Source organism: Rana temporaria, chromosome 4 (assembly GCF_905171775.1).
Source record: "Rana temporaria chromosome 4, aRanTem1.1, whole genome shotgun sequence".
NCBI classification, from domain to species: Eukaryota; Metazoa; Chordata; class Amphibia; order Anura; family Ranidae; genus Rana; species Rana temporaria.
In genome coordinates this window covers 51404256-51548434 of record NC_053492.1, presented here as the reverse complement: position 1 = coordinate 51548434, position 144179 = coordinate 51404256, and the positions used below count along the sequence as shown (strand labels likewise).

Sequence of the window (144179 nt, the reverse complement as noted above, 5' to 3'; positions counted from 1 at the left end):
CTTGGAAGTGGGTAGGGGGTGGAACCAAGGAATGGTTCTCGGAGATGGGTAGGGAGTGGAACCAAAGAATGATGCTCGGAGGTGGAACCAAAGAATGGTGCTTGGAAGTGGGTAGGGGGTGGAATCAAAGAATGGTGCTTGGAAGTGGGTAGGGGGTGGAACCAAGGAATGGTTCTCAGAGATGGGTGGGGAGTGGAACCAAAGATTGATGCTCGGAGATGGAACCAAAGAATGGTGCTTGGAAGTGGGTAGGGGGTGGAACCAAGGAATGGTTCTCAGAGATGGGTGGGGGGGGGGGACACAACAGGTGACTCGGAAGTAGGGAGTTCCTGCACATATTCTCTGAGAAAAAAAGCTTTGTATATAATACACCCAGAAGTAGGATATATGGGCATTTTAAATTGGAGTCAGACATGAAGCTATATGAAGGGTGGAAGGGAGATTGAAATCTTTTATAATACTAAAAGCAGAGACTTTTTTTCCCCATGGATAAAATCATTTTAAATATAATGCACAATACTGGTAAATGTTTACTTTAAATATAATAGTAAGTGTGCTGCACTGTATTTCCTGATATGTAAACAAATAATACATTCTGTATGCAGGCCAACTAATCGGCTGACCGCTTAATCAATTATGAAAATAGTTGACAATTATTTTCATTATCGATTAGTTGTTTCAGCCCTAGACTTAATTCACTAGAATAGGAGTTTAATCAAACCTATGCAATTCACTTCTTAGCTATATGGCACATCAGCAATTACAAAACACTTGTTACAAAAAATATATTAGAAAGAATGAATACATTATCAGGTATAAATAATATTTCACTACCAATTACCAGGAACTACTACATTTAATTCTTTGCAGCTATTAATTATAATTGACTGCATATGCTGCCTTTTGAATGTATTAACCCATGTTCACCAATTGTCAAAATAATCCTCTTTATTGCCATCTAGTGGTGAAAATGGAATAGGTTCCCAATAGTGGATTTTTCAATATAATTTAACACCGCTCTATATTTCAATACCAAACATCAAAATCTTGGGCAACCCACATTTGCTTCGATGCATTCCACAGTGGAGGATGTTTTCTGATGCTCATTAGAACTGAAAATAATATCTTAAATAAGCTATGAAACGTATTCAACATTACAGAATGTCAAATGTGTGTCAGAAGTAAAAAAAATAACTTGTTGATTTCAGTTTCAGTCAAGTGCCATCAAGACCATTTCTCCTGATTATTAATATTATTATTTCGTTTTTTAAAGAGATGTCGCCCTGTAGTCTAAAGATCATACGTTCAAGCCCTGTTGATTCCTAAAGGTAACACTTCTTTCTTAAATGTGCTAATCACAGCTGCTAGTTTACCACTGAATATGAACAATACTGGAGGGACTATAAAAAAACAAACAAAAAAAAAAAAACATTGATTGTGCAGATGTTAAAAACATTTTCACAATCAGGGTGACAATTGCCATACTTCTTATGTGGGATTCCTATATCGTCAGTGCCATCTAGTGAACACAGTACCTTTTCTCCTGATTGAGGAATTTCTAGGAAACAAACGCATTATTGCCACTAGGTGGCACTGACAATATAGGAAACACACACAAAAGAGGAAATATGACACTTTGTGCCCTGATTTTGTGAATGTACAGGTATATCACATCTGTGCAATGAATGTATTATAGGTACACCACACACAAATCACATAAAACACAAGTTTAAAGTGGTTGTAAAGGCTTAAGGGTTTTACCTTAATGCATTCTGTGTGCTACAGCCCACCCAAATACTTACCTGAGCCCTATCTCGATCCAGCAATGTGCACGAGAGCAGCAGATTTCTTGGGTCTCTTCCTCCTTATTGGCTGAGACAGCAACGGCTCCCACTACTGTCAATTACAGCCAATGAGGAGAGTACATGGGTGGGTCTGAGCCTCCCTCTGTGTGTGAACGGACCCACAAAGCAGCGTCCTGGGAGAGAGCCTGCTCGGGTTCCCCACAGCAAGCTGCTTGCTATGGGGGCACTCGTCGGAATGGAGGGGCCCAGAGGGCCAGCAGGGGGGACCCAAGAAGGGGAGAATCTGGGCTGCTCTGTGCAAAATCATTGCACAGAGCAGGTAAGTACAACATGTTTGTTATTAAAAAGGCTGCCTTTCAATTCACTTTAAAAGCTTCCAAACGTTATGAAAGAATAAATAAGCTCATTGCCAGAGAAAAAAATCAGGAAGTCCTGACAACGTATGAACAGGGTTACATAGTTACATACCGTAGTAGGTAAGGTTGAATAAATAGGTGCCCATGTGTCAGTGTCTATAATTATATACCGTATCCCTGTATGTTGTGTTCTTTAAAACACAAAACCTCCTGCGCTCTGGTGTTTCGCCAAACCGGGTACAGCAGTGTAGTCTAACGGCAAAAATCAGAAGTCTTGCAGCCCTCCACAGAACAAAGGGTGTTCATATGGCTAAAACGAAACAGAAAAGAAAAGGAGGGCGCACCGACCTTGTGCATTACCACTTAATTTTTTAAAAAATTAAAACAGAATAAAAAGCAATGGTCCTACTCACAAGACAATCGTAAATAGCGCATATTTACGATTGTCTTGTGAGTAGGACCATTGCTTTTTATTCTGTTTTAATTTAAAAAAAAATAAGTGGTAATGCACAAGGTCGGTGCGCCCTCCTTTTCTTTTCTGTTGTGTTCTTTAACCACTTCCCGACAGCCGTACGACTATATACGGCCGCAGGGTGGTTCTACTTCTCTGGGGCGCCGTCTTTTTACGGCCGCCCCTTTGCTCGTTCCTTGCGCGCGCTCCCGAGCGCACAGCAGGGAACTTCTGTGCTGGCCGTGTCCCTTGGACACAGCCAATCACAGATCGCCGTAAACGGCCAATCGGAGTGGCCGTTTGCTAGGCGATCTGTGCGGCCAATGAGAGATGATCTCATATGTAAACATATGAGATCATCTCTCATTGCCGGTGACTTGTCCCTAATGTTCCCCTAATGGGGAAGTTCCTTCAATGACTGAGCAGGCGCAAACTTGCCGACGGAAATCTCCGAACCTTGCCCGGCATCCAGGCTCATTCTTTAACATTCCCGTGGATTGGAGGATGTTAAATAAAGAGCCAGGAGGCCGAGCGAGCGGAGCAAGCCGTCCGAGCGCAGCGAGGACGTGAGGCCGACTGGCCACTTACCTCAAATCCACATCGCCCTGGATGCCGGCCGCGGTTCGGAGATTTCCGTCAGTAAGTATGCACCTGCGCAGTCCTTGAAGGAACTTTCCCGATAGCTGGAACCATCTCAGCACATCAGCTTGCGCATGCGCTGGAACTTCCACGATAGCTGGAACCAGCACGGCAGTTTACCGGCTCACACACTGACAGCGTCCTGTCAGGGAGAGAGGAGACCGATCTGTGTCTCTTGTACATAGGGACACAGATCGGTCACCTCCCCCAGTCACCCCCCTTCCCCCACAGTTAGAACACTATATAGGGAAGACATTTAACCCCTTCCTCACCCCCTAGTGTTAACCCCTTCAATGCCAGTCACATGTATACAGTAATTAGTGCATATTTATAGCACTGATTGCAGTATAAATGTGAATGGTGCCAAAAATGTGTCAAAAGTGTCCGATGTGTCCGCCATAACGTCGCAGTCTCAATAAAAAGATCGCTGCCATTACTAGTAAAAAAAAGTGAATAAAAAATAAAATATTTTGTCCCTTATTTTGTAGGCGCTATAACTTTTGCGCAAATCAGTCGCTTATTGCGATTTTTTTTTTTTTTTTTTTACTAAAAATATGTAGAATACGTATCGGCCTAGACTGAGGATAAAAAATGTTTTTTTTTAAAAAAAATGTAGCTATTTATTATAGCAACAAGTAAAAAATATTTATTTTTTTCAAAATTGACGCTCTATTTTTGTTTATAGCGCAAAAAATAAAAACCGCAGAGGTGATCAAATACCACCAAAAGAAAGCTCTATTTGTGGGAAAAAAAGGCCGTCAATTTTGTTTGGGAGCCACGTCGCACAACCGCGCAATTGTCAGTTAAAGTGAATCGCAAAAAGTCCTCTGGGCAGGAAGGGGGTTTAAGTGCCCAGTAAGGAAGTGGTTAAGATGCACATTCAAGAGTCTTGTAAAAATATCCATACTCTATGCTGACACCACCGAATGTGGAAGAGAGTTCCACTTCTTTTTTCCCTGACAGTGAAAAACCCCCTACGCAGTTTAAGGTTAAACAGCTTCTCCTCCAATTTCATTGTGTGGCCCCGTATCCCGTTCTCTACATCATTTATGAATAAATTGAATAGAATTGTTCCCAAGACAGAACTTTGGGGTACCCCACTTTCCACTCCAGACCAGTCTGAGTACACCTTATTTATCATCACCCTTTAAAATGTCTAGAAAATAGGTAACAACTAGTTTAATATTGACCAATGATTCCAAATAAATAATAACTTCTACAACAGGTAACAGATACAAAAATATACACTCAGCATCGTTCCAAATAACCAACGTTGGAGGGCTGTTGGTGACGTCACCCGCTTGCGGCCGCAGAGCGGGAGACACTGGAATACGCACACGCCACTTTACATGCTGTTCTTACAGCACTGCTTGTAAGTGTTTACTTTTTTTCATTAAATACTGTCAATAATCGTACACTATGGAGGCATTCTTGTGCTTTATTCTGAGAAACATCGCGCTGAGCCTGTGATTTCTGTGGAGCTGATCGATCTGCCGCTGTGGGAGTTACTGGGAAAGATTCACATAGGCTATAAACTAGCCTCCCTGAGGTAAGGGGCTAGCACTCACATCCCTGGTCACCGTGGAGAATCGGGCTGATTGCAATCACTTTACTCCGCATGTTACAGCAACTTGAGCACAGATGCACTTTAGAAACTCTTATTTATTAGTCACTAGAATCTAGTCTTTTTCACTTCTGCACGGTTTGTGCACTGGACATGGAATTTTAATTTTTTATCGGGACCCCCTTTTTTGCATTATTTTCCTAGGGATCCCTGTGTGGACTATATTTACAATTTTACACATTTTTTCACTTTTAGCACTTTTTTGGATTGTTGTTTTTAATTGGAATTATTCACATTTTTTTATAGTTTGTGGACAATCAGTCACTGGATATTTATTTATTTATTTATGTATATATTTACACATTGCACGATTTGTGGATGTAACAGTATATGGATTTTATTTTGAAAGGAATGTTGTATGCACAGATTTTGAAGTTTGCTTTTCAATTAAGACTGTTGTGCTGATAGTGGCACGTTGGTCACACTTATTTCATTATTTTCTCACTCTTAATATCTCCCACATTATGGATATTTTTGTTGGATGGTATTCCGGTTCAGAGTGATACACTTTTAATCATTGCCTGGAGGTGGAGCATATATATTTTTTTATATATTTTTTTGATTTTTTATATTATTTGTTGTTGTAAGCGCCATTACACCCCCCATTTTGTTGTGAATTCCATGCTTGCCTCTCTGCGCTACAGGGGCGTAATGTGCACCCGCTCTCTGTGAATCCGGGTCTATATGTTTAATTCTATCAACTATTTATATTTTTTTTCTTAAAAGTAGGTGTGCAAATTGGGGCAGGCTGGTAGGGGTCCCAGTGCATTTCGTTGCCCATGGGCCCATGATGTTATTAAGACGGCCCTGTCACAACTGCAAAAAAAAAAAAAAATAAGAAATTGTATCAGGAAGCAATTCCAGAGTGAGCAGGAGATCAGCAGCACTAAGATGCAAAAAAATAAAAAATAAATGGTAAAGTCAATGGTTATGGTACAAAGTGCTTACACTTGTTTAAATCTACTTTAAGTGGTTTAGCTCTCCAGCATCTACTGAGAATATCATATTATGGGTGGATGACCTTTCCAGCTGCACCGTGTATTCATTAGGATGACACATTACACAGCTTTACGGTACAGTTCACCCATTCTTCGTCACTTTTATCCAACCGCACAAAATCCTGACGCTAAACCTTTGTGTATGTTAATTCTCCTCTGTCGGAAAACGTGACAATTAACCTCCCAGTTGAAGTGGAAGACGAGCCGCCCGTTCTTCTCTTACCAAACAACAGATGAAAAATTCAACTTAACGCTTCGGCGACCGAACGCAAATGCTGCAGCTGGGAATACGGAATGAGCCTGAGCGTACCCCACTGCTCATTAAATATAAAGCACTTTTTCATGTTAAATCTCTTAATTTAGAGAATTATCTGCTGCCAGCAACACTTTATAAAGGAGGGTTGCAGGGCAGGGATGTAAAAATACGCTCTCCCTCACCTGCTGTATGTATTCCTTCAAAGGTCAGAAAGGCTTATTAAAAAAAAATACTTTCATGAGATTTCAAAGTGCCCAGAGTTCAGCTTTAAAGTTTAAAGTGTATCAAAACCCAAGAACCAACATGTGATATAATAGCCCTTTCACGCCGACGGAACGCATATATGCGTCCTCGGCTTTCGGGGGTTATACCGGGATGATGGCTGCAACCGTTGTTTAGAGCCGGCGATCGGCTATCCAAACATAACAACCGATGCGGCTAAAAGCCGCTCGGTTGTTATGCCGGAGGAGCGGGAGGGGACATCTCCCCCCTCCCGCCGCCTCTCGCCGCTCTGACCGGGCCTCCCGTCCAACCGGGAGACCCGATCCACGATCCGGCGCCTCCAGTGTACACGGCTTTGATTCACTGTCCACATTGAAAACACGGAAACGACGTCACAACGTCACTTCCGGGTTTCTCGGCTGCCAATGGCGCCGGATTTAAAAAAGTACACAGTATTCAGAATCAACGTTTTCGGCGATCTGAATACTTTGAAGTGCAAAGGAGGGCTCAGGGGTCTTTTAGACCCCCGATCCCTCCATAAAGAGTACCTGTCACCACCTATTACTGTCACAAGGGATGTTTACATTCCTTGTGACAGCAATAAAAGTGATCAAAAAGTAAAAAAAAAAAAAAAAAAACACAATTTAATATTATAAAAACATTTTTTAAAAGCGCCCCCCTCCCCGCGAGCTTGCGCAACAAAGAAAACGCATACGGAAGTGGCGCCCGCATATGAAAACGGTGTTCAAATCACACATGTGAGGTATCGCCGCGATCGCCAAAGCGAGAGCAATAATTCTATCACTAGACCTACTCTGTAACTCTAACCTGGTAACCGTAAAAAAAGTTTAAAGCGTCGCCTATGGAGATTTTTTGGGTACCGTAGTTTGTCGCAATTCCACGAGTGCGTGCAATTATAAAGCGTGACATTCTTGGTATCTATTTACTCGGCGTAACATCATCTTTCACATTATGCAAAAAATTGGGCTAATTTTACTTTTTCATTTTTTTAAAATTCATGAAAGTATTAAAACACCGCCGCACAAATACCGTATGACATAAAATATTGCAAAAATCGCCATTTTATTCTCTAGATTCTCTGCTAAAATATATATATATATATATATATATATATATATATATATATATATATATATATATATATATATAATGTTTGGGGGTTCTAAGTAATTTTCTAGCCAAAAATATGGATTTTAACTCGTAAACACCAAATGTCATAAATAGGCTTAGGTATGAAAGGGTTATATATCACATGTTGGTTCTTGGGTTTAGATACACTTTAAACTTTAAAGCTAAACTCTTGGCACTTTGAAATCTCATGAAAGTATTTTTTAATAAGCCTTTATGACCTTTGAAGGGATACCTACAGCACACTGGCGGTGCGTCCATAGTTGGCGCAGGAGCTCCGCCCCCTCTCTCCTGCACCCATCAACCAACAATACATAGCTTCATGCATTGCATGAAACTATGTATTGTTGCCGCTGCCGCCCACTATTCAGATGTCCGGCCCCCTGTTGAGCGTCGGCCATCTGAATAACAGCGGTGGGCATGTTTTGGAAGTGCCTGCTTAGAGCGAGATGCTCTTATAGGCTTTCCGATTGGACCCTGCGAGCACTAATCGGCTTCCAAATGGTTAACCAGAGGGCGCACAGGCTGTGCGTTCCCTGGTTAAACACTGCTGTGTTAGGAAATCGCTTCCCTAACACTGACCTGCTTCTCAGGAAATCAGGTCCACCGGGTCTGGTTACCGGTCACCTGATTGGCTGAAGCGACATAGAGGGCGGGAGAAGACATCGAGGGTTCGTGGAGAGGACGACGCTGACCAGAGGAAGGTAAGTACCGGTCTGGGGGGAAACTGGCTGCATTAGGGGGCACAAACTGGCAGCAATTGGGGGCACAAACTGGCTGCAATTGGGGACACAAACTGGCGGGATTTGGGGGCACAAACTGGCTGCATTTGGGGGCACAAACTGGCTGCATTTGGGAGCACAAACTGGCTGCAATTGGGGACACAAACTGGCGAATTGGGGGCACAAACTGGCGGCAATTGGGGGCACAAACTGGCAGCAATTGGAGGCACAAACTGGCGGGATTTGGGGGCACAAACTGTCTGCATTTGGGGGCACAAACTGGCTGCAATTGGGGGGACAAACTAGCTGCAATTGGGGGGACAAACTGGCTGCATTTGAAGGGACAAACTGGCTGCATTTGAGGGGACAAACTGGCTGCATTTGAGGGGGCAAACTGGCTGTGTTTAATGGGCGGCAATTGATGTTTTTTTTTCAGCTTGTTTGCGCCCCACCCAAAATTTTGAGCACCAGCCGCCACTGGATATATTGCAGCTTGCCAGTCCTTAGACAGGGTGGTTTTCTTTTTTCGGCTTCTTTGCCCGTTTTTTTCCAGCTGGTGAACACTGAGTCTATTTTCATATGCACATTAAGAAAAAGGAAGAAAAGTCCATAAAGTGAGGTGAAGTCCAATGCACCCCTCAGTGCTTTACACTTTCACCAGAATATTGCTAAATTTTCAAGAAAAACCTCTACCTCATAAAATGACAGCTTACTAGCTCTTCGTGACCTTGTGTTCCGGGAGGACTTTTGCGCTTGTGGCTATGTACCCAGCCAGGGCCTTTGATTGTCCAGAGGGATCGCCCTATCAAGCTTCCACCACCCGAAATAGATTTGATCACATGTGAGCCACAAAAAGAGCTTAATCTTCAGTGTTTAATGGTTTGAAATAAGGTTGCACTTACATTAAAGAAAGTGTTGTTCAGCACAAAAGATTAAGCTGGCCGCGTAAAGGTAGAAGCCTGTGTATGGGAACTTGTGCAAACGTGGTGACGTCAGCACGTCGCTCTTCCCACTGAAGATTATACACTATTGAGGCCTTATCTCTTTTTGGGGCTCAGACGTGTGAGGATCTATTTTGGGTGGTTGAAGCTTGATAGCACGATCCCCCTGGACGATCAAAATTCCTGGCTGGATACATAGCCACAAGCGTGAAAGACGTCCCGTAACAGGAGGTCATGAAGAGCTGGCATTTTATGAGGTGGAGGTTTTTCTTAAAAATTCACCAATATTCTGGTGAAAGTGTAAAGCACTGAGGGATACATTGGACTTTACCTCACTTTATGGACTTCTCGTCCTTCTTTTTTTTTTTATGTGCATATGAATATAGATTTATCAATATCTTATAACCATTCAATCTAATTAAGCACAATTTATTTTTGTTTTTTAAATATATAAATATGATATGCCTTTAAAAGCCCTACAACAGTAGGCAAAGTGGCCAAGTGGTAAGATTTGTGGGCCTGTAAACTTAAGATCATGGGTTCGATCCTCATCTGTGCATGAAGGGAGCTCTTCCCTAGAAATACTACATGTGCCTTACCAGGTACCACACCTAACAACTGATTGCCCTTCACTTGGTTATCTATAGCAATTACACTTCTCTTGCCAAGCTAACCTTTTGTAGTAGTGTTACTTCATCCCCCACATGTGCTTTACAGACCCAGGTTCTTTGGAATATGCCAAAACCCCTCCTTTGCGTAACATCAGACCAGGCCCATGATGGTCAACATAACTTTAATGCACTTGATCTAGCAGTTCAATATAAACAATGTCCTGTCCCTAATCCTAACTAAGATGGCACAGTGGCCCAGGCATACCACCATGAGGTGAGAGTCCATAATGGCAATCTCCATTGCTTGGATGTCCTCTGCAATTCCAGGTTTCTTCAGTAGGACCACGCTGAGGCTCCAACACTTGAACCAAACAGTACCTACATTCCTGCTCCAGCTCCTGGACCTTGGCTGTCCCTCTTTTTTTTAACACAGGTGGGCCGGCTAGGACCAAAAGCCGGGAACTGATCTAAAACAATTAACCCTTTCCCCAGCCTGGACTAGCCCTTGATTTACTAAACACAGTTTCAACCTGCCTACAGATGTGCATGGTTAAAGGTTTAAATTATTGTCTAATTACTGAGGTAGAGATGTTAAAATGGTGTTGAAGACCCGCACCCCTATTCCCATTCCTCTTTTAGAAAGCAGCAGGCACAGTGGCCAAGTGGTAAGGCGTTGGTTTCGTAAACCAAAGATCAAGGGTTCAATCCCCATCTGTGCCTATGAATCTGTCAAAGGCTTATTGCAATATACATCTCCTCCTACATCTCAAAATGTAGCTTGTCCAAGGAAACAAAAACAGCCTGTTCTGTGATATGTAATACAATCCATAGTGACAGAAAGGCCTTGCAAATTTTTAGCCTTTGATTTACATTGCTGAAAAGGTGAAGGTGTGAATCCTTTTCTAATTATTGAGGTAGAGACCCCCACCCCCATTCATTTCCATTCCTCCAGCTCTTGTAGCAGGCACAGTGGCCAAGCGGTAATCTCTTGTTCTCAAAACCAAAGATCATGGATTCAATCCCCATCTGCATTTAGGTGTTCCCCATCTGAAAGCAGGATATTGGACAGCCCGTTAATGCATTGCCTCCTTGATCTACCCCATTTCACCCATTGGACATCAGTTCTTTCAATCAAAAAGGCAAAGGGGCAGATCTACAGAGAGTACGCCGGCGTATCTACTGATACGCCGGCGTACTTTCAAATTTCCTGCGTCGTATCGTTGTTTTGAATCCTCAAAACAAGATACGACGGCATCTGGGCTAGATCCGACAGGTGTACGTCTTCGTACGCCTTCGGATCTAAGATGCAATTCTTCTGCGTCCACTGGGTGGCGTTCCTGTCGTTTTCCGCGTCGAGTATGCAAATTAGCTATTTCCGTCAATCCACGAACGTACGAGTGGCCGTTGCATTCTTTTACGTCGTCTCTAGTCGGCTTTTTCCGGCGTATAGTTAAAGCTGCTGTTTCGTGGCGTATAGTTAGACCTACTATGTTAAGTATGGCCGTCGTTCCCGCGTTTGATTTGAATTTTTTTTTTCGTTTGCGTAAGTCGTCTGTGAATCGCGGGATGGACGTAATTTACGTCCAAGTCTAAACAATGACGTCCTTGCAACGTCATTTCGCGCAATGCATGGCGGGAAATTTAGGGACGGCGTATGTGCAGTTCGTTCGGCGCAATGACGCGCTTCATTTAAATGAAACACGCCCCCTACCCGCCCAACTTGAATTCCGCGCCGTTACGCCGCTTGAGATACACTACGCCGCCGTAACTTACGGCGCAAAATATTTATGGATTCGAGCCAAAGCCAGGTAAGGTACGGTGGCGTAGCGTATCTCAGATACGATGCGCCGGGGCAGATCTTTGTGGATCTGCCCCAAAGTGTCAGCTAGGGTAGTCTGTTGATGAGCATCCACTAATCCAGACACACCCCCTAGGAATTTTCAATAACCCAAGGGCTATCCTGCAGCTTGTATGAGGGGTGCTGTGTTTTTACAATCTGCCTACATTGCACAGAGACCCAGTAATGACATCAGTGGATCTAAAATAAGGTATGTAATGAAAATGGAAGTTTTAATTTAACAATTGAATCATGTTGATTGGGGGGTGGGGGAACAGAGAAGATGAAAGATGAGCAGATAAATCTTCAGTTTAAACCATATCCACTCTAAATAAAAGTAAAAAAAAAAGCTTCAAGAAATGCAAGTGTTCTATGCTCTGTAAAATGCAGTTCATAATTCAATGGCTTTGTTTAATGGAGGTGTAGCACTACCCCCGAAGGAGCTGCTGGTTTAGATTTGGGCCTGTCGATACCTTACTGTTCACCATGCTTGTCCTAGGGGTCCTTCTTGAAGAGTTACAAATGTCCGCACCAACACTGTGTTTCTTTTTCTTCAATGGTTTTATTAAACAAGTTCCGTCAGAGTGATGGAGTGGTAGGGAAGATTCAGGTACCTTGCTTTGTGGATCACGGGTACGTTCTTGGATCCAGAGGACAAATCGTTTCCACACTGGATTCGGCAACCACCGGATAGGCCTAGCAGCCAGTGCGAACCTCATTCAAAAATTCAGAGCTAAACTACAGCTCAGATAACTAAATTTACAAATAGCGCCTACTCAACAGGAGCAGGGCGCTACAGAGGGATTAGAGGAAGGAGCCACACATGTTGGGGTCACAGGCATCTGACACTGCTGGAGGTGCTTAATGCCAGACTGGTGGCTGCAGGGCTGGAATACAGGGGAGGTAAGAGACAGTGGGCCAGATTCTCAAAGGCGTTACGACAGCGCAACACCATTAGCGCCGTCGTAACTCCTCATCTGGCCCCGGGTATCTATGCGACTGATTCTTAGAATCAGTTGCGCATAGATAACCATTAGATCTGACATGCGTAAGGCTGTTACGCTGTCAGATCTTAAAAGTATTTTTTTTTCCCGCCGCTAGGTGTCGCATCGTCGTTTTCCCCGTCGTCTATGCAAATGAGGTAAGTACGCGAGATTCCCGAACCTACGCGCGTCCGACGCTGAGAATTTACGTTGTTTCCGTAGTGTACGCGACGCGTAAGGTTGCCCCTGCTATTAGCAGGGGCAACCAATGTTAACTATGGCCGTCGTTCCCACGTCGAATTTTTAAAAAAATACGTCCGTGAATGGCGCTGGACGCCATTTACGTAAACGTCTAAGCAAATGACGTCGGGCGACGTAATTTAGCGCAATGCACGTCGGGTAATTTACCTGACGGAGCATGCGCAGTACGCTCGGCGCGGGAGCGCGCCTAATTTAAATGGTGCCCGCCCCATTTGAATTGGGCGGGCTTGCGCCGAGCGAATTAACGATACACCGCCGCAAGTTTACAGGTAAGTGTTCTGAGAATCAGGATGTAAACCTGTAAACCTGCGGCGGTGTAGCGTACAGCACATACATTACGCTGCCCAGGAGCAACGTTAATGTATGAGAATCTGGCCCAGTGAGTACAATACTCCTTCTATGGCAAGGAGCTTTGTGTTTGATTCTTTTATTTAGAGACTTACAGGGTCCCTTTAAAGCTTAGCTCCGGGATAAACAAACATTGTCTAAATACATTTGTTGTGTGTATAATTCCTTGAATCATGGTGTGCTTTGTGTATTTCTTCTAAATCTGTGCAGTAATCCAATGTGAGCCTTCCTGTAATAAAGACCGGTCCTTGCTGCTCTCTCTCCTTGTGTAGGATGACTGGGCTTGTCTTCTTTTTTTTTTTTTTATGTGCATATGAACATAGATTTATCAATATCTTATAACCATTCAATCTAATTAAGCACAATTTAGTTTTGGTTTTTAAATATATAAATATGATATGCATTTGGATATGCCTTTAAAAGCCCCACAACAGTAGGCAAAGTGGCCAAGTGGTAAGATTTGTCTTTTACTGAGGAGTGACTTTTTTTCTGGCCACTCCACTATACAGGCCTGATTGGTGGAGTGCTGCAGAGATGGTTGTTTTTCTGAATGGTTCTCCTCTCTTCACAGACAAACACTGGAGCTCTGTCAGAGTGACCATCAGGTTTTTGGTCACCTCCCTGATTAAGGCCCGCCTCCCCCGATCGCTCAGTTTGGCCAGGTGACCTGCTCTAGGAAGAGTCCTGGTGGTTTCAAATTTCTTAAATTTATGGATGATGGAAGCCACTGTGCTCATTGGGACCTTCAATGCTGCAGAAATTGTTCCGTACCCTTCTCCAGATCTGTGCCGGGAAGGGGCCCTTGTCCTCATCAACATGGGGGCAAGGTGCTCTGGGGTGGGGGGGTGCAAAGCACCCTCCCCCATGTTGAGGGCATGCGCCCTGGTGCGGCTCAGGAGGGGTGGGGCGCTCGCTAGTCCCGACCCCCTTTCCTGACTGTCCAGGCTGGTGCTCGGATAAGGGTCTGATATTAATTTTGGGGGGGACTCTATGCCGTTTGTTCGGCTTGGGGGTTCCCCTTAAAATCCATCCCAGACCTATGGGCCCGGTATACTCATGAAGGGGGAACCCATGCCAGGTTTTTTTCCCAAAAAATTGGCGTGGAGTTCCCCTTCATCCACAAGTCGTGTACAAGTCGCATGCCAAAGTCGGATCTGTTAATACGGAATCCGACTTTGATCCGACTTCAGAAAAAAAGCAGTGCAGGAACTACTTTGAAGTTGGCACGACTTAAAGTCGTGCCAATATGAATGGTAGTCCTTGAAAATCATGGAGAATGACATGTCATACGATTTTGCCATCCAAAATCGTGGTACAAGTCATATAAGTGTGAAAGAGGACTAAATGTATGCTCCAGCACGTGTTTCAGTGTTTATACACGTTTCCTTTATTGTATAGAAATATTGGGATCCTATATAATGCTTGTAACCATAATAGCTAGGTTGGTAATTGAAGCTGTCAATGAAACCTGCATTCTTTTGCTGAATATGAATTATTATCGTCTTTATTTGTCTTTGTAAATTGCCAGTAAAACAGGCCGGCAAATAAATGAGATGCATTTTCTTCATTATGATGAATAAACCGTACAGCAATGTTACCTTAGCTCCCACGTTAATTCCACATTGTATAACATCATTCATTTTCTGGAACATTAATAGCTCACCATTCACATTGATGTATTTTTCTCTACTGAAGGTGAAATGCCTGAGGGTGCCGAGTCCAAACCAAGCGGGAGCTGCGCGCTATGTGCTGTTCAATGCTGCCACCATGTGGTCACTGGGGGCTACTTCATACACCTTTTCACTAACGCTACACGGAAATATTTTTTAATGATAAGTTCCCCTTTCGTAACATGTTACACCCATATTCATTTTACAGATGCACCAGCCCCCGCACCCCTGTGATCCCCCGCTTTGACAGCGAGCGGCGTATCTTCTACCCCCGTATCTGTCAAAATGTAAAAAAAGTTCTGCGAACGTGAAAACTACAAGTACTGACAGCATTTGTTAGCTTGTAGTTCTCAACGATCTACCAGAGTGAGGTACGAGCAGACAGCTTACACAGATTGGCCCAGATTCAGATAGGAGTTACGACGGCGTATCTCTGGATACGCCGTCGTGTGGGGGGTCGTATCTATGCGCCTGATTCGTAGAATTAGTTACGCATAGATTTCCCTTAGATCCGAACGGCGTAAGTCTCTTACACCGTCGTATCTTAGGCTGTATATTTACGCTGGCCGCTAGGTGGCGCTTCCGCAGAGGAATATGCAAATTAGGTAGATACGCCGATTCAGAAACGTACATCCGCCCGGCGCATTTTTTTACGTCGTTTACATTAGGCTTTTTCCGGCGTAAAGTTACCCCTGGGTCTATGAGGCGTACGCAATGTTAAGTATGGACGTCGGGCCAGCGTCGAATTTTTCGTCGATTACCTCGTTTGCGTAAGTAGTTCGCGAATAGGGCTGGGCGTAATTTACGTTCACGTCGAAAGCATTGGCTTTTTGCGGGTTAATTTGGAGCATGCGCACTGGGATACGTTCACGGACGGCGCATGCGCCGTTAGCCAAAAGCGTAATTTACGTGGGGTCAGCCTTCATTACCATACAACACGCCCACTGCATGGAGAATTTGAATTCCGCGGGCTTACGCCGGACCACATACGCTACGGCGCCTTAACTTAGGGCGCAAGTTCTTTCTGAATACGGAAGTTGCGCCCTAAGTTACGGCGGTGTAACGTATCTGAGATACGTTACGCCCGCCGATAGATACGCAATTGTATCTGAATCCGGGCCACAGTCTGCAGGGGTCCTGCATCGCACCTGCTGATCGTGTGTGTAGTTTGCAGGCTCATAGAAAAAAAAAAAATGAAATTTTTCACCTGCAAAAATATTTATTTTAATTGTTTTTACGAAGGTGAACTTATCCTTAAGGCAGATCTAAACCTACCTTTGCTCCAGCCAACATTTTATCCTGAAAATTGCACCGGACCTGCCGGGGAGATATGTGAATCGGCTCCACAAAGAGCCAGTCACATTCACCTGCTTTGCGAATTGGATGCGAGGAAATCCGCATCGGTGTGAACCCAGCCTCAATTCATCCTGGCACCAACGCATGCCACGATTGTACTCCGAGCTGCACACTAAAGGCCCGTACACACGATCGGATATGGACGTGTTTTGTCGGATAATCCGACCGTCTGTTAGGGTTGCCACCTGTTGGGGATTCACCCGGACAATTCGAGTTTGGAATCATGCATCCGGGTTTCAGACTGTCTGAGACCCGGACACATTATTTAGACCAGATTAAGTTTTCCACCTTCTCTCTCCTGCCTCTTAGTATGCTAAGGTAAATCAGGGTTCTCAGAGCACTCATTACATCAAAGCTCCCCTTTACACCAGAGGCCACAGTACTCCCCCTTACATCAGAGTCCTCGCCGTACACCAGAGCATCCCTTATGTTAGAGTCCCCAGAGTTCTCCCTTACATCAGAGTCTGCAAAGTCACCCCTTACAGTAAAAAGGGAACTCTGAGATTTCAAAAGTAAAATGAGAACTCTGTGGACTCTGATGTAAAGGGGGAACTGGGTGGACTCTGATCTAAAGGGGGAACTCTGTGGACTCTGATCTAAAGGGGGAACTCTGTGGACTCTGATCTAAAGGAGGAACTTTGTGGACTCTGATCTAAAGGGGGAACTCTGTGGACTCTGATCTAAAGGGGGAACTTTGTGGACTCGGATCTAAAGGGGGAACTCTGTGGACTCTGATCTAAAGGGGGAACTCTGTGGACTCTGATCTAAAGGGGGAACTTTGTGGACTCTGATCTAAAGGGGGAACTTTGTGGACTCTGATCTAAAGGGGGAACTCTGTGGACTCTGATCTAAAGGGGAACGCTGTGGACTCTGATCTAAAGGGGAACTCTGTGGACTCTGATCTAAACGGGGGGGCTCTGTGGACTCTGATCTAAAGAGGTGACTCTTGTGATTAACTTCATATGATTAGAAATGTTATTTAATAGCAACATCTGTGCATAATATGAAACAAAATTGCTTCGTGACGCTGAAGTGTTCGGGTTTGACTTGAAGAAAAGGGTGCAACCCTACCGTCTGCATGCTCCATCAGACAATTGTAGTCGGAATTTCCGACAACTAATGTTGGATGTTCATGCTCTCAAATTGTCCGACAACAAATGTGTTCCGTCGATTATCCGATCCTGTGTACACAAGTCCTTCAGAATAAAATCCAAAGTACAAACACGCATGCTCCGAACTAATGCTAACCAGAGCACAACATTAGCAGAAGTTGCCCAAAGGGTGGCGCTAAAGAGCAGAAAAACCACGTCGTTTCGTGAATGTTGGCTGAAAAAGTTCTGCCGTCTGTATGCAGAACAAATTCACAGCCAACGCCCTTCAGACAAAAATCCACAGATTTGTCCGATGGAAATCCGATCGTGTGTACGAGGCTTTAGGTCAGAGGTCCTTAAACTGTGGCCCTCCAGTTGTTCAGGAACGACAATTCCCATCATCCCTAGTCTTGTCTGTGAATGTCAGAGTTTTACAATGCCTCATGGGACTTGTAGTTCCACAACAGCTGGAGGGCCGTAGTTTGATGATCCCTGCTTTAGGTAAACAAATTTGCCAATAGGCAGATAAGAGGCTTTCATTGCAGAAGATACATATAGGTAGATTCACGTAGGGGCGCCTAACTTTAGGGCGGCCTAGCCTAGTCTTTTTAGGCTACACCGCCGTAAATTAGTTAGGCTAGTAGTGAATCTCAAACCACTTTCCTGCTAATTTTCGGTGGCGTAGCCTAAAACGAGCGGGCGTAAGCGCGCCTAATTCAAATGACTTGGAGGGGGGCGTGTTGTATGGAAATGAGGCTTGACCTCACGTTTTTTGACACTGCGAATGCGCCGGGCGACTACATTTCCCAGTGCGCATTGCGGCTAAGTAGGTCGTACGGGCCTATTGATTTCGACGTGTACGTAAACTAAGTAAATCCCGATTCGGGGACGAGTTGCGCAAGCGACGTTAAAAATTCGAACCTCGCGGCGGGAACGGCTGCCATACTTAACATTGGTATTCCACCTCATAGGTGGAATAACTTTAGGCGGCCTATCTGTTACGGAAACGACGTAATGCGACGGTGTAGGCCTGGCGTACGTTCGTGAATCGGCGTATCCCCTCATTTACATAATCTACGCCGGCCGCAATGGAAGCGCCATCTAGCGGACAACAGAAACATTGCAAGCTAAGATAGAACGGCGCAAGCCAGCCTATCTTAGCTTTGTTTAAGTGTATCTCTGTTTGAGAATACACTTAAACAAACGCCGGCGTAGATTCAGAGTTAGGCCGGCTTATCTGCTGATAAGCCGGCCTAACTCTTTGTGAATCTACCTAATAGTATGACCTGCTAGCAGTTTTTGGCAAAAAGATATGTAAAATGCCACTACTGACCTCTACCATTTGCCTGGCTGTCATGCTTATCCAAAGGCTTTGCTATTTTCTGCCTTTGTCCCCATCATGTGCTGACCTACAACTAAGATCAGAAATAGACTTTATTTTGGCATTATAATACACAATATGGTCAAACAATTGTGGGCGCCTGACCATCATGCATACCAGTATGGCCAAAATTATGTAAACACACCTCCACATTATTACAGTGGAACCTCGGATTGCGAGTAATGCGGTTAACGAGCGTTTCGCAATACGAGCACTGTATTTAGAAAAATCCTGACTCGGTTTGCAAATGTTGTCTCGCAAAACGAGCAGGATTCAGGTTAAAGCGGTGTGCAGTACCACGTTTGGCCTGAGGAGGGGGGCGCGGGAGACGAACGGTGCTGATCGTATCCGATCGGCGCTGTTCTGAAATGCTTGGAAAGACTCGGAAATACTATGTTCCTGAGTCTTTCCGAGGTCAGCCGAGCTGTCCTGGGGCCTTTACGGCTGTTTCCGAGGCTCTCCGGTGCCCCCCCCCCCATCTCTGGCCACATGCGGTATTGCATGCCATTGAAGTTAATGCGGAACAAATTATTTTTGTTTCCATTGACTTCAATGGGGAAACTCGCTTTGATATATGAGTACTTTGGATTACGAGCATTCTCCTGGAACGGATTATGCTCGTAATCCGAGTGTCCACTGTACAAGTGTTTCCAGTGAAGGGTACTGGTAATGCTACAGCATGCAAAGACAATTGTACTCTTCCAACCTTGTGGTAAAGGCCCTTTTCTGTTCCAGCATGAAGGTGTCCATGTTCACAATGCTAGTTCCTTAAATACATGGTTTGATGAGTTTTGATGAGCCCTAATTTCAACACTACTGAACATCTTTGGCATAAACCAAATGCTGATTGTGAACCAGATCTTCCCATCCAACAGCAGCAGGGCCGGCCCTATGATGGGACCGGGTGGTACCATGGGTACCAGGCAGCACTTTTAGAAGGGCAGCATACTGATGCCCGCCAGCCCGTTCCGCCACCCAAATAAAATTGATGTCCTTTTTTTCCCACAAATAGAGCTTTCTTTTGGTGATATTTGATCACCTCTGCGGTTTTTATTTTTTGTGCTATAAATATATATATTTTTTAACTTTTTGCTATAATAAATATCCCCAAAATTTAGAAAAATAAACTATTTTCTTCAGTTTAGGCCAATATGTATTCTTCTACATATTTTTGGTACCAAAAAAACAAAACAAAATTAGCGTACATTGATTAGTTTGCGCAAAAGACATTGTGGCCGCCGGCAATTCACAGGTCCCTTTATACTCCTGGATACATGTATAGAGCCATGGCAGGTCCTTTTATACGCCTATATGCATGTATAGAGGCATGACAGGCCCTCTTTATACATCTATAGAGCCATGACAGTCCCTCGTTATACTCCTTTATACATGTATAGAGCCATGGCAGGTCCTCTTTATACTCCTATATACATTTATAGAGCCATGGCAGGTCCTCTTTATACTCCTATATACATTTATAGAGCCACGACAGGTCCTCTTTATACTCCTATATACATTTATAGAGCCATGGCAGGTCCTCTTTATATTCCTTTACATGTAAAGAGTCTCGACAGGTCCTCTATATACATTTATAGAGCCATGACAGGCCTTCGTTATACTCCTTTATACATGTATAGAGCCATGACAGGTCCTCTTTATACTCCTATATACATGTATAGAGACATGACAGGTTCTCTTTATACTCATATATACATTTATAGAGCCATGACAGGTCCTCTTTATATTCCTTTACATGTATAGAGTCTCGACAGGTCCTCTATATACATGTATAGAGCCGTGACAGGTCCTCTTTATACTCCTATATACATGTATAGAGCCATGACAGGTCCTCTTTATATTCCTTTACAGGGGCGGACTGACAACTCATGGGGCCCCCGGGCAATAGAAGATTATGGGGCCCCTGGGCTTACAGATGGCCACCACGCCAGGAGGCATTGCAGAGGCGGGGCAGCTAAAATCTCAGGATTTTCACATTAAAAGCATGTCGGTTTTGGACATATCAGGGACAGGTGTAAAAAAAACATAGATTTTTACATACTGTCCCTGGTTTTACTGAGCCTGGCAACCCTGATGGGGCCCCCTAGTGGCATGGGGCCCTCGGGCAGTGCCCGAGTGACTCAATGGTCAGTCCGCCCCTGCTCCTATATACATTTATAGAGCCATGGCAGGCCCTCTTTATATTCCTTTACATGTAAAGAGTCTCGACAGGTCCTCTATATACATGTACAGAGCCATGACAGGTCCTCTTTATACTTCTTTATACATGTATAGAGCCATGACAGGTCCTCTATATACATGTATAGAGCCATGACAGGTCCTCTTTATACTTCTTTATACATGTATAGAGCCATGACAGGTCCTCTATATACATGTATAGAGCCATGACAGGTCCTCTTTATACTTCTTTATACATGTATAGAGCCATGACAGGTCCTCTATATACATGTATAGAGCCATGACAGGTCCTCTTTATACATGTAAGCAGTAAATGTTGCAAATGTTCCTTTGGCACAAATTCCCATAGACATGCTCCAAAAATTAGCAGAAAGCCTCCCCAGAAGAGTGGAGGATGATATTGCTGGAAGGAAAGAAGGACAAATCTGTTTTGATGCCCATGGTTTTGGAGTAGAATATCCAACAAGCTCATATATGAATGATGGTCGGGCCATATAGTGTATGCATGCTTCTTTTCAGGCAGTGACTCAAAATAATAACAGACAACTCGTAGCCTAAGGAGGTCGGCTATAACAATGGACGAACATTGCCTGTTGGATTTCTTTAGTTTGAGTGAGCGAGTAAGTGAGAAACTTACATAGCGCAACACATGCGAACTGAATCGCCTCTGGGCGAGATCATAAAGAAAATATTAGAAATACTTTGACAACCCAAAGCTTCAAGGTTTGTGAAACAACTGGAACTATGCTGAGGGCATTCCCCATGGAATCATCAAAGGTGTTTTCATGTATTTTGTACTAAGCAGAATACAGCAAGAGGAACAGACAGTTCAAGAACTATGGAAAGCTCAGGCCATCAAATTTTCTTGCCGGGTTAATGTCCCATTCGCACCTTGGAGTCCCAATACACTGCATAGGGCAGCCCTTTCAATTGAATAGGACATGTTTACATGTTATTGTCTGTTTTATAGATGGGAGGAAGTCCTCTTTAACCTCCCTGGCGGTATGATTCTTTCAGAAAAAACATGCTGAAAGCGGTACCATTATTTGCAAGGAAATTTGGCGTTTTATACTGTAGGCCTGTAATTTTTAGAAATAACTCACTGACCAAACAAGATTCTAATAGGCATCCCGGGTATGACATTTTTTTAAAAACAAAATTATAAATTATAATATAATAAATAACTATAAATAATTATAACAAATAATAATATAATTATAATAAAAATTATTCAATAATGTAATCAAATCAAAATCACTGAAATTTGCTCAGTTGCAGAATTGTTGCTGTCATTATTTTTATTTTTTTATGACGAATTTCCCCACAAATCGCTATCGCACAATTCTGCAAGTGATTATAATTTATTATCGCTGTTTTTTAGCTGATCTAAAACTATTTTTGACATAAAGGGACACTTTTGGTTGCTATGGACAATCTACAGTTTGCAGGGAGAAAAAAAGGTTTTTATTATATAAAATGACATGCAGGACACAGGACAGACCACTAGGGACAATGGGGGTGTGTTTTTTTTACATACAGTACTGTAATCTATAAGATTACAGTATACTGTATGTAATGTGTTTGTTTACTTTTTTAAATTTGGTGCCGTTCTCCGTCCCCGTGCGTCATAACGTCGCAGGGAACGGAGATCGGCGGCACAGGAGGACGCTGTGTGAATCGAGCGAGGTCCCGCTCGCTCACACAGCGCGGTGGCATCGCTGGATCCAGGGACAAGGTAAGTAAAACTCCCTGTACATCCAGCGAGGCGAGCCCGAGTCTGACTCGGGGTTACCGATCCTAGCCCAAAAATCTCACCCCGAGTCAGACTCGGGAACACCGCCCAGGAGGTTAAGGTGTACAGAAATGTTGGAGTGTGTTCTTAATACCTAATACCTGATACCTAAGGTAATGTGACCATCCAGGGACACCTTATTGATAATGCCTTATTTTATTGGGGGTGAGGACAGGGCAGAATATTGGGTGGTGATAATAGTAGCATTGTTGCCACACCAAATGTTGGGTGTTGTAACAGGCGCTCGCGCGATGACGTCATGGCCCGGCGCCGCGTGCATTCCACCGTGGAACGCGGAAGTGCGCCACGAATTAGTGCTTATGCCCTACACCTGTTCTACCTTCTATAAACAGGACAGCGTGCATAGTACACGCTATCCTATTATTGTCAGCCGTACTCGGCCATCACTGGTACCATTTAATCCCCAACCTGGACATCATACCATACTGGATCTACGTTGTCATGCTGTCATATCTGGGGACACCCTAAAGAGATCATCCGCCAGCGAACCCTGCACTACAGAAACCTTGCAGCTAAACCTACTACAACATACATCCTCTGCAAACAGATAAGTAGTAACCACTACATTTGTACTGCTCTAGAACTACCTGCATTGTTTCTACCATGTACTACTTCAATCTGGCAACTTAATACTAACCTATTGCTTATGACTAGTTACTGTGCCTGCAGTTGTTCGCTGAGCTATATCTTAAAGGGACATACACTCTCAACTTGCTGAGCTATTTATGCCTCTCTTATGCAACTACTAGTTGTCTACAATATTCTTATTTACTACGTGCTTGACATACGTTGTTAAAAGTATATGTAAGTACATGTTCGCTTTAACTTTTGGATCACTAAAGGAAAACATTTTTTTTGCTGAAATGACTGTTTACAGGGTATAGAGACATAATAGTTAACTGATTCCTTTTAAAAACGATAAACAATAGATACAAATCAATCATATAATGTGCCTCTAGATGCAAAAACGAAACTGAAAGTAGTTTAGTCTTTGCATGTTATTTCATGCCTCTGTGCTGGACAGTGCCATAGAGAGTCATGGCTAGGAAAATGAAACTAAACTCTCCCATGACTTTTTTCATAAGGAGCCAGACAACCAGGAAGTGTCCAGAACAGAGCAGTATAACAGCAACATCAGAGCAAAAACGAGCAATGAGGACATGAAACCAGGACTGCAGTAAGGTAAAGGAAGCTATTTAGCTAAAAAAAAAAATTCCTTTAAGGGTTGAAGGTATTTCATAACTCCACCTTTAGTGGCCTAATGCGTTCCTTTATGTTAAAGTGATATGATGTAGAGAACCCTCAAACTCCTGTTCTCTGATTGGAGTGACGCCTGGGGTCCCGTACTGATAATCACTTGCATAGAGAAGTGCATTGGAACCTTTAATGCCGTTGTGCTTGTTGATCTTTATTGTATTTTTCTACGCTAGCGGTTGGAGACATGTTGTAATATCTCCGCCCTTAGCAGCTCAACGCATTCCTATATGTGAGAGAGATGATGTAGTGACCCCCCTAACTCCTGTTCTCTGATTGGAGTGACGCCTGGGGCCCAGTACTGAAATCTCACTTAACATAGGGAGGTGCATTGAATTCTTTCCTTAACCCGCAGTTGTGGTTCACTTCCGTTCACCGTAGTTTGTGACAGGTGTAGCCAAATTGTGGGCTTAAAGGGGTATGGTTCAATAACACCTGAGTCTACTTTGCTCAGGGTCAAGTGTGCTCAGGAGTGCTCTACCAGTCACCATCACAAGCAAGGGCAAGGTGCCAAATAATCGACATCCTTAACTTCCACAACAAAGTCTCCACAACCGAGAGGGGAGGGACAGGGAGTTCGTAAAAGAATTGAGCTCTGTCATTTCAAAGCCATTGTTTCTAATATTTAGGGACTCTTTAAAGCGGAGGTTCACCCTAATAACATTTCTATCAGACCAACTTCCTTATACTTGTAACAAGCACAGTCCGCAATTTTTTTTTTTTTTTTTTTATATATAGGCTGTACCGTACCTTGTAATCTCTCTTATCACTCGGGCTTCCGGGACTTCTCCCCGTGGGAGTAGGCGTTTCTCTGCCGAGGAGGATTGTTATCTGGGAGGTCGCCCCGGTGATTGACGTCCGTTCCCCCGGCGGATAAGGCCCCCCGCCCCCATATTGCGTAGGCGCTCATGAGTCACGGCATTTCCGAAAAAAGCCGATCATGCAGAGCTGTGAGTCGGCTCTACACGGCGCCTACGCCATATAGAGCCGATCATGCAGAGCTGTGAGTGAGAAAAAAGCCGATCATGCAGAGCTGCGAGTCGGCTCTACACGGCGCCTACGCCATATAGAGCTGATCATGCAGAGCTGTGAGTGAGAAAAAAACAGATCATGCAGAGCTGTGTCGGCTCTATACGGCGCCTGCGCCGTATAGAGCCGACTCACAGCTCTGCATGATCGGCTTTTTCCGGAAACGCCGTGACTCGTGTGCGCCTACGCAATACGGGGGGCGGGGCCTTATCCGCCGGGGGGAACGGACATCAATCATCGGGGCGACCTCCCAGATGACAATCCTCCTCGGCAGAGAAACGCCTACTCCCGCGGGGAGAAGTTCCGGAAGCCCGATTGATAAGAGAGATTACAAGGTACGTACAGCCTATAAAAAAAAAAAAAAGTTGCAGACTGTGCTTGCTACAAGTATAAGGAAGTTGGTCTGATAGAAATGTTATTAGGGTGAACCTCCGCTTTAATGACGGAATATTACCACTGGATTGGCACAAGGCCAACGTGGTGCCCATATTTAAAAAGGGATCAAAGTCTTTGCCAAGTAAATAAAGACCTGTTAGTTTAACCTCTACACTTGGAAAGATATTGGAGAAATTAATAAAAGGCCACATAGATGAGTTCCTGCTGGAAAAAAATACTTTAAGCAACAGACAGGATTCATGAAAGACAGAAATTGTCAAACAAACCTGATTTCTTTTTATGAAGAGGCAAGTATAACCCTGGGCAGGGGGGTGGCGGTGGACGTGATATACTTGGATTTTACAAAAGCATTCAATACAGTACCCCACACAAGTCATGTGTAAAGTAAAGTCCACAGGATTGGAAATATCAGTTTGTAAATGGATAGGAAACTGGCTAAACGACAGAATTCAGAGAGTCGTAGGCAATGATTCTCACTCTGAATGGTCCAAGGTTATCAGTGGTGTTCCCCAAGGTTCAGTGATGGGACCCTTACTTTTTAATATCTTTATAAATGATTCTGACCAGCTCTGTAGATTGCTTTAACCACTTAAGCCCCGGACCTTTAGGCAGCTAAATGCCCAGGCCAGGTTTTGCGATTCGGCACTGCGTCGCTTTAACAGACAATTGCGCGGTCGTGCGATGTGGCTCCCAAACAAAATTGGCGTCCTTTTTTCCCCACAAATAGAGCTTTCTTTTGGTGGTATTTGATCACCTCTGCGGTTTTTATTTTTTGCGCTATAAACAAAAATAAAGCGACAATTTTGAAAAAAATTCAATATTTTTTACTTTTTGTTATAATAAATATCCCCCAAAAACATATATAATTTTTTTTTTCCCTCAGTTTAGGCCGATACGTATTCTTCGACCTATTTTTAGTAAAAAAAATCGCAATAAGCGTTTATCGATTGGTTTGCGCAAAATTTATAGCGTTTACAAAATAGGGGATAGTTTTATTGCATTTTTATTAATTATTTTTTTTTTACTACTAATGGCGGCGATCAGCGATTTTTTTCGTGACTGCGACATTATGGCGGACACTTCGGACAATTTTGACACATTTTTGGGACCATTGTAATTTTCACAGCAAAAAATGTATTTAAATTGCATTGTTTATTGTGAAAATGACAGTTGCAGTTTGGGAGTTAACCACAGGGGGCACTGTAGGAGTTAGGGTTCACCTAGTGTGTTTACAACTGTAGGGGGGGTGTGGCTGTAGGTCTGACGTCATCGATATAAAAGGGATCACTCGATCGATGCAGCCGCCACAGTGACGCACGGGGAAGCCGTGTTTACATACGGCTCTCCCCGTTCTTCAGCTCTGGGGAGCGATCGCGAGGGGGCGGCTAGAAACGAATAGCCGCGCCCTCGTCCCGGATCGCTCCTGAAGCCACGGGAACTGACGCATGTACTGGGGGGGTCCCGATCGGACCCCCGACCCACGTCTAGGCAGGGACGTACAGGTACGCCAATGTGCCTGTCCGTGCCATTCTGCCGACGTAAATATACATGCGGCGGTCCGGAAGTGGTTAAAAGTCAGCAGCTACAAAAAGCTGCTGGCTTTTATTAAACATACACTTACCTGCTCCACGGTCCAGCGACGTGCTGATGGGAGCTTCGTTCCGGTCCCCCCCTTCACCGCCGGCGCCTCCACTGCAACTGTGGGCACCCGGCTGTGACAGCTTTCGGCTTCACGGACGGGCACTCACTGCGCAGCGCTCCCTGATTGGACAGGCAATCGCCTGGGACCTGTCACGTGATCGCCTACAGGGAGGGGCCGCTAAAAGGCGATATGACGTATCGCCTTAGTGGTCCATGGGCGGAAGGAGGAAGTGGGACAGGAAGTCCCACTCCTCCTGAAGCCCCCCCCCCCAAGAAAATGACATGCCAAATGTGGCATGTAAGGGGGTGAGGAGTGGATTAAGCAGAAGTTCCACTTTTGGGTGGAACTCCGCTTTAACCACTGAAACTTCCCAAGCTAATGTGATAAAAACTTTGCTTCATTGCTCTTGCTGTGTTATCTGAAATACAAGAATGAGATAAAGTGAAATATTCATCTCCAGCTACGAATATAATGGGAAACATTTCACTCTGAACTTTCACGGGAGCCGTTTACTTGGTTTGATTAATTTCCTCATTAGCGGCCATTTGCGTGCGATGCCGGTAACTTATTACAGCAGAAAGCAGAGGAGGAAAAAAAAAAAACAGAAAAACAAACGAAAAGCCGGAGAAAGAAGTATTTCTCAATGCATGTTTACATTCTTACACACAGAGCGCGTCTCTAAAATACGAACTCAGTGGAACTTATTCTTTTTATATAGGACTTGTCATTGAAATTTACACTTCACATGGATTGATAGGTCACATGGCAGCATAACAGAATCACATTATAAAAAGCAGCTCTTCCCTCAAGAAAAAAAATAAAATTCCTTAGGCTAGGGTGACCAGATGTCCCCAGTTTCCACAGACAGTTGCCCCAGGAAAAAAGTGTCCCCGATTTTATCCCTGGTTAAAAGATTTTTCTTTGATTGGCCTAGAGCATGAGGAAGGAAGGGAGGGGTTTGTCTGCTCCCGGCTGTGTCCGGGGTTATTGATGATGTCACATGTGGTTACATATAGTTACCTAGCTAGCCTGGTTGAAAAAAGACACAAGTCCATATAGTTCAACCAATAAAAGGCGACCCAGAGGAAGGCAAAAAACTAGGGTTGTCCCAATACCGATACTAGTATCGGTACCGATACCGAGCACTTCGGACAGGCACACTCTCCCTGTCCGAAGTGTCCGCCATAATGTCGCAGTCACGAAAAAAAAAAAAAACGCTGATCGCCGCCATTAGTAGTAAAAAAAAAAAAAAAAATAATAAAACTATCCCTTATATTGTAAACGCTATAAATTTTGCGCAAATCAATCGATAAACGCTTATTGCGAATACGTATCGGCCTAAACTGAGGAAAAAAAAAATTATATATGTTTTTGGGGGATATTTATTATAGCAAAAAGTAAAAAATATTGCATTTTTTTTCAAAATTGTCGCTCTATTTTTGTTTATAGCGCAAAAAATAAAAACCGCAGAGGTGATCAAATACCACCATGAGAAAGCTCTATTTGTGGGGAAAAAAGGACGCCAATTTTGTTTGGGAGCCACGTCGCACGACCGCGCAATTGTCTATTAAAACGACGCAGTGCCGAATTGTAAAAACCCCTTGGGTCATTTAGCAGCATATTGGTCCGGTCCTTAAGTGGTTAATAAACATAAAAAAAGCTGGAACTCCCCTTTAAATAGATTTTTCCACTCATACATCTCCCTCTGAATGAAATCAGGACCACCATGCTGGTGTTCAATGCATTAGAGCAGCATTTCCCAACCAGGGTTCTTCTAGAGCAGGGGTGTCCAAACTTTTTTCAAAGCGGGCCAGATTTGGTGAAGTGAACATACGCGAGGACCGACCATTTTGCCTGACATTTTTTGAACCATTAAAATTTGGTCTAAATGTGTTCGTCCGAGCAACTAATACACTTCCCAACAAAAATTCTCCTGCCTTTCTGGCTGTGTGTGGAGAAGAGATGAGTTTGGGCGTGTTATTTGGATATACCGTATTTATAGGCGTATAACACACATACACACCTTCACTTTAAGAGGGAAAAAAAATTAAAAATTAAATAAAGAACTGTGAAGCAAAATAAGAGTCAGTACCCATCTGCAGCCTCACAAGTGCCATGCATGCAGGCTTACCATTGCCATGAATGCAGGCTCACCATTGCCATGAATGCAGCCTTACCATTGCCATGAATGCAGCCTTACCATTGCCATGAATGCAGCCTTACCATTGCCATGAATGCAGACTCACCATTGCCATGAATGCAGACTCACCATTGCCATGAATGCAGACTCACCATTGCCATGAATGCAGACTTGCGGTTGCCATGAATGCAGACTTGCGGTTGCCATGAATGCAGACTTGCGGTTGCCATGAATGCAGACTCACTTTTGCCATGAATGCAGACTCACCATTGCCATGAATGCAGACTCACCATTGCCATGAATGCAGACTCACCTTTGCCATGAATGCAGACTCACCATTGCCATAAATGCAGACTCACCATTGCCATGAATGCAGAATTACCATTGCCATAAATACAGCCTCGTTGCCATGAATGCAGCCTCACCATTGCCATGAATGCAGCACCCCTCATTGACATGAATGCAGCATCCCCCATTGACATGAATGCAACACCTCCCCCATTGCCATGAATGCAACACCTCCCCCATTGCCATGAATGCAACACCTCCCCCATTGCCATAAATGCAGCACCCCCATTGACATGAATGCAGCACCCCATTGCCATTAATGCAGCAACCTCATTGCCATTAGTTCAGCCTGATCAATGCCTATCTGCAGCCTCGGATGGACAGGGAGGGGGTGGGACGAGCGCCTACACATTACATACAGGAGAACCTGTTTTCTCCGCGGCCTCTTTAATACAAAGTCCCACCTCCTATGATGGACAGAACAGTCCAATGGCAGCACAGGAGACAGGACTTCCTATTACAGAGGCCACCATGTAAACAGGAAATACTCACTGTATGCACAGCACTCGACCCGCCCCCTCCAAGGCAGCCAGCATATGTATCTTTTGTCGCACCCGGCGCTCAGGGATTCGTTGGGGGCCACAAAAGATATACTTGTCCAAATTACCGGACTTTCAGACATGCCTGTTCTAGAGGTTGGTATGGGTTCCTTGAATTATGGCTGATTGACCTACCCCTTTGCATGACATTAATCAGTGGTTGTCACCTTACAAACTTTGGCATCACCAAAGTAATATTCATGACTATGGTATAACATAAATTACCCTTATCTGCTAAGACCCACATTTTTACTCAACCTTTACCTTTAATAAATAACTGAGACCACTACTGTAATCTTTGGAGTAAAAAACTGGCCGTAGCAGCCTCCATTTATTTTAAATAACCTTTTAAAATATTAAATAACATTTTCCCACACATAAACATATGTATACCTAAGATACAATTTTAACACTACTGGTGCTGGACTTTGCAGGCACATTAACACCACTTGTAACCATTTTAAACCTTTTGAGCACTGCGGTACCTAACTCTGGTCTTAGGCCTCAAGCCGACAAACTGACTCAGAGACGACCAACTGACCGCAGTGCCCCCCATTAACCAGCTTTCCAGCTACACCTTGGTAGACTGGACTAACCGCCCCTTCAGAACCCATACCACCTCTGGGTAATGGCATCCACTTTAGGGTACTTTCTTCTCCTGCAAAGTCCAAAACACCCGCCGCCGCCACGACATCTTAAGTTCGCACCTGTGTGGGGGAGACAAAAACAAGGAAAGCACCACAAGCCCACAAACACCGTATAACATGACTTTTACCATCCCAGTAAACCAATTACCCCCCCTAACATAACCAACATAGGGAGGGTGGGTGGGAAACTTCTCTCCACGTGTGTTAACCCGGGAAGCGTGGGGAGGAATTTATCACCTCTCCTCCCCCTTAGCTCTGCTTCCCTGTTAACCACTCCCACCAAACCAGAGCAGGGTTTTGTTAACCCTGTCATGGCCGGCCCTGCGCCTATTGCAGGTTCTGTCTTTGCTCCGGGCCTCTCTTGACTATGGTATAACATAAATTACCCTTATCTGCTAAGACCCACATTTTTACTCAAACTTTACCTTTAATAAATAACTGAGACCACTACTGTAATCTTTGGAGTAAAAAACTGGCCGTAGCAGCCTCCATTTATTTTAAATAACCTTTTAAAATATTAAATAACATTTTCCCACACATAAACATATGTATACCTAAGATACAATTTTAACACTACTGGTGCTGGACTCTGCAGGCACATTAACACCACTTGTAACCATTTTAAACCTTTTGAGCACTGCGGTACCTAACTCTGGTCTTAGGCCTCAAGCCGACAAACTGACTCAGAGACGACCAACTGACCGCAGTGCCCGCCATTAACCAACTTTCCAGCTACACCTTGGTAGACTGGACTAACCGCCCCTTCAGAACCCATACCACCTCTGGGTAATGGCATCCACTTTAGGGTACTTTCTTCTCCTGCAAAGTCCAAAACACCCGCCACCAGCACCCAAAGGTAACTCCTTACCTTTGGGCGCACCACCACACCCTCAATCCTCGCTGGATGCCGTCTTGTAGGCCCAACACCTACAGATCAATCCCCACCTCCGTCAAATGTACGCCATCTCTCCGTAGATACCTCCCCGTATCCACTCACAATTCAGGGTGTCTAACCACCAACCCCCCATTCCCGATTACGATCTTAGCCACCTCCCGATTGATCTTCCTCCTGGCCCTGTTCACGACTTCTCACGATCTGGCCATCCGCCTTGATGACCTGCCCACAATGTCTGACCATATCACTACCGTTTCCGGGCAGGACATGCGAATCCTTAAAATTTTGAACTTGATGTCCCGCGCGACATCCAACATGGTACGAACCCCAAGGTCGTTGCCCTCCGCATGTATCAACAAAACATCCGGCTGACGATCCAACCGTGCCAAACTTGTGCACTTCCGGCACCACCCTACTCCACAACATCCCCGGGACCCCAACCACCGCACCATTGCCTCCTGTCTTGAGACACCCAGCCGGCGACCGTCCGGTAGCATGTCCGCTCTCATACCTCCCCAATGAACGAAGGAGTGGCCCATTATCCAGACCAGTCCTTGTCCCGCCCCTGTAAGAGAGTAATCAAGAAATCCATCATACAAGGCCCCCAGGAGACGCTCCCATCCCCTACCAACAAACTGTACCTTTACCAAAAACCCGGCCCACCCCCTACCAACATTGGAGGTGACCCCCTAGACTTTGTTGGGCTATCCCTATTGGCCCGCACCACCGCTCGCCCCAACCTTTACCATGAGCTGAGGTCTAACCTATAATCGAAACCTCCTTGACTCCCATCTGCCGATCATCTTCACCATGTCATCATCCAAACCACTACGTGCCGCCTCCGTTGCGGCCCCAATCCGAATAGAACGCGCCGAGAACTCATTCACCACAAGGCCCAAAGCCCCCCAGACCCTCTGAACACCGTCACGAATTGATACTGCGACAAAACTGTCCCATCCTCATGCAGCAAAATTGATCCGCCCAACTTTGGCCGCACGTCCAAAAAATTCCTGCACCACCCTAACTGGGCACAACTCCGACCCCTCAATAGGGAACACTCGCACCACCTTGCCCTTCCCTTTCTGATCCGTCTTGGACTGACGCAACAACAATGCGACCCCCCCCTCGGGCCCACACCACATCCCCGGCTAACATGCCACCCTGTGCTGTTTGAGGGGCTGACCAACTCCCCCACGCGAAAGGTTTCAAAGAACGCCAGCGCGAAAGCCGCCCGAAACCACAACACCTCAAACCGGGATGGACACAATGTCCCCAACTTCCCCCTAATTCCCCACAGAATCTCAAACGACACCGGGCGCCGGGAATCCGACCGACGCCCTTGCTTCCTGTAACCCTTTAGAGCCTGCCGAACACAGAATTCCTTAGTAAAGTCCGGACGCCCTTGCCACTTAAACAGAAAGGCCAAACCGGCCACCTTTTTGTCCAACCTGGACTGAGACCCCGGCCTCCATGTTCCTGGCCACAAAATAAATCACCAATCCCCTGACCTCGGGACCGGCCGTGTCCACCTCGGCCTCACTTACCAGAGCCTGCCACTCCGACCAGACCTTCTCATACGCACCCCAAGTACTCTCACTCACCGATTTTCTGATACACCCGGAGGCGATTCCAACGGAATCCTCCCAAGCCCCTCCGGACAGGGGACCCCTTGCTCCTCCGCCTCCGGAACCAACTCCCGGAACCCGGCCCGCTGAAAGGCGCTGACAAGGCGTCAGCCACTACATTCTCCACCCCCGGCAAATGCACCACATATACAAATATGTTCATCCGCAAACCACGCAGCCCCAGGTGCCGCAATAACCGAATAAACAGAGGAGAGGACGCTGTAAATCACTGGACCACCCCCAGATTATCAACATGGAAACGCACCTTCCGGTCCCTGAAGGACAAGCCCCACAATTCCACCGCCAGCACCACCGGAACAGTTCCCTACAGCACCAAATTCTTCGTGAACCCCGCCTACAACCAGGACTGGGGCCAAGAGCCCGCACTCCACTGCCCCTGAAAATATGCCCGAAAAACCTAGACCGCCGACCGCATCCGTGAACAACTCCATGTCGAAGTTACTGACCGGACATCTACCAGTCCCTGCCATTAAAGGACTTCAAAAATGAATGCCACACCAACCGATCTTCCCTATGTTCCTTCCCCAAGCACCCATAGTGCCTAGGTGAACTGACCCCCGCCGTGCTTGCCGAGAGGCGCCTGCAAAAGACCCTCCCCATCGGGAGAATGCGGCACGCGAAATTCAGCTTCCCCAAGAGGGACTGCAGCGCTCGGAGTCGCACCTTCCGCAAACCCACCATCTCGCAAAGCTCGGCCTTGAGGCCTTCCAGCTTGTCCAGCGGCAGCCTACATTCCATCATTTCCAAATCGATCATGATGCCCAAGAATTGGATGACCGACCTCGGTCCTTCCGTTTTCTCTGGTGCCAGCGGCACGCCAAACCGCTCCGCCATGTGTTCCAACGTGGCCAACCATACGGCGCAAATCCGTAACCTCACCGTACAGTCCCCCATACTGATGGCGTCGTTGACCGACCCCCCCCCCTTTGGAAATGACAAATGATGAATAAGCCGGAACTTGTTCGGCTCCTTCTTAGGCACCACCCCCAATGGGGAAACCACCAACCCGTCCAAAGGAGGCGATACAAATGGGCCCCCTATACGGCGCAGCGCCACTTCCTTCCGTAGGCGTAGTTTCTTCTTCTTAGCCACAGGGGGGGACCACCGACAAGTTGCATGGAATGCCAACGCCCACTGAGAAGCCCCTTTCCAATGAAACGGTCGCATCCTTTCCACCAACACCGGAGTCCTCCCTCTTACTTGCAAAGTCTCCGGAACGTCCCTTGCCCTGCTTAAAACAACGGGAAGCGGGGCGATTGCCACCACAGCCGGAGCACTCGTGCTTAAACCGGCAAGACCCTCCGAACTTGCAGTTTCCCTCTTTGAACTGCCAGCAGACCCCCTTTTTCTTTCCGGCCGACTGTCCTGGGGAAGAGGTTCCACCGCCCCCCCCCCCTGAAAAAACGGTGTGGACGTCCGTGGGGCCGACATAAGCCGCATCCAAAGGCCGATGTCCTTAGTGTCCCACCTAATATCCGGCCTAATAGCCCGGCGTTGCCGGAACTGCTCATCATACCGGAGCCACCCCATGCCTCCGTAACACCGGTAGGCCTCACTAATCGCCTCCCGATATCTGAAAAGTGCCGAACAGTGTTCGGGGCTTTTCTCACCGATCACGCTTGCCATGATAGAGTACGCCTGCGACCAGTTCGCAAAAGTTCTAGGTATAAGCCTATACCTCCTCTTCTCCTCGTCCTCTTTCTTGGACTCCTCCGGCTTAACCCTACCAATATTAAACTTTGTAAGCGGTAACAACGTGAATATCTCTACATATTCACTTTTCCATATCTTTTACCGCACCTCCGGCTTCAAATGAGAACCCCGCAGTGCCTCATAACATGTATACACCTCTCCTTTTGCTGCGTCCGCCAACCGGACCAAATCCCTCTTTGCGGAATCGACCCCCGCATCCCCCTTTTCTGTAGGCGGGCCGCCTACAGAAAAGGGGGATGCGGGGGTCGATTCCGCAAAGAGGGATTTGGTCCGGTTGGCGGACGCAGCAAAAGGAGAGGTGTATACATGTTATGAGGCACTGCGGGGTACCTGCCACCACCCCCTCCCGCTCTGCCCCTTGTCCACGGGCACCACAGCCCCCGATACAGCGACTGCCTCTGCGGGTGACGGCACCCCGGATCCCCCCGCCGGACCCCATGCCACCGCCGGGCTAACGGCGGGGCTGACCCCCCCTTCAACTGGCCGACCAACACCTCCAAACCCGCCAACAACCTTTGCAAACCTGCCTCCTCCCCTGTCTGTTCCCCCCGGGCGCCAGACCTACCCCCGCTCACCCCTGCCCCCAGCGGGCACCTCTAACTGACTACGGGGACCCTCCCCCCGTCCCCCCAACGACACCCCCACATTGTGTAATGCAGAATAAAAGACAACAGCGACTCACCGGGCTGTCTGGAAGCAATCCCACCAGCCGTCCGGCTCGACTCCCACGCTGCGACCTCCGTCCTGGGCGCGACCTCCTCTTCGGACAGCTCCCCCTACGCGCAGTCATCAGTCCGGACCTCCTCACCGGATAAAAGGCCACCAGGCGACTCTGGCCTGGCTGCCGCGGGCCCAGAGCTGGACTTGCTCTCGCTGCGCACCCTGGACCCGTGAACCGACTTCCTTGACGCTTTTCTTGGTGCCGCCTGCCCACTGCCGTCTTCCACTCCCCCTCGCCCCCTCACCACGGGGCTGGATTGGAGGTGGCTAGCCGCGGATGATGGAAAGCTAGCCACCGCAGGGACAGAAATTTTTTGCAGAGGCTCTCGGCCCTCCGGTGCGCAACCGGGGTCGGAGCCCGCCTCCCTATGCTCAGCACGTCGAGCGGACTTGGCCGCCGCATAGGAGCCCCCTGGCCGCCCCCCCCCGACCCGCGCCGCCGACTGGTGGCCTCCTCGTGGCGCTCCGCCACCGCTGCGCTGCCCGTTCTGCAGGGAGGGGGCCCAGATGGGGCCGCCTTAACCACTATGGGACCGGGTGGAACAGCGGGCGGGAGCCCGTTTTTTAGGGGGGGGGGCCGAGGGGGCCCGGATGGGGCTGCCCTCACTTCTATGGGACCGTGTGGAAGGACCAGGGGAACAGCGGGCGGGAGCCCGTTTTGCAGGGGGGGGCCCGAATGGGGCTGCCCTCACTTCTATGGGACCGTGTGGAAGGACCAGGGGACAGCGGGCGGGAGCCCGTTTTGCAGGGGGGGGGGGGGGGCGGAGGGGGCCCGGGTGGGGCTGCCCTCACTACCATGGGACCGTGTGGAAGGACCAGGGGACAGCGGGCGGGAGCCAGTTTAGCAAGGGGACCGGATGGGGCTGCCCTCCCTTCTATAGGACCAGGTGGCAGAACCCTGGGAATAGCGGTCGGGAGGCCTGGATAAGCGCGCCCGCGGGGCGCCCGGCCCACCCCCCCGAACGGGGGAATCCTCACTAGTGTCCCCGGGCGGCAGGAGCGGCCCCCAGTGTAGACTGGAGCCACCCCTCACCGTGGAAATCGGCCTCTTGCCTGAGCTGGGTGAGGATAGCCTCGACCCCAGACATTAATGCAGGCACGTAACTATACACTCCCCCAGCCGCAGCCTACCTCACTGTTAATTTCTGGCAGAGCACAGCATCCCCAGCAGCTTCCTGTCTAAACTTCTCTCCACGTGTGTTAACCCGGGAAGCGTGGGGAGGAATTTATCACCTCTCCTCCCCCTTAGCTCTGCTTCCCTGTTAACCACTCCCACCAAACCAGAGCAGGGTTTTGTTAACCCTGTCATGGCCGGCCCTGCGCCTATTGCAGGTTCTGTCTTTGCTCCGGGCCTCTCTGGACAGAAACTGCAGACCTAATAGAGGAAATGAGGGTTTAGAGAGTGTGGACATGCTCCATTTTTGGCTGGGGATATGCTACAGATGCTGCTTGCAGGACTTTTTTTAAGTGTCCTGCCAGTGCACCGCTCCAGTGTGTAAGCACCCGGACTTTCACACTAGAGTGAGAGGAAAGGTACTTTACAGGCGCCTGTAAAGTGCCTCAGTGTGAAAGTAGCCTAAATAATATCTGGTTAACCACTTAAGGACTTCACGCCTATATACGTGGGCAGAATGGCACGGCTTGGCACATTTACGTACATGTACGTGGCTCTTTAAGCCCAGCCGTGGGGTCACACGCGCGCCGCGGGCATGTGCACGCGACCCGGTCTGAAGCTCCGTGACCGTGGCTGCGGGACTCGCGGACCCGATCGCCGCTGGAGTCCCGCGATCGTTCCCCGGAGCTGAAGAACGAGGAGAGCTGTGTGTGTAAACACAGCTTCCCCGTTCTTCACTGTGGCGCCGTCATTGATCGTGTGTTTCCTTTTATAGGGAATCACAATCGATGACATCACACCTACAGCCACACCCCCCTACAGTTAGAAACACAAATGTGATCACACATAACAACTTCAGCGCCCCCTTGTGGTTAACTCCCAAATTTTTAATGCATTGTTTGCTGTGGAAATGACAATGGTCCCAAAAATGTGTCAAAATTGTCCAAAGTGTCTGCCATAATGTTGCAGTCACGAAAAAAATCGCAGATCGCCGCCATTAGTAGTAAAAAAAAAAAAAATTAATAAAAATGCAATAAAACTATCCCCTTTTTTGTAAACGCTATAAATTTTGCGCAAACCAAATCGATAAACGCTTATTGCGATTTTTTTAACCAAAAATAGGTAGAAGAATACGTATCGGCCTAAACTGAGGGAAACAAATAATGTTTTATATATTTTTGGGGGATATTTATTATAGCAAAAAGTAAAAAATATTGTTTTTTTTTTTCAAAATTGTCGCTCTATTTTTGTTTATAGCGCAAAAAATTAAAACCGCAGAGGTGATCAAATACCACCAAAAGAAAGCTCTATTTGTGGGGAAAAAAGGACGCCAATTTTGTTTGGGAGCCACGTCGCACGACCGCGCAATTGTCAGTTAAAGCGACGCAGTGCCGAATCGCAAAAACTGGCCGGGTCCTTTAGCTGTCTAAAGGTCCGGGTCTTAAGTGGTTAAAAGAGCAAATGAAAATAAAAAAAATTGAGTTCGTCTGACTGCTTGAATTTTTGAATAAAAACCATGGGCATTAATTGTGATGCATCGCCGAATAAAATCGAATCGTTGACAGGATAATCGTAATAGAATCAAATGGTGAGACCAATGAAGATGCACATCCCTACCTGAGATATGTGCAAACCTGGTGGCCAACTACAAGAAACGTCTGACCTCTGTGATCGCCACCAAGTATTAAATCATGTTTTGCGAAGGGGGTCAAATACTTATTTCACACATTAAAATGCAAATCAATTCATAACTTTTTTGAAATGCATTTTTCTGGATTTTTTGTTGTTATTCTGTCTCTCACTAAACCTACCATTAAAATGATAGATTGATCATTTGTTTGTCAGTGGGCAAACATACAAAATCAGCAGGGGATCAAATACTTTTTCCCCAGTGTATAAGAAAAACTCACCGGACAAGTTTGCCACTTTTATGTTTATGGGTCATGGAGCGCCTCTCCCCTTTAACCACTTGCCTACCGGGCACTTTTACCCTCTTCCTGCCCAAGCCAATTTTCAGTTTTCAGCGCTGTCACACTTTGAATGACAATTGCGCGGTCATGCAACACTATATCCAAACTAAATTGTTATAATTTTTTGAGACAAATAGATCTTTCTTTTGGTGGTATTTAACCACTTCCCGCCCGGCCTATGGCCGATTTACGTCCGGGAAGTGGTTACACAATCCTGACAGGACGTCCTGCAGGATTTCATGCCGCGCGCGCCCGTGGGGGCGCGCAGCGCGGCGATCGGTGATGCGGGGTGTCAGTCTGACACCCTGCATCTCCGATCTCGGTAAAGAGTCTCTCACGGAGACTCTTTACCACGTGATCAGCTGATCACGATGTAAACAGGAAGAGCCGTTGATGGCTCTTCCTCACTCGCGTCTGATAGACGCGAGTAGAGGAGAGCCGATCGGCGGCTCCCCTGACAGGGGGGGTTCGCGCTGATTGTTTATCAGCGCAGCCCCCCCTCGGATCGCCACATGGACCACCAGGGTGGGCCAAAAAAAAAAAAAAAAGTCTGCAAAAAAAAAAAAGATGCCAATCAGTGCCCACAAATGGGCACTGACTGGCAATATGAGTAAATCAGTGCTGCCACCCCAGTGTCCATCAGTGCCACCCCAGTGTCCATCAGTGCCACCCCACAGTGTCCATCAGTGCCACCCCACAGTGCCCATCCATGCCCAGTGCCCACCTATCATTGCCCATCTGTGCCACCCATAAGTATCCATCAGTGCCACCCATAAGTGCCGCCCATCTGTGCTGCCTATGAGTGCCCAGTGCCGCCTATGTGTGCCCATCAGTGCCGCCTATGTGTGCTCATCAGTACCGCCTATGAGTGCCCATCAGTGCCACATACCAGCGCCACCAATCAGTGCCACCTCATCTGTGCCCGTCAGTACCACCTCATCGATGTCCATCAGTGCCATCTCATCTGTGCCCATCAGTGCCGCCATATCAGTGCCCGTAATTTAAAGAGAAAACTTACTTATTTACAAAAAAATTAACCGAAAAAAATAAAAACGTCATTTTTTTCAAAATTGTCAGTCTTTTTTTAGTTGCGCAAAAAAAAAAATCGCAGAGGTGATCAAATACCACCAAAAGAAAGCTCTATTGGTGGGAAAAAAAGGACGCCAATTTTGTTTGGGAGCCACGTCGCACGACCGCGCAATTGCCATTCAAAGTGCGACAGTGGTGAAAGCTGAAAATTGGCTTGGACGGGAAGGTGCGTAAGTGCCTGGTATGGAAGTGGTTAATCACCACTGGGGTTTTTATTTTTTGCTAAACAAACGAAAAAAGAGCAAAAATGTTTAAAAAATATTTTTTTTAGTTTCTGTTATACAATTTTGTAAATACCGTATTTAATCGGCGTATACCGCACACTTTTTTGCCCTTAAAATCAGGGCAAAATCGTGGGTGCGCGATATACGCCGATACCCGCGCTGTGTTTGAACCACTCCGCTGACATATACCGAGCGCAGTACACTCGGGTATAGTCGGGCAGGCTCTGCTCCGCTTGCGGTCACGTCCTGTGCGTCCTGTACATCCTTTACGCGAGAGGAACCGAGCCTGCCTGAGTATACCCGAGTGTACTGCGCTCGGTATATGTCGGCGGAGTGGTTCAAATACAGCGCGGGAAGCGGGGATCGGCTGAAAAACACAGCGGGGAGGACACCACGTTGGCCGCAGAAGGACGCCGGACCGGACAAGGCCGCCGATCGACGCCGGGCAAGACAACGACGAGGGGCATCCAAACTGTAAGTATTTCTTTTTTTTTCAGGAATCTGCCTTCTAGGTTGGGGGTGCGCGCTATACGCCGGTGCGCGTTATAGGAAGATAAATACGGTAAGTAATTTTTCTTCTTCACTGATGAGGCTGCACTGATATGCGGCAATGATAGGTGACACTGAAACGTGGCACTGACAGGCATCACTGATGGGCACTGATGGGCACTGATTGGCAGCACTGGTGGGCACTGTTGGGGCTGCACTGATCATCAGGACACAGATATTCCCTGTGTGGCATTTCCGGTTTTCGACTCTCCTCTCCCCACGCGCTGTCACAGCTTATCATGTGATAAAGAGCCACCATGATTGACTATTTACCTCAATCTGTGATCAGCTGCCTCCGAAGGACACAGTAATCACAGGTCACTGCTAATGCAGGCCGCAGGGGGCGCACAGGCAGCGAAGCACAGGAGGACGTCATATGGCGGCCTCCCAGCAAAGTGCGGCTGCGCGGTAGCCATCATTTGGCTATAGCGCGGTCACAAAGGGGTTAAAGGATCACTAAAGGAATTTTTTTTTTTAGCTAAATAGCTTCCTTTACCTTACTGCAGTACTGGTTTCATGTCTTTATTGTTCGTTTTTGCTTTGAAGTTGCTGTAATTCTGCTGTGATCTCCACACTTCCTGGTTGTCTGGCTCCTTATGACCACAGTACTGGGAGCTTTTCACGGTGGTCTAAGCTGTCATTACTGTGTGTCTAAAACTTAACAGAACCAATCAGATTCATTTTAAAAACAAAACACTGCCCTGGATTTGTTTGTTTTTGTTCTGTGTGTCTCTCTAGTTCACAGGAACATGAAACCAGTTTAAAAGTGAAACTAACCCGCAGGCACATTATCCACTTACCCCCCGGACCATATTGCTGCCCAAAGACCAGAGTACTTTTTGCGATTCGGGACTGCGTCGCTTTAACAGACAATTGCGCGGTCGTGCGACGTGGCTCCCAAACAAAATTGGCGTCCTTTTTTTCCCACAAATAGAGCTTTCTTTTGGTGGTATTTGATCACCTCTGCGTTTTTTATTTTTTGCGCTATAAACAAAAATAGAACGACAATTTTGAAAAAAATTAATATTTTTTACTTTTTGCTGTAATAAATATCCCCCAAAAATATATAAAAAAACATTTTTTTTCCTCAGTTTAGGCCGATACGTATTCTTCTACATATTTTTCGTAAAAAAAATCGCAATAAGCGTTTATTGATTGGTTTGCGCAAAAGTTATAGCGTTTACAAAATAGGGGGTATTTTTATGGCATTTTTATTAATATTTTTTTTACTAGTAATGGCGGCGATCAGCGATTTTTTTTTCGGTATTGCGACATTATGGCGGACACTTCGGACATTTTTGACACATTTTTGGGACCATTGGCATTTTTATAGCGATCAGTGCTATAAAAATGCATTGGATTACTATAAAAATGCCACTGGCAGTGAAGGGGTTAACACTAGGGGGCGGGGAAGGGGATAAGTATGCCTGGGTGTGTTCTTACTGTGGGGGGGGGGTGTCCTCACTAGGGGAAACACTGATCCTCCTTTCATACATTGTATGAACAGAAAATCAGCATTTCCCCTGCTGACAGGAACGAGAGCTGTGTGTTTACACACACAGCTCCCGTTCCCCGCTCTGTACCGAACGATCGCGTGTGCCTGGCGGCGATCGCGCCCGCCGGGCACACGCACGGGAGTCGGGGGCGAGCGGGGAGCGCGCGCGCGCGCCTCCGGCGGCGCGCGTGCGCCCCTAGTGGCGGCTAATAGGCAGGACGTCATATTACGTGATCTCGCCTAGGAGAGCCACCTTGTGGACGTATTTTGGCGGTGCGCGGTCGGCAAGTGGTTAAATGATTGATTTTTATCTATTTGTAATCATTTTTAAAAGGAATCAGTTAACTTTTATGTCTCTATACCCTGTAAACAGTAATTTCAGCAAAAAAAAACGTTTTCCTTTAGTGACCCTTTAAGTGAGGGGATCCCCCAAGACCACTGCTACTGTCTCTCCTCTCGATACTCTCCACACATAGGAATAGATGCCACCATGTAGAAAGGAAAAAAAGGATTTTTGTACTCACCGTAAAATCCATTTCTCTGAGTTCATAGACGGACACAGCATCCTTTGACCTTAGGGTTATGCTTCTTCCTACCAGGAGATTTAGGCAGAATTCTACAGCACTTAAGGTGTTAAAAACTTTCCTTCATGCCGCTCCTCCCAGGGGGCGTGGCTCCCCCAGGCATAACCCCCACTCTGCTTCAGCAGCCTCAGTTCGTAACAAGCAGTACAAACAAAGGAGGGGTGGGTGCTGTGTCCGTCTATGAACTCAGAGAAATGGATTTTACGGTGAGTACAAAAATCCTTTTTTCTCTTTCGTTCATAGACGGACACAGCATCCTTTGACCTTAGGGACGTCCCCAAGCAGTGTCAAAAAAATTCGAGGGGTGGGAAAATAACACAGCAAAAACAGGTTACACCCCAAACAAAACCGGAGTTACTCAACGGAGGAACTCCAACCTTAAACTGCCGCCTGTAACACCCTGCGGCCGAAGGAGGCATCAGAAGATGCACTCACATCCACCTTATAAAACTTTGAAAAAGTGTGGAACGACGACCAGGTCGCTGCCTTACACACCTGTAACACAGAGGCTTGGTGTCGGAAGCCCAGGAGGCCCCGATCGCCCTGGTCGAATGCGCCATGACCCGAAAGGGAGGCGCCCGCCCCTTCAGGGCGTAGGCCTGAAGCACAACCTGTCGGATCCACCTGGAAATGGTGGCCGACGAGACTGCCAGGCCCATACTGGGACCGGACACAGACACGAACAGCGAGTCCGACTTCCGGAACGGAGCTGTCGCCGACAAGTAAACTCGAAGGGCCCGAACCACATCCAGAGAATGTAAAGAGGCTTCCTTCGGGTTCTTCGGCTGAGGACATAATGATGGAACAACAATGTCCTCGTTAATGTGAAAAGGCCGAACGACCTTCGGAAGAAAAGAGGGCTGCGGGCGCAGCACCGCCTTATCCTGATGGATGACCAAGTAGGGGGCCTTGCAAGACAAGGCCGCCAGTTCAGACACTCGTCTGATAGAGGTAATAGCTACCAGAAAGATCACCTTCTGCGACAAAGTCAGCAAGGGGATCTCCCGAATGTCCTCAAAGGGGGCACGCTGAAGCGCCGAGAGGACCAAGTTCAAGTCCCAAGAAGGTAGCGGAGGGCGCCCCGGGGGGGCCACATGCCGGACCCCCTGCACAAACGTGCGAACCAAAGAGTGCGCTGCCACGGGACGCTGAAAATAAACAGCCAGAGCAGAGATCTGGCTCTTGATCGTACTCAAGGCAAGAGCCTGGTCCACTCCCCGCTGTAGGAACAGCAGGATCCGGGACACCACGTAAGTACGGGGGTGCCACTTCATCTCCTCACACATAGAGATGTATGCTTTCCATGTACGATGGTAAATTTTTCGAGAAGTGGACTTCCGTGCACGCATCATGGTAGAGATTACCGGGCCCGACAGGCTCCGGTCCTTCAGTACCTGGTTCTCAACAGCCACGCCGTTAAAGCCAGTGACCGTAAAGCAGGATGGAAGATCGGGCCCTGAGACAGGAGATCTTCCCTCAGAGGCAGGCGCCAGGGGGCGTCTGCCACCAGACGTACCAGGTCCGCGTACCAAGAGCGACGCGGCCAATCTGGGGCGATCAGGATCGTTGGAATCCCTTCGGCTTCCACCCTGCGCAGCAGGCGGGGTAGGAGCCTTAGAGGAGGGAAGGCGTAAATCAGGTGATATTGACCCCAGGGAGCCACCAACGCGTCTGACGCGTCTGCCCACGGGTCCCTTGACCTGGCCACAAACCGTGGCACCTTCCGATTGAGACGGGACGCCAGAAGGTCTACGTCTGGAGTGCCCCATTTTTGGCACAGGATCTGAAACACCTCCGGGTGGAGAGACCACTCCCCTTGATCCAGAGTCGTGCGACTCAGGAAGTCGGCTTGCCAATTCAGAACTCCCGGAATGTATACCGCCGACAGGGCCGGAACGGACCTTTCGGCCCACCGAAGTATGTGAGCGACCTCCGTCGCCGCGGCCGAGCTCCTTGTGCCGCCCTGATGATCGACGTACGCCACGGCCGTGGCGTTGTCGGACTGGATCCTGACAGGACGGCCCTGTAGCTCCAGCGACCACCTGACAAGGCACAGCTTGATTGCTCGGAGCTCCAGGATATTGATCGGCAGGCGGGACTCCTCCCGAGTCCAGCGCCCCTGGGCTGACTGGGTGCCCCAGACGCCCCCCCAGCCGAAGAGGCTGGCATCCGTCGTGACCACTGTCCAGCGGCACGGAAGAAAAGACTTCCCGGACCGAAGCACCGGAGACGTCAGCCACCATGCCAGGGAAGATTTGGCCAGATGGCTCAACCGAATCTGGCGATCCAGAGAAGATGGGACCCTGTCCCATCGTGACAGAATCTCCTTCTGTAGTACCCTGGTGTGGAATTGGGCATACAGAACCGCCTCGAATGAGGCCACCATCAGACCCAGAACCCGCATGCAGAAGCGAAGAGATGACCACTTCTGGGTCAACAACTGTCTCACTGCAGATTGCAGGGTCAGCAGGTTTTGCGATGGGAGGAACACTTTTTGTCTCCCCCGAATCCAAAACCAGCCCCAGGTGTTCCAGCCTCTGGGACGGAACCAACACTGATTTTCTGAGATTCAGAAAACCAGCCGAACTCCTGCAGAGTCCGACACGTGATGGACACGTCCTCCTCTAACTCTGAGCCTGAAGAAGCTCTCAGGAGAAGGTCGTCCAGGTATCCCACGATAGCGATCCCTCGCTGCCGTAGCAAGGCCAGGATCGGGGCGAGCACCTTGGTGAACACCCGTGGTGCCGACGCCAGCCCGAACGGGAGGGCCACGAATTGATAGTGGTCCTCCCCGATCGCAAAACGCAGATACCTTTGGTGGCTTGTGCAAACGGGGACATGCAGGTATGCGTCCATGATGTCTAAGGACGCCATGAAGTCCCCCTGGTGGAGGGACGCTATGATAGAACGGACCGACTCCACCCTGAATCGCTGCACCTTGACAAAGGAGTTGAGGGCCTTTAGGTCCAGGATAGGGCGAACCCCTCCCTTCTTGGGGACCACGAACAGATTGGAGTAGAACCCCCGAAACCGTTCCAGCGAGGGGACCGGCACAACCACCCCCCTGTCCAGAAGATCCTGGACAGCCCCGGACAGGGCTAGCCGACGATCCGGAGGAAGCTGGAGGTTGGATGGAAAAAATCTGTTTGGGGGACAAGAAAGGAACTCTATCTTGTACCCCGAGGCGACCACCTCGCAAACCCAACGGTCGGATAGAAGAGAATTCCACCGATCCACGAAGTCGTGAAGCCGTCCCCCCACCCGAGACCCGGGCGGGGGCAGACCTTCATGCGGAAGCAGGCTTGTCCGCAGGCTTGTTCGGTTTTTTGAACCAGGGGCGCTTACGCCCGGCAGCAAGGGCTTTTGCACCTTGCGGACCTTTTCCAGCCGCACGAAAAAACCGCTTAGGGGGTAGTAAAAGTAGGACCTTGCTTGCGGCGAGGTTCCCTACCCTTCCCCGACTGAGGGAGCAAGGTGCTCTTACCTCCAGTGGCATCCTTAATGATGTCATCCAGGGATGCCCCCAAAAGCCGTCCGCCCTTAAAAGGCAAATCTATCAAGGCCTTTTTTGAGGACTGGTCAGCCGACCAGCACTTCAGCCATATAAGGCGGCGCAGAACCACTGCGTAGACAGAAGCCCTGGAAAGCAAAGGAATCTAATCCATATCCGCCTCGCAGAGAAAACTTCTGACCCTGAATCAACTGTTCAGCCAGGTCCCTAGAGGACTCGGAAGCACCCTAGACCTCCAGATCCTGCAGCAGGAGCTTCGCCCTTTCAGTTAGCGTCTGAGCAACCAGGGCGCCGGCCAGAGCCGGCCTTACCGCCGAACCCACCACCGAGAACAGGGAGCGGGCCACGGCCTCCACTCTCCTATCAGCGGGGTCCTTGAAAGCAGGAGCCCCCTCCACAGGCAACATAGTAGCCTTACTCAGTCTGGACACAGGAGGGTCCACCGACGGAGGAGTGACCCACTTTTTTTTTTTTTTTTTTTTTTTTTAAAAGTCCTCCTCCAGGGGGTAACGGGTAGCAAAGCTTTTAGGAATAGTAAAAGCCTTTTGCGGTGTATCCCATTCCTTATACAACAAATTGTCCAAATAAGGAACACAAGGGAATACCTTAGCGGTACGCGGTGGTTTGCGGAATCCAAAAGGGACTGACACCGCTGGTGTCTCCGCCACATCCTCTAAATGAAGAGTCTCACGTACCGCAGTTATAAGAGCTCCAACAAATTCCTTGTCAGCAGACTCCGCAGCAGAGTCATCCTCGCTGTCCATGTGGGTTAAGCCCGCATCCTCTGACATGACAGAACCAGAAGCATCAGATTCTGCGTCAGAGATATCCCCAGAAACAGCCTCCGGGGGGGGCGCTTTTTTACCCCCCAACCGAGCACTGGCTGCTCCAAACCTGGTGAGAAAAAGACTCCAGGACAGCCGACACCGACTCAACAGATGTGGCAGGGGAAGGGGCGCTTAAGGGTTAATTCCGGCATTGTGAGGAATGAGGGGCCTGATTCAGGCTCCATATTGCAGCTGCCGTGTCACCCCCACTGCCAATGGCAGGAAAAAAGTCCCCCACAGGTCACCTCCCGGCCGCTAGAGCACAGTATGGGGCCCCCTGAGACTCACCACCCTCTGGTACAGCGCGGTCTGTGAAGGCAAGTGTGTGCTGAGGAGAAGCTGCAGCGCTGCGTCTGTCCCCTCAGATGATTCGCGGTCTTTTTTCCCCGCCGAAACGGCCACTAGAGGCCGAACTAGTGCTGAAAACGGCGCCGGCCACAAGAAAATGGCCGCCGAATAATACAAGCGCGGCTCCGGCAAAATGGCCGCCGTTGCGCAGTTTTAAAAAGACAGTGTACCCAAAAATGACAGTACACCAAAACAGCACACAGCACACACAAAAATGCCCAGAATGTCCACCACAGTCCCCTGCAGTGACACAGAACAGCCCCAGCCATACCACGAGTGAAAAAAAAATGAGCCCCAGAGAAAAAAACCCCCTGCACAGCCGTCACCCAAAGGGGGAAGGAGGGAGAGGAATAAGGGAGAGAGGAAAGCAGGGAAAAACCCTCAGTCGACCTCCCAAGGGAAAACATTCCAGCCAGACCACTTACCTGAGTAAGGGGCCACTACTTACCTGTCCTGCGACTACCCGGCTGGAGGTATCCCAGACAGAACCAACGTCCGCGAACGGCATGGTTGTCAGCCAGACACACTGTGACAAGGCCATAGAGACCGGTCATATGTGTGCCCTAGAACCGAAGTTCCCCGGCCGCCCCTGGAGCTATGGGGCCTGTCGTGGACGTCCCAAAGCGGAGCTGAGGGCCGGCACACGCTCGAAGGCCGAACCTGGGGGGACTACAAGGGTCGAGGACCCAGCCTGTCACCCAGTCGGCTGTTGATAGAAGAATCGCAGGATTCAAAAATAAAATAAAAAAGCGAGGAAAAACTCGCAAAAAGCAAAAAAAAATTTGCAAGAAAAAACTCCAGAGTCCAGGACTCCAGAGAGAGCCTGACTCTCCTGACGGTTAGGCAGAAACAAACTGAGGCTGCTGAAGCAGAGTGGGGGTTATGCCTGGGGGAGCCACGCCCCCTGGGAGGAGCGGCATGAAGGAAAGTTTTTAACACCTTAAGTGCTGTAGAATTCTGCCTAAATCTCCTGGTAGGAAGAAGCATAACCCTAAGGTCAAAGGATGCTGTGTCCGTCTATGAACGAAAGAGAAAGCTTATGTAGCGCTTGGTTGCTACTAGTAACAAACATCCAATCGGACCTCATCCATGACCATGTAAGGATGAGGTTCCCTCACAGCTCCTGCCAGCCCTCTGCCAGCTTTTCTGCCAGCCCAGAAAAAGGACATTCCGTTACTGCAACTTTCACCGAATGACCCCTAGACAGCGGAGGAACACGAGGTAACATGCCACCCGAAACAAACCAGCAGCTCCTTCGGGGGTAGTGCTACAGATGAAACAGGAGGGAAAAAACTATACGGGGGGAACCATCCGACGACCATAGAGGTGAACAGAGACCAGATCGTCTGATCACCTCTACGAACTCAGAGGCCTGGAGCATGTCATGATTTCACTTCCGGTCTAGTGTGGAAGTAAACACATTGGGGCAGATCCACAATGAGAGTACGCCGGCGTATCTACTGATACGCCGGCGTACTTTCAAATTTCCCGCGTCGTATCTTTGTTTTGAATCCTCAAAACAAGATACGACAGCATCTGGGTTAGATCCGACAGGCGTACGCCTTCGGATCTTAGATGCAATACTTCGGCGTCCGCTGGGTGGCGTTCCCGTCGTTTTCTGCGTCGAGTATGCAAATTAGCTATTTCCGACGATCCACGAACGTACGAGCGGCCGTCGCATTTTTTTACGTCGTCTCTAGTCGGCTTTTTTCGGAGTATAGTTAAACCTGCTATTTGGTGGCGTACTCATTGGGCCAGATTCTCAAAGGCGTTACGACGGCGCAACACCATTAGCGCCGTCGTAACTCCTCATCTGGCCCCGGGTATCTATGCGACTGATTCTTAGAATCAGTTGCGCATAGATACCCATTAGATCTGACATGCGTAAGGCTGTTACGCTGTCAGATCTTAAAAGTAATTTTTTTTTCCCGCCGCTAGGTGTCGCATCGTCGTTTTCCCCGTCGTCTATGCAAATGAGGTAAGTACGCAAGATTCCCGAACCTACGCGCGTCCGACGCTGAGAATTTACGTTGTTTCCGTAGCGTACGCGACGCGTAAGGTTGCCCCTGCTATTAGCAGAGGCAACCAATGTTAACTATGGCCGTCGTTCCCGCGTCGAATTTTTTAAAAAATACGTCGTTTGCGTAAGACGTCCGTGAATGGCGCTGGACGCCATTTACGTAAACGTCTAAGCAAATTACGTCGGGGCGACGTCATTTAGCGCAATGCACGTCGGGTAATTTACCCGACGGAGCATGCGCAGTACGCTCGGCGCGGGAGCGCGCCTAATTTAAATGGTGCCCGCCCCATTTGAATTGGGCGGGCTTGCGCCGAGCGAATTAACGATACACCGCCGCAAGTTTACAGGTAAGTGTTCTGAGAATCAGGATGTAAACCTGTAAACCTGCGGCGGTGTAGCGTACAGCACATACATTACGCTGCCCAGGAGCAACGTTAATGTATGAGAATCTGGCCCAATGAGAATAAGTATGGTCGTCGTTCCCGCGTATAATTTGATTTTTTTTTTTTTCGTTTGCGTAAGTCGCCCGTGAATCGGGATGGACAAAATTGATGTCCAAGTCCAAAAAAATGACGTCCTGGCGACGTCATTTAGCGCAATGCACGGCGGGAAATTTAGGGATGGCGCATGCGCAGTTCGTTCGGCGCGGGGACGCGCTTCATTTAAATGAAACATGCCCCCTACTCGCCGATTTGAATTACGCGCCGTTACGCCGCCAGAGATAGACTACGACGCTGTAACTTACGGCGCAAATTCTTTCAGGATTCGAAGCAAACCAATGTAAGTTACGGCGGCGTAGCGTATCTCAGATACGCTGCGCCGGGGCAGATCTTTGTGGATCTGCCCCATTTTATTTTTTTTTAAAGCAAAAGATAATACATTTTTTTTTTGCTTTCAAAGGCAGAGGAGAGATTTCCATAAAGAGGACCTGTCACCCCTTAGGGCCGCTTCACACTGGTGCATGCGGGAACCCTGCGAATCCACTGCAGGTTCCCGCATTGCACTCGACTCGCCCGGCAGTTCACACTGCCATATGTGAACTGCTAGGGAGTCTCAATACATTGTTAATGACATTTCCACTTCAGCTCACATATCGCACTGCGAACTGTCAGTTTGGACATGAAACAGATCGCATAGGTGTGAACACCCATGCGATCCGATCCTGGTGCGGACCAAAAACCGGGTCCTGTGCGAGTTTAGTCCCAATGCAATGCAATTTCAGCCATACTATCTGTATGGCTGAAATTGCATCGCACAGTCATCGCATGTGATTTGCACTGCAGTGCGAATCACATGCGATCTCACACAGCGCACCAGTGTGAACCGGCCCTTATTTCTATTACAAGGGGTGTTTACATTCCTTGTAATAGGAATCAAAGTGATTAAAAAAAATAAAGGGACAGTGTAAAAAAAAACTAAAGCGCCCCCCTGCTGACCTATACCGCCGTAATCGCCAGTTCTAACCCCCGGTATATCCGCATCAGTAACCCGGGGCTTAGAAATCCTCTGAGGTGAATGCCCAAAATGTCCCTTGTCAGGGGGACGTTTTGGAGCAATCTAATTGGTCAGCGCCGTCACATGGGTGGCACCGACCAATCAGCAGCCACATAGCCCGTCCTGTCAGCTATGGAGCAGACAGGAGACTGCAGAGAGGATTTCTAAGCCCCGGGTTCCTGGCGCGGGCTTAGAAACAAAAAGTAAACAGTGCAAAACATTTCACCGCCCCTCAGCACAGGATGGTGTAAATGGGCCTGAGTTTTTAGAACCGAACGGCTTCAGTTACCCATAGTAACCAGTGAGACGCATTCTTTATTTTTTTTCCATGTACCTTAGAGATTGTTTGTTATGATTGGTTGCTATGGACAACAGGAGCAGTTCTGTTGTAAATACTCTGAGCCCCCATTCACATCTAGGCGTTTTAACGCCTGTAGAGCTACGCCGCTGCCGCCAGAGGGATGAAAACACATGTCCCTCTATGGAGATGGTTCACATCTCCACGCCGAACGCCTGAAAAAAGGTCCCGGACCTTTTTTTCAGGCGGCTTTCGGCGTTCGGCTAGGAGATGGGAACCATCTCCATAGAGGGGGTCAATCTGGGGCACATCTAGGCGGACAATACCGGCGTTTTGTCGCCGCAAATCGCGGTACAAAACGCCGCTATTTGTACCGCGTTTTGCGGCGACAAAACGCCACGAATTTGTCTGCCTAGGTGTGAATGGAGCCTGAGGGCTCACTTACACAGGTTGCCAGAGGGCAATACTAGTAGGCGGTTCAGCCACAGTTACCGATACCCGGAAGTGCAGGATCACGAATATATACCCTGTAGCAGTAAATGTGCTATGGGGCGGTCAGCAAGTGGTTAACTGGGGATTGCACGGACATGCAACACTGTAGGCAAACAAAATGTATACAATTTTTTTCACACAAATAGAGCTTTCATTTGCTGGTATTTGCGATTTGATGCTGGGGGGAACTGACTAACTGACATTAATGGAGTGATCAGTGATAATACTATACACTGTCACTGTACTAATCACACTGGCTGGGAAGGGGTTAACATAAGAGGCTATCAAGGAGTTAAAAATGTGTGTATGTGTGTACAGTGTGCTGCTTTTACTAACTGATCTCTCAGTTTCTCATTCCTGCTTTGCAGGGATGAGAAACTGACAGATCACTCCCTCTGTACAGAGCTCTGTATTGTTTACTAACACAGAGCTCTGGGCTGTGACTGGACAGCAGGTCCATGAATCATTAGGCGGGACTTGCTGACAGGGATATAATCATACCTCCCAACATTCTGAGATGGGAATGAGGGACACCTATAAGCAAAAGTATGCAGGCATAGGACACACCTTCTGCCACACCCCCTTAAAGGAGAATTGTACTAAAGAAAATGATTGGCTAAACCCACAAGGGCTTTTTTTTACCATTATTATTCCTTTATATTGGCTTATGAAATTTACAAATGCAGCAATTTAGAAATCAGATGAAAGGTTTAGCACTGGGAAACACTTTTTGATAGATAAATAGTGCATTTTATATACAGCTATATAGATCAGACCAAAATGAGGGACAAATGAGTAGGAATGAGGGACATTGTTCAGAATGAGGGACAGTCCCTTGAAATCGGGGACAGTTGGTAGCTATGCGTATAATCAAAGCGGGAGCTTGGCAGGGGTGTCGCACATGAGCGGGCCCTAAACCCGGAAGTAGGCAGCAACGTACGGGTATGTCACTTTGCCTGCAGCGTTGCTCGCCCCCTGGCTACTTTCACACTGGGCGGGGGTCCGTTAGTGGTAAAGTGTCGGCTAGTTTTAGCAACGCTTTACCGTTGTTTTAACGGCGCTTTTCAGCCGCTAGGGTGGTGCTTTTAACCCCTGCTAGCGGCCAAAGAAAGGGTTAAAAGCGTCCGTATTGCGGCACTGCCCAAGCGCATTGCAGGCACTTCGGCAGCGCTGCCCATTCATTTCAGTGGGCAAGGCGTTTTGGGAGCGGTGTATACACCGCTCCCGCACCGCCTCAAAAATGCTGCTTGCATGACTATTTTCCCCCATCCTGTAAGTGCACCGACCCAGTGTGAAAGCACTCAAGCTTTCTCGGGGGGCAGGAAAGGCGCTTTTCAGGTGCTATTTTTAGCGCTAAGACGCCTGAAAATCGCCTTAGTGTGAAAGGGGTCCAAGGCCAAATGGGCGGCAAGCGGTTGATATTAATGTTATTATTATTGTTTTTAGAACTATTATATTTATTACTACTATTTTCATTATTATTATTATTATTATTATTATTGTTGTTAGTAATACCATTTTTTTGTACTACTTTTATTTTTTATTACTATTCTTATTATAACTACTACTATTTTCATTATTATTACTATTTCTATTATACAGGATTTATGTATCACTAAAGCCGTGTACACACGATCGGTTTGCCCGATGAAAACAGACCTGTTTTCATCGGACAAACTAATCGTGTGTGGGCCCCATCGTTTTTTTCCCATCGGTGCAAAAAAATAGAACATGTTTTAAATTTTTCCTATGAAAAAAACGACAGAAAAATCTGATCGTCTGTGTGGAAGTCCATCGGACAAAAATCCACGCATGCTCAGAATCAAGTCGACGCATGCTCGGAAGCATTGAACTTCATTTTTTTCGGCTCGTCGTAGTGTACGTCACCGCGTTTTGGCACGGTCCGATTTTTGACTGATGGTGTGTAGGTAAGACTGATGAAAGTCAGCTTCATCGGATATCCTATGAAAAAAATCCATCGGATCAGATTCCATCAGATATCCGATCGTGTGTACAGGGCTTAACAGTTTGCTGGTTGTAGTCAGAAGACAGCACTTATATTTCTTTATTGTTATTTTTATATATTTTAAATATTAGTACTTTTTTGTTTTTGTTTTACAGTGTAACATTTTTGACCTGCAGAGATTCCTGTATGCAGTGCATGGAGGGTGGTGCGGGGAGGTGTCATGCACTGTCATTGTTTGTAGTCATTTGTCTCCTGTGTGTAGAAAGTGTCCAAGCCGTTGCCTGGGAAATGCATAGAACACATTCCCGGCGGCTCACACTCTCCTCCCTGCCTTCCTCTACACTCTGCCTGTCTTTATATTCTAGCTGAACCAACAACTTTCTCTGAGAGTCGAGGAGATGGCCAACGACACCCTACGCCACTGACCAACACCACTGGCAATGTCCGCCCAGGATCATTCCTGAGTCCAGACAAAGGTAGGTCTCCACAAACAAATGTTTTTTCTTTTTTTGCACACGTTAAAACATTTTAAATCATTTTAAATCTGAAAACGACTTAAAAAACACCCAAAAAATACATTTTCTGGAGACCAGTAGAATAAAGGGATGGTACTTGCAAACATTTAAGTTGCACAAAATTTGCACAACTGTTTTTTAAACCAATATTTTCCATAAAAATACATTCAAATACATTTTTTTTTGCACAAAACACAGTGGCCCAGATTCAGGTAGCAATTGCGCCTGCGTAACCATAGTTACGCAGCGCAATTGCTGACTTGCGCCGGCGTAACGAGTTCTCCTGATTCAGAGAACTCGTTACGCCGACTGCAGCCTAAAATCTGCGTGGCATAAGGCTCTTATGCCACGCAGATTTTAGGCTGCATTCTAGCGATGACCGCTAGGGGGCGCTCCCATTGTGATCTGTGTATAGTATGCAAATTTCATACTAACACAGATTCACAACGTTGCGCGAGCCCTGCGTACACAAATTACGTAGTTTGCGTACGTCGGGTTTCGCGTAACGTTACACATCCTAATAGCAGGCGCAGCCAATGCTATAGGATACCCGGCGTTCCCGCGTCGCGACGTTCGAATTTTACTTCGTTTGCGTAAGTGAATCGTGAATGGCGCTGGACGCCATTCACGTTCACTTTGAAGCAAATGACGTCCTTGCGACGTCATTTGCCGCAATGCACGTCGGGAAAGTTTCCCGATGGAGCATGCGCTGTACGCTCGGCGCAGGAGCGCGCCTAATTTATATGATTCCCGCCCCCGGCGGGATCATTTACATTGCACGTGCTTACGCCGGGCAATTTTGCCGGCGCGCCCTCGCAATTTACGGAGCTACTGCTCCGTGAATCGAGGGCAGCGCAAATTATTTGCGGGGGCGTAGGGCAAAATCGTTGCCCTGTGCCTCCACAAATAATGCGCAAGTCGTACCTGAATCCGGGCCAATGTAATTCCCATTAAGCAAAAAAAATATATAAAATTCAAGACAAGAAAACGTCAAGTACATAAATACCAAATATGTTGCTCCTTAACCACTTAAGACCCGGGCCATTATGCAGGTAAAGGACCTGGCCAGTTTTTGCGATTCGGCACTGCGTTGTTTTAACTGACAATTGCGCTGTCGTGTGACATGGCTCCCAAACAAAATTGGCGTCCTTTTTTTCCCACAAATAGAGCTTTCTTTTGGTGGTATTTGATTACCTCTGCGGTTTTTATTTTTTGCGCTATAAACAAAAATAGAGCGACAATTTTGAAAAAAGAAATAAATATTTTTTACTTTTTGCTATAATAAATATCCCCAAAAAAGATATAAAAAAAACATAATTTTTTCTCAGTTTAGGCCGATACGTATTCTTCTACCTACTTTTGGTAAAAAAAAAAATCGCAATAAGCGTTTATCGATTGGTTTGCGCAAAATGTATAGCGTTTACAAAATAGGGGATAGTTTTATGGCATTTTTATTAATAATTTTTTTTTTACTACTAATGGCGGCGATCAGCGATTTTTTTTCATGACTGCGACATTATGGTGGACACATCGGACAATTTTGACACATTTTTGGGACTATTGTCATTTTCACAGCGAAAAGTGCTATAAAAATGCACCGATTACTGCGCGCGCGTGCGACCCACGGCTGGGCTCTTAAAGGGGATGTATATATACATCCATGTGCCCAGCCGTGCCATTGTTCCGATGTAAATCGGCGTTAGGCGGTCCTTAAGTCGTTAAAATTGCTTGTTCCCGCTAAATTTAATAAAATTACGAAACTTTACATTTTCCATAGGTGTTGCCTTAAAACCTTAACCACTTGTCTTCTACCGGGGGAATTTTTTTGCACACATGTTAAAATATTGTTTGTTGTAGAAAAAAAAAAACTCTAACCCCTCTCCTTTCTGAAAGCAGAGACACTGGAGAATAAAATGGTGGTATCTGCAATGTTTTTTTGTGTTTCCAATTATTTTTATTAAATTATTATACAAATATAAAACCTTACATATCATTCCAAAAACAGATATACAAGTCATACAAAAACACAAGAATGGATCTCTCCTAGAATATATCTTCCTCAAAGCTTTCAAAGTTCTTAAAAAAAAGTAAAAATTTAAAAGAGGGCCCATATTCCATTGACTCACTTCGCTCTCCCCCCTCTCACCCCCCCCCCCCCCCACATCCCTTAAACAAAATCCCCATTACATAAAAAAATGTAATATTGTGTATAGTGAATCATTCCCTTTGTTCCCTCCCAGGTTATTGAACACCCCATTCTCCCTTACTAAACCGTGAAGTGCTGCGTGTGTCAAAAGTTTAATAGTTAAAGTTTTTATGTTGCATTTATGTTTCCAATCAATGTTAAACATTTGTTTCGGGTAAAAAAATAAAAGACGTGGTTGTATCAAGTAAATAGATACCAAACATGTCAAGTTCTAAAATTGCGCATTCCTGTGGAATGGCAAAAAGCTTTGGTACCCAAAATACTCCATTGCTGATGCTTTAAAAGCTTTTTTTTATACTGTAAGTTATCATTGTACTTAACCGTGAATTACGATGCTAGAATGATTGCTCTCAGTCTGACGCTCGTGACGATTCCTCACAAATGTGGAGCAATTATTGTTTGCATACTGTACATGTGCTCGCTGTATGCTGCGCTTTTTATATGCGGGGTGACAGGAGTGCTTTAAAAAAAGGTTTTAAATATTTATTTTATATTATTTTTTACATTTTTAAATTATCATTGTTATTTTTTTTTTTTTAACGCTATTGCTAATACTAGGAGACTAAGCAACCTTCAATGTGGTAGCATGGGCAGGTAACAGGTACTCTTTATGGAGCTATTGGGTGTTTTTTGAGACAGTCAACGTGTTTATTGAGACATTAGTGGCTTTTTTTGACCCCTATTGTTTTCCATACCCTCCACCCAAATCAGCTTGACCTGCTTCTTACCCTGGCCAGAGTCACCAGGGTGTCTATTGAGACATAGGGGGTATATTAGAGATCAGGGGTTTATTGAGACAACATGGATTTAATGAGACATCGGGGGTTTGTTTTCCCTGCTCGCCACCATAGCAGAGCAAGCAGAAAATGAGCGCAACATGCTTTTTACCATAGCAAGACCAAGCAGGGTTTGAGACATCAGGGGTTTGAGACACCAGGGTGTTTATTGAGACATCAGGGATTTAATGAGTCATTAGGGATTTTTTGACCCATATTGTTTTCCCTGCCCTCCACCCTAGCAGAGCAAGCATAAAATGGGCTTCACCTACTTCTTACCCTGGCCAGAGCCACCGGGGTTTGAGACATCCGGGTGTTTATTGAGACTTTAGGGGTTTGTTGAGACATCAGGGTGTTTATTGAGACATTAGAGATTTATTTGACCCCAATTGTTTTCCCTGCCCTCCACCCTAGCAGAGCAAGCATAACATGGACTCGACCTGCTTCTAACCTTGGCCAGAGCCACCAGGATCTAAGACATTAACGTGTTTATTGAGACATCAGGAATTTATTGAGACATCAGGGATTTATTGAGACATCAGGGATTTATTGAGACATCAGGGATTTATTGAGACATCAGGAATTTATTGAGACATCAGGGATTTATTGAGACATCAGGGATTTATTGAGACATCAGGGATTTATTGAGACATCAGAGATTTATTGAGACATCAAAGGTTTATTGAGACATTGGGGATTTATTCAACCCCTAGTGTTTTCCCTGACCTTCACCCTAGCAGAGCAAGCAAAAAATTGTCTCAACCTGCTTCTTACCCTGGCCAGAGCCACCAGGGATTGAGACATGTGAGGTCTGTTGAGACAGCAGAGGTTTATTGAAAAATCAGAGGTTTATTGAGACATCAGAGGTTTATTGAGACATCAGAGGTCTATTGAGACATCAGAGGTTTATTCCACCCCTATTGTTTTCCCTGCCCTCCACCCTAGCAGAGCAAGCATAAAATGGGTTCGACCTACTTCTTAACCTGACCAAAGCCTTTGGAGTTTGGCAGCTCTAAACTGAGAAATGCTATTTATAAACAGTGACCTGTTGGTGACACCTCAGTCACAATACTGGGGGCACTGGGTGAGCACACTCCTAACACAGAATAGTGCCACGGGCTGTATGCCTATATGTGGCAACATGGCATTAAAGCCCACCGCCATACTACCACATATGTACTGTATATGTCGGTCTTATCAGAAATACGGAGAGCTGTTAACATCCTATACTTTCTGCCTGTGCTGCTCTTTTTATCAGTTACATTGTTTACAACTTTCTCTGAAGACTACAGAAAACCTCCATGCTCTGTTATGGAGATGAAAGGGGGGGGGTGTAGTCCTGTCCTAGGATGACAGTGCCGCTTCTCCAAAGTTATAGTACAACAAATGATTATTTTCCCCATAGGACATGACATGTTAAGTACCGATCCTGGTGACCACTTACCCACTAACCACCATACTCCAACCCTCTTATACCTTACCCCACAAAACCCAATGATACAAGGGACCACATTGTGGAGTAAAATTGGCCTTCCGGCCTTTTTATTTAACCATATAAATTTTAACATAAATAACCGTTTAAATAACTTTTAAATAACTATATACACATTTTCCAACACTTGGTGGTCTAGAGGACCACCCCTCTCAACTTGGACACTGGGACAACAATTATTACCTAGGCCTCAGTCGCGAGACACCGACTCAGAGGCAGTATAACCGTCCTCAGTGACCTAACACTTTAACCCCTTCCTGGTTAACCCACGTCAACCGAAAGGTACCCAATAACCCCCCATACCACGTATGGGTACAACCTTTTTCTACCCCAACTACCAGACATTTCTAGTCTTACAGAGACCCAAAACCGCCCGCTAGAAAGCCCAGTTTCTTCCCTGAGTTGAAAATGGAGGAGTGACAAAACGTCACTTCCTCCACGCCAGACACCTCTGCCGCCCCCACCCCTCTCACAGCCAACCCCTCCATCCCGAGGAGCCTATCACCGCGGCCAGTCCCTCCCTGTCATGCTGCCCCTCCCCCAAACTTAGTTTGCTCCGTGCCTTTCTGGATGTGCGTTCAGGAGCAGGATCAACAAGGAAAAAAAATTAGGGAAAAACAGAAAACTGATGCAGCCACTGCATCTACTAAGCTGGAATATATTTTTCTCGAGTTTAGATATAATTTCAACTGCTATTTTCTCCCCCCCCCCTTCCTGTGTGGCATGAGACACACTGTAGCCATTGTCTTTGTAATTGTGTTGGATTGCAAAATAAGACCTGGCATCTTTTCAGCCAAGTCACTGTTGTCACCAACCGACAGGGCTATTCACGTCTAGCCTATGCAGGAAGTTAGAGCCTTGTGCAGTATTTTATTATGGAGCCACCCAATCCCTAAAAAAATATAACCTTGCATATCTTACAAATGTCACTTGCATCTCATTTCTTGAGCAGCGTCTGTCCAGACTTTCCTTCTGATTTGCTGTCACCAGTTGGAGGGCATACCTGGCAGCATGTATACAGTACTTGATATGGATTTCTGACCGGCTATGCCACTATTCTTGGCCCCTCCAATGTTTAAGGGAAGTAGGTGAGGGCATAGGTACCCCAATCAAGGAACTCTTTAGATGCACCTAGTGCCTAGCAGCCTTTATACCCCGGAGGAACTACTGAAATTAAGCTAAACTTAATATATTGGGTAGTATGCCCCTTACATTAGTGGTCAGAGAATAATGGCCCAGTTACAGTAGTGGTCAAAATGCTAGCTTTACAGACAAATAGATCATTGGTGTCATGTAGCTGGCTCAGCCAAGTAGCGTTGGACCCTAAACTATGTAGGTACCATCATATGGGAGGTCAATCCTCCACAACTTAATAGACCCTTTAGTAACCCCTGGTAGATCCCTAGTGTTCCACAGAAACCTGGTTGAGGATGACTGGCCTATTGGATATACAGTCATGGCCCAAATTGTTGGCAATTTTTCCAGAAAATCAAGTACATCTCACATAAGTATTACATTAACATATGTTTTGCTACACACACGTTTATTCCCTTTGTGTGTATTGGAACAAAATAAAAAAAGGGAGTGGAAAAAAAGCAAATTGGACATAATGTCACACAAAACTCCAAAAATGGTCTGGCCCAAATTCTTGGCACCCTATCACAACTGTGGATAAATAAGATTGTTTCAAGCATGTGATGCTCCTTTAGGCTGGGTTCACACTACTACACTACTTTCATCCTACTTTGCTCTGTGTTCAATGTTTCTCTATGAGAGCGTCTTGTAGCGTCCTACACAAGTCGGTCCGACTTTGAAAATGCTCCCTGTACTACTTTTGGTCCTACATTGATCCTACTTCAGGCCCATTGAATATCATTGAAGTCGGACCAAAGTAGTATCCTGTTCATGAAAGTAGGATGGATGTAGGACCAATGTAGGATAAATGTAGGACCAATGTAGCAGAGCAAAGTAGGATGAAAGTAGTGTAGTAGTGTGAACCCAGCCTCAAACTCACCTGGGGAAAGTAACAGGTGTGGGCAATATAAAAATCACACCTGAAAGCAGATAAAAAGGAAAGAAGTTCACATAGGGCCAGATTCTCGTACCCGCGGCGCAGCGTAACGTAACCCGTTTACGTTACACCGCCGCAAGTTTTCAGTCTAAGTGCCCGATCCACAAAGCACTTACCTGGAAACTTGCGGCGGTGTATCGTAAAGACGTCCGGCGCAAGGCGGCCCAATTCAAATGGGGCGGGTACCATTTAAATTAGGCACGCTCCCGCGCCGCACGTACTGCGCATGCTCCGTTCGCAAGTTTCCCGACGTGCTTTGCGCGAAATTACGACGTGCCGACGTGTTGAGAATCGCGACGTGCTTACGCCGGGAAAACAAAAAAATTCAAAAGCGACGCGGGAAAGACGGGCATACTTTAACATGGTGGAGTACTTTTACACCATGTTAGTAACAGCCCTATCTTTGCGACGGGAATCTAAAACTTGCGCCAACGTAACGACGGGAAAAAGCTTTGTGGATCGCCGTAACTGCTAATTTGCATACCCGACACTGGTTTACGACGCGAACTCCCCCCAGCGGCGGCCGAGGTATTGCATCCTATGATCTGACAGTGTAATTCAATTACACCTGTCGGATCTTAGGGCAAACTATGCGTAACTGATTCTATGAATCAGTCGCATAGTTAGGACGACCCGAAAACAGAGATACGACGGCGTATCAGGAGATACGCCGTCGTATCTCTTTTGTGAAACTGGCCCTTAGTCTTTGCATTGTGTGTCTGTGTGTGCCACACTAAGCATGGAAAACAGAAAGAGGAGAAGAGAACTGTCTGAGGACTTGAGAACCAAAATTGTGGAAAAATATCAACAATCTCAAGGTTACAAGTCCATCTCTAGAGATCTAGATTTGCCTTTGTCCACAGTGCACAACATTATCAAGAGATTTGCAACCCATGGTACTGTAGCTAATCTCTCTGGGTGTGGATGGCGGATAAGCAGGCCCAAACAAGTTCCAAAGACTTTCAAGCTGTCCCGCAGGCTCAGGGAGCATCAGTGTCAGCGCAAACTATCCATTGATATTACATAGTTAGTCAGGTTGAAAAAGACACAAGTCCATCCAGTTCAACCACAAAAAAATAAACAAACAAAATAAAAAACACAGTACTATCCCATACACCCAACTCCATACCCACAGTTGATCCAGAGAAAGGCAAAAAAAAAACAGCAGAGCATGATCCAGTTTGCTACAGCAGGGGAAAAAATTCCTTCCTGATCCCCCGAGAGGCAATCGGATTTACCCTGGATCAACTTTACCTATAAATCTTAGTACTCAGTTATATTCTGTACATTTAGGAAAGAATCCAGGCCTTTCTTAAAGCAATCTACTGAGCTGGCCAGAACCACGTCTGGAGGGAGTCTGTTCCACATTTTCACAGCTCTTACTGTGAAGAAACCTTTCCGTATTTGGAGGTGAAATCTCTTTTCCTCTAGACGTAGAGAGTGCCCCCTTGTCCTCAGTGTTGACTGTAAAGTGAATAACTCAACACCAAGTTCACTATATGGACCTCTTATATATTTGTACATGTGGATCATATCCCCCCTTATTCTCTTCTCAAGAGTGAATAAATGTAGTTCTTCTAATCTTTTCTCATAGCTGAGCTCCTCCATTCCTCTTATCAGTTTGGTTGCCCTTCTCTGCACTTTGAAAATGAAATTAAACGCTATGGCAGGAGACCCAGGAGGACCCCACTGCTGACACAGAGACATAAAAAAGCAAGACTACAGTTTGCCAAAATGTACTTGAGTAAGCCAAAATTCTTCTGGGAAAACGTCTTGTGGACAAGACCAAGATAGAGCTTTTTGGTAAAGCACATCATTCTACTGTTTACCGAAAACAAGACAAGGCCTACAAAAAAAAGAGCACAGTACCTACAGTAAAATATGGTGGAGGTTCAATGATGTTTTGGGGTTGTTTTGCCCCTGGCACTGGGTGGCAAACATACGTCAAAAAGCACCCAGAAATGTATGTCACCAAAGCGCTGGAGAGTTCTAAAGTGGCCAGCAATGAGTCCAGATCTAAATCCCATTGAACACGTGTAGAGAGATCTTAAAATTGCTGTTGGGAAAAGGCGCCCTTCCAATAAGAGAGACCTGGAGCAGTTTGCAAAGGAAGAGTGGTCCAAAGAGGTGTAAGAAGCTTATTGATGGTTATAGAAAGCGGCTGATTTCAGTTATTTTTTCCAAAGGGTGTGCAACCAAATATTAAGTTAAGGGTGCCAAGAACTTTGACCAGCCCATTTTTGTTTTGTTCCAATACACACAAAGGGAATAAATATGTGTATAGCAAAACATGTATTACTGCTATACTTTTCTGTGAGAAATACTTGATTTTATGGAAACATTTCTGGGGTGCCAACAATTTCGGCCATGACTGTATACTGTAGTAATGTATATAGTATAGTGAAGGGAAAGTTCAGCTGTGGGTTCTCATCCCTTCATGGCATCTTGTGCCGCGGCAGAGTAATCACAGACCACCCATGCTGATTGATTTGGTCACTAAGCCACAACTCCCTAGCAACCTCTGGAGGAACCCTAGGGTTTCCAATGAGGAAAAGAAGTGAGTGAGGCAATACGTACCCCAATCAAGGAACATATTAGATGTACCCATTGCCCAACATCTTTTTCTACTCCAGAGGAACCATTGAATACTTTTAGCTAGGGTTCCCCAAGACCTGAAAATTAATTTATTGGGGGTAAATGGGTAGCCCATTACATTAGTGGTCAGACAAGAATGCCTCACTTGAATAGTTTTTGGCCTTTCTGTAGCCATGGAGAGCGATAATTGCTTAAAGTGTTTGTTAACCCCCCAAAAAATAAAAAAATACAGGTCCCTAAAGCAGATTACACAGCACAGTGCTTGTGCTGTGTATTATGCCCCCTCTAAACTGTAAAACCTCCCTGAATCTGCCACTTCCTGTATCCTCCCCTCTGACAATGAAAATCAGGGCTGCTCAACCCTGACCACCGTTGTCAGAGTGCATCCCTGTATCATACGCTGCTTTCCCCTCTGCTCACTTCTCTCCCCCTCACCCTCTCCTTCCTGCCTGTCATCTCCCTCTCTGTGTTTGTCTCTGCCCTGCCAATATTAAAAAAAAACAACAACATAAAATTGGCACTGCCAGCCCCTCTATTAGAGGCTGGCACATACACAATGTAAGTTGTTGAATGAGTGTTCTAAATACAAAATGTGAGCTGTATTCAGGGCAGGCATGTGACTTGTGGCCACTTTACAGCTACGAGACAGAGCTGCTGATGTCAGAGGGAGATCACGGCTCCTCCAGCAGAAGACATCCATCGCAGCTGCAAAGCGGCCACGAGTCATGTGCCAGCCCCTCTATTAGAGGCTGGCATAGCACACAATGCAAGTCGTTTTTAAAAACAAGCGTTATAAATACCGAATTTGAGCTGTAGTGTTTCACAGAACCCTGGTTGAGAATGGCTGGCCTATTGGATACAATCTAGTGAAGGGAAGGCTCTGCTGTGGGCTCTCTCCATGATGGCATCTTGTGCCACTTCAAAGTTATCACAGGCCCCATATTCAGCCTGGTTCAGTCCATTTTGTCTAATATCTGTAAAATGGTTTGGTTTGCAGTTGGGATCATCTCAGCCGCCATGTCTCGGCGACGGTTGGAGGAAGCCATTCTTAGATCCAAGGAGTTGGAGAGCTCTGGAGAGAGCGTAGAGGAGGGCTCTGACGATGATGAGAGATATGGAGAACTCTTTGTAAGATACCGCATCCCGCTGAGCAAAGACACACACAGTATTTACAGCCTCCGCTTCTCCCCTAGTGGAAAACAACTGGCTGTGGGATTTGGAAATGGTGCCATTCAGGTAAGGGATTGTCCACATCAAGCTTTGTTTTTTAAAGGAAAATTAGAAAAATCACAACATTTTAAGGAAGTAATACTAGTAAAGGCTGCAGCTAGAGCTCTTCAATCAGAAAATCTACTGCCCCCTGCTGACTAAAGGGCTATAGGTATGGCAGGGGCCGTCTTTACCATAGGGCAAACAGGGGCAGCTGCCCAGGGCCCTGTCACTGTTGGGGGCCCAAAGCAGAGCCGCCCGTTAAGCCCCTGTACTGCCCACAAATCAGGCTGAAAATCATCAGCGGCACGCAGCCAGTGCCAGTACTGCTTCCCTTCCCAGTGTTTTAAAATGTACAGCACCCCTGGCTTCCCTTTAGACATTCACTTCTCCCTTCCTGCCACTGGGTGCTGCTTGTATATAAAAGTGAATTAGAATGTGATTTTATAACATCCCAAGTTTGCTCTTCCCGAGGCTGACTTCTTCATGTCCTGCTCCTCAAGGTATGTCACTGTTTGCTAATCTATATTGTAAAAATACGTTTTCTGTAGAGTGTGCCCAAAGTCTTTATAATATTTGATGATTCACTGCAGGTCTGGTCAGTGTTTTAAAAAGTTCCTCTATTTTACACATGGCATGGCATGGGATCACAGCACCGTCTGTCCATTCTGCTTTAGCACCATGGGACCCCATGCCATGCCATGTGTAAAATAGAGGAACAATAGAGGCTGAGTAAGGCCTCAGAGCACATGGCATTACTGTCTGTATTTAACTGCTTGATGGGCTTATTTTGGGCCTGGCTGGTTCACATGTATGTGTTTTGGCGGCCCACATTTGCGCAGGCACAGCAGCCCATTCATTTGAATGGGCCGCCATGCCTGCGTTTCCTGCAAAAAAAAGCGCATGCCTCATGTAATAGGCTGCGCACACGGCACACCTATGCCCATCAAGCACTGAAATACAGCACTGTCTGTCCATTCTGCTGTCTGCTGTGACTTATCTGCAGTACCTGCACTGTCAAATTTGCTGCATTTTTAGACGTTTAGGTCACGCTTTTAAAAACACAGTGCGTTTGTGTGTGCAAGAACTGCAGGTAAGTAGCATGGTGCAAAAGCAGAATGGATTTCAAGGCAACTGCATTTTTAAAATGCTGAATGCACCTTTTTTCTGCAGGAAACAAAGGCATGGCAGCCCATTCAAATCAATGGGCTGCTGTGCCTGCACAAATGAGGGCCGCCAAAACACATACATGTGAACCAGCCAGGCCCAAAATAAGCTGATGGGGGGCCCAAAAAAAATGTTCGCCCAGGGCCCAAACCATATTAAAGACGGCCCTGGGTATGACTCAGCAAGGGGTGTGGTGGACCGCTGTATAGATACCGCTGCTTCCACACAGAGAGCAAGCTGAACTTCCATTCAGTCTTGCACAGTTGTACAGGCTTCTTTCCTGTACTGAAATTGTGTGATTTCACTACACATTGTTAGCTTCTCACATTGTGCATTAGAAGCTGAACAAAGTGAGATGGAACCAACATCCTTTCCTGGCTGGAGGACATCCAGCACCACCTAGCTTTTTCCTCCCCAGCCCCTTGGATTTTAGTTCAATCATGGAAGACCATCATAGGTGGGTGTTACCTAGGGTGGTCTGTGTGCAAATGTAGCCTGTCTAGGAACATCCACTGCTCCAGACTGACATCCACCCATTAAGGCATTCTGATGTTTGCATAATCCCTCATAAGGGCCACCCCACTGCTTGCATTATGGCTCTTAAAAGCAATACTGAGCAGTGGCGTCACTAGGGTTGGTGTCATCTGGTGCGGTAAACACCTTGTAACCTGCAGCAGGACAGGCAGTAGGGCACTGAGCAGGCTGGCGCATCGGCGCGGCTCTCCCCTCTGCCACAGTGCTACTTGATGGTGCCACCCAGGGATGGTAAAACATAAGCAGATTAAACTTCAGCTTTAAATAGTTCTCTGTTTTGAACATAAATCCCTGTTTTTAACGCAGATTGTTAGACAGGATAATTTGGTTGGTTGCAGGCTGGCTGGTGAGTTGAGCTATATACATTTTCTTTGGTTTTGTTTGAAATGCGTCGCCCCTTTTGTATACTCCTTGATGCGAAGGTACCTGCACAAGAGTACATAAGACAGAGTGGTTTAGAGTAGCAAAAGCAAACAGCAGTTGATGTCAGGAAACGACTTAAATGTGGAGGCTGCAATTGCTTACCTCTGCTTCTACAAATGCTAGTTGCCTGGCTGAAAACACAGGGAATTTTTTTCTTTAGATCTGTGGAATGTGTAAGCACTTCATAAGCTAATTCTACGGATTATTTCAGATCGTGAACACAGAGAGCGGCTCTCTGTCCTCAACTCTATTCCCCGGACATCGCACCAGGCAAGCCATCACCGCGCTCAGCTACCACCCAAAGAACAACAACATCCTGGTGGGGGCCGGAGCGGACGGCCTGGTCTCCTTTTATGACATCCAGTCTCAGATAAATGTTCTCACTCTAACAGGTATTGTACTCCTGCCTCTGCAAGAGATGGCGTTGTCCATCATTGTATGGGTATACTGGTATATAAATACACATACATGACAATAAAAAAGTCTGCTATGAATAGATAGGTAACATAGTAAGGCTGCTGTAGGGTGATAGGCAGGGCCGTTGCGACAGGACAGGCAAACCAAGCAATTGCTTGGGGCCCCAGAGCTGGCCTGGGGCCCCCGAGCTGGCATGCTGGCCCCCCTCCCTTGCAACTCGCTCGCTGCACGGGAGGAGAAAGGAGGATGAGGGAGGAGGAAGAACTAAGAAGCAATTTTCGGTAGCGGCCGAAACCCCCCACCCCCGCTTCTGAACTTGAAAAGACACGGATGTAATTTCCGACAGTAGCACATCCCCAGGCTTCTCAACCCCGCCCTGTCGTTGTCCATTTTGCTTGGGGCCCCCAAAATCCTTCAAACGGCCCTGGTTATAGGCACCATGAGATGCCAGGTCATACCATTAACATGACAGTCTGCCTCCCAAAAAATGCTCTGCCAATTCCAGCTTCTCTGGTGCGCAATAACTGCCCAGGTCTGGTGACAGGTCAGGTACAGTATTGTGTTGTGGAATGTAGGAGTGGGAGAGCCGATTCTCACTATGGAATCAGCCTGCAGCAGAGAGTAAAGCAGAAAGCTTTGCAGAGGTGTATTAAACTGGACTTTGCATGCATATGTTAATAATAGTACCTTACCCCCAAACAGAAATAAATTCAGAAAGGGTGCCAACAAATAAAACTTGCCTTCTGGGTACTTGACATCCTGCGAGAATAAGCTGGTGCATTTTCATGGAGGGTTCCCTTTAATTTCCTTTAGTAACCACCCTGAGCTCTTTTAATTGGCAATTGAGTCGTCAACACTATACCCAATATTTTATTTATATAATTTATATAATTTTTTCCCCATAAATAGAGCTTTTTTTTTGGTGGTATTTGATCACCTCTGCGGTTTTTTATTTTATGTTATAAAAAAAATTGAAAAATAAATAAATACAATTTTCTACTTTGTTATAAAACATATCCCCAAAAATCAAATTTCTTCATAAATTTATGTATTATTCTGCTACATGTCTTTGGTAAAAAAAAATCCCAATAAGTCTTTATTAATTGGTTTGTGGTATAGAGTCTACAAACTATGGTATATATATATATTTGAAACTTGATCAATTCTGATGTACTGATGGCCTATCTAATTTTTTTTAAAAAGGGGTCTTCAAAAAGTTTTTTTTTTTTTTTTGAGTTAAATGTATTAAGGTGAAAAAACTTCAGAGAATACCGGCCTCCCCAGCCAACCCCGTTTACTTACCTGACCCCTCGAAAGTCCCGCGCCGCGAACGCATCTTTACCGGCTTCCCGGCTCATTCATTGGTCGATTAAAGCAGCGCATCCATTGGCTCGCGCTGCTCACAATCACAACCAATGACGCAGTGCGGCGGATGGGCGGAGCCGAATGATACAGTCGGCGGCTATGGCTGTTGGCTGTATCACGGGAGCATGAATGTGTGTAGATCTTGCGGGGAGGAACAGAGACAGCCACAGAGGGACCCCAGAAGACGTGGATCGGGGCCACACTGTGCAAAACGAGTTGCACAGTGTTGGGAAGTATAACATGGTTGTTATTTTTAAAAAATTAAAAAAAATCCTTTACAAACCCTTTAAGAACCCTCATATATCTAAAAATGTATCAATGCTGATGTTCCGGACTGCCCATCTCATTTCATGAGGCCTAAAAACACCAGGGCAGTACAAATGACCCATTTTTTGGAAAGTAGGCAGTCTGAGGCATTTAGTAAGAGTTTTTTGAAGTTGCAAATTTTTATATTTTTGGGGGAGGGGGGGGGAATTAAAAGATTAAAAATACTTTTTTTTACATACTGTCACCAGTGCAGTACAGCGTGACTGGTTATTTCATTGGTTTCCCATTTGATAGTTTTGATTGAATTGCATGTTGGTTGAATAATAAAAGTGTGTACGGCCACCATTAGATACATTAGTAGGTTTAGATGGTGGAGGCTGTTATAGCTGCAAATGGAGGCCAATGCTAGGTCAATACCCATGAAGTAGGTAATGACTAAGCGCTGATATATGCGCGAAACGCATCTACCTTTTTGTCCCCTGCTCCATTTGTCAACCACTTGTCATATGAAGCTTCAATAAAAGGATTTTTGGAAGTGCAGCCGTCCGGAATTATTTCTTCACCCATGAAGTAGGGATGGGATGTCCAAGCTTATATAGATATAATAGTCAGGTGTTCTGACGTTGGACCTTATAGCCATACATAGCCTGTTTATTTCCCAGCTGATTGAAGTTACAGTACATTTTTAACTGTTTTATCATTTTAGAGCCAGAGAATGAGATCCATGCCATGGATTACAGCATGGACGGTAGTGTTTTTGCCACAGCTGGGAAAGACCGCCACATTCGTCTGTATGACAGTCACACTAGTGAGGTAACACATTGTCCTTTGTCACATGCATGATCAATAGTTTTATGTACGAATGGACCAGGTATGGAATATCATAGCGGCAACTACTGGTGTCAGTGTCACCGAGCCTATGACTTTAGAGGAGGGGATCCCAGAAGACATTCCGTAGTGTTTTTGTATATTATTTTTTCCCCATAAGCCGGTGGTTGTCATGGATATGCAGTAATGTCTGGCAGCTTACCTTCCTCTCCATGTGTTCATCTTAGAGGCCAGACGCTCATACCTGGTTGCTTTTATCACCTCTCCTCCCCAGGCCATATCAGGAACTCTATATTAACCAGTGCACTGCAGGTCTGCCTTGCTGATCAACGTTGTTTATTAAGCATTGTGTTCCTGCTTGCCGTGTGCTACGTTTATCTCTGTGTACCAATCTTGGCTTGTCCCCGACTATTCCTATTTGCTTGTGACCCAACCTTTGGCCTGTTCTTTGTTTATCCTAGTCTGCTTGTCGACCTGACCTTGGCTTACCTCTCACTATCTCTTGTACCCTAAGTGGCTGCTTCCCCTCTTTCCTCTATGCCCTACGGAGCATGAGCTGGAGGACTCTGGGGGCCGCGACCTGGATTCAGTTGCAGCTAAGGCCTTCCTCACCACTAGAGGCTCTGGTGAACACCTGCTGAATCTTAGACTCCATATATGCCTTCCATATCCACTCTGTGTTCCATCCGCAGCAGTCTGCCATAGGGTTCCCTACCTTGTGATGCACCCCTGACTCCAACGGGGTGCATCTGTCAAAGGTGACCTGACAGTGGTGTGCAGATTAAAGGTGAAAAAGAGAGATAAAAAAACAAGAGATTCTTCTAAGATTTTATGTCCTGTTGTACGTCTATGGAAAGTAGCATAAAAAGTGTAGTACGCGTATACACACATTCATAAAGTTAGTGGATATACGTCCAAAGGGGTCAAGCAACCTATTTTAGCTCATTTGGGGAATATGATTGTCTCATTCTCATTGAGAAGTGTGGATGGTCGCACTTGATGGTCATTCAGGTTTTCTGGAGATTTCTGCACTGCTCTAAGCTCTAAGCAGGAACAACAGCAAAAGGGATGAATCCCCAAAATGGAAATACATGTTCATCAGAGGCATCTGTTAAAAAAAAAAAATGTACCTCCATGTGGATTCATCTGGAAGATTGGTAATTATTGATCAAAAGAAAAGGTTAAAATAGAACTACAGTATAGGCAAAACTTTTTTTTTTCATTTTGATAGAGCAAAGGAAGGTCAACTCCCATCAGATTCTTTTTTCATCATCTTTGTCCCATTGCAGAGATTTCCCTTCAATTCCTGTCCCATAGACAAACTGGAATTGAAAGGAAATCCCTGCAAATTAAGGGAGTCCCTTGGGACAGGTCACCAGATCTAAGGGTGCATTCACACCACGATTTTATCATCCTACTTGTTCTCACGATTCTTAGGTTTGAAATCGTACAAATCTGTATGGCAAAACGTATCCATTCACTTCCATTCATTAATGTAGGTCCCCAAGTGCATCCGATTTGATCCGCATCAGATTTGATACGATTTAAAATCGCATCAAAAATCGTGTTTGACCACGATTTTTGGTCCTGATTTGAAATCGTATTAAAATCGTGTCCGATTTTTTTAATATTGTGGTCAATCTAAATCGTAATAAATCGGATGACTGTGCGTTTTTATCCGATAAATCGTACCCGATTTTTTATTACGCATGCGCACTAGACACTGGAACGAGCTAGAAACTTCAAGAATCTTCTTTTATGGCCATTGCCAGACATTATTTAAAATCAGGATCCGATTTTTTTTTGACATATGATTACATACGATTTTGTCATATACGATTCCATCCGATTTAACGGTCCGATTATCGGATGTAAAAATCGTGATGTGAACCTAGCCTAACAACTGACAAGTGTTCTAATCCCTCTCCACTCCAAAAAAAACAAAACTTTTGCCTTTAGTTTTACTTTAAAGCACACCATTAACACATTTCTTAGCTCTTTAACCGCTTAAGGACCGCCCGCCCGTCGCTTTTTTTTTACGTCGTTTGCGTTCGGCTTTTTCCGGCGGATAGTTACCCCTGCTATATGAGGGGTAGCTAATGTTAAGTATGGCCGTCGTTCCCGCGCCGAGTTTCAAATTTTTACGTAGTTTGTGTAAGTCGGTCGGGAATACGGATGGCCGGAATTTACGTTGACGCCGAAAACAATGACGTCCTAGCGACGTCATTTGGAGCATGCGCACTGGGAAATATCGCCGGCGGCGCATGCGCAGTTAAATCGGCGTGGGAACGCGCCTGATTTAAATTGTACACTCCCCCTAGCCGCGGAATTTGAATTCCGCCGGGGGAGTTACGATCCGCCGGCGCAAGTTTGGAGGTAAGTGCTTTGTGAATCTTGCACTAGCCTCGCAAAAGTGCGCCGGCGGATCGTAAATCACATAGATTATGCGGATCTAAAGATCCGCTAATCTGTGTGAATCTAGCCCATTGCATTTTTTTCAAAGTTTCGCTCTATTTTTGTTTATAGCAAAAAAAAAAAAATCCACAGAGGTGATCAAATACCACCAAAAGAAAGCTCCATTTGTGGAAAAAAAAAGGATGTCAATTTTGTTTGGGAGCCACGTCGCACGACCGCAATTGTCAGTTAAAGCGACGCAGTGCCGAATCGCAAAAAAGTGGCCTGGACTTTGACCAGCAAAATGGTTTGGGGCTGAAATGGTTAATGGGCACTTCAGGAAAAGGTGTACAGTACACTTTCATTGGTGGAATCTGTGTACATTCTTCAGCCCATTGTGTAAAAAAATAAATAAAAATAAATAAAAAAAGAAGTATATCTATGGAGTTCAACCAAAAGACAAAATACAATTAGAAACCTGCATCATCAGAACCTGAAACCTGTGGTTGATCCAGAGGAAGGCAAAACAAATAAAACAACTTCTAATTTGTTCTTATAGAGGAAAAAAAGTTCCTTTTTGACCCAGTAGGGCCACTGGATATTCCCTGGAGCAACAATCTATGGTGTCTGAGGGTTCTCAATTATCCAGATCACATACTGTATGTCAAACACAATGCCCGCGGGACCAATCCAGGCCCAACAGGCCTTGTCATGTGACCCTTGCCCTCAGTTACACACATCTGGCTCTCAACCTCCACTCCAGATACCTGTCACCTGCAAACACAGAAACCTTCTGTTTTTATAAGGGACAAAAAAGAAATGCAAAGAAGCTCTGGGTGGAGCGTGGAGGGGAGGCTGGGGTTGCACACTGTGCACAGCACACCATAAACCCTGCACTCTGTAAGCAGCACACCCCTGAACACTGCACTGTTTACATAGCGAACTCCTGACCTCTGTACATAATGCACTCCTGAACTCTGCACTCTGTACATAACGCAATCCTGAACTCTGTACATAACGCAATCCTGAACTCTGTACATAACACAATCCTGAACTCTGTACATAACACAATCCTGAACTCTGTACATAACACAATCCTGAACTCTGTACATAACACAATCCTGAACTCTGTACATAACACAATCCTGAACTCTGAACTCTGTACATGACACAATCCTGAACTCTGCACTCTGTACATAACACAATCCTGAACTCTGCACTCTGTACATGACACAATCCTGAACTCTGCACTCTGTACATAACACAATCCTGAACTCTGAACATAACGCAATCCTGAACTCTGAACTCTGTACATAACGCAATCCTGAACTCTGCACTCTGTACATAACACAATCCTGAACTCTGAACATAACGCAATCCTGAACTCTGTACATAACGCAATCCTGAACTCTGAACTCTGTACGTAGGGCACTCCTGAACTCTGCACTCAGCGCACTTCAAAACCCTTCACTCTGTACATAGCACACTCCTGAACTCTGCACTTTGTACGTAGCGCACTCCTGAACTCTGCACTCTGTACATAGCACACTCCTAAACTCTTCACTCTTCACTCCTAAACTCTGTATATAGCGCACTCCTGAACTCTGCAGGCTGTATGTAATGCACTCCTGAACTCTGTACATGGCACACTCCTAAACCCTTCACTCTACACAACGCACTATGTATGTATTGCACTCCTGAACCCTGCACTCTGTACATAGCCCACTCCTGAACTCTGCACCATGTATGTAACACACTCCTAAACCCTGCAGTCAATATGTAGCACACCCAAGATTCAACCAGGGCAACCACACTGCTGATAAGGCTATACTATACTTGCTCTTTTTTTTAACCGCTTCCGGACCGTCCACTGCACATTTACTGCTGCAGGGCGGCCCAGCTGTGCGAAACAACGTATCTGTACTTTGTAGTCACTTCCTGGGTCTAGGGGTGCTCAATTTGTCCCATTTTACGGATGATTTGGACACTCTCTAGCAGAATGCGCTAACCTGAAACTGTGAGTCATGCACAATGCAGCTTACCGAGCAAACAATGTGACCAGTCTTTTATTACTGACTTAGATTTGGTGTTTTTTTTTCAGATTCTGAACACCTTGATGGCCCCGGATTTCCACCATGACTATGACCTGAGCCTGACCAGCGGCCACACACGCAGAATCTTCGCACTGAGGTTCCACCCTTCTGAATATCACATCTTCCTAACTGGGGGATGGGATGACTCCATCAAGGTGAGGAGAATTGTGCTGTATGCATGTATAGAGCTCTGATATATCTCACACTACACTGAGCCAATCACATCACTCTCTGTACCAGAGGAGCTCACACTCTAATATTCCTACCACAGTCACATTATTCTTATTATACATTTATATAGCTCTGACATACACTATATTGTCAAAAGTATTGGGACGCCTGCCTTTACATTATGAAGTTTAAAGCGGATGTGCCACGGGAACAAAATATTAAAAGACAGCAGCTACAAATACTGCAGCTGCTGACTTTTAATATTAGGACACTTACCTGTCCTGGAGTCCAGCGCCGTCCGCAGCAGAGCACGAGCGATCGCTCGTCACTCTGCTGCTCCCCCCGCCATCCACGCTGAGGGAACCAGGAAGTGAAGCGCTGCGGCTTCACTGCCCGGTTCCCTACGGCGCATGCGCGAGTCGCGCTGCGCCCGCCGATTGGCTCACACGCTGTGTGCTGGGAGCCGAGTGTTCCCAGCACACAACGGGCGACAGACGGGATGTGACGGAATGCCCGTCTTTCGCCCGTAGCGTGTGGCCGGAAGTGGGTGCAAATACCTGTCTTTAGACAGGTGTCTGCACCCCCCTCCCCCCTGAAAGGTGTCAAATGTGACACCGGAGGGGGGGGAGGGTTCCGATCAGCGGGACTCCACTTTAGGGTGGAGGACCGCTTTAATAGCATCCCAGTCTTAGTCTGTAGGGTTCAATATTGAGTTGTTCCACCCTTTGCAGCTATAACAGCTTCACCTCTTCTGGGAAGGCTGTCCACAAGCTGTTATAGCTGCAAAAGGTGGGCCAACTCAATATTGAACCCTGCAGACTAACACTGGATGCCAATAAAGTTCATGTGCGTGTAAAGGTAGGCGTCCCAATACTTTTGACAATATAATGTATACTGCAGTGCTGTTCAGAGAATACTAAGCCAGTGTCTGCACCAGAGGAGCTTACACTCTAAAATCCTACCACAGCCACACACTATTATTAATATACATTTAAATACCTCTGACATATTCCACAGTGCTGCACAGCGAACACTCAGGGCCAGATTCTTAAACGAGATACGACGGCGTATCTCCAGATACGCCGTCGTATCTCTGAGTTGCACGGTCGTATCTATGCGCCTGATTCTTAGAATCAGTTACGCATAGATTTCCCGTAGATCCGACTGGCGTAACTGTGTTACACCGTCGTATCGTAAATGCATATTTACGCTGGCCGCTAGGTGGCGCTTCCGTCTAATTCCGCGTCGAGTATGCAAATTAGCTAGATACGCGAATTCACGAACGTACGCCCGGCCGACGCAGTACATTTACGCCGTTTACGTTAGGCTTTTCCCGGCGTATAGTTACCCCTGCTATATGGTGGCGTAAGTGCGGCGTACCAATGTTAAGTATGGCCGTCGTTCCCACGACGAAATTTGAAAATTTTACGTCGTTTGCGTAACTCATCCGTGAATGGGGTGTGTGTGTGCCTAGCTTACCCGGGGAAGAGATGGCACCAAGATGAACTATGTAAATAAGACAAGCTGACGGAAGCAATGTCATGCTTTGGGCAAAGTTCTGTTGGGAAACCTTGATTCCTGCCAATCATGTGGATGTTACTTGACATGCACCACCTACCTAAACATTGTTGCTTACCAAGTTCACCCCTTTCATGGAAATGGCATTCCCTGATGGCAGTAGCCTCTTTCAGCGGATTAATGCACTGCAAAAATGGTTGAAGAATGGGTTGAGGAACACAACCTTTGTTGTGTTGACTTGGCCTCCAAATTCTCCAGACCTCAATCCAATCAAACATTTGTGGGATGTCTTGGAAAAACGAGTCTGGTCCATGGAAGCCCCACCTCACAACTTACAGGACTTAAAGGATCTGCTACTGACTGCTTGGTGCCAGATATCATAGCATACCTCCAGAGGTCTAGTGAGGTCCATGCCTCAATGGGTCAGGGCTGTTTTGGTGACAAAAGGGGGACCTACTCAATATCAGGTTCAGGGCCGTCTTTAATATTGATTGGACCTTGGGCAAACATTTTTCTTGCCCCTCCCCCCCCCCATATGCAATTTCACTCTAAAACAGCTCTGAGACTAGAGCTGCACGATTAATCGCGGAGAGAATCGCGATCTCGATCCTCCCCGCCGGATGATCCGCGATTCTTATGTGTCACCGCCATTCCACGTAACCAGCGTGGAACGCAAATGCCGCCGATATCGGAACAGACGTCAGCAGCCTGGGCTTCTCTCACAGTTCAATACAACTCTAGTGTGTATCCATGCGCCACCCAGTGGTTGCCGGCGATACTGCTTCTGATGTATAAAAAAATAGACCAGTGATATGTCTATATTGTTAAAGACCATGGGCCAGATCCAGAAAGAAATACATTGGTGCAGCGTATCAGAGATTACCTGGCGCATTTTCGAATCCTCAGCGAGTTTGCGCCGTAAGTTACAGCGGCGTCGTGTATTTCTGGCGGCGGATTTGAAATTGGGCGGGTTGGGGGCGGGTTTCATTTAAATGAAGCACGTCCCCGCGCCGAATGAACTGCACATGCGTCGTCCCGAAATTTCCCGCCGTGCATTGCGCTAAATGACGTCGCTAGGACGTCATTTTTTTAACTTAGACGTGAGTTACGTCCATCCCTATTCACATACGACTTACGGTGGTGTATCGTAAACACGTCCGGCGCAAGCCCGCCTAATTCAGATGGGGCGACCGAGGTACTGCATCCTAAGATCCGACGGTGTAAGTCAATTACACCTGTCGGATCTTAGGGCTATCTATGAGTAACTGATTCTATGAATCATTCGCATAGTTAGAACGGGCGCATCACAGAGATACGCCGGTGTATCAGGAGATACGCCGTCGTATCTCTTCTGTGAATCTGGCCCAGGGTCTGCAGGTGAGTCATCTGTAAGCAACAATAGGGCAGAGCTGGGCAGCATTAGTAGCAGAACTTCACACTGAGAGATCGGGCCACAGCACAGGACTAAAACTTTAAGGGAATTTAAACTGGGATAGTTTGCAAGTATGAGGCAGGCTATTTGGGTCCCACAACAATAATGGGGCCCAGGGCAGCTTCCCCTTTTGCCCTGCCTTAAAGACGGCCCTGATTAGGTTGATGATCTCATAAAGTTATGGCTGATGAGAGTATATGGCAGTGGTTACAATGTGAGTAGGCAAAATGTCCTGTCCCACCCGTGTTCACCTGGAGTAGATGGTATGTTCTCCACAGCCGGCCATACATCCTAAAGCCGACCCTGCAGAATGTACCAGCTTTGTGGAGATGGGAGCCACCTTACCTGCAGATCCTCTAGCCATTTAGTGGGAATAAAGATGCAGTGTTCCTACACGTTTTGTGCTCTTTTTTTGTGTTCTTATTTCTACGTTGTTACATTTTTATTGGCTGAAGTTTTGTTTGATTGTAGATCTGGGACAAGCGCATGGCGAAAGAAGCGCGGCGTGTCATTAACGGCCCTCACATCTGCGGCCCTGGAATAGACATCAGGGTGAGTGTGTCTCCGTCTGATCTCGTGGTACACTGAAAACTGTCTTTATGTGCTGTCGTTAATCTGTTGCTTGTCCTATTTCAAAAGTACTTTAGGAACAGATTTATTATTTGTATGTGTCTTGCATAATAAACGAGCCCATATGAAAATTACCGTAAATCGCCAATTGCATAATATTTGAGCCCATAAGAAAGCTAATATAAAAGTGCTCCTAGGTACTTGTTCTGTCCTCGCTATTCATTTTCCTGTGTTCAACACGGACGGCTAGTTCTGGGAGATGGCCTCCCGTGATCACGCCCCCTGCACTAGGGTGACCACGTGTCCCGGATTGCCCGGGATTGTCCCGTAATTAATGCTTGTGTCCCGTGTCCCGGACACCCTCATTACGGGACAATACAGAGTCCCGGAATTGGCCTGGGCAGATCTAATGCCCCCTAAAATAGCCTTTGCATACATCCTCTCTGTCTCAGCCTGTGGTGGACCCCTAGCTGACAGAGAGTGAGACCCCTATTCACCACCGCTGGCTCAGTGCCCAAACTGGTTGCTACCTGGCTCCCGCTTGGCGTGTAGCAACCAGTGACGTCAGAGCAGGAGAGAGGCAGAGACCTATCACAGCGGAGGAGAGTTTAACTTCCTCCTCCGCGCCTTCTGTTCAGCTCCACCCACCTCCTCGTGTATGTTCTGGAGTCCAGCCAGGCAGACAGAAGAAACTTCGGACTCTGAGACAGACTGCAGGGCACAACAGGCAAGTAACATTGCAAAGCACTGACCAGCATTAAAGATCCATCGGTGTAATAATCCTGTCAGCTCTCCCCCAGCAGTCAGAGTTCAGCACGTGTAAGACACTGGAGTGTGTGTCTGCACAGTGCACTCAGAGGCTTGCTCCAGACAAGGGTCGGCAGGAGAGACACTGACACATGACACCCTGGATGGAAGGAGGAAACATCCTTAGATATCAGGGCAGGGTTCATGCTGGGACTTGTAATCCTTCACTTTTGGGGATGTGACCCCCCCCCCAAAAGTGAAGAACTACAGGTGCCAGCATGAACTCCTCAGAGCTGAAGATGTTTCCTGCACACATGATAACTCCTCACATCCAGTCCTGTCCAGCTGCTCAATGTCTCTTCTCTCCCACTACTTGTTTGCCTCTCACTGCTGCAGCCCCCTCCTCCTTCACCCTCAGCCTTTCATGTTCTGCCACCTTTTCACCTACTAGTCTTGTTACCCCCTCTGTATACCAAGCAATCCTCTCAGGAGTGGCTCATCAGCAACTACCACAACCTCAGAATCCTGCCAGCATTCCATTCATTGCTCCTTCAAACTGACAGAAATGTTTTAGTTACTCCACTGCAGCGGTGTAACTACAGGGGGCGCCATTGCAACCCAGCCTCATACTCCAGGGGGTCCATGCAGCTTCCCTCTAAACCTGGATAGGAGAGGCGGCATATAGAGAAACTGATGCCCCCCATGTTCTTCTTGCAGCCACTGAATGCCTGCAGGAGGTAAAGGAGGAAAAGCGGGCATTCAGTGGCTGCAAGAAGAACATGGGGGGCATCAGTTTCTCTATATGCCACCCCTCCTATCCAGTTTCCTTCTGCTGCCCACAGGTCCCTCAACACTCTCCTGGCTGATCTTCCCCAGTAACTTCTCTGCTCCCTCCCACCTCACCCCCCATTCACCAACCCCCTGCTGTCCTCTGGTCCCACCTGTGTTGTTCTTCAGTCCCTCCTTCTGTGCTGTCCTCTGGTCCCACCTGTGCTGTTCTTCAGTCCCCCCCCCTCCTGTGCTGTCCTCTGGTCCCACCTGTGCTGTTCTTCAGTCCCCCCCCCCCCTCCTGTGCTGTCCTCTGGTCCCACCTGTGCTGTTCTTCAGCCCCCCCCCCCCCTCCTGTGCTGTCCTCTGGTCCCACCTGTGCTGTTCTTCAGTCCCCCCCCCCTCCTGTGCTGTCCTCTGGTCCCACCTGTGCTGTTCTTCAGCCCCCCCCCCCTCCTGTGCTGTCCTCTGGTCCCACCTGTGCTGTTCTTCAGTCCCCCCCCTTCTGTGCTGTCCTCTGGTCCCACCTGTGCTGTTCTTCAGTCCCCCCCCCCTCCTGTGCTGTCCTCTGGTCCCACCTGTGCTGTTCTTCAGCCCCCCCCCCTCCTGTGCTGTCCTCTGGTCCCACCTGTGCTGTTCTTCAGTCCCCCCCCCCCCCTCCTGTGCTGTCCTCTGGTCCCACCTGTGCTGTTCTTCAGTCCCCCCCCCTCCTGTGCTGTCCTCTGGTCCCACCTGTGCTGTTCTTCAGTCCCCCCCCCCTGTGCTGTTCTTCAGTCCCCCCCTCCTGTGCTGTTCTTCAGTCCCCCCCTCCTGTGCTGTCCTCTGGTCCCACCTGTGCTGTTCTTCAGTCCCCCCCTCCTGTGCTGTTCTTCAGTCCCCCCCTCCTGTGCTGTTCTTCAGTCCCCCCCTCCTGTGCTGTTCTTCAGTCCCCCCCCTCCTGTGCTGTTCTTCAGTCCCCCCCTCCTGTGCTGTTCTTCAGTCCCCCCCTCCTGTGCTGTTCTTCAGTCCCCCCCTCCTGTGCTGTTCTTCAGTCCCCCCCTCCTGTGCTGTTCTTCAGTCCCCCCCCTCCTGTGCTGTTCTTCAGTCCCCCCCTCCTGTGCTGTCCTCTGGTCCCACCTGTGCTGTTCTTCAGTCCCCCCCTCCTGTGCTGTTCTTCAGTCCCCCCCTCCTGTGCTGTTCTTCAGTCCCCCCCTCCTGTGCTGTCCTCTGGTCCCACCTGTGCTGTTCTTCAGTCCCCCACCTGTGCTGTTCTTCAGTCCCCCCCTCCTGTGCTGTTCCTGATTTGGAGGAACTGTCCCTCATTTAGAGCATTGTCCCTCTACCCCTCTGTTCCTCTTTCCTCCTTGTTTGTCCCTCAAGGAGCCAATATATAGTAGTGGTAAAAAAGCACCTGTGGGTTTAACCAGTTTTTCTTTGTTTATAATTCTCCTACATATTTTTGCTAATAGGTGTCCTTCAATTCCATCTCAGAAAGTTGGGAGGTGTGCCTCTATCCATCTCACTGCCCCTCTGACTACTCTGTGCCCCCCCACTCAGTTGTTTTTCTTGATGCCTAGGGCCCACTTTTGATCTTGCACATGGGCCCGCTGTTTTCATACGCCCCTGCCCCAAAAATCTGCAAAAAAATGGGGGGGGGGTGTCCCTGAATGGCAGTTTGGAAATGTGGTCACCCTACCCTGCACGCTGCGGGGCTTGGGCGGCATGGTCTGTGATCACAGTGTCCGGAGGACACTATGATCACATATTGAGGTAAAAAGCCAATTAGCGGCCCTTTACCATGGGTGATCAGCTGTGTCCAATCACAGCTGATTACGGATGTAAATAGAAGCCAGTTATCGGCACTCCTTTCCTCATGCTGACAGCATGAGGAGAGGAGAAGAAAGCCGATAAAATGGACATGTACACTCATATTTAGGGCAATGATTATCAGTGAAGTTTCAACAGTGCCCACCAGTGCCGCCTCAGTGCCGCCTAATAAGTTCCCACCAGGGCCACCTCATCAGTGCCCACCAGGGCCACCTATCATCAGTGCCCATTAGTTCCACCTATCATGAGTGCCGCCTCATCAGTGCCGCCTTATCAGTGCCCACCAGTGCCGCCTCATCAATGCCCATCAGTTCCACCCATCATCAGCACACATCAGTGAAGGATAAAAATCACACGTTTGCAAAATTTTATTACAAACTATAAAAGCTTATTTTTTTTCCCCAAAAAATCTTGGTCTTTTTTCGTTTGTTAAGCAAAAATAAAAAACCCGGTGGTGATCAAATCCAACCAAAAGAAAGCTCTATTTGTGTGAAAAAAAATGATAAAAATGTTGTTTGGGTACAGTGTTGCATGACCGCGCAATTGTCATTTAAAGTGTAAGGCCGCGTACACACGGTCGGTCCAAACCGATGAAAACGGCCTGAAGTCGGTCCGTTGTTCTTCGGTCAAAAATTTTAGAACTTGCTTTAAAATCGAACTGATGGACCGCTGCCCGATCGGTCCAAACCGATGGTTAGTACACAAAAGCATTGGTTCAAAACCCGCGCATGCTCAGAATCAAGTCGACGCATGCTTGGAAGCATTGAACTTCGTTTTTTTCAGCACGTTGTGTGTTTTACGTCACCGCGTTTTGACCCGATCGGTTTTTGAACTGATGGTGTGTACGCACATCAGACCGTCAGGCCACTTCATCGGTGAACCGATGAAAATGGCCCGTCGGACCATTCTCATCGGTTTGGATCGACCGTGTGTACGCGGCCTGACAGTGCTGAAAGCTAAAATTGGTTAAAATTCCGATTGCATGGTCATGCAATGCTATTCCCAAACAAAATTGATATCATTTTTTTTTTACACATATAAAGCCTTCTTTTGGTGTTACTTGATCACTGGGTTTTTTATTATTTGCAAAATAAACGGAAAAAAAAAACTAAAATTTTGAAAAAAAAATATATATATGTTTTAGTTTCTGCTAAAAAACATATCCAATAAAAAAATCTAATTAAATTTATTCATAAATTAAATAATACATTTTGCCCAGAATGCAATCTGTGATAAAAAGAATTCCCAATAAGCGTATACTGATTGGTTTGTATGAAAGTTATAGCACCTATATATGTGTGTATATGTGTATATATATATATATATATATATATATATATATATATATATATATATATATATATATATATATATATATATATATATACACAAACTGGAATTTGTATTTTTTTATACTACTAATGGTAGCGATCAGCGACTTATAACGGGACTGCGATACTACAGCGGTCAATCTGACACTAACTGATGCTGGGGGGGAACTGATTAACTGACACTGACATTACCAGTGACACTAATACAGTAGGGTGCCCACTTGTCCCGGATTGCACGGGACTGTCCCTCAATTGACATGTCTGTCCTGGGCCCCGGGCACCTTCATTCCGGGACAATACAGTGTCCCTGAATAAAATAGAGGACACAGTCACCCCCTACTAACTAGTAACTACATTTCCGGAACTGGTTTCTAGGGCCAGCGCTGCCTGGCATCTTGCAACCAGTGAGAGGCCTGTGCCTAGTGCAGCACTGCTATCCTCACCCACCTGGGCACCTCCTCCTTCTCCGGCACCTAGCGGCAAGCAGCAGGGACTGGTGTGATCTTCACTCTCCAGATAGCGACTTCACTCCTTTCCTTCAATGTACAGGGCTCATGCAGAGGGAGTGACAGCAGCACTGCATATGGTGGCAGGCTATGGGGTGGCAAGCAGCACTGCATCTGATGGCAAGTGGCACATTCAGCTGACAAATAACCCGCCACCAAATTCCCCATCAACCCCGAGGCTACATTTCCCCCCGCCCCCCCTCATCTTTTTATGGGGAAGGTGAGAGAGGGGGTGTGTCCCTGAATGGCAGTTTGGAAATGTGGTCACCCTATAATACAGTGACCAGTGATGATACTATATACTGTCACTGTACTAATGACACTGGCTGGGAAGGGGTTAACATCTAGGGCAATTAAGGGGTTAAATATGTATCTAACTATGTGTAATGTGTGTGCAATGTGTTGCTTTTACCAACTTATCTCTAAGTGGTGCTCTTACCAACACAGGGCTGTAGGCCGTGATTGTACACATGGGTATGCCCTAAACCCCGGAAGTAGGCAGCAAAGTACAGTCACATGGCTTTAGCCTACAGCAGCCAATCATCCGCAGTACATTGCAGGTGGGCGGTCGCTAAGCAGTTAAAGTGGAGTTGCACCCTAAAATGCAACTTCTGCTTTTCGCAATCCTCCCTCACTCCGGTGTTACCTTTCAGGGGGGAGCAGATACCTGTCTAATGCAGGTATTTTCTCCCACTTCTGGCCATAGATAGTTGCAGTATCCGCGGTTATCTATGCCATATCCGGTCCCTCCTCCGTCCCCCCATTGCCTTCTGGGAGACACACGGTCCCAGAAGACAGCAGGGACCACTCAGATCGCGCAGCGTGACTCGCGCATGCGCAGTAGGGAACCAGGAAGTGAAACCGCAAGGCTTCACTTCCTGATTCCCTTACCAAAGATGGCGCGGCAGCACCCAAGAGCTGAGGGACAGATTGGCTTTGGGTGCCGACATCGCGGGCGCCCTGGACAGGTAAGTGTCCTTATTTTAAAAGTCAGCAGCTGCAGTATTTGTAGCTGCTGACTTAAAAAGAAAAATAATAATTTGGGCGGAACTCCGTTTTAACAAAACAGACTGGGGTGGTGAAACTATTAGGAAAAAAACAGATACGGAATACATACAATTAATGTAGAAAACATACAGAACACAATGAAATAACTAGGCTGCAGATGGCAATAAGTCTATGCTTACCAGCAATGCGGCTTGTAGGGAATGTAAGTTCAGTCCACAACATGTGCTGCAGATATGATGCCAGTTCTTAAAATGGAGCCTGAGCTCCCATGATGCACCCGATTCATTTTCTTAGATTGAAGGATGATGGGAGCTTTTATTAAAGTTGAACAGTCTTTGGCATCTGCAAAACAGTGAAATAATGCAGGGCTCCATCTAGTGAGCACATTTTATATTGCAGACTGAATTTCCCTACTGGAGGCAGAATAGTACTGCGTTTCCCCCGAAAATACGTTTTATTTTTTATTTTTTTTACTTGTGCATCATATTATTGATACATTATTATTATACAGGGTTTATATAGTCCCAACAGTTTGCACAGCTCTCTACAATGTAAAGGGAGACAGTACAATTACAATATAGTTCAATATTGTAGGATTAGGGGGATCTGTTCATGGAGCTTACAATCTAAAGGCAGGGGGAAACGGTACAAAAGATAAAAGCTGCAGGGAAAGATCTGATGGAGGTGGTTGACATACAGGGGCAGATTCAGATAGGTCAGCGGATTCATTTACGTTACGCCGGCGCTACTTTTTCAGGCAAGTGCTTTATTCAGAAAGCACTTGCCTGTAAAGTTGCGGCGGCGTATCGTAAATCCCCCGGCGGAATTCAAATTTGCCGGGTAGGGGGCGTTTAAAATTTAAATCAGGCGCGTCCCAGCGCCAAACGAACTGCGCATGCGCCGTCCGTAAACTTTCCCAGCGTGCATTGCTCCAAATGACGTCGCAAGGACGTCATTGGTTTCGACGTGAGCCTAACTTACGTCCAGCTCTTTTCTGAATCGACTTACGCAAACAACGTAAAATTTCAAAACTCGGCGCAGAAACGACGGCCATACTTAACATAGGATACCCCTCACATAGCAGGGGTAACTATACGTCGGAAAAAGGCGAACGCAAACGAGGTAAAAAAAAAATGCGCCGGGCGGTCTTTCGTTTCTGAATCGGCGTAAATCCTCATTTGCATATTCGTCGCGTAAAAAAAACGAAACGCCACCTAGCGGCCGGCCTGGAATTGCAGCCTAAGATCCGACGGTGAAAGTCACTTACACCTGTCAGATCTTAGGGAGATCTATGCGGAACCTGATTCTATGAATCAGGCGCATAGATACGACCGACGGAACTCAGAGATACGACGGCGTATCAGGAGATACGCCGGCGTATCTCTTTTCTGAATCCGGGCCACAGACTTTAGACTTCTCTGAAAAAAAAAATTTCAGGTTTCGCCTAAAGGCAGACAGGGTAGGAACTAACCAGATGGATTGAGGTAGGGAGTTCCAGTGGATGGTAGATGTTCTGGAGAAGTCCTGGAGGCGAGCATGGGAGGAGGTAACAAGGGAGTTAGAGAGTCTTGGGAGGAGCGGAGAGGACAATTTGATATCTCAAGATGAGGATCATAAAGTAACAGCATATAGTTCTTGTTTAGACTGCAATACAGGGCCTTTAGTTGTATCTTAAAGCGGAGCTCCACCCAAAGACGGAAGCTCTGCTTGTCTGCACCCTCTCCGGTGCCACACTTGGCACCTTGTGGGGGGGGGGGGGGGGGATAGGAAGTGGGTTCCTGGATTCGACAGATACCTGCACCCACTTCCTGCCGAGTTCGCCACAGCAAACTCAGCTTGAGGTTCGGCCCTGACCACAGCTGGCCCATTGAGAAAGCACAGCGCGGTTCGCACATACGCAGTAAGAAACTGGCTGTGAAGCTACAAGGCGTCACTGCCGATTTCCCTTACCCAAGATGGCGGCCCGAGCACCCGAGAGCTGATTCAAGAATCAGCTTGGGTGAGGACACCGTGGGGTCCCTGGACAGGTAAGCCCTAATAGTAAAAGTAGCAGCTACAGTATCTGAGGCTGCTGAATTTAAAAAAAAATTGGGGGGGCTGGAGCTTCTCTTTAACTTGAAAAGTTCATACATAGAAGGGTGCGGAAAGTTCAGTTTTCAGCAAACATCTTTTCCTGTTATAAGTGTATATATATATTCTGACCACTAGATGGCAGTATAATAACTGCTTGAATAAAGGTTGACCAGTTAGTGACTAGTTTCTCAATAATGGGAATATACTGTATAGGTCCCTATTCACACTACTGCAGCATTACAGCAGTCGTCACACTTTGCATGTAAGGCAGTGTATTAATTTCAGTGGGTCACCCTACACATGACAAATGCATGAAAGCAACTCATTCACCTTCTTGTGCTTTGGGCTTCACATGGGTTTCAATTGTATGTTTCACCACGTTTGGTGCATATTCTTGCACATGCAAGAACCACACTTTTTGTTTAGTGCATTTGGGGCGGCAATAACAATGAATGGTGTGATACGCAATTTTCCAGTTGAATACTAGGCGACATAGCTTCTGTAACTTTTTTTTTTTTTCATTAATTTCCACCCGGTGATCCTGCCAATAACACAATTCCTGTCCTAATGTGACAACGCTCACACTCCCTGCTGTATCCATTCTATAGAGGAGCAGTGTTGTCTCTATAGGACGTTTGTTAAGACTTGAGAACTCCCCCACTACTCATCTCAATATTATAACATGACTCAAAGGACGTGTTGACACCAGCAGGTGTGTGTTAAGGTGCCATGTGCTGTGGTGTGTTGGATTCTTTTTTTTTTTTGCCCTTTTATTTTCCTTCTATTTAATTCTGTGCACAGCAGTGATTTGTGATGTACTCAATGGGCTAGATTCAGCAAAGAATTACGCCGGCGTATCTATAGATACGCTGCGTAAATTCAAAGCTGCGCCGGCGTATCTACTTTCTGTATTCAGAAAGTAGATACGCCGACATTAGCCTAAGATCCGACTGGCGTAATTCTCTTACGCCGTCGTATCTTAGAGTGCATTCTCACGCTGGCCGCTAGGTGGCGCTTCCGTCGTTTTCGGCGTAGAGTATGCAAATTACCTAGTTACACCGATTCACAAACGTACGTGCACCCGGCGGTAGTTTTTTTACGTCGTTTGCGTAAGGCTTTTTCGGCATTAACGTTGCTCCGGCTATTAGGTGGCGCAGCCAATGTTAAGTATGGACGTCGTTCCCGCCTCGAAATTTGAATTTTTTACGTCGTTTGTGTAAGTCGTTCGTGAATAGGGCTGGACGTAATTTACGTTCACGTCGAAACCAATACGTCGTTGCAGCGTACTTGGGAGCAATGCACACTGGGATATGTACACGGACGGCGCATGCACCGTCCGTACAAAACGTCAATCACGTCAGGTCATCACAGATTTACATAAAACATGCCCCCCCTTCCACATTTGAATTACGCACGCTTACGCCGGCCCCATTTACGCTACGCCGCCGCAACTTACGGAGCAAGTGCTTTGTGAATACTGCACTTGCTCCTGTAAATTACGGCGGCGTAGCATAAATACGATACGCTGCGCCGCCGTAAGAACAAGCGCAGGTACCTGAATCTAGCCCATTGTGTTTTTGTGCTTTACAAAAAAAAGTGACATATTAACATTTTCCTTCACTCCATGTCAATGCAGTGCTTTGGTGCGATCTGGCCACATAGGCAGCAATAACATTTGCTGTGCCTTTGTGTTAAGTCTACATTGATCAATGCAAATAAATACAATAGGTGCGATCAAGCGATTAAAGTGACACTCAACTCTGCTTTAGACACAGAAAATAAAATCGATTCCAGTATATACATTTTATATCAGAAAGAAGTCCCCTCTATTGCTCAGTCTCCTCCATATCTCCAAATTGCTTTTTTTGCTATTGTAATATTATGCTATTGTGACTTCCCGTTAGAGGGTGGCTACACTTGTCCTCCCTATGTAGGAAAGTAGTCACCCTCTTTTACTCACTCCCCAATTATACTATGGACTACAGCAGGGGTGCCCATGGCCCGGGGGCCACATGTGGCCCTCAGAGCCCTCTGATGTGGCCCACAACCTTCTTCTCTGGGATGGTGGGTTGGCAAGCCCAGATCAGTTTTCCAACCCGCCAACCTTAGAGCATCAGTGTTCTGAATGAAGACGGCGGTAGAGGAAGCAAGCGGATGCACAGCAGAGCTGCATAGCACCGGCTTCTGCCATAAGCGGAGTGATACCAAATGCATTCTGTTTTAACCTGCAGGTTTGGTGCACTTTCAGACAGTGCTCCACACCTGCAGGATATAATAGGAGTCTATGGCAATGTGCAGCTAACCAGCTGGAAAGCCACAGGTGCACTGCACCCGCGGTGCGGGTAAACCACAGTGCATCAGTGTGAAAGCAGCCTTAGACCCCTTTCACACGACCAGTGGCCCCTCCATTAACCTCTATGGAGCAGTAGATGTAAACAGATTTGTGTCTGTTTACATTCACCTACTTCCAATACGCCCACCCCGCCCCTTTCCGCCGCAGCTTTATTTTCTATTGTATTAGATCGGCCATGTTTTGGTCTGTCTCCGCCGGCCGTGGACCTCTAGGTGAAAAACCAGGAAAAAAAAGGATATCTGTAACAACACACAGTAATGCGAGGCTTTCTCCCTGGTGTGGAGAAAGCCTCTTGAGGGGGGAGTGGGCAAGCAGGAGTGTCAGGATGCCCACTAACCCACAGCTCCTTTCTCTATCTGCAAAGTAGAGAGTGTCCTGACTTGCCTGCTCGCCCCCTCCCCCCTCAAGAGGCTTTCTCCACACCAGGGAGAAAGCCTTGCATTACTGTGTGTAGTTACAGACAGAAGAACAGGAAGTGAGGATTTCTCAGAAGAAATAAGGACATTTAAAAGCAAAATGGAAGGATGAGGTAAGTGAAGGAGGACTGCACTAAGGTAAAGGAAGCTATTTAGGGGATTTTTTTTTACCTTTACAAACCCTTAAAATTAAAATTTCTTTAAAAATCCAATATCTTGGTTCTTTGTTATCTATTGTTGTGATTAGCTGTGATTGGCCCTGTCTGTACCATGTGATCACTGTGACCAATCACAGCTAGCAACATAATTGTATACAATGGTTGGCATGAAAAGAAAACTATCCATTGTTTACACTTGTCATGTGATCTGCTGCGATTGATCACAGCGATCACATGGTACTTGCAGCGGGACCATACAGTGATCTGTCATTGGCTGGGTCCTGTGGACACAGCGGGTGACAGATTGCACCTGCAGGGCCATGCTTGAGGGGTTCTGAGAGGACTTCATATGACATCCACCCAGAATGAGGAAAGTCCTGCCCAGCCATCATCTGACTATAGACCGGGCGGGAACTGGTTAAAAACTGGACTAAAAACACACCCCCCATTAAAATAAATGGTAAATGCATGCAAAAAAGAAATTTTTGGTGCATTTTTTTTGAGCCACATGTCTAAGTTTCACAGGTGCATAATTGAAATCAGGAGTCCAAAAAAACGCTGAAAAAATGCATATGCGTCTTTTCAATGAAGCAGTGTGAAAGGGCCCTAACTCTGGATCTTTTGGATAGTGAAGTCTGTAAAGCTCTGAGTATGATGAGAAGTCCAGGCCTGTGAATAGAGCTGACCATGGGGCACCTTTGGCATTAGGAAGACAATTTTCTTCACCAATATGACTTCTTGTAGCACATTCAGGGAAGATCATTCGCACTTGTTGTGCTGTTACTATTGTTTGTTATTTGTGATATTTTCTCCTTCATGTAGAACAACTATGTCCTCACCGCCTCATGGGTGGCACGCAACGCTCTGCAGCTGTGGGACTTCCGTACCGGCAATCTGCTACAAGACATCCCGTTTCCAGCGCCCCACCTTCAGGGCGAGTTCCTGTACGCAGCCAGATTCTGTACGGATAGCGTGGTGCTGGCTGGGGGGAGCGGAACCTGCAGTGCTCGTGCAACCAATATCAAGACTCAAGAGGTGAGATAATAGCAGATAATAGAGAACGTTTTTTTTTATCGTGGACAGGGCCGGATTTGCTCTCCCTGCCGCCCCAAGTCCAGGTTCTGTCAGCCGAACTAGCCCCCCCCCCCCCCCCCCAAATCAACTGAGAATGGTAACCGGATGGCAGGGGTGGCATGGTTAGTTCAAATATTTTTTTTTCTTTTTTTTTTTTCTTTTTTATCACTTTTTTATTTTTATTTATTTGTAGCTTGTCGTTTACTTTTTTTATTTTTGTATACTTTTCTTTTTTTTATATTATTTTTCTTATTCTTTACTTTTTTATTACTTTTTTATTTTATTAATTTAATTATTATTTCTTTTTTCACTTAAAGGAGTTCTCTGAGCTAAAACTTTTAACCCCCGCTGTGCCCGGGCTGTAAAACTATACAAAATAAACTTTCACTTACCTGCCTACGATCCCCCGTTGTTCCGATATCGCCGTCCCGTTCTCCGGTCCCGGTCTCTTCCACTTCCTGCGGGTCGGTGACTCACAGTGCGCTCAGCCTATCAGCGGCCGCGACGGGACATTGCTGCGGCCGCTGATAGGCTGAGCGCACTGTGAGTCACCGACCCGCAGGAAGTGGAAGAGACTGGGACCGGAGAACGGGACGGCGATATCGGAACAACGGGGGATCGTAGGCAGGTAAGTGAAAGTTTATTTTGTATAGTTTTACAGCCCGGGCACAGCGGGGGTTAAAAGTTTTAGCTCAGAGAACTCCTTTAACTTTATTGCTATCACACAAGAGAAAACAATTCCCTGTGTAATTCTCTTTATTGACCATGTCACCTCTAAAACAGGAGTCCTAGCACTGTGCTAGAACTCCTGTCACAGCTGAGATGGGAAGAGCACAGCTCACCCCTCTCACTGTGTATATCAGGGGGAGGGACGGGAGACAGACTTGGCGGCTGGGGGGAGGAGGGAGTCCCGAAGACAGAGCCAGCAGAGAGAGGTATGTGGGGGGGAGGGGAGGACGGACGACAGCACACATTTTACAAGTTATTTTGGCTACATCGCAGCAATCACTTGTTAACAAGCGAGTGGAATTTCCCCACACTACAATTAGTCCTGCTAGAAAGCAACTTACCGCCCTTAACTGTATGTTCCAGCCATCGGAGGACTCCATGCCACCCCTCTCTGCCCTGCCGCCCCAAGGCCTGGCCTTGGTGGCCTTGTGGGAAATCCAGGCCTGATCGTGGACACACCAGCTTTATTTTAGCACCACATCCCTAAATTGGATAAATGAACAAGGAAGATGTTTTGGGATTTTTTAGGTGCAGAAATAATATCAAATATGTTATTTTAAAAATCATTTATTTTTTGATTTTAGAGAAAAAAAAATGTATTTAAAAAATACAACAGTGGCAAGTACAGTATATCACAGTATTAGCAGGACAGCACTGTAAGATGTATTTCCCAACATGTTTCGCCCATATGTCGGGCTTCTTCAGAAGAACCCTGAAATATGGGTGAAACATGTTGGGAAATCTTACAATGCTGTCCTGCTAATACTGTGATATAAAGTAAAACCTTGCTTTGAGAGCATAATTCGTTCCAGAAACATGCTTGTAATCCAAAGCACTTGTATATCAAAGCATTTTTTTTACAGGGTATAAAAGTGAAGAGAGGCGCCTCTAAGTGTAGCAATAAGTTGCTAAATGTTGTACCTTCATTAAATGTAACCATATTGTTACACTTAGGGCCAGATTCATAGAAGAAATACGCCGGAGTATCTACTGATACTCCGGCGTATTTTCAAATTTGCCGCGTCGTATCTTAATTTGTGATTCACAAACAAGATACGACGGCATTTGGCTAAGATCCGACAGGCTTACGGCTTCGTACGCCTTCGGATCTTAGGCTTCAATACTTTGGCCGCCGCTGGGTGGAGTTCGCGTCGTTTTCCAGCGTCGGGTATGCAAATTAGCTTTTACGGCGATCCACGAAGCTACTCGCGTGCGTTACGTCGTCGCAAGTCGTTTTTTCCCGTCGCAAAGTTAAACCTGCTTTTTCATGGCTTAACTTTACACCAGCCATGTTAAAGTATGGCCGTCGTTCCCGCGTCGAATTTTACATTTTTTTTTTAAGTACGTTACGCACGTCGCCATTCACAAACACGTGGGGGCGCCGTAATTTCGCGCAAAGCACGTCGGGAAATTTACTAACGGAGCATGCGCAGATCGTTGGGCGCAGGAGCGCGCCTACTTTAAATGGTACATGCCCCATTTGAATTAGGCGGGCTTGCGCCGGACGGCTTTACGTTACACCGCCGTAAGTTTACACGCAAGTGCTTAGTGAATCAGGCACTTGCGCTGAAAACTTGTGGCGGTGTAACGTAAAGACGATAGGTTACGCCGCCGCGATTCTTTCTGAATCTGGCCCTTAGAGTCTCCTCTCTTCTTTTTTTATACTTAGTTGTGACATGACGCTGCTCTTATATCAAGACATCGCTTGTATATCAAGGCAAAATGTATTAAAACATTTTTCTTGCAAGACACTCTCAAACCAAGGTTTTACTGTACTGTACTTGCCACTGTTGTATTTTTAAATACATTTTTTATTTTGTCTCTCAAAATAAAAAATAAATGATTTTTAAAATAATATATATTCAATATTATTTCTGCGCCTAAAAAACCCAAAACATCTTCCTTGTTCAATAATGGAGAATACATATCTCAATACAGTACAATAATCATTTGTCTGCATATCTTCTCATTCATGTACTGTGATAAGATGATAAATTAAATCTGACCTTCACTCTAAAGCCTGGTACACATTACTAGTTTTTTTTTCCGACACTGACAGCACTGACAGCTCAGGAGGAGCCACTGTACTAACTACCTGATGTTAGTACAGCAACCCACCCTAATGAGCTGTTGTGCTCTGACAAGGAACCCCCCCCCCCCCCCCCCCCCCGGCCAGAACACTCCGGTCAGCACTCAGCCATAAGATTTGTTTTACCCTTAGGCGAGAAGGGGTTAAAGTAAAAAAACAGTCTGGCCCCAACCCCCATAAATACTTCCATGACCCCGATCCCAATCCCAATCTGGGGTTGTTCCTGAGAGTAGCAGCTCTCTCTCCCTCCTCACTGGAAATGGAAGCAACAGTGGGAGCCATTGGCTCTTGCTGCTGTCAATCAAATCCTGTGAGAATGGAGCGGGGCGGGGCTTAGCAGCACGGGGCTAGATTCAAGTAGCCCGCCGTAAGTTTGTGCGGGCGTAGCGTATGTTATTTACGCTACGCCGCCGCAACTTACACGGGCAAGTGCAGTATTCACAAAGCACTTGCTCCGTAAGTTGCGGCGGCGTAGCGTAAACGGGGCCGGCGTAAGCGCGCCTAATTCAAATGAGTATGAGGGGGCGTGTTTTATGTAAATGTGTGGTGACCCGACGTGATTGACGTTTTTCCGGAACGGCGCATGCGCGGTCCGTGGAATTTCCCAGTGTGCATTGCTCCAAAGTACGCCGCAAGGACGTCATTGGTTTCGACGTGAGCGTAAATTACGTCCAGCCCTATTCGCGAACGACTTACGCAAACGACATAAAAAATTCAAAATTCGATGCGGGAACGACGTCCACACTTAACATTGCGTACGCCTCATAATAGCAGGAGCAACCTTACGGCGAAAAAGCCTAACGTAAACGACGGAAAAAAAATAGCGCCGGGCGTACGTAAATTTGTGAATCGGCGTATCTAGGTCATTTGCATATTCTACGCCGAAAATGACGGAAGCGCCACCTAGCGGCCAGCGTAAATATGCACCCTAAGATAAGACTTACACCAGTCGGATCTTAGGCTACTGTCGGCGTATCTTGCTTTCTGAATACAGAAAAAAGATACGCTGGCGCAGCTTTGAATTTACGCGGCGTATCTATAGGTACGCCGGCGTAAATCAATGCTGAATCTAGCCCACTGTGTGTGTGTGAGTAGACACACACAGCCTGGCTCGAAAGTGAGTCTGAACAAGTGCCCCCATTGAAAGTGGCTTCCTCGGGGGCAACTTAGAAGGGAGGAGGAGCCAGGAGCCAAGTACAGGAGGATTGGGGATGCTCTGTGCAAAACCATTACACAGAGTAAGTATAACATGTTTGTTATTTAAAAAAACAAAGGGCCAGATTCTCGTAGAATCCGCGGCGGCGTAGCGTAAGTCATTTACACTACGCCGCGGCAAATTACTGGAGCAAGTGCCGTATTCTCCAAGCACTTGCTCCGTAATTTTCGGCGGCGTAGTGTAAATGGCCCGGCGTAAGGCCGCGTAATTCAAAGGGGGCGGCTTGTATTTAAATTAAGCGCGCCCCCGCGCTGATCGAACTGCGCATGCGCCGGGCGTAAAAATAGCCCAGTGCGCATGCTCCAGCTCACGACGTAAAACGTCAATGACGCCGACGTGAGCGTCATTAACGTAAAGTCCTATTCGCGAACGAGTTAGGAAAACTACATAAACGACGGAAAAAGACGACGCTGACCCGACGCCATACTTAACATGGCATACGACGGACCTTCGTAAACTTACCCCTCATATAGCAGGGGCAAGTTTACGCTTACGGAAACGTCGTAAATTCACTGCGTCGACCGCGCGTACGTTCGGGAATCTCGCGTAAATAGCTAATTAGCATAGACGACGGGGAAAACGTTGAGGCGACACCTAGCGGCGGGAAAAAAAATTGCATTTAAGATCTGACAGAGTAAGAGCCTTACGCCTGTCAGATCTAATGGGTATCTATGCGTAACTGATTCTAAGAATCAGTCGCATAGATACGATGGCCCAGATTAGGATTTACGACGGCGCAAATGGCGTTGCGCCGTCGTAAGCCCTTTGAGAATCTGGGCCAAAATGTAGACTTTGCACAAATTTTTATTTTGATTCTCTGGGAATGTATTTAGCTGATATAAACGTATAGGTAGCATAGACTTGACCAGGCCACAAGGAACAAATAGGAGAAGTTCATGGTCAGGGTTTAGATAACTTTAACAATGCGTTTCACATTTGCGCTGAATGGCTCTCCGGTAGGAGCGTATTAGGGGAGATTCAGATGATATTGTGTGTCACATAGCGTCTGTATTGTGTTTTCTGGTTGCTGTGAGCACAGATAATCTCGGATTAATTACAGGCTTTACTCCTATTTCTCAACACTCTGGACAAGGGGCGAAGGTGAAGGATTTGGAGAAGGTATAGAACATAACGTGCTCTAATTCAGACATGTAATGTGACGCCAAACAAAGACGCACAGTCTTAGGTTTGTGTATGGAACATGCGTGTGTGTTTAGTATTCAGCACGGAGGTCACATTCCTGGATAATCCCGTTCTCATTGTACATATCGGGCCAGATTCACAAAGAGATACGACGGTGTATCTACAGATACACCATCGTATCTCTGACTTACACTGGTCCTATCTATGCGCCTGATTCATAGAATCAGTTACGCATAGATAGGGCTAGATCCGACAGTGTTACAATGTGTTACACTGTCGGATCTTTTATTAAACTTAAAAATGGCGCCGGGGGCATTCCCGCTGATTTACGATAAATAATATGTAAATCAGCGAGATACGCAAATTCACGAACGTACGCGGACCCGTCGCAGTGTTCTTACGTCGTTTCCATAGCGGTTTTCTGTCGTATACTTACCCCTTCTTTTATCAGGCGCAGCCAATGTTAAGTATAGCCGGCGTTCCCGCGTCGAATTTGAATTTTCCTACGTCGTTTGCGTACGCCGATTCACGAACACGCGCGTCGCAAGTCCCGCTCACGTCGCAACCACTGACGTCCTAGTGACGTCAGTGGGAGCAATGCACGCCGGGAAATTCCCCGGACGGCGCCTGCGCATTTAAATCGGCGCGGGAACGCGCCTGATTTAAATAGTACACTCCCCTAGCCGCGGAATTTGAATTCCGCCGGGGGAGTTAGGATCCGCCGTCGCAAGTTTGGAGGTAAGTTGTTTGTGAATTAGCCACTTACCTCCTAAACTTGCGGGAGCGGATCTTAATTCACGTAGATCGAGCGGATCTATAGATCCGCTGAGCTACGTGAATCTGGCCCATCAACTCCAATCCCAGAGAAACTCTGAGAACTACAACTGATTGAAGCTGATTACTCTCTAAGCCAGGGATCCTCAAATTACAGCCCTCCAGCTGTTGTAGAACTACACATCCCATGAGGCATTGTAAAACTCTGACATTCACAGACATGACTAGGCATGATGGGAATTGTAGTTCCTGAACAACTGGAGGGCCGTAGTTTGAAGACCCCTGCTCTAAGCCTTGGTTCACATCACTGCATTCTACATGTTGGGCAGTCCATTCATTTTAGCTGGGGGAAAAAAGTCGCTGACCCTTTTTTTTTAAATCGGGCCATGGCATTTTACCAATGTCATTTAAAATGAAGAACAGCGCATTCTGCTTGTGGGTCAAAAAAGCATGCAAATTTAACCCCGGACCAAAATGCAGCTAAAGGACCTTGCCCCTTTTTGCGATTCAGGACTGCGTCGCTTTAACTGCGCGGTCGTGCCACGTGGCTCCCAAACAAAATTGGCGTCCTTTTTTTCCCACAAATAGAGCTTTCTTTTGGTGGTATTTGATCACCTCTGCGTTTTAATTTTTTGCGCTATAAACAAAAATAGAGCGACAATTTTGAAAAAAATGCAATATTTTTTACTTTTTGCTGTAATAAATATCCCCCAAAAATATCTAAAAAAAATATTTTTTTTACTCAGTTTAGGCCGATACATATTCTTCTACCTATTTTTGTTTAAAAAAAATCGCAATAAGCGTTTATCGGTTGGTTTGCACAAAATGTATAGCGTTTACAAAATAGGGGATAGTTTTATTGCATTTTTATTAATTTTTTTTTTTACTACTAATGGCGGCGATCAGCGATTTTTTTTCGTGACTGTGACATAATGGCGGACACTTTGGACAATTTTGACACATTTTTGGGACCATTGTCATTTTCACAGCAAAAAATGCATTTAAAATGCATTGTTTATTGTGAAAATGGCAGTTGCAGTTTGGGAGTTAACCACTAGGGGGAGCTGATGGGGTTATGTGTGACCTGAAGTGTGTTTACAACTGTAGAGGGGTGTGGCTGTCGGTGTGACGTCATTGATTGTGTCCCCCTATAAAAGGGATGACACGATCGATGCAGCCGCCACAGTGAAGAACGGGGAAGCCGTGTTTACACACGGCTCTCCCCGTTCTTCAGCTCCGGGGAGCTATTGCGGGTCTCCAGCGGCGATCAGGTCCGCTGGTCCCGGTCATGGAGCTTCGGACCGGGTGGCGGGAGCGCGCCACAGGCTGGGTACTAGTACAGGACGTACCTGTACGTACATGTGCCCAGCCGTGCCATTCTTCTGATGTATATGTGCAGGAGGCGGTCCTTAAGTGGTTAAGAGCATTCCTGACCCACACAAGTGTGAACCTAGGCTAAAAGGTCAGCATGAGTGTTGCAACCGTCAGTATTTTTACTGGCAGCCAGTAAAAAACAGGCAATTTTCTCCTGCCAGTAAATGCAAGTAAAATTTAAAAGCTGGTCCGGATACGGCTGAGACCATCCAAGTGCCTGCTAAAGTGTGATTGGTTGGGTCTGGCGGAGGCGGTGCCTGAGCATGTTGTGTGATGTCAAGGTTCAATTGAGCCAAGCAGAGCAGCCAGAGCCTCATGTGTATGGGAGCAAGACAGGCTGGGTCCGGAACCGTCAGTGCTGTTTTAACTGGAATGGACTGGAGGGACCACTGGGCTTGGGGAGAGACTGTCACTGTGACTCAGGAGGGGACGTGTCATGTCGGTGAGGTCTCATCATCATCTGTGCTGCTGCACACTGCTGTCAGTGTCGATGTGAGAGTCAATTTCATGTGTGTGCATTCTAATTTCTTGCCCTCCTGTCTCCTGTCCCTGAGCTACTTACTTACTATATCAAAAATAAAATAAGAGATATGTTTTTTTGCCTTATTATCTACCTTAAATCATATTGCTAATTGCATATTGTATTTGTTTGTAGCCTAAACACTCTAATTTGCACTTAAAACGGTAATTTTGTAACTTTTGGAAATGCCAGTAAAAACTTGCCTCTGCCAGTAAAATTTTGGGTGTTGTGTCAGTAAATTTCAATCTGGTAGGTTGGCAACACTGGCCAGCATTGCCCACAAGCATGGACGAATTCAGGAATGTTAGGATCTTGGTCAGAACCCACTGGAACTATTTTGCCAGGTAACTGTGGATTGCCAATTTTAGGCAGCTGAGGCATTCCCTGCCCCGCAACCACAGGTATACACCCCCTTGTATATGTGGGGTGGGGGAATGTCTTGGCCATTTATGATTATCGGTCCGCAGAGGCAGCTTTTTGGTGCAATATCTCAGGTAGGTTTAGATTAGGATCCATACATGCTTTAGATCAGTGGTCTCCAAACTGCGGCCCGGGGGTCAGATTTAGCTCTTTGCTTGCCTTTATCTGGCCCTCAGGGGACTGTCCCCCCCTCCCCCCCCCCCGGGTGACAAGGCACTGTTTCTCATACTGACATTAACAATGGAGCATAATTCCTGGAACTAACACCAATGATGGGACACTTTTCCGCCCACTGACACCATCAATAGGATAATATTCCGATCACTGACACCAATGATGGGGCACCGTTCCTCTCACGAATAGTGTTATCGATGCCAGGACATTTTCTACTCCCACTGGCCACAGTTTGGAGACCTCGGCTTTAGATAATTTCTGCTGACTAATGATACACTAATTAGCCAAGAGTGTGTAGATACTTCTTTAAATAATTGAGTTGAGGTGTCTTCATTGAAGGGCACAATTATTCTCTTCCAACCTTGTGGTAACAGTTTGGTGAAGGCCCTTTTTTGTTCCAACATGATGGTGCCCCTGTGTACAAAGCCAGCTCCATAAAGACATTGTTGTCCCATTTTGATGACCTACTTCCTGTTTGCGGTCCTCGCTGGCTGTTGTCCCCTCCTGCTGACGTCATTTCCGGGATCCTTGTTCCATGCTGACCTAGATAGTGTGACTGCTTCACCAGTGTTTTCAGAGCTTGGAGCGTACATCTGCCGGTCTCCCTGGATTTTCTGCTGGAAGCTGTATATACTGGGACCTTCCTGATCCCATTGTACATTATTTGCTAGGTCCTGACATTCGGAGCGCCCTTGTTACATGTTTATCTGAACCCTGTGTAATGGCTGAAGGACTGAGAAAAATTAGACACTATAAGGAAACAAATTCTCCAACATCTTCGAAAAATTATTCATGTTAAATATTTTTTATCCTTTACAGGTCCTTGGAGAGGTGTCCTTGTCCCACAAAGCTGTGCAGGCAGTAGACGCTGCCCCTAGTGGCCAGGCCATGGCAGTAGCAGGAGTTGGAGGAAATCTTCACATCGCAGAGCTCTGCTGACTTTAAAGATAGGATGATTGTCAAGGCCATATTGACCAAAAGATGTAGAGTGCAGGGTTTTTTGGATTTTTTTGGAGACGTTACATTTTTTTTTAAGCAGGTTCATTAACTTTATTGTCTAATGTAGTTCTATGTATCAGTCCTTTAAAGCGTTAATAAGTTGCATTTCTATGTATTCTTTCTTTGCAATGTATCCAGTAAATATAGACGATGGTTAAGCCTCTTTGCTGTTTAAGCATCTGGTTTTATTCCACTGAATTACGGATATCCGATGAAGCTGACTTTCATCAGTCTTGCCTACACACCATTGGTTAAAAATCTGACCGTGTCCAACGCGGTGACGTAAAACACTTCGACGTGCTGATAAAAATGAAGTTCAATGCTTCCGAGCATGCGTCGACTTCATTCTGAGCATGCGTGGATTTTTGACCGATGGATTTCCCCACAGACGATCGTTTTTTTCTATCGTTTTTTTACCCATAAGAAAAATTTAAAACCGATTCTATTTTTTTTCATCGATGGATAAAAAAAAACGATGGGGCCCACACACCGGTTTGTCCGATGAAAACGGTCCATCGGTCCGTTTTCATCAGACGAACCGATCGTGTGTACAGGGCTTTAGGGTTGGTTTTCAGGGTCAGGTTAGGTGTAAGGGTTAAGTTTTAGGGTCAGGTTTAAATTTAAGGGTTAGGTTTAATGAACAATGAACAAATTAGATGTAAGGGTTAAGCCTAGGGTCGAGTTAAGTGTGATGCTGCGTACACACGACCGTTTTTAATGTCGTGGAAAAAACAACGTTTTTCACGACGTGATTCTTGTCAAGCCTGCCTTGCATACACACGATCGTAAAAAAAAAAAAATGCTCGAGCAAAGCGCGGTGACGTACAACACGTATGACGGCACTATAAAGAGGAAGTTCCATTCGGATGGCGCAACCCTTGGGGCTGCTTTTGCTGATTTCGTGTTAGTAAACGTTTGGTGAGAGACGATTCGCGCTTTTCAGTCTTCATGCTTTTCAGTCTGTAACAGCGTGACGAATGTGCTATCTCCATTACAAACGCAAATTTTACCAGAACGAGCACTCCCGTCATCTAACTTGCTTCAGAGCATGCGTGTTTTTTTCCTGCCGTTAAAGCCTACACACGACCGTTTTTCACGATGTGAAAAACGACACGAAAAATTAGAGCATGTTCTAAATTTCTAATGGCCATTTTTCACGTCATGAACAATGCTCTGGAGCCCACACACGTTCTTTTTTAATGACCAGTTTAAATAATTGAATTTTTCACGTCATGAAAAACGGTCGTGTGTACGCGGCATAAGGGTTTTGTTTACATAGGCAGACCGCCGTTCTGCCTCTTTCGGGAAAGATCGCCAGGGGTGCCGGCGAACATTGGATCTGCCAGACCCGCTGACTGGCTCTTGCTGTGTCCAATCACAGCAGGAGCAGGTCGCGGGCAGCACACCCCTGGCCCGAAACTAGAAATTACATACAGGTATGTGATTTCATCCAGGAGGGCCGCCGTCCTAACGCAGTATATATGTGTGGGGCGGCCTGGAAGAGGTTAGGCTGACCTTCAGTAATTTTTTTTATCTTAACATCGTTTAAATCTTCTGCCCTTGTTGTTTTAACTTTGGATAGTCATTTATTTTTTTCTGCCAGTAAATAACTTTTACAGCCAACTTCCTGTTTCTTGTCTGGTAAAAAGCATAGGCTTGTGACATCATGCACAGTGCTCTCTCTCACTCTTGTGAGAGTTTCCCATGAAAGGAGGGGGGATGAGTCATAAGAGGGCCAATGAGAGCGACAGAGCTTTATAAATCCAGGAAGTGAACAGGCAGCAGCTTCAGATGCCCACAGTTAAAATGGCTGCAGCCAGACTTAGTAGAGAGAGAGAGATTTCTGCAGCATATTTGGCTAATAAAGAATGACAGTATATATAAAATAATATGCAAAGTGGTTGGAGGGAAGCTTCAGCATGGCAAAGATGTTTTTATTACAAATTATGTGAGCAGACTGCATTTCCATTTTAGGCTGCATTCACACCTGAGCGTTTTGTCGCCTGAAGCGCGACGCCCCAAAACGCTAGAGGGGAAAAAATACATTATTCTCTATGGAGATGGTTCACATCTCCACTCCAAAACGCCTGACGCGGAACGCCTGAAGCTCGAACAAGTTCTGGACCCTTTTTTGTCGCTCGAATTTGGGCGTTTTACATTGGTGACCCTAGACCTGTACAAAATCACGGTAAAAAACGCTGCGTTTTGTCGCGGCAAATCGCGGTAAAAAAATGCCGCAAAACGCTACGCTCAGGTGTGAATGCAGCCTAAGGCTGCATTCACACCTGAGCGTTTTGTCGCCTGAAGCGCGACGCCCCAAAACGCTTGAGGGGAAAAATACATTATCCTCTATGGAGATGGTTCACATCTCCACTACAAAACGCCTGACGCCGAACGCCTGAAGCCCAAACAAGTTCTGGACCCTTTTTTGTCGCTCTAATTGAGCGTATTTGGGCGTTTTACATTGGTGACCCTAGACCTGTACAAAATCGCGGTAAAAAACGCTGCGTTTTGTCGTGGTAAATCGCGGCAAAAAAAACGTTGCGTTTTGTCGCCGCAAATCACGGTAAAAAACGCCGCAAAACGATACGCTCAGGTGTGAATGCAGCCTTAAGGTTAGATTTTGAGTCACAAAGTACAGCACAAACATCACCATTGTGCTGTGTTTTATGAATGGAACAGCAGAGTGAGGGGGTGGGGGCACGACAAAGGAAAGGAATTTATGTTGATCATACACACCATTCCAATGTAGCAAAATTAATGTTTCCCTCTAGTGGCCAAAATGCAGTATAGTTTTTTCATTTAGGTATTCAGAAAACTGTACTGCATTTTGGCCACTAGATGAAGCTGATAATACAACCATTAAAACAGACGTCCCGCGAAAAAAAAAAAATATTAACCACAAGGACCCCTTCATGCCGATATACCTGTACGTTGCCCTTTAAACCCAGCTGTGGGGTTGCGCGCGCGCTGTAGGCGCGTGCACGCGACCCGGTCCGAAGCCCCACGGCCACAGGACTCGCGGACCCGATCGCCGTTGGAGTCCCGGGATCGGTCCCCGGTGCTGAAGAACGGGGAGAGCTGTGTGTAAACACAGCTTCCCCGTTCTTCACTGTGGCGCCGTCATCGATCGTGTGTTTCCTTATATAGGGAATCACAATCGATGATGTCACACCTACAGCCACACCCCCCTACAGTTATAAACACAGATGAGGTCATACATAACCCCATCAGCGCCCCCTTGTGGTTAACTCCCAAACTGCAATTGTCATTTTCACAGTAAACAAAACAAAGACAAATCTCCTGCGCTCCGTTATTTTTTGGAAATGTGTTAGAAGAAAAGGTGAAACTCAATTGCAACTCAATTAAAAGGTATCTTCCAAAGTCTTGCAGCCCTCCTCTGAATCGTTGGAATTCATAGAACTAAAAGAGACAAAAAAGGAAAACGGAGGGCGCACCGACCTAGTGTGATACTGATTGGTGGATTTTATTAAAATAGTAAAAACAAATCATAATACTCACAAAGGGAGTGTTAAAAACAGGCCTTGAGTAACAATGCAGCAAAGAACCAACACCATCGGCATAACACGATATTGTTTCGATCCGTGACCGTGGCTAGGGCTGACGCGTTTCAGGGGAGAACCCCTTTCCTCAGAGCTAAGTGGTCTGCAGTGCTTCCTCAGCAAGGGACTTGTCTCAATAAATACTAACTTTAGAACATTTTCACAGTAAACAATGCATTTTAAATGCATTTCTTGCTGTGAAAATGACAATGGTCCCAAAAATGTGTCAAAATTGTCCGAAGTGTCCGCCATAATGTCTCAGTCCCGAAAAAAATCGCTGATCGCCGCCATTAGTAGTAAAAAAAAAAAATTAATAAAAATGCAATAAAACTATCCCCTATTTTGTAAACGCTATAAATTTTGCGCAAACCAATCGATTAACGCTTATTTCGTTTTTTTTTTACCAAAAATAGGTAGTAGAATATTTTTATATATTTTTGGGGGATATTTATTATAGCAAAAATATTGTAATTTTTTCAAAATTGTCGCTCTATTTTTGTTTATAGTGCAAAAAATAAAAACCGCAGAGGTGATCAAATACCACCAAAAGAAAGCTCTATTTGTGGGAAAAAAAGGACGCCAATTTTGTTTGGGAGCCACGTCGCACGACCGCGCAATTGTCAGTTAAAGCGACGCAGTGCCGAATCGCAAAAACTAGCCGGGTCCTTTAGCTGCCTTAAGGTCCAGGTCTTAAGTGGTTTAAAGCCAGCAGCTACAAATACTGCAGCTGCTGACTTTGAATAAATGGACACTTACCTGTCCAGCGCGCCCGCGATGTGGCAGCAGAAGCCTTGCGGCTTCACTGCCCGCTTCCCTACTGCGCATGCGTGAGTAGCGCAGCACTTTCCAAGCAAGACAGACGTTTACCGGCATGGGGGATGGAAAGGTGTTGTTTATTGGGGCACCCGGCTGAACGGACACAGCTGCTGTGGTCCAATATGACACGTGGGTGCTTGCATGTTTGGGTCCCCCAACGAACACAGGTTGAGTTTGGGGACCCGCACACACATGTCATATTGTAACACAGCAGCTGTGTCTATGAGGTCGCTTGTCCCAAACAACTGGGTTAGGGATAAACATCACACCTTGTGCATCCCCACCCCAATAAAAGACAGCCCCACATGGGGCATAGACCTAAATGTCCCGTGTGAATTAGGCAAAGTACACCCCCAAGTGTTTACCACTGAGAGACCTCCACTTATTCTCTCCTACGGAGGTAAGGACTCCTGATCTCTGAGATCTCCCTTCTGGATGCCATTGATCTGGTCACCGCGCCCATCTTCAGTGTGAATGGGGGACAATGACCTCATATTACAATGTATCGTTTCCTCTTTTTTTCTGTTTTTTTCTGTGTCCATTGAGTCGCCTTGGCAGCCGATGAGTAAATCTGTCTATTTCAGTGTATAGTCTTTAATCCTCTGCCAGCTTCACATACAACAGTCCGCTATGGGATGGGCAATGTACAACGCCAATTCATGTGATACATAACCTACCCTCTTTGATATGAGTATTTCCCATGAAAGATCTGTAAATAATGACACTGAGAGAGCCGATACATGGGGGCGAGATGGCGACCCTCTGAGAATCATGGGAAAGCATACACACTTTGACGGTATTAGATAAGATCTCTCACTGTATAACTTCAATAGTGTGTGTTTATTTCCGAAGACGCCACTAACATGTTCTGTACAGCGGTGATAACAGAGTGACAACATTTATTATGGCACCTAATTATTATGTGTGCAGGATGACTTTTACACTTCATGTACATTATGTCCAGTTAGCCTAGATAGTATTGTAGAGTTCTGGGAGGTATGAGGATGGGTTACTAGGAAAAACTGCTTTTCGAGGACAAATAAGGCTTTTTCTCTTAGTATTGGCTGCCGAGCATTACTTATTTTTATATATATATATATATATATATATATATATATATATATATACATCCATCTATATGTAGCACCCTCTACCATAGGTAGGTGCTAGAATAGGATTTTTCTAGGCAACTGTCAGCGCAGGTAAATTTAGGCAGGCCTGTGCTTCAGGCTAGGCCTGCTTGTTTTTTGATCTGGGGGCATGGAGTGGTTAGTGTAGCAGTGGTTGTGGCCACCTGTGCTCTAGTTCTGAGGCACCTCCCCTGCTTCCAGGGAGATTGTTCTGGAAGAGGGGCAGGGCCTGGGACTGGAGTGGCAGGCAGCTCATATGAGGAGCCCTGACCAATCCCCACTCGGTATTGGCAGGGGGCAGGCCTCCCATATAAGCTGAGGTGACATGCCACTGGGGAGAAATTGTCAACCGGGCGCCTTGGAGAATGGAGAATTAGACAATGGCAGGAGGCGGACCCCATCTGGGGGGGGGGGGGCGTGCTGAACGCAGAGGAGCCCGGGAAAGCTGTGAGGGAACTTCACCCTTACATGGTCATAGGTGAAGTCATTATCTGTACACAGTCATTGATGGAGCAGAGGGACTGAGGAGAGCGTATGTCCAGATAAAGTTTTTTTATCATGGACTTAGGGCAGGAAAAGGTTGGTGAGTGTACCACAGTGCAGTGCTGGGTGCGGAGGCATGCCAGGAAGTCTGGGAGGGAATTACACGGTCATGGATGAAGTCCTCATCTTTACACGGTCATTGGTGAGGAGTCCCAGAACAGAGGAGAGACTGTGGGTAAGTGTGTCAAATCAATGCGGCCTGAGGGCGCAGGATTTGAATGTTGGGCTAGCTGGTATCAGTAGTCCCCCAATCAGTACAAGCTGCTAAATCACTAGGCCTCCATGGAGGGACACTGCAGGCCTCTGGCCTAGTGACCACGCAGCAAATACAGTCAGCAAGTTGGAATTATTCAGAGTGATTCCTTTTTGTCACAATGAAGATGATGGGACTGGATCTAATAGTTTTACAGTGATATAGTAGTTGTGCAGTGCAAGATTTGTGCAGGAGGAGAGAAGTCCTGGGAGCAACAGTTTGCAGGAGCTAGTGCAGAGGAGGAGGAGCAATTGTCTGCATGGTGATATGCAGGGGAAGAGACTGTAAATGTTAGTAGTACATCAATTCTTCAAGGCTAAACCAATTCATCAATGTTCACTAAATATTGGTCTGCATGGCTGTCGTCCCATAAGGAAGCCTCTTCTAAAGATGATGCACAAGAAAGCCCGCACACAGTTTGCTGAAGACAAGCAGACTAAGTTCATGGATTACTGGAACCATGTCCTGTGGTCTGATAAGACCAAGATAAACATATTTGGTTCAGATGGCGTTAAGCGTGTGGGGGGGGCAACCAAGGTGAGAAGTACAAAGACAAGTGTGTCTTGCCTACAGGCAAGCATGGTGGTGGTAGTGTCGAGGTCTGGGTGTCAGAAACCATGAATCAGACCGAGACAGAAGTACAGTTAAATCACACTTGTTTAATAATAATAATAAAAAGATAAACAAAGTAAGCGTAGTTAAAACATAGCCAGAGTTCAGGAACCAGATCGGATAGTTAGCCTAGCCAAATGTCATAGAGCCAGAGAAGAACGTAGTAGAACAGCCAGCAGGATCAGGAACCAGAAAGGGTGTCAGCCAAGCAAGTCTTCAACAGGAACAAAGGAGATAGTCTCTGTAATGTTGACCAAGGCGGAGGCAGAGAGCAAGTGAACTGGAAGGCTTAAGTAGGCAGGACTGATGAGTCGGATCATCAACAGGTGAGTCACTGTGGAAAGATAGGAGCTGGCAATTAGCCGACAGCTGAGCGGCCAGCTCTGAGAATGAAGGGCTGAGCCCAGCCCTGACACTGGGGCTGCATGAGTGCTGCCAGCACTCTGGAGCTACAGTTCATTGAGGGAACCATGAATGCCAATGTGCTCTGTGACATACTGAAGCAGAGCATGATCCCCTCCCTTTGGAGACTGGGCCACATGGCAGTATTCCAACATGATAACGACCCCAAACACACCTCCAAGACGACCACTGCCTTGCTAAAGAAGCCGAGGGTAAAGGTAAACCTAAACCTTATTGAGCATATGTGGGGCATCCTCAAACAAAAGGTGGAGGAGTGCAAGGTCTCTAACATCCACTGTGATGTCGTCATGGAGGATTGGAAAAGGACTCCAGTGGCAACATGTGAAGCTCTGGTGAACTCCATGTCCAAGTTAAGGCACTGCTGGAAAATAATGGTGGCCACACAAAATATTGACACTTTGGACCTAATTTTGACATTTTCACTTAGGGTTGTACTCTCTGTTGTTGCCAGTGGTTTAGACATTAATGGCTGCGTGTTGAGTTATTTTGAGGGGACAGCAAATTGACACTGTTATACAAGCTGTACACTCACTACTTTACATTGTAGGAAAGTGTAATTTCTTCAGTGTTCTCTCACTTTTGTGAGATACTGTAGGTCTCTAATTCTTTATTGAGGCCACGTGGAGACAACGTATTGAGCTCAAAAATCCAAAAGTTTTCCATTTGCATAGTTGTCAGTTAAGGTTTTATCTGAAGTACACTCAATGGCAAGGACCTCTAAACATCTATAATCTTGATTATGGCACAAAAGGAAATGCTGGGGCACGCATCCCTCTTTGATGACCCTACGGTGTTCAATGATACATTTTACTACGTAAAAGAGGCTACATGGACAACGCAGGATGTACACTACGTATTCTGATGAACATGCAATAAACTGTTGTTTATGTGAATATCTTACCATCCTTATTCGAAAAATTTAACCTTCCATGGGAAATGAATTGGCAAGTCAGACAGCAACTTTTGCATTGGAAAACCTCAGTCCTCTGGTCAAAGAACCGGATATCCATAGATCTGACTCCATTAAGGGTTTTCGATTTACTTGGTGCAATGGCATTTTTAAGGGTTCTGGATTTTCTAAAAATAATGTAAGCGACGGGTGGCAGAGTGGGAGCTAGCTTTGAATCTAGTTGTAAAATGTACCAGTGTTTTCAAACTTTATGTGTGATAGTTCTATACTTGTCATTATACCCGTATTCAGACAACATACACACCGCCCCAAATTGGTGTTACAATGTGCTCAAATAGAGGAGCAGTATATATCTATTAAGCATGGAAGCCATTGATTGTAACAAAGCTGCGCAGACAAGAAACAAAGAATTACAGGTATGTGGCCAGCGTAACTGTAACACAAAAAGAAAAAGACAATTTTCAGTGAAAGTGCATATTCTTGTTTGTCCCCTAGATGGCAGTAGACATATTTTATTCCCTGTCTACAGTATTGCCCAATTCCTTGAGAGCACAGAGTGTCTGTGAATAACCCATGCAGCAAATAATGTTTATTCTGATCACAGATTAAGAAGACTCACATCACCCAAAAGTAAAATGTTAGTTATAAGTGAAGCCTGAGGGGCTGCTGAGTCAATCCCTGGCTTGTTATACAGAATGTTGTGCATACATTACAAGCCACAATTCCTAACTCGGCCCCTGTCCACCTGGCACTTTCTGGTGTCCCAGCTCCTTCTGTTATATTCGCCATAATATGAAATAAATAAGAATCAAGCAGGGTGGGAACCCATCATACTGGGTACAGCAGGTGTGCAGACCCGGGAACTTAGCACAGGGATGGTGGGAGCCCCTCCTAATGGGTATGACAGGTGTGCAGACCTGGGAACTTAGCACAGGGATGGTGGGAGCCCCTCCTAATGGGTATGGCAGGTGTACAGACCTGGGAACTCAGAACAAGGATACTGGGAGCCCCTCATAATGGGCATTGCAGGTGTTCAGATCTGGGAACTCAGCACAGGGATGGTGGGAGCCCCTCCTTATTGGTATGGCAGGTGTACAGATCTGGGAAATCAGCACAGGGATGGTGGTAGTGCCTCATAATGAATACGGCAGGTGGGCAGACCAATATTCGCCACTTAATCCTGAGTGGGTATTGCTCACCCGGATAGACCCCTCTCACATGGCCTAGCAGCCGGAGTGATGCACGGACAGTATAGAAAACAGTCTCTGCCATAGTCAGGAATCCTCTGCCATAGGATTTAAAGTCCTGAACTTCCTGCCTTACAGCCAAAGAGCCTTTAAGCCAATCCGGTGGACTGTAAGGTGTTGTAGGCTATGGTGCATCCTTCAATAAGTTACTAGGCCTCTCCCAAAGTACCAACCTCCTGCTCGGTCCTTTCCAGGACAGGTCCTCCCCTGGCTTCCTTCATTGAGTGACTTCTTTCCACAGGACAGACAGCACAGGATCACCTTCAAAGCGTAGGCCCCAGCCAGGATAACCAGGCCTTCTCGACAGGAACACAGCCTCAGACTAACATGGTCCCGAGACTGAAATCACACGCACTCACCTCCCGCCAGGAGGGCCACAAGGCAAAAGACCCCGAAAAAAGGGCGTCTGCCCCTTAAGTATCCCCTCCCAGCATGCACAGTAGGGGTCACCACACCCACTGTACCACTGCCGAGGAGGGGCACCCAATACACCATGGTACACCTGCGGTCCAACATGGGTCTGAAGTGGCAACGCCACCCAAAGGCAACAAGGGAAAATACTACCAGGCAGTACCACAGGCAGAAGAGAGGCAAATTTACATATAATTCAGCAAGTCTGGGCCCAACTATTGGCCCAGATATCCCCTAAATTTAAAATAGCGCCCCCATTTTTGGGAGCAGGGCGCTACATATATATATATATATATATATATATATATATATATATATATATATATATGGAACAGAAGGTGTACTGTAGGCCTATAATACACCTCCCGGCGCCGAAATGGACAGAAACTGTACAATAATCAATAACAGAGGATTGTCAATGAATCGATCATCTGTGTATTACAGTAAATTAAATTAAAAAAAGCAGCCGTTTAATAAAATACAAACATATAAAAAGAGATTAAAATCTATAAAAACAGAAATTGTCAGCATAGAAAAAATCACAAACAGCGCTAGTAGTGGTATGTTCTAGCGTAAATCCCAAAAAAGGAACCACTTATACACTCGGTGCAGAATAAAAGAGTGTGTCAGTAAAATAAAGAAAAGTCCATTGATACAGTGTCCGATATAAGGAAGAAATCAGATAGCAAACACCTTCCACCCGAATTCCTTAAAGGGCACCACGTGGGACAAAGTAAGCCCCCTCTGGGGTGCGAACTCACCGCAACACAATGAATACAAGGCGATGTATAATATCTCCAGACTGACAAAACTCTTCAGGTAGGGTAATCAGAAACATCTGCTAGTAGTCTCCCAAACAGACCAAAAAAACACAGAGAAATGCCATAGCGTAATTCCGTTTTTAATGGTAGTGTAAAACAAGAGCCCCACAGCACAGATTCCCCTCAATCAATGCACGTACATGTAAATAAAATCAATAGCGCAACATAGTCACCATCTCCAAGGACTGGAGTAGCATCATACTGGCCTGGTGTAATCTCGTGGGAGACAGACTGTCCTGGTTCCAGCAGAGGCTCTGGTGGAGCGCATAGGTCACTTCCTGAGCGTCGTGATAAGCCACGCCCTGACGCGTTTCGTCATAGGACTTCGACAGAGGGCGTGACTTCACGACTGCAGACGCTAATATAAATAGGCAAACCCATTGAGCACCGCTCCAATCGCCGTGTAGTGGAGGGCGGGCATTGGTGCTTGTCCCGCCTACCTCTAATCACTGCCAGCATATGGGAACGAGCAAACAACGGTCTCCACAGAATAATCTGTCTCGTACACCACAATGCGGCACAGCCACTCAACAGAGCAGAGGGGCAGCATGTGGAGTAATAACAGACCTCAAAATACATCACATCTATACAAAATGTATACTAATTATGCAAAGCGGAATAACTCTCAAATGCACAACTATATCAATAATACAATATATGTACATGTTCATGAAAGGCATACTCATGTGACACGAAGCAGCATAAGATCACACTTATTAAAAAACATGTATTGATCAATTAAGCATCAATATGTAAAAGCCAAATCAACCAATATATCTATATCAATCAAAAGCATACATACATATATATATAATAAATATATCTAAACTAAAAAACGGCTTTAAGATGAATATCATATTACAAATATAAATAAGACATTATGTATTGCTACACATAATATAGCCAAAAAGGAAGACATATATATAGATGCTCCATCTTGTGGTGGTTAAGTATATCTACGACTAACCTCAATATCAGGCAGAAGCAGGTCACAAACAGGTTGTTTGCAAAATGCCCCACCATGGGAAGCCAACAAAAAATGCCAGCTAATGGTCAAAAAACAGCTAGAAAAAGAACCATAAATGGGAGGCAAAAGTTGTATGGCAAAAAATATATATATATATTATCCCATAGAGTCAGTCCTGAAAATATAAAACAGACATAACTCACAAATCGATAATCTCTCAATAATCACTAATGAAACAGTTGATATCTAAATCAATATTGAGGCCCTTCGGGGCCAAAGTGTCAGCCGAGATTATCCATTGGGTCTCTCTTTTTGACAAGTCCCTCACCAGATTAGAGCCTCTCCATGTAGGTTTCAAATGGTCAATGCCCCAAAACTTCAGACCACTCGGGTCTTGCTTATGAAAAAGTTTAAAGTGTAACGAGACGTTATGATCCTTGAAACCCAACAGGATATTAGCAATATGCTCCCCAATACGTACTTTGAGTTGACGTTTAGTACGTCCAATATAAAGTAAACCACAAGGGCACTGGAGAGCATATACCACATGGGTGGTATTACAAGTGATGAACTCACTAATCAAAAATTCTTTGTTATTGGCACTGGATGTAAAATTCTTTACTCCTCTCATGGGGCGTGTAATTTCCCGGCATGCTCTGCACTTACGGCAGGCATAAAAGCCATCACAGTCCCAGAAACTAGACGGTCTAGTGGGTGGATCAAGTACCTTACAGACTAGTTTGTCAGAGAAACTCTGAGCCCTTCTATAGATAAAACCTGGTTTATCTGGCAACACTGCCATGAGGACTTTGTCCATTAGCAATATATGCCAGTGATTAGAGAAAATGGCCTCTATCTCTTTATACTGGGCATGATATCCCGATATAAAGTTCCATTCGTGACTCTTAGGGGATCTTGTCACTGTTCCATCTAGAAGAAGATGTTCTCTAGGTTGTAAAGCCAGATCTTTTATAATTGGATCCAACCTCTCTTTTTTATAGCCTTTCTCTAGGAATTTTCCTTTTATGATTTCAGCCTGAGCAAGGAAGTCCGTGGTGTTAGTACAGTTCCTCCTTACTCGGGTAAGCTGACCTTTGGGAATATTTTTCAGCCACATCGGATGGTGACCACTGCTAACTGGCAGGTAACTATTCGAATCAGTTGGCTTGAAAAATACCTTTGTTGACAATCCCAAATCTGTCCTGGAGATTTCTAGATCTAAAAAGTTGACTTTATCCTGACTAATGGTACTAGTAAGTACAATATTTTTAGTGTTGGAATTCAATTCATCTAAAAATATCTGTAAAGCAGTGAGTGGGCCGTCCCAGATAAAGAACAAATCGTCAATATATCTTTTATAGAACAAAAGAGATGGACGTGGGACCGAAAAAATAACTTTGTCCTCCCACTCACTCATGAACATATTTGCTATGCTTGGAGCAAAACGAGCTCCCATTGCTACTCCCCGGCATTGGGAATAGAACTCTCCTCCATACCAAAAAAAATTATGTCCAAGACAAAAATCTAATGCATTTCTTAAGAAGATTTTTTTATTATGGGAGATATCCTCACGTTGACTGAGGCTCCAGTTGAGTGCTAAGAGAGCATCATCGTGCTGGATCACCGTGTACAGCGATGTAACATCAGCTGTAACAAGGTATACCTCCTTCTTACTAGTAAGATCAATGGTTTGCAAAAAATTCAGTATGTATAAGTATGTATAACGCTTTCTTGTAGATACAGGTCCAAATATTGGCCGAGTCTTGATGTCAGGGACCCTATCCCATTAACAATGGGTCTACCTGGGGGACAGTGCGTGCTCTTATGTATCTTTGGAAGCGTATAAATAGTCGGAATTCTATTGAAACTTGGTACCAAGTATTTTTTCTCACGACTATTCAAAACCCTTGATTTAAAACCCATATTGATCAGGTGTTCCAAATCAATCTCGTATTGGGGTGATGGATCTTTATCCAATTTAACATAGGTACTAGTGTCACTCAACATTTCAGTCAACTGATTAACATAAAATACTTTGTCCAAAATAACTACTCCTCCTCCTTTATCTGCAGGGCGTATTATTAAATTCTTTTTTTCTTCCAACATTTTAATACCGTCCAAGATATATTGAGGATTGACATTCTTCTTAGGGACTATCTGTTGCAAGTCTCTCAAAACTAGTCCTTTAAAGGCCTCTATCTGGTGATTGGCTTTATTCAGGGGGTTGAAAAGTGACTTATTGCGCAAGCCACTATCCAACACCACTGAAGATGCCACAAAGGCAGATTCTCGATTTTTGTTGAGAAAATATTTTTTCATATTTATTTTACGTACGTATTTGTGAATGTCAATAAATACGTCAAATTTATTGATAGGTCTTTTGAGTCCGCATTTAAGACCCAAGTGTAAAATATTTGTCTCCTTAGGGGATAGGATAGTATCGCTTAAATTAAAAATGCCACCTAAATTTAGACTCGCCTTCTTTTTCTGGATTTTTCGTCCAGATCTACAACCTCTCGCTCTTCCATCCTTGTATTGGGGTAATAAACGTAATTCTGTTCCCAGGAGGGAGGCTGTTCCCTCCATTGTTGTTCTGCATAACCTGTTGACGGTTGGTGATACGGAGGTGGTCTGCCTCTCCAATGAGACGCACCCCGTCCTCGTCTCTGACCCCCCCTGCCCCTCCCTAAAAAAGGCTTAGGGGATTGATGTCGACTTTTGTCCTCCCATAATGGTTCAAAACGGTTCTGAACTGGGACACGATATTGCCTATCGCTTGATGTACTTGGATGGTCAGAGTACTGGGGCTCCCTAGCTGTATTACCTTTTGCCTGATTGGCATTAGGTCGAGAAGTAGGAATCTGATTCCTGGGAGGTTTAGGGGGAAGAGGAGTCGTCACATTTCCACTGGAATTTTGGGTAGGAGTCACCCCTAAGGTATTCTCAGATACAACCTCCATATGAGTGGCAGCCTCATCCTCATTCTGTCTGGTTTGTTGCCAAAGATAGACTTTATTTGATTGGAAATCCCCTAAATCCCTATGAAATTTTTTAGTTTTTTTCTTTTGTGTATCTTTGTCAACTTTTTCAAGTTTCTTCATAATACGGGTGTTAAAATCAATTACCTGTTGGGTATCTTTAATTGGTTCGAGCTGTATTTTTAATTCATTAATTTTTCCAACCAGAATACTCATTTTTTTCTTCTTACGTTTAAGTACAAGGTCCTGAAGTTTAACACCCGTATTGTGGAAAAAATTATACCACTCATTCACAGAGTCAATATCGTCGAGGCCGTCTTGCGGCACAACATCCCAACGTAGACTCCTAGTGATAATTTTCTCCTTTGCATATTTTTCAAATGTGCAAATGTCCCACCATGTGCGGACCTGTTTCTCGAGCACATTACCTAGGGTGGTCAACAAGACATTATAATTGATTTGTGTGGATGTCTGCTCAGTGACAGAGAAAATATTGTCAATATCAATACTTCTGTTATTAAGAAATTGTAAGACGTCCATGGCTGCCAGGAAAAACAAAAAAATGAATGGAACAGAAGGTGTACTGTAGGCCTATAATACACCTCCCGGCGCCGAAATGGACAGAAACTGTACAATAATCAATAACAGAGGATTGTCAATGAATCGATCATCTGTGTATTACAGTAAATTAAATTAAAAAAAGCAGCCGTTTAATAAAATACAAACATATAAAAAGAGATTAAAATCTATAAAAACAGAAATTGTCAGCATAGAAAAAATCACAAACAGCGCTAGTAGTGGTATGTTCTAGCGTAAATCCCAAAAAAGGAACCACTTATACACTCGGTGCAGAATAAAAGAGTGTGTCAGTAAAATAAAGAAAAGTCCATTGATACAGTGTCCGATATAAGGAAGAAATCAGATAGCAAACACCTTCCACCCGAATTCCTTAAAGGGCACCACGTGGGACAAAGTAAGCCCCCTCTGGGGTGCGAACTCACCGCAACACAATGAATACAAGGCGATGTATAATATCTCCAGACTGACAAAACTCTTCAGGTAGGGTAATCAGAAACATCTGCTAGTAGTCTCCCAAACAGACCAAAAAAACACAGAGAAATGCCATAGCGTAATTCCGTTTTTAATGGTAGTGTAAAACAAGAGCCCCACAGCACAGATTCCCCTCAATCAATGCACGTACATGTAAATAAAATCAATAGCGCAACATAGTCACCATCTCCAAGGACTGGAGTAGCATCATACTGGCCTGGTGTAATCTCGTGGGAGACAGACTGTCCTGGTTCCAGCAGAGGCTCTGGTGGAGCGCATAGGTCACTTCCTGAGCGTCGTGATAAGCCACGCCCTGACGCGTTTCGTCATAGGACTTCGACAGAGGGCGTGACTTCACGACTGCAGACGCTAATATAAATAGGCAAACCCATTGAGCACCGCTCCAATCGCCGTGTAGTGGAGGGCGGGCATTGGTGCTTGTCCCGCCTACCTCTAATCACTGCCAGCATATGGGAACGAGCAAACAACGGTCTCCACAGAATAATCTGTCTCGTACACCACAATGCGGCACAGCCACTCAACAGAGCAGAGGGGCAGCATGTGGAGTAATAACAGACCTCAAAATACATCACATCTATACAAAATGTATACTAATTATGCAAAGCGGAATAACTCTCAAATGCACAACTATATCAATAATACAATATATGTACATGTTCATGAAAGGCATACTCATGTGACACGAAGCAGCATAAGATCACACTTATTAAAAAACATGTATTGATCAATTAAGCATCAATATGTAAAAGCCAAATCAACCAATATATCTATATCAATCAAAAGCATACATACATATATATATAATAAATATATCTAAACTAAAAAACGGCTTTAAGATGAATATCATATTACAAATATAAATAAGACATTATGTATTGCTACACATAATATAGCCAAAAAGGAAGACATATATATAGATACTCCATCTTGTGGTGGTTAAGTATATCTACGACTAACCTCAATATCAGGCAGAAGCAGGTCACAAACAGGTTGTTTGCAAAATGCCCCACCATGGGAAGCCGTACGTAAAATAAATATGAAAAAATATTTTCTCAACAAAAATCGAGAATCTGCCTTTGTGGCATCTTCAGTGGTGTTGGATAGTGGCTTGCGCAATAAGTCACTTTTCAACCCCCTGAATAAAGCCAATCACCAGATAGAGGCCTTTAAAGGACTAGTTTTGAGAGACTTGCAACAGATAGTCCCTAAGAAGAATGTCAATCCTCAATATATCTTGGACGGTATTAAAATGTTGGAAGAAAAAAAGAATTTAATAATACGCCCTGCAGATAAAGGAGGAGGAGTAGTTATTTTGGACAAAGTATTTTATGTTAATCAGTTGACTGAAATGTTGAGTGACACTAGTACCTATGTTAAATTGGATAAAGATCCATCACCCCAATACGAGATTGATTTGGAACACCTGATCAATATGGGTTTTAAATCAAGGGTTTTGAATAGTCGTGAGAAAAAATACTTGGTACCAAGTTTCAATAGAATTCCGACTATTTATACGCTTCCAAAGATACATAAGAGCACGCACTGTCCCCCAGGTAGACCCATTGTTAATGGGATAGGGTCCCTGACATCAAGACTCGGCCAATATTTGGACCTGTATCTACAAGAAAGCGTTATACATACTCGTGCATATTTGAAGGATACTAAAAGTCTCCTGAATTTTTTGCAAACCATTGATCTTACTAGTAAGAAGGAGGTATACCTTGTTACAGCTGATGTTACATCGCTGTACACGGTGATCCAGCACGATGATGCTCTCTTAGCACTCAACTGGAGCCTCAGTCAACGTGAGGATATCTCCCATAATAAAAAAATCTTCTTAAGAAATGCATTAGATTTTTGTCTTGGACATAATTTTTTTTGGTATGGAGGAGAGTTCTATTCCCAATGCCGGGGAGTAGCAATGGGAGCTCGTTTTGCTCCAAGCATAGCAAATATGTTCATGAGTGAGTGGGAGGACAAAGTTATTTTTTCGGTCCCACGTCCATCTCTTTTGTTCTATAAAAGATATATTGACGATTTGTTCTTTATCTGGGACGGCCCACTCACTGCTTTACAGATATTTTTAGATGAATTGAATTCCAACACTAAAAATATTGTACTTACTAGTACCATTAGTCAGGATAAAGTCAACTTTTTAGATCTAGAAATCTCCAGGACAGATTTGGGATTGTCAACAAAGGTATTTTTCAAGCCAACTGATTCGAATAGTTACCTGCCAGTTAGCAGTGGTCACCATCCGATGTGGCTGAAAAATATTCCCAAAGGTCAGCTTACCCGAGTAAGGAGGAACTGTACTAACACCACGGACTTCCTTGCTCAGGCTGAAATCATAAAAGGAAAATTCCTAGAGAAAGGCTATAAAAAAGAGAGGTTGGATCCAATTATAAAAGATCTGGCTTTACAACCTAGAGAACATCTTCTTCTAGATGGAACAGTGACAAGATCCCCTAAGAGTCACGAATGGAACTTTATATCGGGATATCATGCCCAGTATAAAGAGATAGAGGCCATTTTCTCTAATCACTGGCATATATTGCTAATGGACAAAGTCCTCATGGCAGTGTTGCCAGATAAACCAGGTTTTATCTATAGAAGGGCTCAGAGTTTCTCTGACAAACTAGTCTGTAAGGTACTTGATCCACCCACTAGACCGTCTAGTTTCTGGGACTGTGATGGCTTTTATGCCTGCCGTAAGTGCAGAGCATGCCGGGAAATTACACGCCCCATGAGAGGAGTAAAGAATTTTACATCCAGTGCCAATAACAAAGAATTTTTGATTAGTGAGTTCATCACTTGTAATACCACCCATGTGGTATATGCTCTCCAGTGCCCTTGTGGTTTACTTTATATTGGACGTACTAAACGTCAACTCAAAGTACGTATTGGGGAGCATATTGCTAATATCCTGTTGGGTTTCAAGGATCATAACGTCTCGTTACACTTTAAACTTTTTCATAAGCAAGACCCGAGTGGTCTGAAGTTTTGGGGCATTGACCATTTGAAACCTACATGGAGAGGCTCTAATCTGGTGAGGGACTTGTCAAAAAGAGAGACCCAATGGATAATCTCGGCTGACACTTTGGCCCCGAAGGGCCTCAATATTGATTTAGATATCAACTGTTTCATTAGTGATTATTGAGAGATTATCGATTTGTGAGTTATGTCTGTTTTATATTTTCAGGACTGACTCTATGGGATAATATATATATATATTTTTTGCCATACAACTTTTGCCTCCCATTTATGGTTCTTTTTCTAGCTGTTTTTTGACCATTAGCTGGCATTTTTTGTTGGCTTCCCATGGTGGGGCATTTTGCAAACAACCTGTTTGTGACCTGCTTCTGCCTGATATTGAGGTTAGTCGTAGATATACTTAACCACCACAAGATGGAGCATCTATATATATGTCTTCCTTTTTGGCTATATTATGTGTAGCAATACATAATGTCTTATTTATATTTGTAATATGATATTCATCTTAAAGCCGTTTTTTAGTTTAGATATATTTATTATATATATATGTATGTATGCTTTTGATTGATATAGATATATTGGTTGATTTGGCTTTTACATATTGATGCTTAATTGATCAATACATGTTTTTTAATAAGTGTGATCTTATGCTGCTTCGTGTCACATGAGTATGCCTTTCATGAACATGTACATATATTGTATTATTGATATAGTTGTGCATTTGAGAGTTATTCCGCTTTGCATAATTAGTATACATTTTGTATAGATGTGATGTATTTTGAGGTCTGTTATTACTCCACATGCTGCCCCTCTGCTCTGTTGAGTGGCTGTGCCGCATTGTGGTGTACGAGACAGATTATTCTGTGGAGACCGTTGTTTGCTCGTTCCCATATGCTGGCAGTGATTAGAGGTAGGCGGGACAAGCACCAATGCCCGCCCTCCACTACACGGCGATTGGAGCGGTGCTCAATGGGTTTGCCTATTTATATTAGCGTCTGCAGTCGTGAAGTCACGCCCTCTGTCGAAGTCCTATGACGAAACGCGTCAGGGCGTGGCTTATCACGACGCTCAGGAAGTGACCTATGCGCTCCACCAGAGCCTCTGCTGGAACCAGGACAGTCTGTCTCCCACGAGATTACACCAGGCCAGTATGATGCTACTCCAGTCCTTGGAGATGGTGACTATGTTGCGCTATTGATTTTATTTACATGTACGTGCATTGATTGAGGGGAATCTGTGCTGTGGGGCTCTTGTTTTACACTACCATTAAAAACGGAATTACGCTATGGCATTTCTCTGTGTTTTTTTGGTCTGTTTGGGAGACTACTAGCAGATGTTTCTGATTACCCTACCTGAAGAGTTTTGTCAGTCTGGAGATATTATACATCGCCTTGTATTCATTGTGTTGCGGTGAGTTCGCACCCCAGAGGGGGCTTACTTTGTCCCACGTGGTGCCCTTTAAGGAATTCGGGTGGAAGGTGTTTGCTATCTGATTTCTTCCTTATATCGGACACTGTATCAATGGACTTTTCTTTATTTTACTGACACACTCTTTTATTCTGCACCGAGTGTATAAGTGGTTCCTTTTTTGGGATTTACGCTAGAACATACCACTACTAGCGCTGTTTGTGATTTTTTCTATGCTGACAATTTCTGTTTTTATAGATTTTAATCTCTTTTTATATATATATATATATACTAATTGCATGAACCATTTATAGTACAAATACAAAAAAAAAAAAATTGCGTGTGTGTGTGTATATATATATATATATATATATATATATATATATATATATATGTTACATGTTTTCATGTGATCACATGATCAGGAACCACACTGGTTGGTTTCCTGACCATTAGAGGGTTCCGTAACTGTCATCTACAGTAATGGATAGTAATGTAGGCCAACATATCCTCTGCACAGGAAATTCTACTGAATAACGTTAATCTATAGGCTGTGGGTGAGAAGGGGATGGAGGATAACATTACGTTTAGCACGGTTAAATAACCCTCTTGACCCAAATCCTACAATTGGTTCCCTGCTCACATGTAATTCGAGAAAATGTGTTGCTATTGCATGATTGTATAGCTCCACATTCGCAAATAAAAAAAGGCTCAAAAATCTAATGAACCATGATTGTTTAAAATTAATTAATTCATTTAACAGTAGAGAAACTATGCCATGTTCGGAAAGTGTGCCCTGTGCATTGTGCGCAGAATCTCTTTTTGACTATAGCTTGGGGGGTCCCAATTTCCTGGCCACTGAGGCCACATTGGGGGAGATTTACTAAAACTGGTGCACACAGAATCTGGTGCAGCTGTACATGGTAACCAATCAACTGCTAATGTCAGCATGTTCAATCAACCACTTAAGGACCCATTCACGCCGATATACGTTGGCAGAATGGCACGGCTGGGCACAATCACGTACATGTACGTGTCTCTTTAAGCCCAGCTGGGACCCGCAGACCCGATCGCCGCCGGTGTCCCGCGATCGGTCACCTGAGCTGAAGAATGGGGAGAGGTATGTGTAAACACACCTTCCCCGCTCTTCACAGTGGCAGTGTCACTGATCGTCTGTTCCCTGATATAGGGAAAAACGATCAATGACGTCACACGTCCAGACCCGCCCCCCCACAGTTAGAAACACATATGAGGTCACACTTAACCCCTACAGTGCCCCCTAGTGGTTAACTCCTAAACTGCAATTGTCATTTTCACAGTAAACAATGCATTTTTATAGCACTTTTTGCTGTGAAAATGACAATGGTCCCAAAAATGTGTCACAATTGTCCGATGTGTCTGCCATAATGTCGCAGTCACGAAAAAAAATGATTGCCGGCATTAGTAGTAAAAAAAAATATTAATAAAAAATGCAATAAAACGATCCCCTATTTTGTAAACGTTATACATTTTGCGCAAACCAATCGATAAACGCTTATTGCGATTTTTTTTACCAAAAATAGGTAGAAGAATGCGTATCGGCCTAAACTGAGGAAAAACATTTGTTTTATATATTTTTGGGGGATATTTATTATAGCAAAAAGTAAAAAATATTGTTTTTTTTTCAAAATTGTCGCTCTATTTTTGTTTATAGCACAAAAAATAAAAACCACAGAGGTGATCAAATACCAACAAAAGAAAGCTCTATTTGTGGGGGAAAAAGGACGCCAATTTTGTTTGGGAGCCACATCGCACAACCGCCCAATTGTCAGTTAAAGCTACGCAGTGCCGAATCGCAAAAAGGGGCAAGGTCCTTAACCTGCATAATGGTCCAGGTCTTAAGTGGTTAAGCTTTGACAATAAACCTGGACACTGATTGGTTTCTAAGCAGAGCTGCACCAGATTCTGTGTGCTCTAGTTTTAGTAAATCCCCCTCTATTATGTCTATAAATAGAATCCCTATAAGTGCAGAAATGATAAAATGAGTCTAATTGCTTCTGGGTGATTGATCCTCCGGAGTGGGAGCGGGGAAGGTGACACGGGCCATGGCTATAAATAGCCGAGACATTTAGACATAGGAGGTCAAAGTGACAGCAGGTGAGCCCTTTCTAAAGACTTTAATTAACATCCTTCCTGAACCCTCCTGATGTCATCTGCCACCTCCGCTGGCGCTGCACAATGTGACACACAGATAGGAGGAAAGAGGGGAGAGAACACTGAATTTTAAGTTTATGTAAAGATAAAAAATAAAAAAATTCTTTAAATGATGGATAGAATGCTAAAAGCTCAACCCAAAACTGCCCCCCTCCGCACAGTAAGGGTAAAATTAGATTTTTTAGGGTACAATTTAATAAACTTTTGCCCACCTTCTTAAAATAAATGTAAAAAAAAAAAAAAACGGCACATAAATATCATGTTGTCGCAGTACAAAGGTTTGTTTCCTCTACATGTTTCGCCATACACATGGCTTCTTCTAGATGGCGAAACATGTAATATGTAGGTTCCCTGCAGGTCTTGATTGTAGGGGTTTATCCCCTCTATGGCATGCTGATATTCTGCCGGACCACTTGATGGACCTGAGAGTCCTACCTACGTTTGGGGTGAGAGTGCAATCATTGGGTGACTTAGTCACTACTGTATTTATGTAAATATATGAATTGTAGATATTTAGACCCATATGGTCTTTATGTATATTGATGTCTTTTAGTATTTGTATGTCTATTAAAATGTATTTTTTTTGTTATTTTAGTGATTTTGGGCCAGATTCTCGTACCTGCGGCGCAGCGCAACGTAACTCGTTTACGCTACACCGCCGCAAGTTTTCAGTATTAGTGCCCGATCCACAAAGCACTTACCTGGAAACTTGCGGCGGTGTATGTATCGTAAACACGTCCGGCGCAAGGCGGCCCAATTCAAATGGGGCGGGTACCATTTAAATTAGGCGCGCTCCCGCGCCGGACGTACTGCGCATGCTCCGGTCACAAGTTTCCCGATGTGCTTTGCGCAAAATTACGATGCGCCGACCTGTTGAGAATCGCGACGTGCGTAACGTACTTACGCCGGGAAAACAAAAAAATTCAAAAGCGACGCGGGAAAGACGGGCATACTTTTATATGGTGGAGTCATTTTACACCATGTTAATAGCAGCCCTATCTTTGCGACGGGAATCTAAAACTTGCGACGACGTAACAATGGGAAAAACCTTCGTGGATCGCCGTAACTGCTAATTTGCATACCCGACGCTGGTTTACGACGCAAACTCCCCCCAGCGGCGGCCGAAGTATTGCATCCTAGGATCCGACGGTGTAATTCAATTACACCTGTCGGATCTTAGGGCTAGCTATGCGTAACTGATTCTATGAATCAGTCGCATAGTTAGAACGGCCCTAAAACAGAGATACGATGGCGTATCAGGAGATACGCCGTCGTATCTCTTTTGTGAATCTGGCCCATTGCATATAAAGGTCTTACAAGAGCTCCAGAAGAAGCCACGTGTATGGCGAAACGTGTAGAGGAAACAAACCTTTGTACTGCGACCGCATGATGTTTATGTGACGGTGCTTTTTAAAAAATAAGTTTTTCAATTTTTTTATATGTTTGTTCAATAAAATTATGAAATTGATAATGTTTCAAAGTTAATTAATTCTGCATCTTTAAACTCCCATTCTCGCTTACTCAATCTTTATAATTGTATGTTGGGGAGGTGGTGCTTGTGTCACGACCTCTTATCCCTGGCATAAAATTTATTTTGTTTCTCATATTATATGGTTTTGGTAAGGAAAGGAAAATTGAATAAAAAAATTGTATAATGTATGGCCAGCCTAAAACTGGAGAGTGCAAAATCTGGTGCAGCTGTGCATGGTAGCCAATCAGCTTCTAACTTCAATTAACCCCTTCACGCCTGCGCTATAGTCAAATGACGGCTACAGCACGTCCACGTGGCCCTACCATGCTCACGCTGCCTGCACACCCACTACGATGTGCATCGGTAGTGAACTGTGATCAATTCATCCTTTGGACATAACTGATCACTGATTGGGATAAAGAGCCAATCACAGTGGCTCTTTATCACATGCTTAGCTTTGTCCAATCACAGCTGATCACGAATGTAAACAGTTATGCCGCATACTCACGATCGGTTTGTCTGATGAAAACGGTCTGATGGGCCGTTTTCATCAAACTAACCGATCGTGTGTGGGCCCCATCGTTTTTTTATCCATCCGTTAAAAAACTAGGAACTTGTTTTAAAATTATATGATGGTTAACTAACCGATAGAAAAAAACGAACGTCTGTAGGCACATCCATCGGTTTAAAATCCACGCATGCTCAGAATCAAGTCGACGCATGCTTGGAAGCATTGAACTTCACTTTTCTCAGCACATCGTTGTGTGATAACATTTTCATATGGGTACAGTGTTGCATGACCGCGCAATAGTCATTTAAATTGTGACAGCGCTAAAAGCTGAAAAAAGGTCTGGGCAAGAAGGGGGTAAAAATGCCCAGTAGGCAAGTTTGACAAAAACCTGGAAGCTGATTGGTTCCTTTGCAGAGCTGCATCAGATATTGCACTCCCCAGTTTTAGTATGGGCGAATTCACATTATGTGCGCATGGAAAAACGTCTGCCACCACAGGAAACAATTGTTTACTATGTGTCCCATTCACACTGCGCAGACATGCTGCATTTTATTACTGCAATATCAGACAATGTACTGCGCCACCGGACATTGCAGTGAATTAAGTGTACGTTTTGCATACTTCAAAAAAAGCTTGGACGAAATAAAACAAAAAAGGGAGCAGCGTAATGTGATGAATCGTGCATCACACTGCCCCCTAGAGCAGAGGCAATACAGAGCACCTGGAGCCAGAGGTGTTGTTAGGCTGGTGCGGGGGGTGCGGGCCGCAACCGGATGACATTGTCAGAGGGGTGACACCCATGGGTAGCAGCACCTCTAACACTGCCCGCTGCCCTGATTAGTTGTGCCTTGCACCGCTGTGTACCTCAGTGCCACGGACCGAAGCTCCTCCTCCTCTCTGTTTACATCTACAGAGGAGGAGGAGCCTGCGCTCGAGGGACACACAGTGTGTGTATCTGTCAGCGCTGTTCTGAGGTATGTAAGGGTCTATACTGCTGGGGGGTGTCTGTACTGAGGGGGGTCTGTAATGCGGGGAGGTCTGTAATGCGGGGGGGTCTGTAATGCTGGGGGGTCTGCACTAGGGGGTGTCTGTACTGAGGGGGGTCTGTAATGCTGGGGAGGTCTGTAATACTGAGAGATCTGCACTAGGGGGTGTCTGTACTGAGGGGGGGTCTGTTATGCTGGGGGTCTGCATTAGGGGGGTGTCTGTACTGAGGGGGGTCTGTAATGCTGGGGGGTCTGTACTGAGGGGGGTGTCTATACTGAGAGGGTTGTCTGTAGTGAAGGGGGGTGTCTGTACTGCTGGGGGTCTGAACTGAGGTGGGGGGTCTGTACTGATGGGGGGTCTGCACTTAGGTGATGGGTGTCTGTACTGATGGGGGGGGGGGTCTGCACTTGGGTGGGGGTGTCTGAACTGATGGGGGGGTCTGCACCTGGGTTGGAGTGTCTGTACTGATGGGGGGTCTGCACTTGGGTGGGGGTGTCTGTACTGATGGGGGGTCTGCACTGATGGAGGGTGTGAAGGACTTTTTGCCTATGTGCTTCAGTCTAATGCTCTCCCTGCTAACTTAATGCTGGGGGTTAGAGGTAACAGGTGTTCATGTGTGATTCATCTCTCTCTGTAAACACTGTTCATATGTTAAATAAGGCTGGCTTTTGAAAGGCCTTTAATTGTGTGATAACCCTGTCTAAAAACCTAGTGATTCTCAGAGGTGTTAATAGGTGTCAAACTGGAAGCAGACGAAACGTCTGCTTAGGAAACTCAAGTGTGTGAAGGTGGTTTGTTGTTTAAAGAATGTGCAGTGATTAGACATGATAATTGTCGGTCGGTGCCGACCTGTCTAGAATGTTTTAGTAATTAGCCTTAGTGTGTGATTAGGGGGGGGTGGAGATTTCATTGTTGCTTGAATGTCTTGGACTGTATAAAAAGCTGAGAAGAAAACCATTAAAGTCTGTGTTGTTCCAGCAGTAAGCTTGGCATGTGTGGCTTTCTGGGCGACTCCAGGGATATTCCTCCTCGTGGAATATTGGGGTGATTTTCGTTATGGGAAGAAGGGAATGTTGACGGGGATATCATTGTAATACCGTCACAATTGGTTGGCAGCAGAGGGATTTTCCCTTCTATTCCCCTTTACACCCGGATTCCAAGCAGACACTGGAAGAACTACTGGAAGTTCGTGGAAGGATTGCTAGCAACAAAACCAAGCGGGTCATCATAGCAGAATTAATGGAGCTAGACCAGGAGGATGGGATTGCAGCAATGCCAGCAGTACAAGAGATGGAGACACCAGTGATTCAGGAAGAGGAATCGCCAGCCAACAAGCTAATGAGAGAGAAGCTAGCTTGGTTCGGTCCGAACCCAACGCCGGATGTGGTGCTGAAAGTGATGGACCTGTTAGTAAACGCAGAGCTACAGTTAAAACTGGCAGCAGTCCAACAAGCAGCCGCACATTCTCCAAACAGTGAGTACAGCACAGCAGACGCAAGGAAGATTCCGTTTAGCGCTTTTAAAGCTTTTGATGAAAAGGACTGTGAGATTGATAACTACCTGGCAGATTTTGAGCGACAATGTAACCTGCACCGAATAGCTAGAGGAGAGTGGGTTGCAATATTGTCAGGCAAACTGTCAGGCAAAGCTTCTGATGCTTTCCGGACCGTGCCAGATCAGGATATCCATAGCTACGCCAGGGTTAAAGAAGCGCTCCTGGCTCGTTATGCAGTAACCCCAGAGTCCCACCGACAGAAGTTCAGGGACTCACGCAAAACCACGAAAGACTCTTACGCGGAATGGGCATGCCAGTTGTCCCTGTCGGCCTCTAACTGGGTTAACAGCAGCCAGGCCACCACCGCAGAGGACATTTTGCAACTAATGCTCCTGGAGCAATTTTACAATCACATCCAGACGGACGTCAAAGACTGGGTGAGAGATCGCAGGCCCATGACTCTACCAGAGGCCGCAAAGTTGGCGGATGAATATGCGGATACTCGCAAGACAAACCAGGTCACACCACGGGTACAACCTCCACGACCAACGGTGCCCTCACACCCACCAGCCGCTAGATACCAACCTCCTAACAGACCGGTGACATCTAGCCCTCGCTATCCACGCCAGGAGGACAACGAACAACGCTGCTTCCGGTGCAAACAGCTGGGTCACTTCAAGCAGAATTGCCCCATGAACGACAACACCAGGTCAAATTGGTCTCAACCTGGGTACCGCCCACCAGCAGCAGCCCATTGTATAGACTCGGCTTGGGATCTCCAGGAGCTGGGTCCGGAAGAACCATTGGACACCATTTACGAAGTCCTCACGGTACAATCTGGTATTACGGACAACAGGGAACACCATTGTCAGCTGGTCATGGGCGACAGCCATGAGCCGGAGGGGCCCTGGAGGGAGCTGGGCAGAAAGAGGCACCGCCGGCTACCCCCCAAGAAGAAGAGGTCCTGGAAGCCGTATAACAAGCTGACCTGGGAGGAGAAGAAGCGACTGGAGGAGAGGGAGTCAGAGCGGGCGTCCCAGATGCGGGCCGAGATGTTCGCCAAGGGCCCACCGGTGGCCCCTTACACCACCACCCAGTTCCTGATGATGAAGGACCACGTGGAGAGCCTGCAGGACATGAGCAAGCAGGAGCTGATCCGTGAGTACATAGAGCTGGAGGAGTGCATAAGCCGCATGGAGGAGGAGAACAACCACCTGAGGTCACAGCAGGCTGACCCCCCCAGGCTCCATGAACTGGAGATGGAGCTGGAGAAGCTCAAAGAGGAGAACTGGCGGCTGCGGAGGGAGCAGAGGGTGGCTGACCCTATGGGGCCCTGATTCCCCCCCCCCCCGAACTCTGAGCACCGGTGCTACAGCATTTCAACAAATATAACTTTTTCTTTTTATGAATCTCCTGTGATTGTCACTTCAGAGCCATAACCTGCCCCCTCCCATAGCGGGACACCTAGATGGCGGCGCACAGACCCATTCGCCGTCTTCACACTGACTTCTGGTGACTCTGCAGATCGCACAAAGACTTGGACTGACCGGCGTGTGATCTGACGACCCGGTGACATACCTAAGTCGGAAGCAGTTGCCAAGGGAGGTCAGTTACGCCAAACGGAGTTAACCTCGGACTGAAAGCTCTGAACCGGTCAACCCTACTGGACCAGGGAAGGTCCAACCGGGTTTGCCGGAGCAGGGAGAAAAGGGGGGGCCATTGTGAAGGACGTTTTGCCTATGTGCTTCAGTCTAATGCTCTCCCTGCTAACTTAATGCTGGGGGTTAGAGGTAACAGGTGTTCATGTGTGATTCATCTCTCTCTGTGAACACTGTTCATATGTTAAATAAGGCTAGCTTTTGAAAGGCCTTTAATTGTGTGATAACCCTGTCTAAAAACCTAGTGATTCTCAGAGGTGTTAATAGGTGTCAAACTGGAAGCAGACGAAACGTCTGCTTAGGAAACTCAAGTGTGTGAAGGTGGTTTGTTGTTTAAAGAATGTGCAGTGATTAGACATGATAATTGTCGGTCGGTGCCGACCTGTCTAGAATGTTTTAGTAATTAGCCTTAGTGTGTGATTAGGGGGGGGTGGAGATTTCATTGTTGCTTGAATGTCTTGGACTGTATAAAAAGCTGAGAAGAAAACCATTAAAGTCTGTGTTGTTCCAGCAGTAAGCTTGGCATGTGTGGCTTTCTGGGCGACTCCAGGGATATTCCTCCTCGTGGAATATTGGGGTGATTTTCGTTATGGGAAGAAGGGAATGTTGACGGGGATATCATTGTAATACCGTCACAGAGGGGTCTATACTAAGGGGGAGGTCTATACTGAGGGGGGTGGTATATATGGATGGAGGGGGTCTGTACTTGGTGGGGGGGTCTGTACTGAGGGAGGGGGTCTGTACTTGGTGAGAGGGGTCTGTACTGAGGGGGAGGTCTATACTGAGGGGGGTGGTATATATGGATGGAGGGGGTCTGTACTGAGGCAGGGGGTCTGTACTTGGTGGGGGGGTCTGTACTGAGGGAGGGGGTCTGTACTTGGTGAGAGGGGTCTGTACTGCGGGAGGGGGGTCTGTAGTTAGTGGAGGGGGGTCTGTACTGAGGGGGGACTATAGTTGGTGGGGGGGGGGGTGACACAATATTTTTTTTCGCACCGAGTGACACCAACCCTAGTGACGCCACTGCCTGGAGCGGTGAATCAGTCCGGCTGCGCTGCGATTTAAAGTAGGATTAGTGTGAATTAGCCCTAAGTCCCCCAAATTTGTAACGTGGGTTTCCCACACTGTTCTGATGTGAACTGGCCCTAAATGGGACAAATCACACCATAAAATGTGTACATTGTATCTACAGTAACACTTTTAACGATACATCTGAAAAACAATTATCTATTTTTCTATTTGTATTCCTTTTGGGCTTGTCTAAAAATAGAATAATAACCGTAGGTCAATATCACCAAAATGGACGCTTTGTTTGTCCCAAAGCAATAGGATTGTTAAGCTGTGGGTTGTCTTTATTGCATAAAGCAGTGATGGGAAAAAAACAATATTGGAATTTAAAAAAAGGAGCAGCAGCAACTAATATCATCCACAGTTCTGATTATTGGGGGAGGAGCCCGGGGGGGGGGGGGGGGAGGTTGATCCGACAGCCTGCTGGGGGTCAGAAGGAAATGTTCTTCTCCTAAATAGCAAAATTGCCAAGGCTGCCCCCAGCTTTTGTTTTACCACCAAAAGACGAGTGTAAAGAAATGTGATGAACTCCAACAAAAAAAAAATATTTAAAAAATGCACCTAAAAATCCATAAATAATGTACTTTTTAAAAAATATATATATATCAATTGGTACAGTATAAGTATCAGAATTGGGAAAGGAAGTGGAGGCATTGGTGCCAATCAGGCTTTGTTGCAGTATACTTGGGCTAACAGGCAGCATGCTGACAGGAGGTGAAAGCAGAGGGATGAATTATTCATTATTGTCCAGTTGTAGGTAAGAGGTGGCTTCTGAACAAAAAAAAAAACACTGTTTGCTTTTCTTTTTCCAAAAATCATCTTTTTTTGGGCTGGCGCGAGGGCGTACGCACAGGGGGAGGTGTCCCTAGTTTAGAAATGTGGTCACTCTAATCCCAGAGATCCCTTTTCAACACAAACAGATCCCTGGGAGCAAGGGTAAAGAAGCCTGCGGACCTGCCCTGCACTCTCTTCTCGTTGGGCCTTGCGGAGTGCACACCTCTCTGTGGCTGAGAGGGAGGGTTGCATCCTACTACCTGGTGATTACGTGATTCCAGCCTGGCTTGGGAGGACCCAACTCTGCTTGCTGTCCGTCAGACATCCTCGCGTCACCTATTCCTCATTCTGAAGGGCGTCTCTTCCAGCGTCATTGTTCAAGGGGCGACCATCCAGTCCAGTCGGTGGTGAGAGGCCTATTGTTTGCAATCCCTATTTGGTTACTCTGCTAGAACACTGTGTACCGGCACCTTATCTTAGGGAACACTTTACTGCATTACATAAGACGCTGTACATAGACACCTTTCCCCCCACACCTCTCCCAGGAGTATTACTAGCTTGTTTAAAGGGGTTGTAAAGGTAAATGTTTTTTCACCTTAATGCATCCTAAAACATCCGACAGTACCGCCCCCCCGGAGCCCCCGTTTAACTTACCGGACCCTTCGAAAGTCCCAGGCTCGTCCCCGTCATCCTCTTCGGTTCCCAGCCTGGCCGTCAATTGGCTACACTCGATGGATTGAAAGCAGCGCAGCCATTGGCTGGCGCTGCTGTCAATCACTTCCAATGACGCAGCGCGCCGGGGGGCGGGGCCGAGTGATACAGTCGACGGCTATGGCCACCGCTGTATCACGGGAGCACACCCGCAAGAGCTTTACACCATGCAAGCTCGCTCGCATGAAGGTGGAAAGCTCTTGCGGAGGGGGAGCCATGACAGCCCCGGAGGGACCCCAGAAGACGTGGATCTGGGCCACTGTGTGCAAAACGAGCCGCACAGTGGGGGTAAGTATAACATGCTTGTTATTTAACCACTTCAATACCGCACATAGACATTTGACGTCCACAAAGGGGATCTCCCATCCCGGGTGGACGTCATATGACGTCCTGTACTTTGTGCGGTGATATCTGAATGATGCCTGCAGCTAGAGGCATCATTCAGATATCATTGTGTTCTGGCGGCGATCCTGCGCACCATAAGAACAATCAAAGCGCCGCACGATCGTTCTTACAGGCGGCGGGAAGGGACATCCCCCCCCTTCCGCCGCCATCCGGTGCTTCTCTGGGCTCTCCCGTGCCATCGGGGACCCGGAGAAAAAATCGCCCAGTGCCGGATAGGAAGCATAAAGATGACTGGTGACCAGATGGTGAAGAAAAGAGGTTTAACCTTATACTATGTGGAGGGTTCTTTACTGTAAGAGCGGCAAAAGGATGTGGAATTCCCTTCCACAGGCGGTGGTCTCAGCGGGGAGCATCAATAGTTAAGAAACAAACAAAAAAACTATTAGATAAGCACCTGAACAACCACAATATACAGGAATATACAATGTAATACTGACTTATAATCACACACATAGGTTGGACTTGATGGACTTGTGTCTTTTTTCAACCTCACCTACTATGTAACTATGTAAGGAAGGAAGGAAAGAAGGAAGGAAGGAAGGGAAAAATAAGAAAGAAATGAAGAGCGAGACAGAGAGAGCAAGGAAGAGAGAGAGAGAACAAGGAACAGATAGAAAGAGAGAAAAAATGTACAGTCCTATGTACTATATCTCTGTGTATGTATGTATTGAGCCTTTGGGCTTCATGAATAATGTAATGTATATGTATAATTTATGACCCGGGACAGCGCTGTCCACTGCTGAGTGGGAGATCACAGAACGGGGAGAGCAGACAATGTCATTACAACCTGTGTTTTACATTATCATATATATTGCATTTCTTAAGTGTCAGTAAATTATGTATCCAGCCCCAAAGACAATACTGAAGATTAGGAGCTTGTGGCATTACGTGGTGACTGGGGCTGAATTGCGGCACGTATAGATAACATTACAGAAGACGATAAAGCATTTAGCATGGATCCTCTGTGATGTCCTGGCATCGGTGCGCGATAAAAGCAGTTCACCGTCAGCTTTGGGATATATAAAACATGTCCCATTGATACAGTCACACCGTGACATGATCCGCCAGCTTATGGGACCAACTAGGAGCGGTAAGATTAAATTGTCATCTTTTTCTTACAATAAAAAAAAACAAAAAAAAAAAGAATCCTAGTCAGGAAGGCTGGTTAAGACTGAGACATTGTGCAACAAGGAAAATCATAAAGAGTAATAAGATTTCTCCACCTGCAGATTGAAAATGTTATCAACGTTAGGGTTCTTAGTGGCCAGAATAGGTGGTTGAGCCGTCACATTACTGCGCCCCCTGACATCTCACCTAAATTCTATTATGTCAGCCGGACAGGTCTGTACACGTCGCTCCCATAATGCTTTGCTTTGGGACAGCAGAAATATTACCTCAGCTTACAGAGTTTGACAGGTGGAACTTTATAGTCATGAAGGGGGTAAAACCAGGGCTCAAGTCCTGCGGGAACGCATGGGAACGGAGTTCCTGCACTTTTTTCACAGCAGGAACGCAGTTCCCTTTGCAGGACTAGAGCAGCCGAGCCACCCGAGCCAATCCTTCACTAAGTGGCGATGCCCAGCTCGAGTCACTGTCATGGGCAGGCAAACCTTCGTAATCCATTATGTTACTGGCTGCTCCCTGTATATGGATTCATCGGGTAGTGTGTGGGTATTCCGTCACTTCCTTCGATGCCGCAATGTCTCCTGGGAGCTTTTGTCATTGTTCCCAGGAGCACACTACCCGATGAATCCATATACGGGAAGCGGACAGTAACATAAAGGTTTTCTAAGGTACAATGGATCGAAAAAGAAAACAAACACGTGGCTTAGTAATTATGCATATGAGCGTATCATTTTTTTTTTTTTTTTTGGTGGGGGAGTGGATCTTGGGTGGGAGTTCCCACACTTTTTTCCCCAGGGCTTGACCCCTGGGTAAAACCTTTCGGAGCTCAAGTAGTTAAAGGAGTCCAATAAGCCGCCCGCTCCCACACACCCACAAACACCAGGCCCGCTTGTTGGGAGGAGGCCTGAGTTGTGTCCTCCCCAACATGGGGACAAGGTGTTTTGCCAGGGGGGTTCCCTGTGAAAAAACAAAAGATACTGTTTATGATACTGTGCATTAGCAAACTAAATCCAGTTAGGGTTCTAGGTTTAAAGTGCAGCTAAAAGGCAGAGGTATAAATAACATTATTTTCACAGGTATCGTTCAATGATGCATACTTATCCATGTAGCACACTCTAGTGTGTGCTACTAAAAGTGAGTGTAGGTGAAAGCATTTATCTGGCTCTGGGATAAACTGAGTCTGGGTCAGGTTTATTAGAGTTCACAGCTGGGTGACTTGTCCTGGCAGCTCTCTGGTGCCCCCCCCCCCATTTCTAGAAAGTTGGAGAACGTTCTAGAAAATAGTGGGTGGAGGTTAGGAGGGGCTGCCTTTAATGTTTATGGGCCCTTAGCCAATCCCCAGGAGTGGGCCAGGCAGGGGACTGAGAAGCTGATAAATAGGAATGTGCAATACCAGCAGGGAGTTTGGGTATAATCAGTGCTGAGGGAGGCTGTCTGTGACCCTTGAGGAACCCCTTATGGGGGTGAGGGGGGGGGGGTTACCTCAGGCTGGAGCTTGGGAGGCTTGCCTGGAAGGATCCCAACACAGGAGGCAGTTGGAGGGATTCCATCTGGAGAGGCAGCCGAGAGAGCAAGGAGAGACAGCGAGTTAATCATCACAGTGCAAGGATAGACAAGTCGAGAGATTGCCAGCTGTAGCAGTGCTCTCTTGAAGACCGCTGTGTGCCAAATATTCATCAAACCTTGCCCTGGGGAATCACCATATGCATGTCAGTCAGGAGGACGGGTAATGAGAGACAGCCCAGTACAGCTGGGGTCAGCCAGGTGGGCTAGCTGCTTCTGAAAGCAGCGGGAATGGGATCAGTGGCCAAAGAGAGACAGAAGGTGAGGATATATGCTGTTTCACTCCATATGTTCTACTTTTCAAGGGACTAATGCCGCGTACACACAACCGTTTTTCGGGTTCTAAAAAATTACTTTTTTTTTTATGTCATTAAAAACGATCGTGTGTGGGCTTCAGAGCATTTTTCAGGTTCCAAAAAATGGCCAAATTGTTTTTGGAACATGTGAGGCAAGAGTGAAACATGGTGGAGGTTTCTTGCAAGTTTGTGGCTGCATTTCTGAAAATGGAGTTGGAGATTTGCTCAGGATCAATGGTATCCTCAACGCTGAGAAATACAGGCAGATACTTATCCACCATGTCATACCATCAGGGAGGCATATAATTGGCCCCAAATGTATTCTGCAGCAGGACAACAACCCCAAACATACAGCCAATGTCATTAGGAACTATCTTCAGCACAAAGAACAACAAGGAGTCCTGGAAGTGATGGTTTGACCCCCACAGAGCCCTGATCTCAGCATCATGGAGTCTGTCTGGGATTACATTAAGAGAACAAAGGATTTGAGGCAGTCTATATCCACAGATGATCTGAGGTTAGTTCTCCAAGATGTTTGGAACAACCTACCTGCTGAGTTCCTTAAAAAAATGTGTGCAAGTGTACCTAGAAGAATTGATACTGTTTTGAAGGCAAAGGGTGGTCACACCAAATATTGATTTGGATTTCTCTTCTGTTCATTTATTTTCCATTTTGTTAATTGATAAAAAATAAACAATTAACACTTCTATTTCTTACAGCATTCTTAAGTTACACATTTTTTTCACATCTGCCTAAAATAGTTACACAGTACTGTATACTGTCAGCACACCATGGATCGTCAAGATGATGTCCAAGTGTTTATTAGGTGATCAGATCTCAGTGGTAAGGTGCAACGTCTCGGGCCACATAAGAAACCTTCGTCAGGCACGTGATGCACCGTGCCGATGTGATGGGCTTGTGTCAATACACGTACCTTAAAGCGGGAGCTCACCCGAATTTTTTTTTTAACATTAGATTGATGCTCATTTTGTCAAGGGGAATCGGGTAGTTTTTTTAAAATCTAAGCCGTACTTACCGTTTTAGAGAGCGATCTTCTCCGCCGCTTCCGGGTATGGGCTGCGGGACTGGGCCTTTCTATTTGATTGACAGGCTTCCGACGGTCGCATACATCGCGTCACGAGTAGCCGAAAGAAGCCGAACGTCGGTGCGGCTCTATACGGCGCCTGCGCACCGACGTTCGGCTACTTTCAGAAAATCGTGACGCGATGTATGCGACCGTCGGAAGCCTGTCAATCAAATAGAAAGGCCCAGTCCCGCAGCCCATACCCGGAAGCGGCGGAGAAGATTGCTCTCTAAAACGGTAGTACTGCTTCGATTTTAAAAAAACTACCCGATTCCCCTTGACAAAACGAGCATCAATCTAATGTTAAAAATGTACTTTTCGGGTGAACCTCCACTTTAAAGATACATGCTCTGACTTATATTATCAGTCTCCAGCTGGTAGTCGCTACAGCACTCTTGTCTTCTGCAGGAAAATGCATGATGGGAAAATTGTTAGCAATATGTTAGAAAACTATTCAGAATCAAGAATCACAGGAACACAGGCCATCCCGCAAAACATCTATGCAGAACTCAGGTTTAAATAGCCCATTTGGCACCTATACCCGTGGTGGACATGAAGGCACGCTCATGCCCAAGTTGTGATGGCCGGCACAGTGTTTCTGAAAACACCCGAGCACTTTCTGGTTTCTCTGTAGAAAAGCCCTCAGGATCAAAGAAAAAAAAAATACCTATAAAGACCTCCAACAATTAATTTTTCATTTTCAGGTAGAGAAAACTAGTTACCCTTTATTACTTTTTTCTTCATACTGTGCCCCAGTTGTACTCAGTCTCTGTGATTACATTCCAATGAAAATAGATTTTCTTCAAATCTGTAGGAAAAAGGTGAAAATTGAATCTTACAGCTATCCATCAGCACCACAAAGCTGACAACTCAAGTCATCGTAACACATTTTATATTTCGCACAACAGATTGTGAGCCAGGTTTTCGGTGTATCGCCCTGCGGATTAAATATGTTCTAAATACAGAGGTGTGAATGGTATTAAAGACTTCCTCTCTGCCGGGATTAGGAGAGGCTCCAGGACAAAGCACTCAGTAGATATGGTCTTAGTGATGGGAAGTTGATAGGTTCAAGTAGAACAGGTAAAACGTTTTGTTCGTTCTGGATAGAGTAAGGAAGGGTTATAACCCTTTTTGTCATCGGTGCCCCATTGGAAATAGTATTGGGCGAATGGTTCGCACTGTTCGTCCAACACCAGAATTTTCAAAGTGTTAGGGCAATGCATTGCGTGCTTCACAGTGCATTTTGCGCTCTGATTGGGCAAAGCTTTGTCCAATCAAGGCGCAGTATATGCTGGTTGTTAAGGAGCGGGGGCTGGGAAGCCAGCTGCGGTGTCCTTAACAACCGTCTGTCTGATTGTAAATGTCTCTCATCTAATGTGGGGACTAGATGTTCCTGGTCTCCATCAAAGTTGCCAATGGTAGGGGCAGGGACAACTTCTAATGTGCAACCCATGAGCTTCTCTAGCACCCTGGTGCCCAACCCTTGAGCTTCTCTAGCCCCCTGGTGCCCAAACCTTGAGCTTCTCTAGCCCCCTGGTGCCCAACCCTTGAGTTTCTCTAGCCCCCTGGTGCCCAACCCTTCTACCTAGTGTTGTACCTAGTACCAAAGGGCCCATATGCAGCCCGTTGGTACTTGTTACGTGGCTCTTGGACCTTACCATTCTCTAATAGGAGTAGGAGCAATGATTTTTTTATTTATTTTTAAAACAGAAAAGTTTTTATTTATCAGATACAAGTACAAAAGAAAATATTAAGGCACACAGTTCACTATATTACACAGAGTAAATTGCAAAATACAAAAAGGTTTATTATCAGCGTATACCATACATCTGGACAAGGATCAGATGGTTAGATCAGGTAGGGGAGAACCTTTTGGGGAACAAATTTAAGAGTATCAGATAAGTGGAATGGCACTAGGAGGAGAGGGAGGGAAAGGAGAAAAGAAGGGAAGAAGGAGGAAAAGAAGGGGGAGGGAGAAGAAGGAGAAGAATGTGATGGGGGGCATTTAACATGTTGAAGGCCTCTTGAGCCCCTTAGGGAAAGAGAGCCTTGACTGATGGGGGCATGGCCAGGTACAGGACAGGGTGGTGGTCATGGTCATTCTAGGATTGGTTGTTAGGGGGTATGGGATGGGCCTGAACTCGGGTATAAGTGTTGCCCCAGGGAATTCTGGGTCTTTCAAGAAACGTGTTTAGAAGAGCTGCCCACCCTCCCGCCCCTTTTTTTGATGGTATGTCACAGCTTGCTGCAGTTTCTTGACCTTGCCAGCATAAAATGGCTGTAATGGGCCATGCCCTTGATGGAAATCGGAAGTAGGCAGCCTGCCCAGCACTTATGGTAAGGACAGGCCCCTTCCCCCCCTTTGTAATTGTGTGCTCACAGTACAACTGTGACTGGCACTGGTTGAAAGTGTTCACATGTTATGTTTGGATTTAATAAAGCTGTGGCCTTGCCCTTTCCAACCTAATGGTTGTAAGTGTGTTTATTTAATAGGGTGAGGGGGCAAGGGGGAAGGTTTTTCTATACATCTATGTTACAGTTAATTGTACCTGGGTTCATTGCGCCTTAGCTGTCAAGTGAGTAGGAACAAGAAGGGGGAGGAAGAGAGAGGGGGGGGGGGGATCAGAGGCATCACATCATTGCAGAAGTCTTCACTTCAACATGGCATCATATAATACACCGTGGGTAAGCATTAGGAGGCTCCGGGCCAGGCCTTTACCCATTGGCCACAGATCTTGTCAAACTTTCTAGGGCATTTGCTGCTCATATATGATAACTTATATAGGGGTAAGACCACATCAACCATCAATCAGACCGTAGGAGGCCAGCTTGTTTCCACTTAGACAGAATAGTTTTCCTGGCATAAAAGGCAGCATAGAAAATAAACAGCTGTTTGTGTGTATTGGGAGTAACCGTGTTATATGTACCCAGGAGGAGAACCCTAGGATCTACGACCATAGACAGATCCCCAATTACATTGATCTCGGCTACCACTTCCCTCCAAAATTCCTGGATCCTAGGACACCTCCAGACCACTTGTATAAAGGTCCCGGTGTCACTCATGCATTTAGGGCAGCAGTCTGATTGTGTAGGGTAGATCTTAGAGAGTATAATAGTCTGAGGCGTCAGGTAAATATAGCAGGGCATCGTCTACATACAGGGAGATTTTTTTACTTGAATACCCCACACCCGTGGGGAGGAGCGAATGAGGATAGTCAGAGGTTCTATCGCCAGTACAAACAGCCCAGGGGACAGTGGGAATTTAGTTCCGAAGCCAAACCTCTCCAGTACTTGCCACAGGAAGGGCCACTCAACAGTCAAAGGCCTTCTCTGCATCGAGGGAGGCCACCACTCCAAGGGGGCACTATCTTTAAGGTGAGCAATATTGATATATTGAGCCAGATTCTTGTAGAATATGCGGCGGCGTAGCGTAAGCCATTTACACTACGCCGCCGCAACTTACTGGAGCAAGTGCCGTGTTCTCCAAGCACTTGCTCCGTAATTTGCATTTGCGTAGTGTAATTGGCCCGTCGTAAGGCCGCGTAATTTAAAGGGGGCGGCTTGTATTTAAATTAAGCGCGCCCCCGCGTGGATCGAACTGCGCATGCGCCAGGCTTAAAATAGCCCAGTGCGCATGCTCCAGTTCTCGACGGAAAACGTCAATGACGCCGACGTGGGTGTCATTGACGTAAAGTCGTATTCGCGGACGACTTAGGAAAACAACGTAACCGACGGAACAAGCCGACACTGACCCGACGCCATACTTAACATGGCATACAACGGACCTACGTAAACTTGCCCCTCATATTAGCAGGGGCAAGTTTACGCTTCCGTAAACGTCGTAAATTCTCTGCGTCGTTCGCGCGTACGTTCGGGAATCGCCGTAAATTGCTAATTTACATAAGCGACGGGAAAAACGACGTCGGCGACACCTAGCGACGAAAAAAAAAATGCATTTAAGATCTGACAGTGTAAGAGCCTTACGCTTGTCAGATCTAAGGGATATCTATGCGTAACTGATTCTAAGAATCAGTCGCATAGATAGGCCGGGCCAGATGAGGACTTACGACGGCACAAATGGCTTTGCGCCGTCGTAACGCATTTGAGAATCTGGCCCATAGTCGGCGGACATTGCTGTCGGTACCCTTGCCAGGCATGAATCCAGACTGATCTTCATGTACTACGGACAGTATCACAGCGATTAGCCAGGATTTTGGTAAATACCTTGGTGCCCACATTTAGTAATCAAATTAGGCGGTAGGACACACGTAATTCAGGGTCTTTTCCTGGCTTGGGCACCACAACAATCACTGCTCTGTAGCATTGATTTTTAAAGGGGCAACAGCAGTCCTTTTTGGTAGCCTCAGGTAATATGGGCCAGATTCACAGAAGAGATACGACGGCGTATCTCTGATACGCCGTCGTATCTCTCAGAGTATCTATGCGACTGATTCATAGAATCAGTTCCGCATAGATAGCCCTAAGATCCGACAGGTGTAATTGACTTACACCGTCAGATCTTAGGATGCAGTACCTCGGCCGCTGCTGGGTGGAGTTTGCGTCGTTTTCCAGCATCGGGTATGCAAATTAGCAGTTACGGCGATCCACAAAGGTTTTCACATTCGTTACGTCGGCGCAAGTCTTAGTTTCCCGTCGCAAAGTTAAGCAATCTTTTTAATTGCTTAACTTTACACCAGCCATGTTAAAGTATGGCCGTCGTTCCCGCGTCGATTTTGATAATTTTTTTTTCGGCGTAAGTACCTTACGCACGTCGTGATTCACAAACACTTCGCTCCGCCGTAATTTCGGTCAAAGCACGTCGGGAAAATTGCGAATGGAGCATTAATTTAAATGGTACACGCCCCATTTGAATTGGGTGGGCTTGCGCCGGACGTGCTTACGATACACCGCCGCAAGTTTACAGGTAAGTGCTTTGTGGATCAGACACTAACACTGAAAACTTGCGGTGGTGTAACGTAAACGGGTTACGTTGCGCCGCCGCAATTGTACCTGAATCTGGCCCAATGTCTCTTGTTGCTCACTGTACAGTAGAACTCAAACTAGTTAGAGGAACTGGGCACATAAGCTGGTAAGGACCATTTTCACAAGAGGAGAGTGTGCGGAGCAACTCATTAACCTGTTGATGCTTCTTCACTGAATCATAGGCTAGGGGTGGGTAGGTGAGCAATCTAAATTCCATAACAGAAGCAGAGAAAAGTCAGGTCACCAAGCTGGCTGTGCTTTGTGGCAAAGCTGTGAAAATCTTAAGGCTGGATGGACAAAATTACGAATCCTTTGTCGGGGGAAAAAAACAGCTTCATTATATGGATTTTATCGGTGTATTTAGCGGTTTGCTTGGAGGTCAGCTTTACGCCTGAGAATTAGAGCCTCTCACAGATTGTGACTTTATAGTAATGCCGATACAAGGAGCACTGTGTTATGTGACTGTGTTTGTTTTATAGCCCTGATAAATTATTCATATACTTACTTGGCAAACAGCCCCGCTTTTACCGTAACTTCTGACGCACACGGCCACAATCTAAGTGCTGAGCAGGAAGAGCACTCTGGAGAGGGGGGCTAAAAAGTACATTTCACAGACATGAACACAGAGTCATGTCAGGGAACATGAAAAGTGGCAAAGCTGGCAGATTTCTTTCAAGGAGGGAAAAAAGTCATGTTCGTGTGGAGAAGGTATTGGCACCCCTTAAGGCTGGGTTCACACCCTTGCCAATTGGATGCGGGTTCACCGCATTCAATTCGTAGTAGCAGGAGATTTTGACCGGCTCTCATATCTCCGCTGTGGCTTTGGTGCCAATTTGCACAGGAGTCCTGTGCGTCTTATGGTCCGTTTCAGGTCCAAATTCAGGTAAAAATTCAGGCTGAAATCAGACCTGAAACGGTGAACAGAGATGCACTGGACCCCTCCTGTGAGATGCATGCGGCAATAGTGTGAACCCAACCTAAATCTCATGAGCTCTGGATAATACTCCTTCTTTGGGATGTAGTTGTAATATATATATTCTATATTTATATACATATTTGTATATTCTCCACTGACCACCTCTGGACATTTGGGGCTAAATTCAGCAAGAAAAAAAACAGCCGGGCAATGTTTATCAACATTGTTCCGCAGCTGAAACAGATAGAAAAAAAGAAACATGGTTTCTTTTTGTTTATACATCTACAGATCAAAGGAATGAACTTCGATCTGCAGATGAAGTCAGTTTAAAGCGGGGGTTCACCCTATCGACAGGAAAAAAAATTTTTTTTTTTCTTTTACCTTTAAATCAGGCACTGTAGCGCGAGCTACAGTATGCCTGTCCCGAATTTTTTCCCCCCATACTCACCTTGTAGTCGTCCATCGAAGATACCGGGGAATGGGCGTGCCTCTGGAGACGGAGGATGATTGACGGCCGGCTCTGGCGCGTCACGCTTCTCCGGAAATAGCCGAAATAGGCTTGGTCTTCACGACGCGTGCGCATAGCCTGTGCGCACGCGCCGTGAAGAGCCGAGACCTACTCCGGCTGTCTTCGGGGAGAGTGACGTGCCAGGGCCGGCCGTCAATCATCCTCCCTCTCCATAGGCACGCCCATTCCCCGCGGGAGCCGGAATCTACGATGGACGACTACGAGGTGAGTACGGGGTTAAAAAAATCGGGACAGGCATACTGTAGCTCGCGCTACAATGCCTGTCTCGATGGTAACATCATGTGGGTCAGGGTGAACTACCGCTTTAACTACTTAATCCTGGGCCATAGTAAAAAGACTGCCTCCAGGTGGCTCTATAAATCCAGGAGGCCGTCTTTTTAGGGCCTCGGGTCCTCCGGCCACTGGGGGGGCGCGCGCGCCGGCGCGCCACCGAGATGCCGTTGCGCTTGCCTGTCGGCCGCGATGTCCGCCAGGTACCCGCGATCGGCAGTGACGTGGAGCTCTGTGTGTAAACACAGAGCTCCACATCCTGTCAGGTAGAGGAGACCGATGGTGTGTCCCTTGTACATAGGGACACAGCATCGGTCATCGCCCCCAGTCAGTCCCCTCCCCCCACAGTAAGAATCACTCTTAGGATACACATTTAACCCCTTCCTCGCCTGAGGAAGAGCATGTTGGATTTTTTTTTTACGTTTTTCAGAACCTGAAAAATGCTCTGAAGCCCACACACGATCATTTTAAATGACATTTTTAATTACTTGCCAACCAGCCGCTGCAGTTATACGGCGGCAGGTCGGCTCGGCTGTGCGAGATGACGTAGCTTTTACGTCATCTCACGTTTCAGCCAATAGGGGCGCGCGCGCCCCCCGCTCGTCCCTGGTGCCGATGCGCGTGCCCGGCAGGCGCGATCACCACTGGGCACCCGCGATCGCTTATTTTAGAGCGAGAACTGGGAGCTGTGTGTGTAAACACACAGCTCCCGGTCCTGTCAGGGGGAGAAATGCCTGATCATCTGTTCATACAATGTATGAACAGCGATCAGTCATTTCCCCTAGTCAGTCCCACCCCCCTCCTTCAGTTAGAACACACGCAGGGAACATAATTAACCCCTTCCTCACCCCCTAGTGTTAACCCCTTCCCTGCCAGTGGCATTTTTTATAGTAATCAATGCATTATTATAGCACTGATCGCTATAAAAATGCCAATGGTGTCAAAAGTGTCCGAAGTGTCCGCCATAAGGTCGCAGTACCGATAAAAATCGCTGATCGCCGCCATTACTAGTAAAAAAAAATATTAATAAAAATGCCATAAAACTATCCCCTATTTTGTAAACGCTATAACTTTTACGCAAACCAATCAATAAACGCTTATTGCGTTTTTTTTTTACAAAAAATATGTAGAAGAATATGTATCGGCCTAAACTGAGGAAAAAAAATGTTTATATATATTTTTGGGGATATTTATTATAGCGAAAAGTAGAGATGACGTATTAGCTACGTCATCTCGCGCAGCCGAGCCGACCTGTCTCCGTATAACTGCAGCGGCTGGTTGGCAAGTATTTAAAAATGTCATTTAAAAAAAATATTCATTTTTTTTTTTAATTGTCGCTCTATTTTTGTTTATAGCGCAAAAAAGAAAAACCGCAGAGGTAATCAAATACCACCAAAAGAAAGCTCTATTTGTGGGAAAAAAAGGACGCCAATTTTGTTTGGGAGCCACGTTGCACGACCGCGCAATTTGCAAGTCAAATGTAATGTTAAAAGCATAAAGGAAGGGGTTTTGTTTGTCTCGGTGTGCAGCCCATTGGCCAGCCAGTGGTGGGCAGTCTTTGTGAATATTTGGGATATTAGCAGAAGACGTTGTCATCTAATAAAAAACTCATGCAGAAACAACTGGGCATATTTCTAGGCAGTGGCGGCTGATGCTCAAAATTTTTTGGGGGGCGCAAAATTCTGAAAAATACTGAAAAAAAACATCAAATTCTGCCATTGTGCCTGTCAAATGCAGACGCTGTGTCTGTCAAATGCCGCCACTGTGCCCATCAAATGCAGCCACTGTGCCCATCAAATACAGCCACTGTGTCTGTCAAATGCTGTCTCTGTGAACGTCAAATGCAGCCACTGTGCCCGTCAAATACAGCCACTGCCCCCCCCCCCCTGCTCGCCCACCCGCCAGGTGTGCCGTCAGGCGGTGAGCTGTAGGATGATCAGTGGGTGACGGCGGCGGCTCCTATGTCCTCCATTTGTCTCCTCTTTTGCTAGGCGTCCAATCACAGCACCGGTGCCTTCAGCCAATCAGGTGACAGGTATTAGACCCATGCCTCCTGATTGGCTGGGAGGCGGTTCAGTGTTAGAAAATAAAATATTTATTCACTTTTCTAACACACCTGGGTGGGCTCGTAGCACAATGCTCTACGCCAAGAGTCCACCTTTTTTTATGCCTATTAGAGCCTATGGACCCCAACCTCCAAGACAACCACTGCCTTGCTAAAGAAGCTGAGGGTAAAGGTGATGGACTGGCCAAGCATGTCTCCAGACCTAAACCCTAAACCCTATTGAGCATCTGTGGGGCATCCTCAAATGGAAGGTGGAGGAGTGCAAGGCCTCTAGCATCCACCAGCTCCATGATGTCTTCATGGAAGAGTGGACGAGGACTCCAGTGGCAACCTGTGAAGCTCTAGTAAACTCCATGCCCAAGAGGGTTAAGGCAGTGCTGGAAAATAATAGTGGCCACACAAAATATTAACACTTTGGGACCAATTTGGAAATTTTGAGGGGACAGCAGTGTCATTTCTTCAGTGTTAAATGAAAAGATATAGTAAAATATTGACAAAAATGTGAGGGGTGTACTCACTTTTGTGAGATACTGTATATCTGTTGATTGATA

General features: G+C 46.0%; 1 protein-coding gene across 1 annotated transcript; it reads left to right on the top strand.

Moving 5' to 3' along the window:
* Nucleotides 1-33853: 33853 nt before the first annotated feature.
* On the top strand, nt 33854-99544 carry LOC120935617 (uncharacterized WD repeat-containing protein all2124-like). Its single transcript, XM_040347667.1, has 9 exons — nt 33854-34126; nt 53923-54136; nt 64313-64551; nt 66860-67040; nt 69404-69510; nt 74021-74167; nt 77605-77685; nt 89692-89904; nt 99202-99544. The coding sequence occupies exons 1-9, from the start codon at nt 33854-33856 to the stop codon at nt 99319-99321; spliced, it is 1575 nt and encodes a 524-aa protein (XP_040203601.1). The 3' UTR covers nt 99322-99544.
* The last annotated feature ends 44635 nt before the right edge of the window (nt 99545-144179 follow it).

Coding starts and splice junctions, on each gene's coding strand:
- LOC120935617 (XM_040347667.1), top strand. CDS start 33,854: ATGCGGCACGCGAAATTCAGCTTCCCCAAGAGGGACTGCAGCGCTCGG. Junction 34,127..53,922: donor CGCAAATCCGTAACCTCACC/GTACAGTCCCCC, acceptor TCCTGTGTGTAG/AAAGTGTCCAAGCCGTTGCC. Junction 74,168..77,604: donor GATGGGATGACTCCATCAAG/GTGAGGAGAATT, acceptor GTTTGATTGTAG/ATCTGGGACAAGCGCATGGC.